Source organism: Psittacula echo (assembly GCF_963264785.1).
Source record: "Psittacula echo genome assembly, chromosome: 6".
In the NCBI taxonomy this organism is placed as follows: Eukaryota; Metazoa; Chordata; class Aves; order Psittaciformes; family Psittacidae; genus Psittacula; species Psittacula echo.
Window position 1 is genome coordinate 75,052,929 of NC_137743.1, and position 143,043 is coordinate 75,195,971.

At 41.6% G+C, this 143,043-nt stretch overlaps 5 protein-coding genes across 19 annotated transcripts; 3 read left to right on the plus strand and 2 right to left on the minus strand.

Annotated features, from left to right (window-relative positions):
- Positions 1 to 260: 260 nt before the first annotated feature.
- On the plus strand, positions 261 to 28,521 carry RFTN2 (raftlin family member 2; the record flags this gene model as incomplete). The annotated part of the gene is made up of 9 exons (XM_080621065.1): positions 261 to 399; positions 5,259 to 5,442; positions 7,408 to 7,519; positions 8,987 to 9,299; positions 12,063 to 12,263; positions 16,901 to 17,022; positions 18,216 to 18,319; positions 24,338 to 24,416; positions 28,164 to 28,521. 9 exons carry the CDS (start codon positions 261 to 263, stop codon positions 28,431 to 28,433), a joined length of 1,524 nt encoding a protein of 507 aa, XP_080477191.1. The 3' UTR covers positions 28,434 to 28,521.
- A 4,532-nt stretch (positions 28,522 to 33,053) lies between these two features.
- LOC308222681 (MOB-like protein phocein) lies at positions 33,054 to 52,664 on the minus strand. 5 transcript variants are annotated; one of them, XM_080621008.1, is made up of 8 exons: positions 50,633 to 52,013; positions 41,240 to 41,302; positions 40,635 to 40,735; positions 39,085 to 39,127; positions 38,746 to 38,832; positions 37,098 to 37,177; positions 36,241 to 36,352; positions 33,054 to 35,320 (listed from the first exon to the last, which is right to left on the minus strand). In XM_080621008.1, exons 1-8 carry the CDS (start codon positions 50,831 to 50,833, stop codon positions 35,189 to 35,191), a joined length of 819 nt encoding a protein of 272 aa, XP_080477134.1. In that variant the 5' UTR covers positions 50,834 to 52,013; the 3' UTR covers positions 33,054 to 35,188. The 5 variants fall into 5 exon arrangements, with proteins under 5 accessions (XP_080477134.1, XP_080477130.1, XP_080477131.1 ...); XM_080621004.1 differs by lacking the exon at positions 50,633 to 52,013 and adding an exon at positions 43,292 to 43,436; XM_080621005.1 differs by lacking the exon at positions 50,633 to 52,013 and adding an exon at positions 42,528 to 42,808.
- A 223-nt stretch (positions 52,665 to 52,887) lies between these two features.
- HSPD1 (heat shock protein family D (Hsp60) member 1) lies at positions 52,888 to 63,256 on the plus strand (the record flags this gene model as incomplete). 2 transcript variants are annotated; one of them, XM_080621002.1, is made up of 12 exons in its annotated part: positions 53,045 to 53,172; positions 53,828 to 54,003; positions 56,832 to 57,084; positions 57,640 to 57,722; positions 58,398 to 58,493; positions 58,915 to 59,008; positions 59,394 to 59,562; positions 59,910 to 60,009; positions 60,916 to 61,161; positions 61,495 to 61,669; positions 62,216 to 62,394; positions 62,486 to 63,256. In XM_080621002.1, 11 exons carry the CDS (start codon positions 53,830 to 53,832, stop codon positions 62,636 to 62,638), a joined length of 1,722 nt encoding a protein of 573 aa, XP_080477128.1. In that variant the 3' UTR covers positions 62,639 to 63,256. The 2 variants fall into 2 exon arrangements, with proteins under 2 accessions (XP_080477127.1, XP_080477128.1); XM_080621001.1 differs by lacking the exon at positions 53,828 to 54,003 and having other exon boundaries at positions 52,888 to 53,172.
- Positions 63,257 to 63,965: 709 nt separating this feature from the next.
- Positions 63,966 to 76,372, minus strand: COQ10B (coenzyme Q10B; the record flags this gene model as incomplete). Its single annotated transcript, XM_080621003.1, has 5 exons — positions 63,966 to 65,363; positions 68,273 to 68,374; positions 70,795 to 70,987; positions 72,472 to 72,618; positions 76,287 to 76,372. 5 exons carry the CDS (start codon positions 76,370 to 76,372, stop codon positions 65,196 to 65,198), a joined length of 696 nt encoding a protein of 231 aa, XP_080477129.1. The 3' UTR covers positions 63,966 to 65,195.
- Positions 76,373 to 81,664: 5,292 nt separating this feature from the next.
- SF3B1 (splicing factor 3b subunit 1) lies at positions 81,665 to 105,133 on the plus strand. Of its 10 annotated transcripts, XM_080621011.1 has the most exons (25): positions 81,665 to 81,756; positions 87,996 to 88,162; positions 89,503 to 89,604; positions 90,254 to 90,368; positions 92,198 to 92,277; positions 93,446 to 93,613; positions 93,750 to 93,984; positions 94,759 to 94,971; positions 95,377 to 95,498; positions 96,143 to 96,340; positions 96,431 to 96,532; positions 97,616 to 97,795; positions 98,221 to 98,307; positions 98,436 to 98,706; positions 98,966 to 99,111; positions 99,200 to 99,346; positions 99,485 to 99,610; positions 100,006 to 100,227; positions 100,477 to 100,659; positions 100,752 to 100,863; positions 100,979 to 101,099; positions 101,527 to 101,658; positions 102,432 to 102,704; positions 103,160 to 103,376; positions 104,648 to 105,133. In XM_080621011.1, the coding sequence occupies exons 1-25, from the start codon at positions 81,729 to 81,731 to the stop codon at positions 104,804 to 104,806; spliced, it is 3,906 nt and encodes a 1,301-aa protein (XP_080477137.1). In that variant the 5' UTR covers positions 81,665 to 81,728; the 3' UTR covers positions 104,807 to 105,133. The 10 variants fall into 10 exon arrangements, 8 of the variants coding, with proteins under 8 accessions (XP_080477137.1, XP_080477144.1, XP_080477138.1 ...); XM_080621013.1 differs by lacking the exons at positions 81,665 to 81,756; positions 87,996 to 88,162 and adding an exon at positions 88,988 to 89,034; XM_080621015.1 differs by lacking the exons at positions 81,665 to 81,756; positions 87,996 to 88,162; positions 89,503 to 89,604 and adding an exon at positions 91,825 to 91,880 and having other exon boundaries at positions 90,306 to 90,368.
- Positions 105,134 to 143,043: the final 37,910 nt, after the last annotated feature.

Below are 143,043 nucleotides of genomic sequence, written 5' to 3' on the forward strand. Positions count from 1 at the left end.
CGAAATCAAGCCTACTCTTGCCAAGTTTGTAGCTTGAAATCATCACGGGCTTGCTGTTTGCATATAAAAAAATGAATGGAAAGTACCTTGGCTTTTTGATTTGGGAACTGGACTTTTTCTCTGTCTGGATTTACAGCTAATAGAAAACAAAATCAAAGGGAATTACGTGGTTACTTTTTCTTTTCTCCTGTAGTGAGAGCGACAGATCGTGCTGCTCCCCCCAACCTTTTCCTGCAATTTAATCACTTGCAGATCTTGCCATGGGGTGCGGACTGAGAAAGCTGGAAGACCCAGATGATAGCAGCCCTGGAAAAATCTTTTCTACGTTGAAGAGACCACAAGTTGAAACAAAGACGGATTCTGCTTACGAATATGTATTGCTGGATTTTACTTTAGAAGGTATCTTTTTATGTTATATATTTACTATTCAGAGAAAACAAGGAATAAGATTTAACTGTCTAACTTACAGTAAATCTTAGATACATTTTGGCTAGCTTTGATAAAAGTAAGACTTTTATTTTGAAACACAAATCATGACGAAGGTCCTCACTTATATAAAATTACAATGGAAACTGCTGAAGTATTTTTAACAACCAAACCCTCCAAATTACAGAGCTGTCCTTGTCAAGTAAGCTGGCTAAAAAACTGTTAGAAATTTTCGTATTTTCCTGTGAGTCAGATGCTGCCATCCTCGCTCACTTTGAGTAATGGTTGTGTTGCATTCAGTGTGACTGTTCAGAAAACACACTGTGCTGAGCCTTAAGTAACAGTTTGTGAAAATGGACTCAACTTCCAAAAACAGGCTGTCGTTGTCCTCGCTACTTTATGCAGAAGTAAGTCTGTTTCTTATAAGTATACCAGGAGTAGCTTCCCCTCTTATGCCCACCCCAGTGTCTCAGCAGGTATTTTAGTGAGAGCCTTACAGTTTCATCTTACTATTTTTTTCTGACTGCTTTACTTGTAGCTGCTGAATAGTCTTTTGAGATTGTGACCGAAATAAACCAAAATTTGTATGCGTAGCTAGAGGCAGACAGTGCTCTGTGGGATACTTCCTTCCCGAGGGTGTCCTGTCTCTAACAGAGCAACTCCCTGTTCCACCAACTTGAAAATATAAACAAGCCCAGATGGCTGCCCTCTGAGAACAGGCAGCTCAGTTTTGCAGTCACTTTGTAGTAACTTGCCTTTTGTAACAACCCAGTCTATTGGAAATGCTTAATAATAAGGGTTTGAAGTAAATGCAATTGCTTAAAAGGTTGTATAAAGGGAGAAAAGTGTAAGTGCATGTTGTGTTACATTTTAGGAACTTGTTATAAACAAGAAATAGCCTTTGCTTAGTTTTAACTAAAGGTCTGTAGTAACAGGTTTATTTATATCAGGCTATTCATGTATCTATATCAAAAACCTGCAAGATACTTATAGAAGCCACATTCTATTATAAAGTTATAATACTTGACATCCAACTGTATTTGTGTTTCTGTTTCTCTCCACAAACAGTTTCTCACTGGTTGGTCTTTTTGAAGAACCAAACCGTTATGTTGACTGTAGTAGTGGTAATGTACTGGAAGTAAAGCTAGGCTGCCGAGTGCATACATAGATTACCTACTGATAACAGAAGGGATAACGAAGCAAGTTTTTTTGAAACTGAAGATCGTTCAGTGTTCTGGATAGTTTTGCTGTGCTTTAAAGTAACAAGTTTTTGAAAGTGTTCTGTAAAGCCTTTGTTGTAAAGGTGATTGTGACTTTAAAGAAAAAGCACATCAAACAAGTGCAGATAAAGGTGCATCTTTTTTAATAACCTCTCAGTGCAGCAGTAAAAGTTTGGTTTCTCCTGTACAGTCTGATATTCAAAAGTGCTTAGCTTCATTGACTTACTGTGGAGTTTTAAATGCTAAATAAGTGAGATCCATTTCAGATAGAAGCCTAAAAAGTTAGGTAACTAACTGTAAGCACGCTGATTTTAAACTGTTGTGTTGAATGGTTCTAGCTGTGTGTCTATTTGGCCTTAAAATATTTTTTGTTTGGGGTCTTTACTTTTTAGAGCTAGGATAATGAATACAGAAAAAAGTGTTTACTGTCTTGGAGGCATTTCTGAGTTTTGTTTGCTTATGAAATACAGGGATTGGCTAAAGCACTCTGGGGAATATGATGGGCTTCCTCCCCACCCCCATTCCCCTTCAATTCACTCACATACTTGCTGCTACTTGAATATCCTTTAGCTAAATGAAACCTAAGTGAGAGCCTTTTAGCACTTTAGCGCAAAGTTTTCACTTCTCTGTCAAGATGTGTATTGTCTTCATGGCTCTCTGCTGATGTCCAGAGCAATATCTTCCCCAGCATCTGAGATTGCCATTTGCCTGAGTGACTTGTTACCACCACTGTATCTTGCACCAAGTAAAACTGAAAATCTGTGCGAAGTATCCTTTATAAGATACTACAATAAGCTATGTCCTGCATTAAGATAAAAGTATAGCAAGCATAAATGCATTACTTCAATTTAATATTCCTTATTCTCTGCTTCATCATCTGAAATTGAAGTGAGCCTGCTGGGGAGACTTTCATGAGTCCCTGATCTCCCAGGCCATGATGGCAGACTAGGTCAGCCATGCTATAGTCTAAATCCACTGGCTGGAGTCACTGTGCATCTTAACTGGTTATCAACAGTGTACTATACTTTGGCTTCTTTCTTCCTGGTCCCCAGAATACTCCCATTCCTACTGTAAAAATCAGCTTTGAGTTCTGTGGAGATTGTTCTGCATCAGGAGGGTCCCTAACAAGAAAATTACAGCCAGTCTTTTATTTTGGTGGGATTTAATAATACAAAGGCAAAGGAGCAGTGAACTCTGAAGTGTAATTTTGAATGCCTGTAAAGGACTGTAAATTCTGCAGTCTCAATCATGAGGCATATCTTGGTTATGAAAACAGCTGTGATTTTTGAGGTCAGTTTAGCCATAAAGTAGAGATAGTTCCAGTGTATCTACTCAAGCAGATGTTTATGCTTTATTCACAGCCCTCCTCTTAGGGAAAAGAGGGAATATTGATGAAGCCGACTAAGATGACATGCTGTGAAGTTCTTGTCACTCTGAATAGCATTTTGAATATGTATGAAATAGCTGGTATGTCATCATCTTCAATGTCATGCATCTGAAGTTTACTATACAGCTAGCGATTTAGCTGCAGTTCTGTTATTAGTGAAAGTATTTTGGCTACCTGTTGACAGCACATTAGGAAGGAAATTTTCTTAATGAAAAATGGTTAAGACATTTGCAAAATGAGTGATGATCATACATTCCTGCTTTTCTGGCTTGTGGGCTGTAAAGCGGTTGTTTCTACATTACATACTTAATGCCTTGTACACTTACTGTGAGTAGAATCGTGGGATGGAGGCATTCCAAAGGGCAAAATATCATCCATCTATGAAAGGCAAGCTGTGATATACTGTCTGCTTAAAAAAATGAAAGGCAAGGTAGCACAAGAAAGTGGAACAGCCTGTTCCTTATGACTGAAAATGGCAGAGTTTACATTAAGAGGTTGACTTTGCTAGTTATCAGCAATAAATCATCGATATATGTACTAGTGATACTCTTTGGTAGTGCATTTCTTGTGATATACATGATTCTGGTTTCTCTTGATAGTTTTTCTAAGCTGTTAGGGCTCTTACAGTGACAAGCAAAGTAGGCCTCCCTTCCTTTTTCCCTTTAGTAAAAGTTGGTGTTTAAAACCACTTGAGTGTTGTAAAACATTAGTTTCTGATGGGGTTTCTTTGTTGTTGTTGCTGTTTTGTGTTTCTGGTTTTTTAGAGCCCTTCACAATGTATCTATACCACTATTATCCCCATTTTATAGTGGGAAAGCAGTGTAGAGATTGATGTTTTACAGAACACATCACTCATGAACCAACAGAATTCTTGTTCACTTTATTAGAATTAAAGATTAAAGCAAGCTAAATGTTCATACATCTGGTTTGTGGTACTTTAAACCAGTAGGATAGGCAGACTTTGTGACTTTGATAAAGTCCTTCAATTCCTTGCTGTTGCCCACCTACAGTATAGGGCAGGTAGATGGGAGGATATAAGAACATGAAATTAACTCTTGACAAATACATTTACATATTGGTGAATGAGATTTATGTCATTGCATTTATCTCTTTTATATAAATATTACAGAATCAAAGGTGAATTAGTTTATATAGTTGTTTTCAGCTTATTGTCTGGTTTGAAAGGGGATGTTCAGAGCAGCATGTTCAAACGTTTGTATCTTAGAACAAGTGTTGTGAGGTCACTTAATTCCAGTTAGGGCATCCTTTAATACAGTTGGATGCTGGTCTTAATGAACTGAAAGTATTGCAAAGAAAAGGAGGGACCCATTAGAACACAAAAAAGTACATTGCTTGCTGCAAGGGTCACTGATAAAGACCATCAAATTCCAACCCAAGCTGTCCTAAGAGTTTATATCTGCAAACGATTAAGATTTTGATGATGACAAATATATGCTGGCATAAGTACTCTTCAGTTACAGTCTGTGCATAAGTATTGATTTCCTGCTTTCTGAGAGCATCTGCAATTCCAGTTGGAGTTGAGGGGAACAGGAAATACTGACCAGCCACAGACTGACTGTGGCAGAATATATCATCTATTACCAGTGTGGAATGTTCCTTTTCTCTGTGTGAAAGCTGTGGATCAGACCATTCTCCAAAAAGTTTTCCCTTTCTTTATGTAGTCTCCCTCAGTAGCCATGTCGTGCCTAGCTCTTACCTGTTGGTTGGAAATGCTTGCACACACTCCAGGATACCCTCTTAGAAATTATTGACACTACATAGCTTACTTAAGTGACATGCACTTAGGTCAACTGGAAAAGGGAGTTGGGACCATGTACATGAATGTCTCACAACTAGGGTTGAAGGTTATTGCTTCAGAATGTTTGAGGCTTTGGCTAGGCAAAATAGTTGCTTTAAGTGCAGACCTATTGCGTGTTTAGATATTGATGTAGCTCTTAAATTAGCTTGGCAAAGCTAGATCCAACAGAAAGCATTGCCAAATAGATTAAAAATAGATCAGATTAAATAGTAAAAAATGTGTACTTCAACTAGTTGAATACTCTTGCATCAGTTGTGAGTCTGCTTTTCCTTGTATAAATAGGTATGTAGCTTCTTCGTAAAGCCTTGGGATAGATTTTGTGTGGTTTATGTAAAAGGAGCTCACCCCAAAAGTATATGGGCATACACAGAATCACGTGCTTCTCTTCTGCTTCCAATGCTTTTAGCTTCCTCAAATCCAGAAGTCATCAAGATCAGTTCTGTGTTGGATATAGCACCTAAGGTGGAAGAATATTACAGCAAAGGATATGTTGTAGGAGCTGTTCATCCTATTATGCTGCCAATTGGACGTAGAAGGAGTTTCCCTGCAAGTCACATGTATCGAGTGGTACTTTCACGATTAAAATTAAGGTAAAAGTGAAATAAGTTGAATACATTGATCCATTACTGAAGTCATCTATAAGTGGATTGCTCAACATATGCATAGTTTATTATCAACTTGAAATGAGCACCTCAGGGAATTAAATTAGTAATGTTTATTAATTAACATGAAGCACACAATAGGCTAATGTTTACTTTGCCTCCGAATATGTCCAGACAAAATCCAACGTTGCTTATCATCATTTGTGGGAAGATAAATTGTTAGTTTACTACAAAGTTGTGTTAAAAGGGTAAAGTATCATCTGTCTTAAAACCTGCAGCAAATACAAGATTACACAAAACACTAAGAGTAATAAGCTGCTTTAAATTCTCTCATGTCTATTTTTTGTTCTTAAATTTCAAAACTTTCATGTTTTCACTCTTCCCATAAGAGCATTACTTAGGGAAAATGACCTATAAAGTGTGAATTAGTTTGTCAGAGTTTATTTTTCCGTCTTAATAAGAAGGAAATATTCATTCTGTGATTGAAGCTCATAGAAAAGCTTGGTTTTAACGCTGAGGGAGAGTCAACAGTTTGTGTTTGTGTTTAAGCTCCATAGTCTTGTTTATTATTCCTCTGTTCACTGCCTTGTAATCACGATGTGATCATAGAAAAAATGTACAAAGAAACTTTGCCATTAGTTTCCTTTGAATATAAAGAAGATAACCTTTTTGTCTTATTTCAAATAACTGGAAAAGTGTTACTGCGTTGAAGGGCTGACATGTTTCCCCCTTTGATCCTGAGTCATAGTGCAAAGCACAAAGATTCTTTCATTTTTTCTTGGAAGACTGAAAGGGTGTGAGTTGGAAGGTGCCCCTTGCCAATCCAGTAATTCTTCTGTAAAACATGGCTCGTTTGAGGGCGCTTCTCAAACACTTTGCTTAAACAAACATAGTTTGTGGCATTTGCTGCTCATACAACTCTCCTTTATAAATCCATCTGCAGACGAGGTGAAGGTTGTCCATGTGGGCAAATGCTTGAGTAAGAAAAGCAGAATATTTACTGTCTGGAGCTGAGGCTTCTAAGAGCCAACACTGACAGTGAACAACTCCCACAACTTGGCCTGTCCCTATAGATGTGGCATTCTTATGAATTTATGGTTTGAACCATTAGGCCCTTGAATAGGTGGCGGACAAGACCCTGCAGCCTACATGTGAAACTGCTGGGTGTAGTTTCCCAATTTCTTATGCAGGTATGCCATATGTACAGTTAAGGGTTTCTCATTGATGTTTCATTTTAAAGCAAAAAACTGTGTGAAGGAAACATCAAATAAAATCCCATTATATTATTGATATACACCAAACACTGTTGTTTGAGTAGTAACCTAACTGGCTTTAGATACAACATGATGAATACTGTTCTTTAAGTGAAAGTTAAAGCTTGTCAGATTCTCATATCTGACTGATTTAAGCATTACCTAACCCAAAGTAATTGTTACTGCATTGTATTTCTAGTATTTGCCTACGCTGTCTTTCATACAGTAGCTGCAACTCTGCTTTACTTACAAAAAATAGAGTAGCATGTTAACAATGTAAAAGATCCATTTTTATTCATACTGTGTTTTCTACAAAACTGAACCTGTTTTGTGCTTGCTACATTTATAGCTTAAATTTGTGTTTTTTGCATTATCAGAGATTTTGGGGTTTATTTATTACAAAAGCAGGATTGTTTGTCAGTAAGGCTCAGTTTCCAAAGGATGTCTATTAACAGTCTTCAGCTGAAATTCTTGTTAAATATTACTATTCTTACCCTGACATTGTAATAGATAATACCTGCCACTTTGTGTAAGAAACAGAACAAAACACCAGACCCCACTGAGCTCTACATAAAAGTATGAAGCAGCATTGCCAGGGTTTCATTCATAACTATTCCAAAAGAAAAGAATTCTATATGCAAGCATTTGCCAAAGTTAGCAGCAAACTATTGACAAAGACTGCTTTCTTTCTGTGTCCTAGCCAGAAGCATGCAGCACCCAGAGGACAAAGGCACCCCAGGCTGGTGATTGAGGAATGTTCTTTAATGTATGAAACACTGACAAATGAGGTAGTGAAAGAACTGTTAGAAAAGGTAATGGAGGGTTTTCTTCAAACTTCTCTTCAGATTTTTATTTCTGCCATATATGTACATTCTATTGAGTGGTTGATGGGTTTTGAGTTTTAACCTTGGGTTACTTCGTAAAAGCCAAGAAGTCTTTTCTTGAAGTGCAGGGAGTTATTTTTTCTTCACTAGTTGTGTTTTTCTAATTTAGGACTTGGTACTAAGCCCTGTAAAGCTTTGGGAAACTGGCAGCTTACACCACTGAAAGCAGAATGAGGCCCAGACTCTCAATCAGTCTGTATAAAATGCTTGTATGATAGCTTTTTCTGGAATTAAGGAAAAAGATCTGAAGTTTTATGTTGCTCTGGGTTAAGTTGGGTATGAACGTGAATATATTCAATATTTAAGCAAGATTCTGTAACAAATATAAAATACACAGTAACTGTATTAATATTTACTTGGCATACCTTTTAAAAATACTGTGTAGTTAAAGAAAACTGAACTTCCAGAGGCTAGTTCTTTTTGTGTTTAACTTCCTCTGCAGAACTGAAGACTTGCTGAAACAGGAAACTGTTGTTATTACAAGAGCTACAGTGATATCTTTTACATTAGTTGCCAAGGAAAGTAGTGGAGGAAAAAGCATACTGGGGATCTTTAATGAGCTTTGAAATTATCACAGAGTTGTTTAAAATTTCTAAATCCAGTATTTCCCAAGTGATTTATTCTTTCTGGGCTGGGGATTCTGTATTTTCCTGGAAGGACTTTATTGCGCAGGGGAGTTTGTGACACAAGATGGCAGTGGGATCAGCCTCCTAAATGGCAGCACTTCTTATCCCAGGGAAAAAAAGCAAACCAAAACTGTACATCCAGGAGCAGACACATCTCATAGGTGATGCATATTCTACAGTTGTGTTTTGAGACTTCAGTGCAGAGAAAAAGACCCACCACTGGCTGAAAGCAGAGTAAAGAGGGTTTTATTTTGCTTGTAGCTCCCTTCTTCCTCTCTTTCTTTGCCATTCTCAGTGATAGTGAAGCTGAGTAGTCTCTGAGGGAACCCGAGGATAGTGAATCATGACACATGACAAACATGTTTCTATAGTATTAGTGGTCAGTAATTTTAGGATGACTTCTATCACACGTTTAGAGAAACAGTACTATCTTGTTGCACCCTTGTACTGCTTATCACTGTGACACAGCAAGTAAAATACTTTGGATTTGTTTAAAACGAAGTACTTAGTACACTGAAGTCAGTACCAGCTTTGACCACCTTTCTTGGCCTGAGTCCAAAGACATGCTGGAAGACTTCCATTTACTTTGAAACATGGGCAGTGTACAAAGACAAGCCACCCTACTATAGTATAGTGTAATGTCTTTATGTCCCTGAAAATTAGCAGTAGTTAAACAGAACACGTATATAGAAGTTTAGTAGTGGTTAGGTTTGTTGGTTTGGGTTTTTTTGAGTTACATGCAATTCTGAAATCACTGTTGTAAATACAGGTTAACGAAGCTGCTAAAAGAGGAAAGAAGTTCGTGGGATTTGTAACGCAACATTTTCCTCAGCCTAAAGCCTGTAATGGAACAAGCACAGATGGAAGTGCAGAACTGGAATCAACACTAGGCAGAAGAAATAGGGAACACAGAAGAAAAAATTCTGATGAAAGCTCTAAGAACTGGAATGAAGGGACATTGAGTGGTCACTCATCTGAGAGCGGAATAGAAGAGGAAATGCAAGGAGAAACCAGTCTGTTACAGGATGCAGATTTCCAGTTTGGACGAGAAGTCGGCCCTGTTAAACCACGGAAAGGAGATGGTAATAAATGCTGTTTGTTTACTGCAGAAATAAGGTGTTTTATTGAGCTGTTGTTTTAAAAAGGCATTGGGAAAAAACAACAGCATGTTCTACTGTATCAAGCACTTATTTTCAGAGACACATCTTGTTAAATCCATATGTATTTCTAAATAAGCTGCCAGCTGAAGAAACAGAAGTAGAATTTACCTTCTCTATGTGTGTGTGGACTGTGGTAATATATTAAAATATTTCACTTTTCATATAGAATATTATAAATTCTAGTTTGTAGTTTAAAGAAAAAGGAAAAACCCAAACCAACAAAAATTACCTGCAGTGTAATTCTGATTTTAAAAATGATGCAAACAGCTTTTTTTGCTTCGTACGTGTGTAACAAAATATGTGGCAGTAAAAAACTTTTAGGATAAAGTTTTAAAGCCTTTTCCTAAATGCTTATAGTTTTCACTTAAATAATAAACATGTAATAGATTGCCAAGAATATGGTATGATTATTCCAGTTCTGCCTGTTTGAAACTGACAACAAAGAGAGCCCCTTCCAGCTAGAGCTGTAATTTTATGTGCTTCTAGCCACCTCACAACAATCTACTTAAGCAAATCTGTTCATAATGGATTTTTTCTGGTTAACATGCCTTCAAGAAGCATCCTGAAAGAGATCACTTAAAATAATGCATTGACCATGAAATCAAAGAGAATAATTGTTACAAAATGAATTTTCACCGAAGAAAAGTAAGCATTGGAAAGGAAGTAGTATAGGAAGGAAAAGTATCATTGGAAAATACTGGCGCTGTGGTAGAAAACTTAGATACTTTAGAAAAGATACTTTGCCTATGTCTGCGTGAGAGAAGTGCCTGAAACAGTGACTTCTGATACTGAAGCATTGTAAGGCCTCCTGACTTTCTAGGAGGGAAAGGTAAAAAGGAAAGAAGTAAAGCATGAGAACTAATGGAAGATAGTATTGTGTAGAAAATGGGCAGCATGAAACTTTTGTGTCAGATTGCATTTTGACATAATAGGTTCTTCCCTGATGGGCCAGACATGTTTTAATTGCTCTCAAAAGCAACCTTTTCACTTTCCTATTAAGAGCTAAAGCACCTTCTTCAGTGTGTAGACTGTCAGGATGATGATGACTCCAAGCACTGAGAAAATCAATATTCTTCTTATTCCTTAACAATTTTATTAAAGGAGTTTTGGTACAACTCAGCCTTTGTAGAACAATCTGTTAAAGCTTAACTCTTTTCCTTACAGTTTGAAATAATTGGATTTGCTATATGTAGCAGAATAGAAAACCTCTTAGTAAAAAGCAGAAACTCTTTCTTCTGTTGAGGAGCTTTGTTAGCGTATTCTGGTGTGGCCAGGTAGATTACCAAGCAGTGCACTGATGTGAATTTTCAAAGGCAGTCTTAGATGCATGTAGGTATGTAGTGCCACTTCAGTATGCCATTCATATTTAGGTCTGCCCAAAAGATGCAAAACTCATTTCTAGAGTTCTAGGTTTTGAGGTCATAAGAATCTTGACCACTTGCAAATGGCCAATTTCTGGTATTCATGAGCAATTGAATAGTTGTATCAGGAGACTTGGTAGTATTTTTTTCTGAAGAAAAATGACAGTGATCTCACTTTAGTATATGGGAAAGGAAATTAAGGCTTGTCAGGATTAACACATTTTATGCTAGTACAACCACCTGTGGAGGAGGTAAAATAAAACTGTATAAAAAGGAGAGTCATCTCTTACTGATAGAGTTCCAAATTTTGGCCTTAGCGCACCTTATTCCAGGTACCTGATGTCACCTGCAGTACGTGTGATAATGCGTCTCAAAACAGAGGTTCTCCCAGAGTTTGAATCAGACTACTTACAGTCCAAATCCAACTTTGGAAATCTCCCCCTATTTCTAGAGCCTAGAGAGGCTAGCATCTTAACTGGTGTCAGCTAAACCAAGTTCCTTTGTTTTGGCAGTGTGAATACTACTGCTTTCTAGAGATTGGTTTGTTTTGATTTAGGCTGCTCAGGTACTGAAGTGTTAAGACAGTCTGAGAGCAGTTGCCAAAAAATGTGTGTTATTTCTCCGCAGCAGTGTCATACATGTGAGTGTATTTGTAGCATGTATTTGTATAGCTAGGACTTAACTTGTCACTGGTGATTTCCTAAAACGCTATGAATTTGTGAATATTAATTTTTGATGAGTGCTTGTTTGACTCTGTAACAGCTCTTTATTAATGCCTAGATATAAAAAGCATTTGAGGATATGCAGGTTTTGTGTGCTTAACTCATCATTTACTGTGTGGGAAACCCCAGTAGGCAACTAATTATACGGGTACTTACATCATCTTCAGAAAGTAATGGGTCAACGTCAATACTGTACAAAGCATTCCTGGTACTTAAAAAACCCAGAAAATTGTCTTCGGTCTTCTGTTAACGTAATTTCAAATATTTGTAGTCAGAAGTTCCATGAGTAGCAGAAATGGACCCTGTTTCCAGTGGGATGTTCTTAGCTTTAGTATATTTTTTCCATGCAAAACCCACCCACCTAAAAAGTCCAGTGACAACCCAAGTGTAATATGTTCAGATTTTTCTTGTATCCCACAGTGTGCCCCCCTCACACTTCATCCTGAGGGTGTTTAGGGCTCAAGCTGAGTACAGTCACATCAGGAAACAATTCTTAAAAGTGTTGCTTAGAATTAGAAACCCGTGTTGAAATAAGAGATTAATAGTGGTTTTATTTTGGAGCACTGTCTTCCAGAGGTTCATTCTTTTTTCCTTTTTCTTAGACAAGCTGTATACAGTCTTCAATGTTTTCGATGATGATTCTACCTGCTGGACCTATCACGAGGGCATCTTGTCTATGAAAGTAACAAGAAAGGGGCCAGTTATTAGTACACTGGAAGCAGACTGGCTAGAATTAACCACATTTTATTATAAACAAGGATTGTCATTAGTTGATTCATTTGTACACTGGGAAACTTCTAAAGGTGAGTACTGTCCCCAAATGTCATGGAGCTTTTGTCTGTTTATGTAGAAATACATCATTTGTAAAAAGTAAATCATGTTTTGCAGCTTGGTGTGAAGGGCAGTATGTAACCATGGTGAGATAATCATTGTAAATTTATAGAATCTGATACCTGAAAAGAGATTAACTTGAGATTTGGGGCAGTTGTAGCTCTGAATAACTGAAATTCCTGCTTCATTTTATCAAACTGAGGATTTCCAAAGCAGTAAAGTAGTGTAGTGTTATAATGAAGTTAATCCTTTATGCTAGTAGGGGTTTTTTTTGTTTGTTTTTTAAGGAAAATATAATGGGGAGAAGAAAAATAATTAGATGTTTCCCTCATGTTCATATTGTGCTGATCACTGCAGATACTGTGCTGCACTCTGTTGAATACTTCTATTGAGACAAAAGAGCACTTTGAGTTCTCATTGTGCTTGTCGTATTGTTGACCTAAGTCAGACTTCCGTGTTTCCTGCTCTCTCCAGCTATTTGCTGGGCTTAAAAATTCTTTCCAAAACACCAAGTTGCATTAAAATTCAACTGTTGATCCTGAAGATTCAGGATGTTTTCTGCAGGTTGTTCTAGTCAGATGTAGACATACACAGAATAGAGAAATCTGGGTTTCCCTTTGCTCTCAACTGTAGACGGGTCCTTCAAGACCATTTTACACAGCTGGGGGAGAGGTCTTCCCTGGTCCCTCCTTTACTCTCCTGCAGGAATCTACCAGCTCAGTTAACACTCAGATTGTTACAATGGTAGAGCTTCAGGCCACACGATTGTCACATTTTCTTCTTTATTCTGCCAGTTTCAGTTCTATCTCAGTTTTTATTCTGGCAGATCATACTAGTTCTTTCAGAGTTCCTAGCCTTCATCCTCTCAGTGAACAGACACAGGCCTGATGTCAGCAGTGCCCATTGCTACACACCCTGCTGAGCCCAAAATCCTGTGCTTTGGCAGAGCTGCGAGATTGTGCTGTATCACTGCTGATAACAGGAGCAGCTCTTCATTGACTGAAGTATTTTGAACTCTAGAACTCTGTTGTTGGTAAAATATGTAATTAAAAGATTCATTTCTGTTTGAACTGAATTTGTCTGAGAGCCAGAAATTAGAAGTGTTGAAAAAAAAATAGGATGTAGCTACTGTTGTGCAATTACTCGAAAAGAATAATACCCAAGTGTTAGTGGAATAGACCAAGAGAGTCTGACACAGTTAATTGTTTCAGAATTTATTAATTATTGTAATAAATGTTGTTTGATAGCAAACTTAGAATTTGTACTTCAGTTATGTGATACTTTGGTTGGATTTGTTCATGTCTTGTACTAAGTTCTAAGTTGTTGGTGCCCCTTTAGAATCACTTATGACAGTTCACTGTAGGCAAGCAAAACATAAGGCTACAGTGGAAAAGAGTCTTGCAAAAACGTGTCAGGGACCTTAAACAGTTTTTGCAGTACGCACACTGATAATCAAGTGTAGTACTTTACTTAATAATGTATTAAAGTGGCTTTCATAACTCATTTTACTCATCTGCTTCTTACAGGAATTATACAAGGAGGATAAAATCTCTGGGGTTTTGAATAGTTTTAATACTGTGTGTCTTTTTTAATGTTTTTTTCTGATACTCTGATTTAAAATCAAATGCATTCAGCATCCCCTTTGCTAGCTTTGGGTTAGCAAAGGGCTTTAAAAAAAGAAAGAAAATGGAAAATCTCTGGAAGTTAGATGATGTAGATTCTTCAAAAATCAAACCAGTAAAGAGAACTCCTCAGTTTTGTTCTCAGTAGTTCAGTTTTAGGTATGAATCACAGCATTTCTGGAGCTCTGCAATATAGTACATTTAGTGATTGTCAGAGGAACAAATCAACATCACAATATGTACCACAGATTGAATTTGGCAGCTAGTCTCTCTCAAACTGCCTATTCTGTGCACTTAAACTGTCTAATCATGCAGTCTATATTAGTCATCTTTTTTGCTCTTAAATTATAATTCCTATCTCTTGAAGTCAGTGGAAGAACAAAGTTTCCTTTGGGGGAGGAGAGGTGAGAAATCAAACTCCTAGCTTTCAGTACAGATTTTTTAGAGCTGGAAAAAAACTCTCTGGAGATATGTTACAATTCACTGAGGGCTGGTTTTGGCAGCTGTTGGTACTAATCTTCGCAGCTGTTGTCCAACAACAGTTTTACAGTCTTCTCATTCCCCTGTAGCTATCTGCCTTTCTCTATGTGAATAACTTTAATACCCAGGTTATGACTTATTTAGGGATGTCATGCTGCCTCTTTGCAGCAGCTGGTGCTTTTGCTTCAGCCCCACTTGACTGGTATGTATTTCAGTTAGACTCATGGGTGGGATGCTGCTGAATTAAACAGGCTATATTCAAAGGCACAGGTCACTATGTAAATGGATTTCTGCAGCTGATAAGTTTCTCTAACCACAGTAGTAAATTAATTTAGCTACTGAGTTCTTAAGTTAAAACATTTGTTATTGAGGTGAATATTGAAGAGTTTTATAACCAGATTTTAGTATTCAACTAAGGGAAATCTAGAATGCTTTTTTGGGAAGGAAAAGTTTTTAAGCACTTGGACTCGTACATGCAGACATGTAAGAAGTAATTGTAGTGACATCTAATTGTCATATTCACCTCACTTCTGTTTGATTGCTTTTAAACTGTGAGATATATTTAGCAGTAATTGTTCTTTTATATAGCTTTAATGAAATGAGGAAATTTTATCTATCACTTAAATAAAACCAAAAACACCAATCCAAGTCAGGCAGCTGCAGAAATCCTCCTTTGGTTTGGACTCTACAGATGTTCTGCAGAGTCAGCAGAATTCCATTGTTACCAGGATCAAAATGCAATACCCAGTGTAAGGTAGGAGGAAGTTTTAACATAAGAAGAATTAAGAAATCATTGTCAAATCCTAATAATCACTAATTTCTGTGTTCTGCTGCCAAAAGAGGATGCAGTCATAAAAGCAATCCAGGTAAGTCCTTTTAGCAGCCATTTGGATCACTGTTGTGTTTCTGCTGTTTGTAACTGCCTTGGAGGCTCTTACCACAGAAGTACCTAAGATTAGTAAAAAGCGCTGTGGTGATGGCAGTGCTCTTGCTTTTTCTGCTTTGTTATTTATCATGCAGCATTTTTTTGTTTTGATTAATCTTTAAGTACTGATATTAACAGAGATAAACCATTGTAATTGACAGAACAGGCAGGTGAACCCATTAGCCACATGTAGCTTTTACAGTAGATGTGAATTTGACATTCTACACTTTATGAATTATCATTTTGTCTCAAAATACCACTGAGTGGAGGTATCTTGTGTCAATACTGTTTAAAATGTAGTTATTCTATCATACTTGAAAAAAATGGGAATATTCAACCATGTTGTAGGTGGGCTGCCCATTTTAAGTATTTGCCTGAAGCCAAAGAAAGGTAAAAGTCCATGAGTTTCTAAGATTGAGTACTTATGAATTGCTAGGAGCTGTGCAGATATTCATATGTTTGTGCCTGAAGCCATATATTCGGTTCCATGTACAGTCATATTATAGTTGTGCATTCTAAAAATAACATGTCTGATATATCTACAAATACATTGAAGAGATATGTATGCATGCAAGTATCTAATCATAACTCAAACTACATAAATCTGCTACATACAATATAGTAAAAAATAGTATGAAGAAATAGTTGGTATTTTATGGGACATTAACAAGTGTGCTCAAAAAAATGGGAATTCCTGGTTTACATAGCACAACTTCTGTGCCAATCTCATCAGTTTTTAAAACCAGACCAGTTGTGTTACAGAAGTTTTCTTTGCTAGCTGTTTGGGATTTTTTTCTTTAAATTTGTCTGCCTTCCCTGAATCTGTGGCAAAAGCAACCATCTTCACAAATCTCTTTGTGCAACACTGGAGAGGATTTCAATCTGATATTCTGGGGGTCAGATAATTTTACTGCTCAAATTTAGTTCAAGATAGTCCGCAGTCAAGGTGCAAAAGGCTTCCAGTGGCTCTTAGGAGAAGCAAAACCATAAAATGAACCAATATCTGATGCTCAGCTTCAGTTTGGGCTAACCGGATACTGTCAGGCTTCAACAAGTGAGTCAGGGAGTTGTGCTCTGAAACTTCCTTCCCAGCAGGAATTACTTCTGTTTGAGGCTCTTCCTGTGGCCATTTATGTATTTATTTAAGTAACAGTAGCTAGGCTTTGCACTTCATGCTTCACTTATCTTTATGGTCTCTCCCACCACACTAAATGCCACACTTACTGTCAGCGTACAATGTCAAAATTGAGTAAAGAAGGTTTATGCCCATCTGGTGCAGGGGATACGCTGAATACAGGAAACTTGAATTCAAATCCAAGCATGGAAGTGGCTAATGCTTTTGAGAAAATAAAATGGTCCATAGCTCAATTTATGTAGTAAAAAGGGGTTTGAATAATAAGTGGGCTCACATACTTCACCAAGTTGTCACCAGACACAGAAATAACAAGAAATTTGTTCACTGTCTTGGCTTATTTAATTTAAAGGACTGTTCAATGAGAAAAACCAAGTCCATGTACATACCTCAGCAAGATACCAACCTAAAATTTTAGATTTCAGTTTATATTTGCCTTTATGTTCACAGGGGACTATTTGCCTAAATCTTTAGAAGGATTATTCATCTATGAAGAAGAAGGTGCTGGGGTTCCAGGTTCTAACAGGAAAGGAAATGATGCTATAGTTGTCGAACAATGGACAGTCATTGAGGTAAGCTGGTGATTATTTAGCAATACTATTTCCTACTTACATTTTTCTTTGGTGTTTTTTTTTCCTTAGAATGCTTGTACTAGTGATTGATGAACATTCACGGTGGTTTCTTGAAGCCACCTGCATAAGCCAAAATGTTGAATCATAAAAATCAAGTCAGGCCTGTGGCCATTGATCAGTGTGCATAAAAAATATGCTGCAGGTGTTGTGGCCTGATACTTGCAAGCATTCATAACCAGCAGATTCGGTCACCAGAGAAAATGTTTGGTTTGTTGGATTTTTTTATATATTTGTTTCAGACCAATGTAGACATAATTCAGCAAATGCAGTCCAGCTGACAATTTGCTCAAGTAATCTTAAATGAAAAGGGGAAGAAAATACCCAAACCTAGAAACAGCACAAGAAAAAATTGATTGCCAATTACTAGAGTATGCTTTTCACGTGTATATTCTCTAGTAAAATTTTACTGCTAAGTACAAAAGACTTCGTGTTTCCTAATAAATTTACGTGTACTACTGTAGTATGGTACAGCAATAAAATCATCTAATGTTTTTTATTACTCTAATATTATAAGATTTTTTGGCATTAATGAGATCTGAAAGTAATCATTGTTGAAGGATATGAAGGGCTTACTTTTCAAATATTCAATGGTAAATACACTTACCAATGTGACAAGAAATAACATAAACTTAAGACCTTTCAAATTAAAAAAGGAAAATAGGGGAAAAAAATACCCCCAAAAACCCCCAAACAAACCACTATCCACCAAAACTTATATAGCTAGTATATACTTCATACATATGAAGTATCTAACTATATGAGATGCTTATTATTCAGATGTGAAGTAAAAACCTAAATACATCGAGACATCTTTTATGGTGTTAAAAAAGCTTTAGGCATTAATTTAGCAACATGACAAGCTTTAACAAGTGGGATGTGCTTTGAGTGTCTTGCTGAATCAGGGCTCATACCCTAAAGTTAGTGTGTTCTGTCTGATTTCCTAGTCTTCCATAGTCTTAAACTTCTGAAATGGTTTTCGGTTTGAAATAGTGAATCTACAGCAAACAGCAGAGTTTAGTGCCCTCTCAAAGGGTTATGTCATTATAAATTAGGAGAGTCATTGTAATTTGTGTAGAAATGCAAATAAAACCTGTACAGAGTCACTTTACTGCTTTTTATAATTATTAATGTAGGGGTGTGAAATTAAAACAGATTATGGACCTTTACTGCACACGCTGGCTGAGTTTGGATGGCTCCTGACCTGTGTCCTGCCTACACCTATCGTACGACATGACAGGTACCCAAACAATCTATTACAGCATTTTGGTGTGTACATCCCAGAATTATCAAATGATTACTTGGGTATTTAAATGTAAAAAGAATTAAAAATGCTAATAATGCTAACTGCATATAAAACTTGAGATGTAAGGAGCATTATGGTGGAATCCTTTTTATGATACTGGTTTAGGACTGCTGGCTTAAGTGAGTTTCAAATGAAGCTGATAGTCCTGAGTTTAAATACATTGTTTATATCTAAACATGAAAAATTTTATTTAGGAAACTTTTCAGCACATAGCCAGTCCCCAGCAAGGGGGTTACTCATATGCTTCAAGTTTAAACAAGTGTTGAAATGTTTCACTAATTTAGGACCTTAGTGAATGACTGGTTTAGACTGTGTAAAAAGTCATGTTGTCACAGGACAGTCATGTTGTACTTATTGCAAATTAGGGAGGAGAATGTGCTAATCCAGCAAGTTACTGGGCTGTTACTCTTCTTTGATGTAGACAATCTGTTTTGATTCAAATATAGTACCAAACTACTGGCTTTCAGCTCTTTTACTGTAATATTTATTTAAATGACTGAGGGGCTTTATAAGCAGCAGAAGAGATCAATAGAAAACTTGGATTCTCTATAAGGTTCTGGGGCGGGGGTGTTGTGTTTGTTTTGGGGGGGGGTTTTAACAGCAACAAAAAATTACTGTGCTTTTCTTTATGGTATCAAGCTAAAAACTGTCAAATGAAATGCTGGATTAAGCATACACCTCTTCATTTTCTCTCCTTTTTCCTTTCTTTTTTTTTCCTTCTTTTTAATTCCCCTCCCATTAGATTAGGATTGCCAAGGTTTGAAAACAAGCAAATGTACTGAGGCGTGGCTTAGGGCTCATTAAGGACAACAGAAAGAGTGGGTAACTTGAGTAATCTTTGGATCCAGACCTCACTGTATTAAATCAAGACAGCATGAAAAAGGATATGAATGAAAGGTTCTAAGAGAGCTGCTCCAAAAAAGTGGAGTTTTGTTCAAGTGATTTGGCATAATTAAATCAGCTCACCCATGTGAGAAAGAGGTTTTTCTGGTCAGGCAGAAGGTGTTGGGGTTTCTTGGGGGCTGTGTTTTTAACAGTTTAACCAACTGATTAAATGCAAAGACAGAAGAAGCTGTGGTAAAACAATACGGCATGTTCTGCTAGTATGTTTTTAAGGGTCTTTGTTTTATTTTTTTCTGTAATGTATTAAATTCTGAACTTTTAAAGCTTCTGCTCCAGAAAGAAGCAGTTTCCAGAACATGAAAAAATGGTTATCCTTTAATTCAGTTCTTCATACAAAATTTCATCGCCTAAATGTTTCAGCTTTGAACATGGTGACTTAAGGGTATGTGAAACATTGAACCTGGTTTTCAGAAACAGTTGAAATTTTTGGCCAGACCTTAGAGCTTGAGAGCCTTTAGGATCTGGATCTACTTCTCGAAGGATGTGAGTGGAGAATGGGAGAGAAATATTTTTAGTAGTCATGGTGTGCTTGTAGGTCATAGGATGAGACAGAGGTTTCAACATCAAACCAGTTCTGTCCTGCAAACAGTTTAACTGTGCCCATCCCTCTAGGGTTTGGACAGCAGGGTCAAGATTGTCCTGGGCAGCTGCTGGTCGGTTACTCTGTGAGCATCAGTCTGTGCTTGCAGCAGGCAAAATTCTAGATGATCTTTAAAGTCCCATCCAACCCAAAGCATTCTGGGATTATACGACTGTACAGAACAGTGCTATTCAGCTTTCTTTAAAAAAAAACCCATGAACAAGAACTCCTAATTAGGGATTAAGAATTCTTTAGAATAAAGAATGTATCCATCCTGATAGGCTAAGTAGTGATTGATAAATACTATTTTGAGGCATTGATGTTGGTTATTTATAGAGGAGAAGAAATTCCTGGATGGTTACTGTGTGTCTGATATGAAAGATGCCATTACTGTGGTGGTGGATTATCCTAGGAATGCAAGTTGAATGTCTCAATAAAGAAGGATACTTTATACTACCGAACAGCTGGTCTTTTCTGAGACTTGGAACTCTGACCTCAAAACCCAGCCTGAATATTAGTGGGCTTCAGAAACACTGGAAAAAACCAAAATGAGCGTCATTTTGGGATGATCTGGGAAATTCATATTTTCATATTTATTTAAAAATAAAATTGTACGAAGTACATAAATAAAATTCTTATCCAAGAATAAAATGTTAGCAGGGCAGCCTGCTCCCCGGTTTTAGTCACCATATTATTTTGCTCTATTCTCTGTCTTCCTCTTCTAATTCATTGCAAAACTATTCCACATCTGCGATCTGTTTCTAGCTATTATGTCCACTGCTTATCTGGAAATAAAGAGTGTGACCGTCAGGCTAACACAAGTCCTGGGGTGAGACGGTGTTGTCATGCACTGTTGTGCTGCTGCTTTGGTTTTCACATGGTTAGGATGTGAAACAGTTTAGAAACCACCAGCTGTCACGTCTGTTCCTGTGTGGTTTTGTTGTTTGAAGTTTTTCTATTTTACAGATGTTCCTCTCCATAAAATAAAATGTCCCATTGTGTTGTGCATGTGACAGCTGAGTGTCATGGATCACTGGCCTGTTTCAGGCAGGAGCAGCAGTCTGTAGGCCTACTTAGTCCTTTAGCTCCTACCTCAGAGGCTAAGGCATGCTGGATGCAGGAAACTTATTCTCGAGAAATGTGATCTTTGCTGTTACAAACAGAGCAATGGTAAATGTCATATTTCTGAAACCTGCCGAGTTGCTGTTTAGTGCAATGCTGTGTGAAAGATAAGCGCCATGGGGCTTTGGGGGTTTGGTGGGTTTTTTTGGGTCAGCAAGCTGTGAAACTCACAGAAGTTCCCATCTTCTGTCAGTGTTTCTCTTTTTGCAGGAATATGAGAAAACAGAGCATGATTAAACAAAAAAGTACATATGATGGAGCATTTGTTGTATCTATCCATATCTTGGGAATTATATTGTGTCAGCAGTCAGTAAAGGATTTTTGACCTAAAAAAGCGGAAGAGAATCCAAGACAGATCCACAATAATATTAGTGACCTGAAGAGCTTCCTGCATTATATACAGCTCTTACTAGTTAACAGTCTTCAAATAATAGTTTGACAGTAATTATGCCAAGTTCAGAAGTTGTGTATCAAGCATAAAATTAATAGTCCTCTTAAGAGTTAAATCTAATGAGTGGGGAAGAATATGTTAGAAGATACCCCTCTGGTAACTTAGTACTGCTGCAGTTACTAATATGATATTATCATGAGTTTATAGAATTTCATACATGTTTGTGTTCTAAAATTAGAGTTATTTCTAAGGTGTTTTAAATTTTTCATTTAATGGATCCCTTAAGCCAGGAGACTGTCCCAAGCTGGTGTCTCTCTCGTAACTGAAAGTCTAGATGCTGTGCAGTTCCAAAGGGTATTATTTTGGGAAATTCAAAACACCTGAATGGGTTAAAAGAATTCATCATCTTCCTCCTTTTGTTCATTTTTCAGAAAACATAGTTTAACCTTAGAATGAAGTGCTTTGTATGTGAAATGTTTGTGCATTATAAAAATAACTAAAAAATCAGAGCCATTGGCAGGACTACTCGGCTTCCAGCTTGATGATTGTTTTGGAGGACTTATTTAATAAATACGTGTAAAAGGACAAATATATTGCCAGTGCAGTGTAAGCAGACAAGCAAATTGCTGGTGTTTTAACAAAGGAGTTTCTGTTGCTCTTCATCCCTCTTAAAAGAAGAGACAGGAAAAGGCTTCAGCCGGCTTACTCTGCAGTGACCTTTATTTCCCTTCACTGATTACTGTAGTCCCTGAAAAGAGGCAGTGAGACTGTCGTTGAGTGCTGGAAAGCAGGCAGGCAAACACAGTGCAAAACACTGACTCTGTGGTTATTAATTTATTACAACAAACTTGAATGCAAGTTCTCAAAATGCCCTGACTGATGAGGCAAAGAGGGAATGTGGAAATGCAAGGGAGGCTATGGAGTGGCTTGCTCTAAGGGCTTTTTCTCATTTAAATTCAGTTGAAATCCCACTGTCATTGAGTTCTTTGTGAATTAAGCTCATAGCTGCTTTGTCGTGTGTGGCATTTTAATAAGGTCAGACTTAGAAAATTGTTAATTTACTTATTGTCCACTCACCATCGTGTCTCTTTGTTCTAGTAGAATTTGTACAAGCTGTAGCTTAAAGTTTGGGGATTTTTTTCTTGTCTCTGAAGGAATGCAGACACTGTTACAGAATAAGCTGTAGGCTCTTCCCCATGCCAGGGACTGCCTTCAGCCTTCTTGTTTAGAAGAGAGATTTCCCTATTGATATTATCAAAACAGACATAACTGGGCAGGGAGAGATGCCTAGCCAACTGGAATGAGGTTGCAGGATTGCTGATCTCTTTGTCATGACATAAAATTGTAACACATTTCCTTCTAATGAATGCAAACAGCAGGGTAGGAGCTCTCAGAGCAGGAAACTGAGGAGTTCATTCTTTTGCCTCCTTGTTTTCCCGACAAGCTGGAGTTTAAGATAGTTCTCTATTCTTATCCAAGGAAGATGTGCAAACATACGCCATGACCTGATTTCACAATCTTCCTTTCAGTCCGGCTGAGAGACTAAACACAGTCACAAAACCATCGCCACTGAGTATCGATCAGATGCAGCTGAGTGTGCTGGGCATAGTGCTGGTTTGTGTACTTTGAGAGTGTACTTCCAGAAACTGTGCTGGGGCAGGCTGTTCACAAGCTCTTCCTGATGTCATAGGAACAGTTTTAATCCCTTATTTTTCTTGGAGTAAGTCCCTAATCGTAATTATAAATTAATTCGATCAGTCCTAGCCCGACATGAAACCTGAACCAGTTATCTCAACTTTGTGTGTGGTACTTAAGATTGTGACATACTCATACTAAAGTACAAGCTTACATTATTTTAGTAGTTCATTCCATCAGGGTATGCATAATTATACTGTTTCGGATTGATAGACTAGATAGAATCATAGATCCTTCAAATGAACTCACTACATGTCTCTTTTGTGTTTCTATTTTGCTGCTTTTCTTTATCATGCTCTTAAATCTGTAGTCACTCTTCTGCTGAAGTATTTCAGTGACTTTCCTTCATATGCCTTAAGATCTCATTGAATACTGCAGAAGTACAAGTTGGGGGGAGAAGAATCTGTCAAAATGTAGTATCTTGTATTTAGAAGAACAGAGGAATTCTTTAAACGCTCCCATCCTAGAGCTCTGGTCTTGAAATTATTGCACTCTTGCAGTGCCACAGAGTCAGCCTTCACAGCACGTAAGCAATCAATGTGCTGACCTGAATTTCTGAGGGAAAAATGATGAAAATGAATACATTAAAGCTTGGAAAGAATTTATCGTAAGTACTAAAAGAGTGCAACAGTCGTGAAACATCCTGTCAGTAACATCTGTTTGGTTTGAGGAACAAATTTGTCCTTTCACATTTATTTTATCTAAAAGCATTTATTTGGGGGTAGAAAATAAGATGTCCATGTTACAACTGGAAAACACCTTCTACTTAGCAGTAAAGAATGTTACTTCCGAAGTTTCGTACCATAAAGTATTGAGAGATTTGTTGAAGCTGTGGATCTATTGAGATGGGGCCTATTTGTTGTGGTGTCAGTAGGTAGCAATATGTTGCTGTATATGTGACAGTGAAGATTAGGTTTACTGCAGACGTAAAGGTGCCGGCTTTGATTTAAAAGTAGGAGCTCTGGTACTTAAACTTTCAAGATCAAACATGTTAAATAACTAATCATAGCAATACAGATTTTTAATTCTGTATCTGTTTCCATGTCTAACACCTTAACCCAGCTCTATCCTTCTTATGCTTTATTTTTTTAAGTGATTATTGAAGTGTTCAGGAATTAATAAAGCAGCTAATGCTGGGTAGTCTGTCCCCTTCTCACCATGGACTTAAGTCCAACTTAACAGCTGACTCTGAAAGATGTGAACATGTTACAGTGACTATTACTGCCTTTACAATACTGAAATTATTTTCTTTAAATTTTAGTGAAGGAAATCTGGCCACAAAGCAAGTCATTTTTCTTCAGAGACCTGTTATGTGGAATTCTGCTGTCCAGACACCAGAGGTGAGTAACATCTTTATGGTATTAATGTAAAAAAGTGAGTCATTCACTTAAAGGTTAGATGCAGAAACAAACTAGGCTTCAAAATTAAGGGAAAAAGGTGGCAGAAGAGTTTCCCTTGAAACGAGGTCAAGATTGCAGAGGCCTTTTGCAGCTTAACTTGTGTATTATTTTTTCCTTAGCCATATAGCTCTTAAATTAACCCACAGAGAAAAGCATGAGCATGCTAAAAACCTGTTTTGTGCAAAGAAGCTACTGTGTCTCAGGTGGATAAGGTTGGCTATGCTGTAATTATTTCTTTTAGAAGTCTTCAGGAACTCTTAAATGTTCTGATTGAAATCTGTTTCACATGAAAAGAAAACATTTTCTTTTGACCTCCAAAACATCTACTTTCACACTTGTAGAAGAAAACAAGTGGCAAGCTGTGCAAAGGATACTGTAATCTGGAGGGTAACAGGATAAAGGGGTGTTAGCTGCTGTTGCATGAAAATGTGTGACAGAAGTAGAGGATTGAAGATTCCTGCAGCTGGACCTCAGCAACTCCTTGCCTCTTTTGAGTGAGGCTCCTGTTACAGTGGTTTATAAAAGTGCTTTGAGGATTGAGTAACTGGCACTTACTGTGTTCTACTCAGAGTCAAGGTCACAACAGTTGTTGCGCTTATATAGTGCTGTAGTAGATCCTGCTGTGGCCACAGAAGGATGAGCTACTGGTGAGCTGCTGTTTTTCAAGTCTTCCAACATCCTGTGGTGGATTTTAATTCTTGTTACTTCTGTTTTTTCAGTGGCCATTCAACCCTTCTCTAATCAGCATGTCTTAAGCAGCTATGAAAGTTAAGGACGCTCTCACTCATGTCAAGCACCACAGTAGAACTTTACAAGCCATCATTCATAGTATTGTACATTATTATAAGGAAGTCTCTTTTTCCTCCATCTGTATCAATAGTTTCATGGGTCTCTAAATTTCTTGCATTCATATTTGATCTTTTTCTGTCCTTTCTGCCTTCTGTCCAGTCTATTACCATAACTTCTGTTTCCCTCTGCTTAGTGTTTCTAAAATACACTCTAACTTCTCTTGTTCTTCTCCAGGCTTTTGCTTATCTCCAGCCTAACTTCCTTCTCAAGGTGTGCCCTAATAATTGTTACTTCCATACCTGGAAGAACTGCATTTAGCATGCACAATTAAAGTCCTGTTTTTCTCTCTACTGCCATCTCAGTTCCCAGCTAGTTCTTGGGCACTATCTATAATTTATTTCTTAATTCAAAAAACTTGAGCTTCTGGGGTTTTTTTCCACTTTAGCGTTCTGTGTAGTCTCCCTTGCCAATGTCCTAATCTCTTTCATTCAGACCCTCTTTTCTCCCAATTCCTCATATGTTTGTTCTTTACTTCAATTTCACCCTGTGTTCAAGTATCTTCAGCTTTCAAAGCTTCTGACCCCTGCTCTCATGCTTGACTTAGTCGTCTTTACATGCTTTCCTAATACATTCCTGAAAATATTTTTTGGAGTATAATTTTTATATCAGCATTGTAACTATATAAAAATCTAAATGTGTCAGTCATTATGAAATAGTCATCCTTTTCCTGATACTTCCCTACTTTTTTTAATACACTGTATAATAAGGGCATGGACTCCTAATACGAACACTCTTGCCTTGGTAAGGCATATTATTTCTAACTATAAGCATCTCTTAAAAGGCAGCATAGCTGTATGACACAAGTTAGAATGGTTAAGACTGGATTCTGCCCAGAGATGCAATACAAACCAGCTCTGTGAAAGCATTCAGTCTGAGCAACTGATGAATCTTTGAGATGTGGTTTAAATTAAAAATAAGAAGCATTATGCTCACAGTTAAAATTCTGTCACCCAGTTGTGTAGCTTTGGTTTATACAAATAAAATGGTGTGGTTTGTAGTTACAGTTTTACTTTGTTGTAATGAAAAGCCTTTGACTTAAGCATTAACATACTGAAAGTAAACAAGAAATAGCTGATTTGTAGCCATTTACATCAGGATTACTGTGTTTAAAGACTGAACAAACTTAGTTTCTAAATGTGCTCTTTAAGTACCAGTGATTATTTTACTTTTCCACCAGGAAATTTCAGTGTGCCAAGGTTATTTTAGCATGGGATAAATAGGCTGAAGCTAAAATGTTCAGCAGAGTAACATTTTCCTTCTGTTTTTCCAGTTGTGTTGGTTTTCCCCTGAATTTTCATCTTTTTACATCATTGCTTTTTTACCAAAATGTCTGAATTTGCAAACAATTTAAATTCAAAGATTTGTATGGATTTTAATACCTGACTAGTGTAGGATGTTGTGCTAGCTCTGCAGTGAGTAGATGGATTTCAGGTGCAAAACAGCTACTGAAATCTGAAAGCATTAACTTTTGCTCTCGAAACTTCAATATCCTTATTGCAGATGTCCCTGGACATGGATGGACACAGCTGTATGACTTTATCAAACCCTTGCAAATGTTTCAGTAAAAACATTTAATTATTGTGATGTACTGGACATTGTTGGTTTTTCAATCGTTGGATCGAAGTTAGCTTCAGTAAGAATTGAGGGGAAAACCCCTATTACTTGGTCTCTTATTCCCACAGGGTCTCTTTTCTGAGGAGGGTATATTTTATGTCCTCACAGCTCATCTCTCTGCCTTGTATATTGATGGGATAGTGCCTTATGACCTGGCTTCTGATTTATGTCGTGGTTTAAAGGCTTCTTGGATTAGGAGCTGTACTGCCTCAGTGGGCTCTTTGTTTATCACAGACCATTTGCTTTTCTACAAGAATAGTTCAGAGGAGGAGATCCAAGACAGAAACGCACATTGCTTGAGGTTATTTTTTTTTTCTTTTCTCTTTTTTTTTTCCTTTATTTCCCTTCAGCAGAATTCTCCATCCTCTTACTGTGGCATCCAGGCAAAGCTTATTTCCTTCTGTTTCTCCTGAGGCAATGCTATTTCCCCTTAGTGTAATTTCCCAATGTCTCCTGTAACAGCTTCCCTAAATACATTTCCTTTAGCCACAAGGACCATTGTTTTTACTGTTTCAAAAGGGTTTCAGTAAAAAAAAGTAGCAATGTATAGAAGAGGGGCACAGAACTTGCCAGAGCACAGCAAAAACATTTGTGGGCTGGTTTTCTTTTTAAAGGGTTTGTATTTGTGCATATTCCCCTGTGAGAGCGCTTGTGTCCTGCATGCTGAGGCTGGATTCCTTCTCAGCTAGATGTAACTCCTCCTCTGGACAGGGCTGTGTGCCCTGGCAAAGCACCTCCTGGTTTAGTAGTGCTTGTGCTGACAGCAAGGCTCCAGGCAGATGGCCAGGGCACTTCTGCCTTGCTGACCATGCTCTTCTGCTGTGACTCAAGGCACTGACATTGCCTCTGGAGATGCTGCATCGTCACTGATCTGAGTGCCACGGGTAGCTCCTGGTGCTAAAATGAAATAAACCTTTTATTTGTATGTGATGCCTCAGAGGACCCTTAGCGCAGTCTGATAGATCTGTTGTTTGCATAATTCACAACCTGCTTACTTTGACTTTGGCAGCCATCACTTCCAAGAAGCATGTCAGGAGATCCCTGTACTAATGTCAAGCTGTATTTATACCAAGTTCTTCACAGAATCATATCATGGTTTGAGTTGGAAGGGACTTTAAAGATTTTTTTTTTCTCCAGAGTTCATAGTTGGAAACAGTGTTAAATGCTGCCTTATGTTAAAATGCCTCTAAGTGAGCTAACATTAAACATCCTCTTGTATTTCAGAAGAAATCCTTAAGACAAGTTACTGGGGAGGAAAGAGGCAAAGTCTCTAGCAGAAGTGTTGGATTAGATACAGCTACTTCTCACCCTGTAGAAACTGGACAACCACCCGATGAGTTTCACTTATCTCCTTCTAAGCAATGTTGGATCAAGGAGGGATCCTCCCAGTACGGAGGCTTTCCAGGGTTCGGTAGCAGTGATGGAGTGTTAAGGGAACTGGATGATGGACAATTTGACCAGGAAGATGGAGTCACTCAGGTCACGTGTATGTAATAACGTAAGTAACTGCATCAGATGGACATGTACATAATTCACACAAACATGTTTGATGTTTTCTTTGGTTTGTTTTTTTTAAGTCATACTACTTTAAATGCATTGGTATAACCTTTTCCCAGATTCATTTTGTATTTTGTCTGTTTCTTCATTGTGTTAATCCTACTGTAGTAATACTGCTACTGCAAAATAATTTGGTTTTCTGTCTCTCTTTAATAGAAGAATTACATGACTGGGTGCTCTGCTAACTTGTTAATGCTTTTGACAAGCAAGGAAGCAAATGCTGCAAAACAGTGACAGTTTGAACTGTGTGAGTGAGAAAGGAATGTGGATGTTTAGTGTTTTCCACAAGCTGGAAGAATGTTATGTTTTTAAAGGGTGTTGTAAATATTGGTGGGGAAAACGAACTGACTGTTATGTTTTAATGTAATTTTCACTTGACTTGTCTTGCATTAATGCAAAAGCCTAGAGAAATGTTGTCTTACACTAGAGTTTTAACAGTTTAAGCTATGTTTGTACAGAAAACCTCTGGAGGCTGTAGGCAAACACTTGCTCCTGTAGTATAATTTCACCTATGCAGGATTTTAATACATCTAAGCCAAAAGCTAACTGAGCATATAGCTTGTATAATGATGCGTCAGTAATCTACTCATGAGTGGAAATTCAGAACCACTCACCCCCTGAAAAATAACTTGCAGTCTATGAAAAAGCAGTTTGAGAAATGCACTAAGAAGCACTGACAACAAGGTGCATGATGATGCTGATAATACATAGGAGGAAGAAGTAGGCTGAACTTAGATTAGATCATAGACTATACACAAAGATGCTGCTGTATATATATAAAGTTTCTCAGCTAAATGTATCTCACGCTGTGTGAAGTGTGTTCAACTGCATCAAATAGCAGAAAGAATGTTCAAAGGATGAAGTCGCTGCGCTTCCATCCTCACTGTGGGGAGGAGCTGCATGCATGAAGGGAGGTCAACACTGGCAGGGCTCTGTGAGGAGGCATGAACAGGAAGTATTTTAATGCTGCTGTCTTGAAATTACATCCTACAGTGGAGAAGCTGAATAAAAATGCATCTCCAGGAGGTAAATGTGACTGTAACTAAAAATTGTACTTTTTTTCAGTCAGTTTTAGAAGCAAAAACTATAAATGCTTATCACAGTGAAGCCAATGCAAAATCATGTGGTGAAAATGAGAACTGGAAGAAGACTGAGCAGATGTATTCACAACACTACTCTCTGTGTGCAGCACAGCTCTCGCATTACTCAGGGATTCTGATACCTGTCCATGTGTGCTGTACTGCGAACACTGAGAGGAGTGTTGTGGATGCATTAACTGCAGCACCCTGCTCCAATGGGGTGACATCCACCAGCTGCTCTGGGAATCTCCCTGTCCCAGATGGTGGCATTAAACGCGGTGGGCAAATAGATGCAGTGACAGGATCACCACTGACTGACTCCAGACAAGCACCCCAGGAGATGGCCAGGATGGAGAGGAAGTCAGATCGGAATATTCCAAGTTAAAGCTTTGACAGTACGTCAAAGAAATTACCTTTTATAAAGCAGTATCCCTGCTCAAGGTGGCTGGGTAATGAATCCTAAAACTGAATTGCAACTATTTAAATGATACAATGTATAAAGTAATAAATTGAATGCAGTTAATCTTCCTACAGTATGTTCATTGGATAAAAGATTAATTGAATCTTTAACTGAGATCTTTTCATACCAGCTGTTGAGAATGCAAAAATTCAGATAAATTAGCATTTTTTAATTAATGGGATGCCCACAAGGGAGATTCTGGTTTGGAACAAGAGTAGAAATTGAGTATGCGCTGGATGTCCACAGGTATGCACTAGAAATCCCCGCTTTTATCCAAGAAGGCTTTTGTTCTTGAAATGACATAAAGCCATGTTCCTTTTCAGTAGCCCCCAGTTTTAACTGCGCTTTAGTCCTCACTCTTAAGTCTCACAGGTGTTGCCAGTGCTGCAAACCTCTGAATTTCTTTATGGTCTTTTTAATTCCATGCAAATGCACTGAATTCTCTCCTCTGAACCCACTCAGCAATTCCTATCGTTAAGGACAGCTGGGGTTTTTTAATGCCATTTGTCTCTCAGTATCTAAAGTTGCTGCTGCTGTAGAAACACAAATCTGGATTGTTTTCCTAGCTCTGTTGTCTTTCACTTCACAGGGCTACGTTTAGGCTCTGTATTGGAATAAAATAAAGGACAGTTCTTCATATAGAAGAAAATTCAACAAGAGCCAAAGTAGATAACTGTAGAGTGGCATGGAGAGGGTAGCACAGGAATAAATTCCTCAGCAGTCTTTTTTTTGATACAAGAACTCAAGGGAATCATGGGCATGGTAAGTAGCAGGTTTGAAACAAATCACAGTATCTCTTCAGCTGAGTGTAGAACTCCTGGCTGCAGCACACTGTGCATGAAACTGCATGGGTTTAAAAGGGGACTGAAAAATTCCTGACAGGGAAAACATTGCCCTGTTCTCTCTGAGCCACTGACTCAGGAACTGCTGGGACACTGGGAAAGCTGCTGTAGCTGAGTACATGCTCATCCTGCCCTCCGGATTACTGTAAGCACCAGTGCTTCATCCCTGGTGGGCATGTAGCTGAGAGCAGGGTCCTGCTGGCAAGGCTTGCTTTCACAATCAGGGAGTTTGTGCTGGGTGCGCTAAGCCTGCGTGAAGGTTATGCAAGGATTAGCTGACTTCATGCACCAGTTGAAGCGCACAGGATAAACCACCCATGTTCCTTGAGCATGGATGCTGAAACAGAAATAATTGAAAATGCTTCTAAAACAGATCACAGATTTTCCATTTAGTTCTTTGTAGTTCAAATTCTGAAGGCCAACTGTGTCTTAGCTGGAAGAGTGAAGAGGGCAGGGTGCATTTTGGGTGTAGGGTGTTATAACTAAAGCTGCTTGTTTTGTCACCTGGTCTTACAGCAACCAGAGCATTAAGGTGTGCCTTTATTAGTGTTGTGACCAGCACCAGCCATTAATTAAACAAAGGTTGTCAATCAGAAGAGCTGTCACAATAAGTCTGGCAAGGTGAGGTTTTTGTATGTTCCTATTTATAGAGAGATATGTTATGCACACACTGTTCAGTTTTCATTTTACCAGAATTTGTTTTACATGCTCATCTGTTTACTGAAAGAACTGCAAATCAAACTTAAAGCATGGTCGCATTCTCTGACAAAAAAACCAAGCAAGTACGCTTATTTATTCAGTAACAGGGCTTCAGTTAGGAGCCTGCGTGCCTGAAACGTAATGGAAAAGTCCCTTACCTGTTATGTGACAACAGCTATTAGAAGAACAGAGATAGAGGCAACTGTTCATGAACCCCTGCAAAAGTCTGTTTATGCTTTCTGATGCTTAAACTATTTGGAGAGGAAATACTTTTCTAGTGTTTACAAGCAGGAAGAAACCGTCCACTAATACTGTGCCCTGCTCCTGATTGTCAGAACAGTTTATTTATGTTCCTGGCCAGCTGCAATAAACTGCTGCTTAACTTCACTGTTTCTAGTCTGTAAAATAATGTTTTCTGTTTGTACTGTGAAGATCTGGTCTATAGTTCTGATGGGAAGCTTTCGCCATTAAAAGCACTTACTAAATCAGCTGCCAGTTTTTTCATTACGTTTGCCTCATGCTGACAAGATGCTGTGTTAGATCAATGTATGCCTTTTCTCAAGCTAGAGCTCCTTTTCTGCAGTTTTTACTATAGCTGCATGCAGCTCACAAAGCACAGCCATCTATTAAAAGCCGATCTGCCTTGTTCTTAATGTTAATCTTCTGAAGGTAGAATGTCCAGGTTGCTGCCTTGACAATTCCCTATGGCTGGATTCTGAGAACAGCATTAGCTAGGATTTAGACTTTCCAAAGCCAAATTCCTGCATCAGAATTTAGACAACTGGAATGAATATAAGTGAACGCTCTGGACTTCAGGTTAGTGCGATCTGAAAGAGACAAAGTGGTTTAGAGGAACTGTCTGGTGACATGTTCTGATGTGTTTAAGCAGCTAAACTTTTAACAACCTCCAATATAATTGAAATCTTAAAAGGAAAGTAGCAAAATCACCATAACTGCCTTGTTGCAAGCTGTGTTAAACCAAACATCAGGAAAATCCTCAGTGACTAAGGAAAAAGCTACTTGAAAGTTATGCTTTGCTTGCAATGCCCCCTTGCATCTGTGACATGCTGTCATACTGTGCTTACTGGGGCATCTGGAAGGTCCTCTTTGAGATCTTCCCTGTTAATTGCAGAACCATCATTTTGTGATTTGAGAGGTATAAATTTGAGCTCTGACTTCAGGATGCTGATAAGCATTACCTTTCTCTACTTTTGGAAGAAGAGAGAAGACTTCACTCCAGCTTATCCTGTAGCAGAGATGGGAAAGCACCAGCCTTTCTGCTGGAAGCACTCTGGCACCTGTGTTCTTGGACGACATGAAGAACGAGAAAAACTTGCCAAAATATAGCAGTATGGATAAAGAAACAGTTTAATTTTATCCTTTTTTTTACAATATAGTTTAAAGACAGTCTCAGTTCCCCTATTATGTAGAGTCTAAATTAAGTCTGTTAATATTTATTAGACAAATCAATGGTTTGCTTAGGCTAACTGAAGTTCTATGGTACCGTCAGGCACATGTGTGTGTACACAGTACTCATGTAAACAACAGCAAGGGAAAATACAAGCAGTGTTTCACTTAGGCCTTATATAAAATCAGATTAGTAGAGCAAGTTAACTTTACAGTGCAAATCCCAATGAGAATAAACAGGACAAAAACTTCCGAGTTTTGTTTTGAAGTGAAACTCTTTAAAGCATAAGAGGACAAAAAAGAGGTTTTAAACTTTTAATGCAGTCCTGAGCACCACATCATTCTCTTCAGTTTTGCAGAGGAAATGTCATTAGCAACACCAGTGACATGGGTTTGCCCATCTCAGTCACTATGGCCAACAGCAGCATGCAGAGTGTCTGAACTGCAGACCCACCCTGGATGGTCCTGCAGCAGACTGTAACCAAGCTAAATCCATTGCACTCCGTCTGGAACACAGTTTTCCTACCTGCAGCACCAACTTCACGGTAGCTATCACAATCGAGTAACCTGGTCCATACACGGCAAGTTACAGCTAAGTGTATAGACAGTAACTAAAGCTACTTTTACTCAGACAACATCTCATGCAATTACCCTGCTGACAATTAAATACAGTGATAACCATGAGACAAAAAGAGCTGTTGAAGTACTTAAGTTTAGTCTCTCCGTTTTCTCATTGTTTAAATTCCCTTTACATCCAGGTGGTACAGTTGCTTGAGGTGTGCTTGATTCATAGAAAGAAAAACAGAATTTAAGGCATGTTTAGTAGTAGTATGAAAAATGACTTATTAAAAATAGGTGGATTCCCTTCTTTCCAAGTAAGTATAATGTAGAAAACAAAGTGTAGATTACCAAAACCAGCTGTGTTAGCCCATTCTGACCTGCTTATAGAAATAAAACTATGGCCCTTGGCAACCTCAGAGAGAAACAACCAGCTAACTTCTTAAACAGCTAAGTAAAATTCATGTAACATAAAAACATTGCTAGTGCTTTTAGACCCTGCATTCATGTAGGCTTAGCAGTATGTCTGCTGTATGCATCTCAAACATTTAATTCTATCATTCTAGACATAACACAATTAAGCAGCACTCATGGAAATTGTCAGTTATTGCAAATCTGCAAACACAACTTGAAAGAAACACCTGATAGGGAACAGAAGCATGAATCCAAATCTTTCTGTCAAAGAAGATAATTGTGGTGAATGAAGAAAAACAACTGTATGTTGGAAAAAAAATAATTAACTCTTGCAAAGAATAAGGGTCAGTATTTCAGATACTTAGAAGGTTTATACTAGGAATACAAGCAAAGACTGGTCTAGTGTGGTCTGTAGTGTAACACGAGTATTGATGAGGTATAATTTGTAAGCAGTTGCCATAAATACAGACAGGTATAAGCCATTGACTTCTCTGCCACGGTTACTCTGTAGAGAAGTTGTGGACTGGAGATCAGCAGAAGTCAGCCTTAGCAGGATGGAACCTGTCCCCTGCTGTACACAAACCTCTGCTGGTAACAGAACAAGTCCAGAGAGTATGTTAGACATATATCAAGAATATATATGTTCAATAGCATAGTGAAATTGTCCTTTTGGTATTACTAGTACTATAGATCCCATTAGTATTTGGATATACATATACAGGAATATGCACATCCAAAAAGTAAATCTTCAAAGCCACCTTAAAAAAATAGAAGCTAAATTAGGAATAAGCTACATTGCAAGAAGCTTCCTGCAGAATTATATATTTCAGGTAATAATCTTTGAACTAAGACATAATATAGCTACTGCATTAAAAAATGGCTTGCTGTGAAATCTTAATCTCACTTTATTCCCACCCAATCAGACACATCTTCAGGATTGTGATTCAATGATTGTTTAGCAGCAGTTTTAGAGAACTGTAAATTCTTTTATTAACAGGCATTATAAACAGATACTACTAGTTTTATTTAAAAACCATGAGTGCCACATTGATGAATATACAGCTCATGAATAACTTAAAGTATTTCCCATATTAAAAGGCAATGCACACAGCATACAAAAAGTATACTAAACAAAGCTATGAGGATACGTGATTGAAGTGTCTAAAATGATATATACAGTACATAATTAATGTTTGCTTTATATTCAGTACAGGCTCTATACTGCCATTCCCATCATGCCTCACTCTCCCCTGACACTGAGTTTTGCACTTCTTCTTCCAAAATGGGTACAATCAGGTTATCCTTGGACATCAGATTATACTTCATCACAAACTTAGTGAACCGGTGACACAAGAACGTTTCATTCTGGAGGTGAAAAAAGGGGAAAAACAATATATACAGAAGGAATATTTTAAACAATTGAGCAGAACATACTGGAAAAAATCTGCTTATAAGTAAGTATTAGATTTACAAGTCTTAGACATAGTAATGCTGAAATGGTAAATTTATAATACTTCTTTTAAATCTTTACTGCTTGCTTATAGTTACTGCAATTAACAAAAAACCCCACTGAAGTTCAGGCTGAAGTCACAGCTCCATTCAACAGCACTTGGACAAGAACATATTCAAATATCAGTGTAGGCCTGATTCACTCCCCAAAAGAGAGTTTTAAGGTATTGTGAAACCCCTCTTACATATGCTATCCCCAACAGAGCAGGGCACAGCCCTCCCATAGCTATTCCAGCAGCCTTAAGTGAGATTGGCAAAGGTTTCTTCTTTCTCCAGCTATACCCCTCACCTCCTTTCTATCTGGAAGTTTCTACTTTTCCATAAGAAAACAAGTTGGCAGTTACTGGAGGTGCACAAGCTGACACCACTTACCTCTGTTTCTTTGGAGTTTTACAATTCCTTAACTGTTGTGTGACATACACAAACAGGAACCATACCCTCTATAAGCAGTACTAACTACACCAAGTGCTGCAATACATTCAGGAATCTTCAAACCAAGATGAATTTGAGTTGTTTCTAGAAAAACTCTCAAATTCTGACCTTTCATCCAAATGAAACCATAACTGGGTAAACTAATTCTACAAATTAATCTTCATTGTTACATATAGGTGTAAGATAGCAATTCAGTTCTTGCAAAACTGTCATGTACTGTAATCAATACTTCATTTGAACACAGATCTTCTGCTAGGACTATTCGAAAGCATGTAATACAGTTACATCACAGCTATTACTTCAGTAAATGCCCTTCTTCCAGTATGTAATTGAAAACTACTTACTTCATATTCATCAAATATCTGCCGGTGATGAAAGTAAGCATGTGAAAATATTCTGTAAATCCTTCGGCACACCGATCCTAATTTGGCTACAGAGGATTCCTTTATGCTAACCCTGTAAGCACCAGGACAGAGGTTACAGAACAGCTCTACCAAAAAGACGACAGATAGATACATGTTGACATGAATTCCTATTGTTAAACTATACTAGAAAATTGCATTTCTAATTTAGACTTCAGTGTTACAGATACCTGTGTCTGCAGTTGCTTCTTTTTGGAAGGAAATGTCAGTATGTACTGCACATTTAAAAGGCATACTCTGTAAGGTTTTGCCTCTAGTTAAACACCACTTGTTATTCTGCTAAGGGCTGCACTTCTGGTTTCTAGCACTGATGGGCAAAGGGAAGAAGACTTCCAATTTTATCTCCTTTGCAATACTGGATTGCTAGATAAGCACAATTTTGACTTCGCCAGTTAGGTTCCTATGAGACAACATGTGGGCTGCCCACCAAGTACACTCAGTCTGAGTGTGCTGTCCATGCCATAGCATTCTTTAAGTCACTGTCTCTCTCTCTAAAGGCCATCCTGTTCTTTAGGTTGGCACTACACCACTGGAAGCCCCATAACACTGGTATTAGTGAAGCAGTTCCCACCTAAAAAGGACCCATCAGCTCCAGTAAATGGCAAGGAAATCTTCCTTGGCTTAAACGTGACAACAGGCCTACCAACAAGTGACATATGGAGGACCTGACATGCTTTCAGTAGCAGTCCATGAAAAATGCCTTTCAGTATGCTTTCTAAGTGGTTAGGTACCACCTACTCCCTCCCTCTCTCCCTCCTCCCAAGAGAAAGCATTTTTACCTGCTGGGGAAATATTTATTGCTATTCAGGAGACATGCAGCTCCATCAAGTGTGTGTCTGGTGTAGTCTATAGCAGGACACTACAAAAAGAGACAGTGAGTGAGCACATGTATGAGTGTGTGCATGATGCTGTCATATAACTTGTTTAAAGAGAAGCATTTTAATTATGTTTCCTGATGCTTTTATTCCCAGAAGTTTCACATGGCTTCTCTGAAGGTCTAACTCCACTTCTTCCTTAGGTGAGCCATTTCTTTTCTCTCTTTCACAACCCATGTGAATCTATCAAGAAAAAAGTCACTATGGAAATGTGACTGTGCATGAGCAGTGAATTTCATGTATCTCCTGAAGTAAAGCTGTGTAATAATACATACACCCCCTGAAAGGAAGGACGATCATTACCTTGCAGTACATTTGTTTCCCACACAGAGTAAGTCTTTTACAGGCTAAATTAACACCTTATAAAAAAAAAAAAAAAAGCCAACTTAACCAAAACCCCCCAAAACAAAGCCAACCAACCAACCAGACCTGAACCTAAGTCTATCAATGCTCTTTGCCTCAGCAAAGAAAACCAAAATCAATAGATAACCAAAAACAGTAAGAAGTCAAGTCCTGGCTCTGCAATAAAGTACATGTAGAGAAGGAAGAAAGTAACGATCTGAGACAGGCTGAGAGCACAGGAATGTCTGTACGTTTTGTCATTCCCCAATTTCAGCAAGAAGACTTCTCAGTTGTACGTTTTTGTCAGCAGTTTGCATCACCCACTACCTGACCATTAGTTGATAGCTATTACTGATACGGAAAACAGTAGATGACTGGTGCATGTTGAGAGATAAAAAGCAGCCTGAAATTCTCCAGTCTAGCTGAATAAAACAGACTGCATGACAATACACTCAGTAGCAATGAGAGTTAGAGGAAGGAGTGGAAAAGAAGTTGGCCTTAAGAGCTAGATAAGTCATCTCAGGAAACTAAAAAACAAAAACAAAGCAAAAGGCTAAGGATAAAAAGAACCAATACCTTATTCTGGAAGGGGAAATACAAAGATAAATATGTCAGACTGCACTATCACCATAGCCAATAGCGACAGAGAAAGACCTTCTGAAGGAGAAGTAAAAATAAAGCTGTATCAAGTGGTTCAATAGGAGAACAAAGTTAAAGTAACTGGACAAGCTACTGCCACGCTGATACACCACTTGACATACAGGATTTTTATGACTCCACTACCTTTTAGGAGTAACTCCCCAAACAATGTGCACATGCAGCCGCTCTCAGTGTCAGGCTCACATGCCTAGTGCTATGGATCAAGGCCAAGGTCTGAAGAGGACACCCTATTCTCAGCATGTACTCTTCTTTCAGTGAAACAAAGACCTTTTCCCACTCAGTTCCAGGCTATCTCAACACAAATTAAAAGAGAAAAGAGGGGAATATGCGAAGTCTCTAATACTGTGTTAAAAAGCAGTTCTTTCCTACCTCATCCCATTCTTTCATAACCACAACAGAATGAGAAAGAAGAAAACCTTAAGTGATATTCTTAGCCCACATAAACTGTCAGTTTGAGTAAGGAGCTACTATAATTGTCTCTGCATGAACATACGAACTGTGAAACACAATCCTACATCAATAGGGTCAGTTTTCCAGAATACATCCATACCTCTTTGGGAGTTTTATGAGCTGCACAAAGAAAAATCCATTGTTCAGTTGCTGTCATCTGAGTACATGTGTCTGGGTGACATTCACTCTGTTAAAACAATTGTTCAGTTATGAAAACCACCCAACAGCAGAAACGGGCTGACCTTTTCAAATCACTTTCTTGTCCTGTCCCCCACCAAAAAGGGGGTTTTGCCCCTTTAAAACCCTAAAACGCTCTTACCTCAAACCACTGCTTGTCAGTGTGTATAAATTTAGACAAAAGCTCTGCAAACTCTGCATCTTACAATACAAAACCAGTCTCCTCCCTCATACAACATAGAAACATCAAGAAAAGAATTACCTGCAGCTTGACAGCTAGTCCATTGAGCTCAAGGCAGAATTGCCTAAAAAATACGAACATAACAGCATCAAAATCAATTTGGTTTTCTACTGGAAACATCTAATAAAAACCAAGGTGATACATTCCGATTGTCACAGATCCCTTAACAGTTTGGGAAATGATTCTTGTGAAGTGGAAGAAATACAACAGCACATGAAAAATACCATACTTAATCGATACTATCAAATAATATCAGCTGTCACACCTGAACAGGCAATGGGCTAGGAATTGACACGCTATAAAAGGACTAGAGGTTGAGAGAAACAGAATTCACACCAGCAATTTGTAATCAGCAAAACAATTACATTTTAGTTCCTACCTGAGAGTAGAGGCTGAGCTTAACAAATAAGTTAGTGGAAGTGTTTCAGATCCCAACGTTGTTAGGGAGAAAAGCACTATTTCACAAATACGGGCTAAAATAAGGAACACTTCAAGAAAATCAGTTTCTTAAGAGTGTTTTAAATTCAGACAGCTAGAGCATTTCATCTTTGTAGGATATTCTTCCTCCAGGTCAATTAAGTGGCTAAAGCCCCACCACAGATCATTTATATAGTGGGCTTTTAGAAACACTGCCTTCACTAGAATGTACCTGAAAGTGCATTCTTTAACTTTGGAGAATCCACCCTTCCATCCTGCAGGAAAATTTGAATGAGTTTTCCAAAAGCAAGTATTTAGTGACCAGTCACTTCTGTGAATCTACAGTGATTTTAGGTGGTGTATGTGAAGGACACAGGAAACCTTTTACACTTTTGAGGATTCCCTGCGTCTACTGGAACTATTCCAGAGCAGAGGAGAGAAAAAGAAAACAGGAGGCAAGAAGTCAAGATATTTAAATCTAGGGGTAGCTTAGAACTATTCCTGTTCCTGAAAGTGTATTTGGTAATTTGTATTTATTAAAAAAGAATCAGGACACAAGGATACTAAAGTAATGCCAGGAAAAAAGGATTACTACACACGTACTAACAAGGTGTAAACCTACACTACAACTGAAAAAGACTTTCAGGCACAGACTATCAAGGCTGAAAGTATTTGTTACACTGCATAAAACAACTGGAGAAAGACAAAAAGTTTTGGGTTTCCTTACAACTAGATAAAGAACCGTGAGACACGAGTACTCCTGCTTTCCCACCTAACGCAAGTTTCAGAAGAAGCACTGGGAGCATCTGGAAATCACATTCCCAGTTAGTGAAGATGAAGAACTGATGATACTAGGAAAAAGTGCCATGGAAATTCATTACTATATTTTCACATTCAAAACACGCTAATACAACTTCTGAAGTGAGGTACAAACGTTTTCTTCAAAACCATTAAAACCACTAGATCAGAGCACATCATAAACCTTAAGAACAAGGAATTCAGAAAATAATCAATACCAAAGTATAACAATGTTTAATAGTAGAAACAGCAAGGTTCATTTAAGTTTCTTTTGATTAGTCATATTCAGAAAGACTCAGTATTGATGAACTAAACTTAGCATCAGGAAACTATGCTGACAAAAGATAGATTCTCACCTTAAATGTTCATACTTCCATACACCTTCATCCTGGCCTTCAGGAGGTTCAAGGATCTTATCAATGTTGGAACAGTCTGCCCTTATGTTTTGCTGAATATACTAGGAAAGGGGAGGAGAATAAGTGGCGATCTTGTGGTAATTATAGTAAGACAGTATATTTAGGACATTACATCTTTCAGGATCTTACTGTTTCTCTTTACTTAAGGAGTGACTGACAGGTTCAAAATTAAGGAGTAGATGGGCAGGGTAAAAAAAATGGTATAACAAAAATGCCAGATCTGCAATATGCCTTTGCTCAATTAGAAAAGGTAAAAGAATGGGTGAATTTTACAGCTTTTTACAACATCCGTCCCAAAACAAAGGAACCCCCACCATTTTCTTTAACCTGTTTTGTTTAAATCAGGCATGGGAATTAAGAGTTATTTCTGCACACACAATTGATTACTACTTCTTTTAAAATGTATGTAGGGTGCTCATGAAATTCTCTCCTGTTCAACACAATTCTGAGCAGACACAGAGCAAGCCCTGTTCCATGGGTCTTCACCAAGATACGAAACTTGGGAAACTGAACTTAGTAACAACATTCCACAAAAGGAAGAATACCTGCTGAACAGCTAATGTGCTATCCATTTCTTCAAAGGATTCATCAGGCCAATTGTAGAAATCCTGTTAAAAGGAGAAGTTTAACCTAATTTAACAAATATAGAGGCAGCCGAAGAAAAGCACACAGCCTACAGTAAGCTTGGACATGCAGGAAAATAGATGTGGTTTATACAATTCCAGGAAGCTACATCTTAATAGAAGCAGCACAGTCTTGGCAAGAACAGGGACTTAAGTTCCTAATGTTACAATACTAGAACATCTTGAAGTTAAAGTCATACCGTATTATCTTCGTTATCTCTCCCATACATCTTCCTGTAGCACCTATATGGCCTGTATTTTTTAATGCATGCAGTGCCCATTTCACATGTTAGACCATGTAAGACTGAGGAAGAAAAGAGGTCTGCAGAGAGCAGCATTGTACAACGGTTATGAAACTAAAAATCCCAGTATGTTCTAGTAGTAACACACCACTAAAAACACCTCTGAACTCAGCTGATGTAACGCAGCATTGGTCTAACTTGGTACTACACCCTCTCGGTACAGTCAGCAGCTGCATAACTGGATGGCTATCAGCTATGCTAACCCACGGTGTTTAATCCTGTTAATCATAAAACCCTCCTGAAGTTTCACCTCAGATCCATCAGTGTTCTGCAGCAATCCACATCTCCTGCAGCTACCATCATCCCAGATGTGTGTATTTGTTACTTGGCCACAGCCGTCCCAGCAGACACAGTGACTGGATGGAAATGCTCCAGCTGTGAAGCTTAGCAATCTATTCTTGAGACAATACAGTCCCATGTCGAGAGAACATATCTAGAGTGAATACCCTCTGCTCTGTATTTGCATACAGAATAGCTATACCACAGTGCCATCCAAAATTAACAATTTATATACAGCCACATAGGTTTTTTACCTGCATGATTGCATCACTATACACAAAATTCTTCAACCTACATGAACTCTAACAGAACACAGACCAAACCCAGGTCTATGTCCAGCCTACCAGCTTATTTTTCAGAATACCCCAGATTTATCAAAGGCACACAATGTTGTTTCCTTCACAGATCAAACATGTACAGAATGAACCCATGTACAAGGCTGTGTATTAATTTTACCTCCGTACCTTATGACAAAGCATAGACGCGATGCATTTTTTCAACACTGTGTCATACACTGCTGTTTCTGAGCATGACCTCTCCTCACCAAAGCAGTGTGAGCATAAAGGCCTCACAGAAGATTACACCTCTGACACTATCTAAAACCCGCAGATTACGTGTTTGAGATGCACCTTTTCACGATGACCTTGAAAGCACAGAAATAATTTCTATGAACAGAAGCGCTCTGTCGCCGGCCGGGAGGGCAGGTTACGCAAGGCAAGGATGACTTGTCTCTCCTGATGCGCAGGCCAGGTATCGCCTGTGTGACGGTGCAGAACCTCCAACCCACACTCCCAGATCGCACAGGGGCCTCGCTCAGCTCGATACGGACCCAGCATTTTAACAGCAACAGCAGTAACACACGGTCGCTGTCAGAACAACACCCTGCCTCCAGAAAGCCCCAGGCCCTGGGAGCAGCGCTTCGCCTCAGCCAACACCCGGTCATTCCACAAGAGCTCTCACGCTACCGCGGCTACCGGTGTCCCGCGGCCAACGCCAGCCACCGCGGTCCAGAACGCCGCACGGCTCTGCCTGCCCAACCGGAGCCTGGAAACCCGAGGGAAGCACGGCGACCGAAACCTGCGGGCTGGGGGCAGGGGAGGCGGTGGTGCCGCAGCGACCGCTCTTCCCGCGCCCGGCAGAGAAAGCAGAGCCACGACCCCCGGCCCGCTCCCCCATGGCCGGAGCTCGCCCAGGCCGCGGCCCAGCTCCGCGGAACAAAGCGATCCCGCGGAGCGGGGCCCTCCGCCGCAGCCCTCCCGCCCCACCGGGCAGCGCTGGGCCGCGGTAGGCCCGGCGAGACCCGCGGCGACACCCCGAAGGCCAGTGGGGCCCGGCGCCTCGGCGGCGCAGCTGCCCGTCCCCGCGCACCGGCCTGGCGGCGGCGGCGCCTCACCTGGGCCTTGGTGCCCGGCCTGTTCCGCCTCAGCACTGCCGTCCCCTCCGCCATGACCATAGTGACAGCGGCGCCAGGACCCGGATGTGGCAGCGCCGGGCGGGGCGGCGGGACAGGGGGAGGAAGCGGAACAGCCACGGGCGGGCAACGCGGGGAGCGGGAACCGCCGCGGGGCGGGGCCTCTCGCGAGAGGAGCCGGCCCTCAGCGGTGGCGGGCGGGCAGGCAACGACGGTCCGGCCGCTTCCCTCCCCCGGCCTCCGGAGCGGGTCGTGCTGGTGCTGTTCCCGCTCCTGCCGCGGGGCTGCGCGGGAGAGCCGTCCCCTGAGAGGGGCTGGGGAGCCGCGGACGCTTCGACGGCGCTCTGGGCTCTGTGTGAGGCAGAGCCGTGTGGGCAGCCCGCCGGTTGCCCAGGGCGGCTTCTTGGAAAGCAGATCTGTGAGTCCTGTACTCGTGAGGAACAAACCCACCTCTTTTCCCCTGCCCCGGGAGAGGGGGACAGCTTTAATGGTGGTTCCTGTGGGTTTCTGTCCTGCGGTGCCTTGCCCGGGGGAGGGTGAGGCCGGCTCCACGCTGGGCTGTAGGGCCGCGGGCGGAGCTGTTGGGTTGGTGAGATGAAGTCCCTGAGGTGAATGAGCTGAGTGGCTGGTGAGGAAATGCGTTCTGCAGGTTTCAGCCCTGTGTCATCAGTACCACACTGTCAGCAGCTGACTGCCTGCGCTCCCACAAGGTCAGTCCTCCATCTGCACAACACAACTGAGGCTATGACAGTTCATACAGTATAAACCATAAGGCTGGGATTTTACAAAATATCTTAAGCCCTACATTAAAGATACGTGTTTGCTAATGCTAAGAATAACGAATTTAAAAAACTCACCCAACAACAGTGATTTGGGGCAAAATACTTCAAATGAAGTAGGCCTGAAGTCTTCCAAGGTCTTCAAAGGCGGGATTGACAGCCTTGTGACGGGTGTGCAGAGGTCACATGCTGCTGTGATAATGGAAAACAGCTTAAGTTTCAAGGTTTCCTATGCCGGGTGTTGACTGTATTTGGGAAGAAAACATAAAAACGCACTGTTAGCTGAGAGCTGGCTGATACAAGGGTCACTGGTAGAAGCAAGCAGAGACTTTGGAAGACTCGAGTCATTTGTTATTTCTGTGGGATAAGTAAGAAGAAAATGTTTTGGAAGCTGTTCTGTTTCCAAGGGATAAACAATAGGAAAGAGCACAGAATAAGTAAGTAAGGGTGAATTAATTCTGTGAGCAAGAATGATGCAGCAGCAAGGTAGAGATGTGAGATACAATCAGCAAGTAAATAGTTGCAGTTGAGTGTTGATTCCTGAACAGTGGAGAGTGCTGGTACCTGATGCTGCTCCTACTTCCACTGCATTACCGTGTGAACTCTGGGTGGTTTTACCCCCTCACTTGGTTCATTTGCTCTAAACAACGTCTGCTTCCCCACGTTAAAACCTCTCCCTTTTGCTCCATGAGAGCTAGAGTGTGTGAAACCTATCTGTATTGGAAACATTGGAAAATCCCTAATTAGGTTTTCTCATCAGAAAGCAAAGTGCACCGTGAATACGTATTTCACTGAGGCAGAGCCATGAGCAGGCTGTCTCCTTGTTCAGGAGGCAGGGTTAGAGCTGAAAGCTGGGCAATGTGCGAGTGACCAGAATAGGTAACCGGGTCACCTCCTGCATGGGTGCCTGCACCCAGCTAAGAGGCTCCATTCACGTTACACTGTAACACAGAGGGGGCAGTCCAGCTGCAGGCACCCAGTTGGGTTTGCATTAGTTACTCTTTTACTGCCGGTCAGCATTCCTGCCCCAGGATGTTAGCTGTTTGACCCTGTGGTGAAACTCCGCTCAGCAGCTTGTGTAAGAAACCATGGAAAGGTGAATAACCTTGGGAGAAATTGGTCCAAAGAAAATGGAGGGTACAAATGGCCTGTCACCTCCCTGCCCATGGCAGGGGTTGGCACTAGAAGATCTGAAGGTCCTTTCCAACCCAAACCATTCTATGATTCATTTTTATGAGGTTGCTATTAGCCAGCCCTAAAATAAAAGCAATTCTAGCAGTCTTTAAAATTTAAGTCCTTTAAAATTCAGCAGCTTGTTCGGATTTGCTTTTCTGTTGTTTTGGCTCTACTTTTTCTGTCACCAAACTCAAGGTTTAACTGTAATCTAAACCACAGAGGAGTTGAGGATTTGACATTTCCATTTGTCCCTGACTTTCTTTTCATGGACATCTCACTTCTAAAATAGAAATAAATCTGGCTGTGAAGAAATACCTCTCAGAGATAAGTATCTGTTAGTTCAGTCTGCAACTGCATTGCAGAAAAGGGAAAGAAATGTGCAGTGCTTGTTAATGAAGATGTTAAAATCTGTTGATCTGTTGAGTTGCTCCTTGATATTTAACCCGGTATTCCTGGAAGCTGCTCGTTATTTCTGTTTGATTGGATGTCAAGTTGGCTCTAAACAAAATGTGATCAACTTTGGTTTTCACCTGGTCCTCATTGCCTCAAGACCTTCAAGGGTGAAAAATGGAATATTTAGCCAAAATCTTACTGCCTATTCCTGTGCTGTTAGGGATCTGGCCTGCCTTTCTCCTCCACCCCCAGAAACAGGTAGGGCAATATGTAACATTTTTACCAAAACTGAAGCTTTGAAGTAGACTAGAAAACAGAGAATAAAGAAGTCTAAATTCCTCCAGGAATGACACAGCAAAGAGCATTTGTAATTGATTCTGTCCTCCGATAACAGAACCAGAGGGATATAGAGTTTGGTATTCCCTCTTGGAGTAAGAAACAGTAGGAGCAGATGGATCACCTTGGCTGTGTAACAGTTATCTTGTCCTTGCTTGTAGTGATAGCCTTGGGGTGCAAGAATGAAATGTTCTGTTTATCAATCCAGCAGATGTTCATGTATGTCCTTCATTGGGTTAGGCCGAGGAATACTTTGGGTTTGCTTTTTATCCACATCCATAAATTACTTATTCCCATGAAAGCTTTCAGGAAGATGTGACTTTTGTGCTTAATCAGTTATGTGAACACTAGTGGATAGAGCCACACGAAATACTTTATTGAATAAACATGATACCAAGCTGCTGCAAGCATGGTGGGGGTAGAGCTGGGGGGAAACAGGCTTGTGTGGCTTGCACTTGGCAGCACTGCTGCATGGGTTTGGAGCTTGCTGTGATCCTACTGGGGAGAGGGCTGGTACAGGGGTCCTGCCTCGGCTGAGGAACAGCAAGTGGAGGTAAGGGAGGAAGTGCTGCTTCAGATGGCACCCTGGCAGCTTGTCAAGAGCCACAAACGTCATGAGACCATTTGCTGAGTGGGGATCCCATGTAATTTGTATCTCCGGAAGACATCATTGAAAGAAATGCTGAAAGGACTAAATGTTTCTCCGTTGGGAGTTGATTCTCATTGGGATGGGGTCTAGTTTCCATTTGTAAGTATGTTAAATACCTTCCCCCTCTTTGGTATGTGACTACAGCCGCATACCTCCCTTATCATGCAAAGATAATGCTTCCCAATCAGTTTGTGTTTCATTACACCATCAGTTGTCTTTCAGGATGCTGCTAGTGTGGTAAGGTTCAGCTGCGCATTGCTGCAGCTAAAGTAAAGCTGCAGTAGGGCAGGTTTCAAGAGGTGGGCCTTTTATACTAAAACATGTATTTTTTTTAATATAACAACTTCCCTGGCAGTTACATCAAATTATTTGAGGTGGAAAGGACCTTAATTCATCCAGTTCCAACCCCCTGCCATGGGCAGGGACACCTCACACTAGACCGTGACATCACCCAAGGCTCTGTCCAACCTGGCATAGTTCAGTAGTTTTTAACAACCTGAACTGTGTGACATTTGCCTACAGCTCTGCAGTAGGTAGGTGGTAACCAGCAGCACACCCCAGTTTTGGGGAGCAAAAGACATGATAGCCAAGACTGTGTAACACTGTAGCGCCTAAGGGACTGTCTGGGTGGTAACTGGCATCTAAGTACAAAAGTGGCTCCAGCTCACCTCTGTGCTAAGTTTATTACCGCTGGATGGGAAGAGCCCAAAACTGCCCTGGCAGAAAATACCTTGTTTCAGAATATATCAAAGCTGCAGCCCTCCACTGCGGCTACTCAAGCTCTGACAAACATATTTCATTACAGTCCTTTCCTGCTACCTCCCAAGTAAGGCTTCTACTGTATCTAGCAATGTTCACTTTGTAGCACCTTCAATGGAATGGAGAAAGAACTATGGCTTAACTCCTGCTATTGAAATTTCAGGAGCACTAAGTCATACGCTGATTTATTTTACCTAAGATGGGATCAGAAGATCTCAGTGCAGTGTACATTCTTAAGACTGCACTAGATCAATGTATACATGCCGACTCTGAAAGCCTCACTAAAAACACAGGGTATAAAGTCTAGATTTGTGTATTCCTACATGAGCAACCTTGAATCCTTTTCCAAGGCAAGATAAGGGGGTTGCAAGTAAGTGTGATTGCTTCAGCATTACTTAAATAAATGTCTTGATATTTAGGAATGCAATTTGTTGCATCAAGGATAAAGGAAATTCAATTTGTCAAATCAGCTGAAGTTATGGGAAAGTTGGAGACCTGGCCTGAGATAGTCATCAGTGAAGAAACATGCTTTAAAACCAGCATCAGCAGCCCAGTGTTTGAGGGAAGTTACCTGCTTTCTAGTGGCAAAGTTCAGTGAGAGCCATGTAAAAAAAAACCATGGGTATGAGTAGTACCAAGCTGCTTTCAGATGGCTGTGGGGACAGGCTGTTCATGGCAGGGCTCTTTGTGGGTATACCAGCCTCTCAGCTGTTGCTAAAACGGAAGTTAAACATGTTATCTTAAGCTAAAGCTCAACGTGCAAGGGAGGACAGCTGAAGGTCCCTTCACCACTGCATCTTTGTGATAACCATTTTAATCTGATCTCTCAACTCCATCAAGTTTAGGGAAAACAATGCATTACTCGAAGTGTTTCAGAGAGATGAGTGCACTGAACAACTGAGACTCAGTTTCACTGAGCAACAGCAGAAACTGAGACAGAAGCAGAATAGTTTTAGAAGTTTATTGTAAAGACCTTTACACTCTCAGTACAGAGATAAGGATATAAAATGATGTTGTTTGGAATAATTAAGGCTGGTTGGTGGTCATCTGACTTTCACTGCCCAGTGGAACTCAAGCAAGAGCAACTGATTTCTGACTGTACATGTTTTTATTTGTGTTCCATCATTACAGTGAGATCACAAGTTATTTCAGAGACTCAATGCCTGTTTACTATAAAATAAAGGACATTATTTACATGATGAAAGAAAAATTTCAGCATTTTAGTGGAATGGATGACTGATACTGCAGCAGGTTTAGTCCACATATTTCCCAAGAATATCACCGTCTCTGAACAAGTAGTAGTCCTGCAAGGAAAAGGAACATTAGTGCCTGTTGTATGGGTTGGTTTGCTTGTCTTGTTCTGAAGTTAGGGCTACCACAGTCATGAAGTGCAAAATCAAAAGTGAGCTAACCAAGATTAGCTCCACACACTGACTTCTTGAACAGGTGTTTGTAATATACCCTTTGGGAAAGCTACCATGTTACTGATTTTAGTAGTAGGAAGTACAAGAACTGTTAGAAAACAATTCCATAAACTTTCTCTGACAAAAGCTAGGATACCCTCAGTAATTTCAAATCCTTTTTGGGCTCCTTCTAATACATGCTTCTCATGAGGAGCCACTTCATCTACCCAAAGGTCAGGCCAGAGGTTTCCTTGGTTACTTCCTTTCAAGCCAGGGTGGAAGTAGTCAGTACTACAAGTACCAGAGGCTGGCTGAATCAAGCTGCTCCCATTCAAATACCAACCACTGCACTTCTTGAATACTGCTGACACTATGAAGTAACTACAGGATTTATCACCAGCAGTGTGACATTTTGGAAACCAGCTTACACTGCATTCACAAAGCTGGGATACTCACCTTATCTTCTAGTACAATCTTAGTACCGCCAAATTCCGGTAGCAAAACCTTTTCACCGACTTTTACACTCACTGGCTGAATCTCACCATTCTGAAAGAAAAAAAGAAAGCCTTAGTTTTACCCTATATAGACAGATGTAACAGAATTCCTCCAAACAACAGTGAACCATCCACATATAAAGCATTCAGGAGATCACAACTCTATTTTCATTGTGCAATGAAACTAGCATACCCAAGTGTACTAGGAAACCAAGCCACCAGTCAGTTGTCAAGCATGGGAATCCTGCAATATTTAGGCAGCAGAACCACAGTGATTTTCTGTATGTAATTGGTTTTCATTTATTTTCGAGTACAAATACAACCGTGAGGTCTTCGCTTGACAAACTAAATAGGATTTCACTTAAACACCCAAGAAACCTAAGAAATTAAGTGACAGACCAAGAAACCTCCTTCTCAAATGAAGGGAGAGTCCATGTCCATATTATGTAGCCAAGGCTAATTTCTCCCAAATGCCAGTCAGAAGCACCTTCCCATCTCTTACTGTGACCAACTTGTCACTGCTGCTAATGAATCAATTGTTTAGAAACACCTGGTTAAGTTTAATTATATTTTTGGAGTATAAAGGAACATTAGCATGTTAGTTAAATATTAGCGCCATTTCACAATACAAAGGTTCAGAATCAGATATGACACAAACCAGGACGACATGCATGGAGGAACCCAGAGTAAAGAAAAAGGCCGAGTCAATATGGCCAAGTTGAAATTTAACCTGTTTTACACTATCACTTCTAACTGAACACTGCTTTGCTGGGGAAAAAACCTTCTGATGCTGAGGTCCACAGCCACTGGTGGCTTTGTGAAGTGAGAACAGTGTCTTTTTATGATCCCAGATGCATATTCAACATGCAAACCTAACAAAAAATAGTATTTGACACATTTATTTTGATTCCTCATTTTCTTTTGTCCAGTAAACCTGATCCTTACAGACACTGGTATTCTGCACAGCACCAGACAGTGAATGCTGCACTGTGGGATTCCACCCTGCTCACAAGTCACAGGAATTCAGCCATGTAATCATTTTAACACAGAAGGCTGCTGGTGCTTCAAGGTTCTGGCTAAGAAGTAGTGCAGTTTAAAAGGCAGGTATTTTCCATTTTACAAATGATCAAAGGAATGCTGGAATTCAAGGCCAGAGAATTTGTGGTTTCTACCTCCTCCTGGAGTCTTGTACTTCCAACTTCAGTCATCAGTCACCCATTTCAGTGAGCCATCGCTACACTTACACTGCAGCCATTCCTTCCTTATGATGATATTCCAGTTACCGCCACACCATTACTAAATCCAACCCAAATGTAATGCCTCAGGATATTTACCTTTCCTCTGGCTCCTGATCCAACTGCTACTACTGTTGCTTGTAGCACCTTCCCTTGAGCTTTTTCTGGAATCATGATGCCTCCTTTGGTTACTGTCTCAGCTGCACATCGTTCAACCAGAACACGATCAAAGAGGGGAAGGAATTTCCTAAAGGCTTTTCCTGCCTGTGGGAGTAATGTACAGTGAAACAAGAGGAACATTACACAGAACAAATTGAAATTATCTCTCTTTTTCAGTTTAAGAAAACTTTTCTAATAGTAGCTTGCAAAGGCCACCTTTGATTGCATCAGAAATTGCTGCAGACACAAGCAGATGCTGGGCAATCCTGACAGTTGAGCCCCAGGAAGATGTACTGCAGCTGGGAAATGAACCAGCACCACATGGAGCAGCTGCCGCCTCCGCTGGCTGAAAAGCTCCACATATTTTAATCTCAAGACCTCAGTCACTATAGGTTGGTGAGCGTAATTATCAATTATACGAGCTATATTTATTCAATGCACAGCCGGATTTAGGACCCTTTGGGACAGTTATGTTTTTAAAGTCTAGCCAGGTACCTCATGTCAGTCTTCTCTGGGTAGTTTCAAGCCTCAGCATTTCACATAACCTCATGAGTCTGAAGTGAGAGTGGTGTCACTCATACTGACTGCTACAAATAGACTGCAGCTTTACATGGAACTTTAGCTTTGGCCCCTAAAAAGAGGAATGTAGGCATATTTCTGTCTTCACTGCTTCAGTGTCTCCCTCTGCGAGATCTGTGAGATGGGGGGGGGGGATTTGCCAGGTTGTTGGTTTTGGTGGTTGAGTTTTTTTGGTTGGTTTTGAGGGTTTTTTTGCAACTACTTATTGCCACTTGGCTGCATTTCAGGAAGAGCAGCCTAACTCCCATGTACCAGATAAATGCAAGCATTGAATCCCAACAAGCAGGGGTTAGGAAGAAGGAACTTGCTTTGATTTAGGCAACTTGCCAAGTCACATGGAGACAGCGTTCTGCTGGACAGGTACCCAGAGCCCACACGCACAGAAACAGCTAGAAAGAAGGGCCTAGCATCCACGTGCCCTTTACTGACGGCTCATCAGCGCATACAGACATGCTTTAAAACTGGGACAAGACAAACTGACAGAGCATGAAGATGCTACATGAAAGAGGTGTGCTCTGCCAACTAACGTTATACCACAGCAATAACATTACACAGGATTACTGCTTTCATCCTGTGCAGATGACATCTCTGATCCTGGGGGCTCTTTTTAGGTGTTCTGTATTTAACAGAAACGAGCAGCCAGGCTCATGACCGTCAGCATTCTACACTAAGAAATGCTATTTTCTCATGCTAGCAAGACTACAAGAATTAAGTATTACTGCAATAGCGAACGTAACTCTGCCCTTACCCCATTCCCCTGCAAGCTCTCTATAAACGATTACGAAAACCACATTGAGCGCCCAAGCCCGCAGCACTGACGAGTTCCTTTCTGTCCCCAGGCCCCGCGGCCCGCAGCGGGTTGCACAGCTCTGCACCCCGCGCCCTTCCCGCCAGCTGCAGCCCCGCCCGCAGCCCCGCGCTTGCAGGGTAACCGCTCACCCCCCGCGGGCTGCACGACCTTGCGGCGCCTCAGACCCCGCGGGGCGCAGCCCCTGCTGACGCGTGGCCACCGCGCCGAGCCGTGCCACCATCTCCTTCTCTCTTTCCCTCCCTCCCACGGCTCAGCGCAGCGCGACAAGGCCGCCGCCGACCTCCGTCAGCCTGAAGAAACTCCCGTGCGTGGCGGCATGGCCGCGGCCCGCTCACAGACCCCGGGCGGCGGCTTGCCCACAGCCACAAGCGGTGCTGCCGGCAAGGCCCCACCTCCGCCTCAGCGGAACCGGACCAGGGAGCGGGCTCGGTACCAGCGGCGGGCACTTACCATGGCAGCTCCTCCGCTCCCCACGCCAAGTGACCGCGCCGCCGCAGGCACACGTGAGGAAGGTCACGGCCTGCGCATGCGCGCCCGGCGCCCCGCCCCAGAGCGGAACCGCCCCCCCCACGGCCTGGCCGCGGCCGGCTCTGGTTCCGCTGTTAGCTTTGGGCCGGAGGGGCCGCGCCCCGCTCCCGCAGGCCGCCGGTACCGCGGCGGTGCCGTGACCCACACTGAACAGCTCCCGCCGGCGCCAGGGACCGGGCACCAGCCCGGAAGTGAGCGCGGCTCAACTTTGACCTTCGGCGAGCATGACCGTTCCAGAAGGTTCTGGAAGTAGCGGGCCCCGGAACATGGATAGTTCATGCGGGAGCGCTCCGCGCATGCGCACAGCGGTGCTGGCGCCGCGGCCCTGCAGTGGGCCCTGGCGCTGTCGCGGCCGCGCTCCTCCCGGCGGGGCGGGGCTTGCATGGCTATGCTGGTTCCCGGGCCGGGCAGTGCGGAGCCCCACATGGGCCGGCGCCTGGCGCGGGGCGGGGCAGAGGTAGTGAGTGCCTGGCGCGTTCCCGTTCGTGCGCGCAGATCTGCCCGCTCAGCTCTCAGTCCGGACGGTGGAGGCGCACGCTGCTTCTCCCCGCGCTGCCCCCAGGTGAGTGAGGCGGCTGGCGTGGCCCTGCCCTGCCTTGCCCGGAGGGGTTGTTGCCCTGGAGCTAGTGCCCCCTGCGGTACCGGTTACCGTTCGGGGACGGGTCGCCCGCGCCGTGAGTGACTGGGCCTGCTCCGGGTGCGCGGCGGCGTGGCTGCGGGCCTGGGGGCTGGCGCGGGGTCGCGCAGTGGGCCCAGCGCGGCGCGGTGCGGCGGGGCCCGGCGCTGCAGCGTGGCCGCGTTGGCGGCAGGGGGCGGGCGGCTCTTGACCTTGCTGCGCGTGTCCTGACGGAGCGGACCATGTGGCCGGGGGCCTGTGGGGCCCGGTCCCGCTCCCACCGCCCTTTGCATTTACTTGGAGCCTGCGCGGCGCGGGGTCCTCTCCGCGGGGCCCTCCCGCTGTCTTGTGCAGCTGGCGGGTAAGGCCTGGTGGGGGCAGCTCGGGGCTGCTGCAGGCTGCTCGGTGGGTGCATTGGGGCTCCCCAGCCCTGTTAACCTGCGGTTGCCTGTATATCGCTCCACTTGAACCAGCAGGAAGACTAAAAGCGCAGGATCACTTGTTTCACCTCATGAATGCTTTTCCCTCGCTTTTATGCCAGAAGTAGCTGTGCAGAAGTATAACGGTAATATTTTGTTCTGTGTTTGTTTTAATCTTCTAGACATGCTCCGTTTACCGACAGTACTCCGTCAGATAAGACCAGTGTCCAGAGCACTTGCCCCCCATCTAACACGAGCATATGCAAAAGATGTTAAGTTTGGAGCAGATGCTAGAGCTCTTATGCTTCAGGGGGTAGATCTTTTAGCAGATGCTGTAGCAGTCACCATGGGGCCAAAGGTAAGGGAGGAATTTATGTTAACGCTGTGACTTGATTGAAAGCACCACAGTAGAAAGCAGTTGTTTTAGCTTGGTAGAGCCGCATTATTACCATCTGCAGGTCCATACCACGAGGTGTAGGGTATGAGCACGCTGCTGCAAGCAGCCATGTTCTCCTTTCTGTCACCTGAGCAATGACAATGGCGCGTGTGCTTTTCAAGGCCACCAAGCAAAACGAACTGGATCGCTGAGAGAGGAGCAGTTTATTTGTTTAAGCAGCTTGAAGGTTGTGGGGATGTGCACTGTAGGTTGCCTTGGCTCAGCTGATAGCCTGTGGCAATGCAATGGGTAACTGTGTCTTGAGGGGGGGGAAATAGCGTGTGGTTTTATTAATATTTATTATGGCTTTATATCACTTTCAGTACTACTTTCACCTTGTTAATGCTGAAAGGTAATGCTGAGTTCTCAGTTGGCTGGTAAATGTTACCAGCTTAAGTGAAGTTTCATGGCAGCGGCGTTAGTTCCTGTTCCTTCCAGGACAGGACGCAGTGTCTGATCCCTGTAAGATCTAGGTCTTTTGGAAGCCTGGCTGCTGTATTCTGCACAGTCATGCAATGTGCAGTAAGGCTTGAAATGAGATTCCTTTTGAAAGGAAAGACACTAGTTTTCTTTGGGTTCATAGGGATATCTGTACATGTAACAGTGTATGTATGATAGGTCTTTGCAGGGCTGCTTGGTGTCTATAAAACTCATTCATGTAGTTCTTGCACATTTTTTGGTGCTCTATTATCTTTATTCAAAGGAAAGACGCCAGAAGCTGAGCAGATGAAGGTTAAGGAACTGTGATGTCAGCAGGATGTGGTTGATTTCCATGCAGGACCAAAGTTTAACCATAGTCAGTTAATAAAACTCTTGTTTTTGTGGATCAGGCTGCTTGGAATGCCTCAGCATCATTCCAATGCACTGGTTACAGGGTAGTTCTGATGCAACTTACTGCAACCTTGTGGGGGTTTTGTTCCAGTGTTCTCACTTGGCTGTTCTCATGCATGTGTGAGATGTGGGGATTGCGCTGAGGTGGCTGATTCTGCTTCCAGCGTTTCTAGGAAATATCACTGTGGTGAGGAAAATTCCCTGTGGCACTGTTCTGTAGTGAAAGAAATGTGGTTTGCAGTCTCACACAGCCTTTGGTATTGCGGCCGACACATGGAGTTCCTTGTCAGAACTAGTTTACGTAAATGCTTGGATTCTTGAGCTGCAAGACCACGCAAAACGTGTGTGTGTTTACTGGTGGGGCTTCTTGCTTCAGAAGCACAGATAAAAGGTGTTTGTTGAGTGTAAGTCACTTAATACGATAGGATATAAGATCTGTTGTACTGTTCTCCACATCAAACATGTGGAATGAGACCGTGTCAAAATACAGAGTAAAATTAAGCAAAATAAATTCAGAGCTTACCCATAGCAGGATCCTCAGGATCAAGATCAGGAGAAAGTTTTCTTCCTCTTGAACCGCTCTGACCTGCGTCCGTTTTGAATCTCAGATAAAACGGCAGCAAGGAGTCGGATGATGCATTACTTTGGCATAACCGTGTTGTAGCAGAGTTAGAATTAGGTAAAGCTTTCGCAGGTTCAAGGCCTGAAGCTCATCGTTTCTTTAGCCGCTTCTGGAGGGAGCTGTACTTCAGAAGCAGCACAGCCTTGTGCGTGCGTGGCAGGAGTCCAGAGCTGGTTCAGTCCCTGAGGCAGCTGTGGGTGGGCTGTGTGCTAGGGAGGAGCCCAGGGCAGGCAGCACGCTGCACGGGAGGCTTTAGCTGGCTGGCTCAGCACGTGATGCGCGCTCTGCTTGGGGCTGGAGGCGCGCTGGTGTGCGATGGGCTGTGGCGGTTCCTGGGCATGAGCCAGCACAGTCAGCTCCGAGCCGGGCCTGGTGAGAGGGGACTTGTGCTGCAGGGCCAGCGGGGAGCCATGCTGCTGAGCAAGGGCAGTTGCTCTTCCTTCCCCTCTGCTAACAGCTCCGGCTGTCAGGGTTGCTGGAGAGTCTCAGGGCAGTGCTGGACAAGGCATGACTCCTGCGTTGCTGCTTCTCCAGCTCGAACTGGAATGTGGTTGATCGGGGCAGCTGTTGAAGCTATTGAATTCATCTGGGAACAAGCAACCCACTTGTGCAGATGCATCTGCCGCTGTCCTGTGTTCACTGAATGGGCCATAGTTTCCTGTATTAACTGTGCCTGTAGATGTTGCATAGGATAGTCCAGCCTTTCAGCTGAGTGCAAGTGTGGGCTGGGAGAAGAAAGGCTCCTTAGCTTGCAGTGCTTGAGAAATTATTGCAACACACTAACACAGATTTGGTAAGTGTTCTCAGTTCCCTTTGCTAATCGCCAGTGAGGTTTGCAGGTGTCTGCTTCTTCTCCGACCCTGTGAATGTGCAATGAATTGAGTCTGTATTAGTGTTTCTCAATCACGTAGACTTTTTATTGTGATGCAATAGAAATCTTGCAAATCAGTTCACTATGTTGATATATTTCGATTTTAGGTGAAAACATCATTGTTAAAGGGAATGTCTCCAACCATTTTTCTTTGTAAGGCCAGGATTAGTTTAACTGCAGACTTCTGGGCCTGTGGTATGAAGCATTATGGCTGGGGAATGCAGTATAAAACTTGGAGCTGTTTCCCAGTTCTGCAGCACCTTGGTAGTATGTGTTCTTGGAAAAAAAGCCACAGCTGAAAGCTCTGTGCTTTGAGGTGATGTTTCTGTTCTGCTGTGGGTGTTCAAAAGGATCTTGAGGTGAACTCTTAGTCATATGCTGTGGATTATGTGGCTTTAGTTTAATACTTGTTTTTTGTGCCCCCAGGGAAGAACAGTTATTATTGAACAGAGCTGGGGAAGTCCCAAAGTGACAAAAGACGGTGTGACAGTAGCAAAAGCAATTGACTTAAAAGACAAATACAAAAATATTGGAGCCAGGTTAGTTCAAGATGTTGCCAACAACACAAATGAAGAAGCGGGAGATGGTACCACTACTGCAACGGTCCTTGCACGTGCTATTGCCAAGGAAGGCTTTGAGAAGATCAGCAAAGGTGCTAATCCAGTAGAAATCAGGAGGGGTGAGTTTCTTTCCCTTCTTTTCAATGTTTAAGCCCTGTTTTGTTGGCTTTTCATATCCCATATTTGACTGGCTTCCTGAATAGGTCACTTTCCTTTTGGTGACCCACTCAAAGCTTTATATGAAGAACAATGTGTAGAGAACCCCCTTGTGTCCGTTACTTACTCTGAAGTATTCTTTATTTTCCTAATCTTTTTACTATTTTATATGCAGTTGTTTAACTTGTTACAGGTAAACTCCAGCTAAAGCCCTTTCTGCATTTAATTAATTTGACAAGTCTATAAATTTACTGGTGCTGTGTAAATAAATTTGCCATGAATTTCAATCATAACGGAAAGTGTGTCCCACCAATTCCAAACCATCATCACTATGTGTACAAATGACAATATATACAGAACTAGAACTGCCAGCCACTTACTTTTGAATGTGCAAACTTGATTTATTTTGCAATGTGGACTTTGGCTTAAAAGTTAAACCGCTTGGGGGGGAGGTTATGTTGGCTTGTTTCTGTGCTGTATACCCTGCTTTGTCCACTCACAAATGTTCTGTTCTTTAGGGGTGATGCTTGCAGTTGATGCTGTCATAGCTGAACTGAAGAAACTGTCCAAACCTGTTACAACTCCAGAAGAAATTGCACAGGTTAAAATCAATCAATAAAATACTTAAACCACTTTAACATAGCTGTTCTTCAAAACATGTTTTGTGAACTCAGGTTTAATGGAGTTACGGTGTGCAGACATGACGGTGTTTTTCTTCATATAGCAAGGTTCAGGGTACATTTGATTGAATGGTCTTCATGGTAATGCGTTTATTTTCTTGAGTTACTGAAAATTCCCAGTGTTCTGCCTTCAGTTACATTGCTAGAAGTTGGATAGTTTTCTTCAAGTTTCATTCCAGAATATGTCTTTAATTGTCTTACTTGGGAAGAAGCGATGAGACCACGGATGTGGTTATGGATGGGAGATGGATGCAGACTTACAGGGGGTGGCAGATCTGCTGTGAGCAGCTCAGGTTTAGGTGGGTGCCCAGTGGCCAGCTGGGTTTCAGGCACCAGATGTGTTGGCCCTTGTGGCTTATTTTCTTTTCCCCATGGCTGTGGGTTGGGATAGCCTGTGTGAGCCCAGTGCAGGAATCTGGCCAAGAGCCACAAGTGCTTGTAGCAGTGGTGTGTCCTGTGGGGCTGTGCCTGCAGCAGCTGCCTGTCCCATGATGTCAGGAAATGGGAGAGTTGAAGCGGGTTGTTCTGATTTTCTTTGTAGCAGGGAAACAAACCGCTTGCTTTGTGGAATGAGATGAAATGGCTTTCTGTTTCAGGTTGCCACAATATCAGCAAATGGAGATCAGGAAGTTGGAAATATAATCTCTGATGCAATGAAAAAAGTTGGTCGAAAGGGTGTGATCACTGTCAAGGTAAGAACCAGCCAACATACGGACCAAGTGCAAAGCAACTGTCTCCTCTCCACTTAGGAGACATTGTGCCATGGGATGTAGTTGCTGCTGCTCAGATATGGTATCCTGCTGTAGTTTCTTCCTTTCCAGATTATTTAGATCAGGGTTTGATCACTGTTCGTTCTTACCATCCCTGGCAGTGTTCAGGGCCAAGTTGGACAGAGCCTTGGGCGACACGGTTTAGTGTGAGGTGTCCCTGCCCATGGCAGGGGGGTTGGAACTAGATGATCTTAAGGTCTTTTCCAACCCAAACCATTCTATGATCCTAAAACTGATGTGGTGCAGAGCCCTTCATTCTGTGGTGCATAGTATCCTAAAACTACACCTGTGCCTTTGTTTTAAATAAAGGATCTTTAACATAGACTTTCTTGCATCTAAACAGGATGGAAAGACTCTAAATGATGAATTGGAAATCATTGAGGGTATGAAATTTGACAGAGGCTACATCTCACCATATTTTATTAATACAACCAAAGGTAAGTTAATAGTAAGGTGTCAGGCACCTTATCTTTATTTCAAACTTGCAAGAGTAACTGTTGCAAAGGCTCTGTAGTCTGTTACACTGTGTACAACAGCAAGTGTAACGGGGTCCTTCCTCATCAGAAACTGTTAACTCTTGGTAAGAGGTTGGAATCTTGAGGTTGCTGAGTGTGGACAGTGCCAGTGCTGACATTGAGCTGGCTCCATGACACACCAGAGCAATGTACAACTGAAAGTGGATCCTGGTTAAAACAGTTTGTGTCTCTGTTCAGTGCTGTTGTTGAGTGCAACAATTGCTCCAGAGTGACTCCTTCAGCTTAAGGGAATGCTTGAAACATTTTTACAACCGTATTTTTCAGTTGCTGCATGTTGTTTCTGCAGGCCAGAAATGTGAATTCCAGGATGCTTATGTTTTAATCAGTGAAAAGAAAATCTCTAGCGTACAGTCCATAGTCCCTGCTCTTGAAATTGCCAATGCTAACCGCAAACCTTTGGTCATCATTGCTGAAGATGTTGATGGAGAAGCCCTCAGCACTCTAGTCTTAAACAGGTGAGGCTTAAAATCCATTCCTTTGGACAAATAAGGGGTTTTTTGCATATCCATCCTTCTAAGGGAACGTGTACAAAAGCATGTTGTTTGAATTTGCTGTGGTGCAGTGCTGTGCCCTGGTCTCTTACCAGTACCAAAGGAGCAGCAGCTTTTGCCCACAGCCATACTTTGCATCAGTCTGGACAGAGCTTTGCTTGTTTCCAGACTACCTTTCTGAGCAAAACCAGCTCAGTTCATGAAGGCCTCTTTGTGTGCTTGCTAGAGCTGTGCTGAAATCATTTGATTTAGTAATTAGACTTGTTCTCTGAACACACATGAAGTGTTGCTCTCTGAATTCTTCTCTTCAGACTGAAGGTTGGTCTTCAGGTTGTTGCTGTAAAGGCACCGGGTTTTGGTGACAACAGGAAAAACCAGCTTAAGGATATGGCAATTGCTACTGGTGGTGCTGTAAGTAATGATGTTTTAACTGGCTTTGTGCTCAAAGAAATGCTAATGGTATTCAAAGAGGAAAGGAATGTCTATTTTTAGGTCCATGGCTTGTATTAGAGGACACTGTCCTTTCAAGAATGTAACAGTAGTTCTAATGCTTCAATCTTTATTTTCTTAATGCAGTTATTGATAACTGCTGTGCAGTGCAGCCCTGGCCAGCCATGACCAATATGTCCTTTTAACTGCCTGAAGTTACACACAACTTCCTTGCAACGTTTAGGTTGTTAAGGGGGTGGAGGAGCTTCATGGAAATTGCCTAGAAATAGCAAAGGTTTCTTGCTATAAAACTGATGGTCTCACAATTGCCCAGACTCAAGTATGGCAAATACAATTCTTTCACAAGTGTGGAATATCTGTCTAACTTTGTGAATAGTTGATGGGCTGATCAGTGTCCCTTGACACTGCAGTTTTTTATATACATTTCATAGCATGCTACTGGGATCCAGAGGTGGTTGTTGAATTAAAACTTAATGTTTAAGCTTACTGGTTAATGTCAAGAAGAGGGGCACAAAGTAACAAGCCAACCAGTTGTAGTCTAGACTCAGTTTAGTGCCAATATCCATAACTTCTGAAAAGACAGGGAGGACTCTTAACATAGCTCCACTCTCCAAGCACTTGGAATTGGTGTGTTACGTGAGTCAGTCACGAATAGGAAGGGGGCAGTTCCCTGTTCTGAGGGCCAGTTTGTGAGGTACCCACATGCTTGAACTCTGTTAGCAGAAGGGAAGAGTTCTGTTGAGCTTGGCTGCAGTGGTGTGATTGTTTTGCCCTGTTAACCTGCTGTATGTGTTTGTGTGTCTGAGTGACAAATGCTGCACGTATGGAGGAGCTGTGAATTCCAACCTTTCACATGATTTGTCTCAGGTATTTGGAGAAGAGGGTTTGACCCTAAATGTGGAAGATGTTCAGCCTCATGACTTCGGTAAAGTTGGAGAGGTCATTGTGACAAAGGATGATACCATGCTCCTAAAGGGGAAGGGTGAAAAGGCTCAAATTGAAAAACGCATTCAGGAAATCATTGAACAGCTGGAAGTTACCACAAGCGAATATGAAAAAGAGAAACTGAATGAGCGGTTGGCCAAACTCTCTGATGGAGTAGCAGTATTGAAGGTGAGAAGTTAAACTTCCTGGGAAAGGGCATCAGTCCTCCGTTGCCAGTGCAAGTTACAACTCTGTGGGGGTCATGCAGTCTTGGCAGCTGGTTGGGATAAGCACTTTGGCTACATTTACAGTGCTATGATTCTGTGTTAAGAACTTGATGGAACACACAGTTGCAGTTGATTGCTTTGGCTTTTAGGGTGCTGAGGTACAGGAGAGAAGCAGGGGTTTGCTGTCTGGTGCTTTTCAGTGCCACTTAGTTCTGTGCAGCAGTGGTGTAGCCAGCAGTGCTCCCCCAGCCAGGCCAAGAGTGTGGACTTTGACATGTGGTTTGCTGCATGGCAGGTTGGTGGCACCAGTGATGTTGAAGTGAATGAGAAGAAGGACAGAGTTACTGATGCCCTGAATGCGACCCGTGCTGCTGTGGAGGAAGGCATTGTTCCGGGCGGTGGCTGTGCGTTGCTTCGCTGCATTCCAGCTTTAGATGCTTTATCTCCAGCTAATGAAGACCAGAAAATTGGTAAGTGAATTACTTGCATGTGTGTGTGGAGGTGTTAAGAACAGACATTCTCCTGTCCTGAGGCATTGCAAAACTTAAGGACTGGTTGCTTTCACTGAATTTGGAGTTAGATCTTTTAGAAGTAAATAGGAAGCAGGAAGGAGCTTTGCTGCATCCCTGCCTTGGGTGTGGAGGAACCAGTAAAAACAAAGCAGCCATTATCCCTGCAGAGAACTGCAAACCATTAATGGAAGAATTGACTTGACTGTCACCACTGCAAGCAGATACAAAATCTAAGAATACTTAAGAGATTGTGTGGCAAAGCAGATGGAAAAGGGCTGTATGCTGTGTTACAGGACCAAAAATGTGTGTGAATATCCTGCAAAGATGTCATGTATTGATAAGTGTCAAGTGGCAAAGAATTTTTTTTCTCTGGAAGTGATAAAACCAGCTCATGCTCTTGGCTCAAAGGGTTCTCCTCGTGTTAATCTCCAGCACGTGAGGGCATGCCTTGGCAGTAGGAGCAGTGTATGTAGCATGTAATTGTAAACATCCTTTTTCTTACAGGCATTGAAATAATAAAGAGAACACTGAGAATCCCAGCAATGACGATCGCAAAGAACGCAGGTGTTGAAGGCTCACTAATAGTTGAAAAAATCCTGCAGAGTCCCTCAGAAGTTGGCTACGATGCAATGCTCGGGGACTTTGTAAATATGGTAGAAAAAGGAATCATAGACCCCACAAAGGTAACCTAAACCAGTCTTGATTCTCAGCTTTCCTTCCTCCCATGTCATGTGCTGGCAGCAGGGATGAAGTTACTTTCTTCCCTATTTTCAGGTCGTGAGAACTGCTCTGGTGGACGCCGCTGGTGTTGCGTCTCTCTTATCGACTGCAGAAGCAGTGGTCACTGAGATGCCGAAAGAAGAAAAGGAGCCAGCAATGGGAGGAATGGGTGGGATGGGTGGAGGAATGGGAGGGGGCATGTTCTAATTCCTGGGATGGGGATGCATCATGAGCTGGGCTGTCAAAGACTTGACAGTTCTGATTTCAAAAACCTGAGCTGTCAGTGCGGGAGGGTGGATAGTGACTGCAGTGAGGCTGGTGTTGAAAAGAATCACTGTAACCACCAGTTACTGGATTTCATTTAACACACGTGTAATTGTTTACAGTCATTGTCCATGCCTACAGATAATTTATTTTGTATTTTTTGAATAAAGACATTTGTACATTCCTGATAACTGGGTGCAAGATCCATCTGCCAAGGTCCTGATTGAAACTTAATTAAGGCACTTGATGTCCTGTTTTGGAATTTATCAGTGCTTGCCAGTACTAGGAAGAACTTGGAAGCCACTGTGCGTGAGACTAGAGAATTGTGTACGAAGTAGGCAAATACACAGTTATGTGACCTTTCTGTAATAAAACAAGCTGCTCAAAAGTTACAAACTGTATTACCTTATTCATCTGCACCCAAAGCCATAGTCACAGGAGAACCTTAAACCGCTGCTGCTGCTTCTCAGATTGACTAGAAATCTGACAGGGTCTGTCCCTCCAGGAAACTTTCCCTCCAGGAAACATTCCTTTGTCTAGAATGTTTCTCAGAACCACGAGCGACTTCAGTTTTGGTAAGAAATATCTTACTGCAGTTCTTTGAAATATTAAACAATGCTTTGAAAATGAGGCCTGTGCACTGACTTTATTTTGCCCAGTCTGTACTGCTTGTCTGGGGTGCTGGAATGGACAGTCCAGGGCATAGCTGGGGAGGAAAAGTGCCTTGAGGATATGAAACAGGTAAGTCCTCTTTGCTGAGAAGGCTGTGGGTTTTTAAATACTTCTCTTGCTGAGGTGTAACACGTGGTTATCTGCTGCCTTGAGCCTTTCAGCCTTGTCTTCCAGCTTTCTGATAATGGGCTCAAGGATTTAGTTTGAACTACTTTGCACTAGATGCTGCTTTCCCTTATGTGATGGCTTTGTTTGCCACATGCTGACCTGCCACAGCTTTTAACATGGATGTGTAAAATCATCCGTGCTTTCCCAACTTCAGCAGGATTCCCAAATTTGTCCATGTTCATCTCTGTCTCAATAACCAGCATCACTTTACAACTTCTCAGCGCTGTAAAACTGACCTCTCACTCCAGCTTCCTTCAGTAAGAGCTATCCTTCACAGATGGGGTGTGTGAAATTTCAATTGCTCTTTCTGGAAAAGTGGTCTGAAACTGCTCTGGGGATGACCGCCCTGAAGGATACCTTCCGTGTCATCTAATACACCAGCTTATAGCAGCCACGTGGATTCCAGACACTGGAGGAAGGACCAGAAGCTTCACCTAATCTTGGTAAGGAAACTGGGTAATGCAAGGCAGCAGATAGGTTTTAATATCTGTTCAGACCTTACTCCCTTATGTTTCCTCAGAGATAAAAAAGAACATCAGGAATAGAACTACTAAAGATACATCTTTTTTAATCAAGACAGCTTTTACTGTTGTAATGGACTGATAATTAAATGGTAGTATGGTACTGAAAAAACCCACAGAACTAAGATTCAGCCCTGTTGTATGGCTTGAAGTGACAACTGGCCTTGGGCATGCTTACCTGCAGTAAGTGGAAGACATCTTGTTCCCTCCATCCAGGGAGAAGAGCTCTGTGGTACAGAATACTGTGTGTCTGTGCCTTAGTTCTCACAGCTGCATTGCTCACCTACTTGGTTTAAAGTTGGGTTGGAACTGGGAAGTGATTACATTAGAGGAGATGTATCTATCCCAAGCCCAGTGCAGTGTGTGACAGTGAAAGCTGCAGGTCAGCAAGTTCCACCTGCCAAATGTGCTACACGTTCACTGGTGGCTGGAGCCTAGACAGCTACAAACCACTGGCTGGAATCATTGCACTTGATTTATGGCACTCCTCACGTTACATGTACCCCTTAATGTTTAATTACTGGAAAAATCAAGAGTGTTCAGGTTGTGGTGGTCTTTCTATAGCAGTTATTGGTCAGAGTTAAGCAGCAGCTGGAGGCTCCTGACTTAACCCTTGTCTCTCCCTTGGCTGACAAGCACCTGCTACTCCATGGTTGAGACTGTTTAATGCTCTACAGACCCAGAATGCCCACTTTCCTGTGCTGGGGCAGAGTTGACCAAGTTGATGCTGTTAAGTTACACTTATGCTACCAATAACTTAAATTTGAGTTCATATATTACAAAGCTGAAAAAACAAATCCCCAAACAAGTATTTTACAAAGCTGAAAAAAAACCTCCCATAAACTTAAGGCAGAACTTAGGCTGTGATTACACAAACTGTTTGACAAGTTAATAAATGGCAGCCTCTGACCCTTGTGTTACAGAAGCTGCCAAGTGTCTGTTGTTGATAAGGCTTTAAGTTTGCCCTGACTGTGGCTTGAGCATTCTATATGCATCTGGCTGAACCGGTGTGTTTTGTACAGTATAAAATCACACACAAAGCTCAGGTATGAAATAGATGCCCCAAAGGAGGAGCACGGCGCCTCTTGAACAAATGAAGTGTACAGACAAGTTTGTAATGGAGGTTCTTGCAGTTCCCTTTACGTCTGATGAACTTCATGGAGCATTAGCTCCCGAGGTATGCTTGTTTCTGGACCATGGAGCTTGGATGCTCTTCTTTCAAAGGCAGCTACCATCTGCTTTATCACTTCATCAAAAAATAGTGTAGCAAGTTTTGAGTGTAGAAGTGAACGAAATTCAAAAGAAACCTGTTTAAGAAAATAGAGCAGAATTGTTTTTCTATGTCTACCATTGTGGTAAAATGCTGTTAGAAGACAACTTCATTAAAGCATCTCCAGTTAGTCTGCAAGCTGCAGGAGAAAGAACAGTTAAAACAGAGCTACAGGTGAGTGTGTCTGCAAAGAAAACCCTTACTCCTTTGTCAGAGGACTGTCTCCCCAAGCTCTTCAATTAGAATCCCTTCTTTCAGTTTTTTGAGGTAATCATTTCCATTTATTGAAACTCTATTTTACTTAATAAATGATGCATCACAATCAGGATAATGAAAACTTATTGACAAAGAATAACTCAGTTACTTTGCACACGGGATTCACCTGAGGGCCATAAATTGTCTGAAGAAAGTCCTGCATGGCATGGCAGCAGACTTACAGGTAAGCTGGTGCAAACCTAAGAGGCATTTAAACCTAGCTCGAAATAGTTACCTGTGAAACATCAGCATTTTAAATCAGTCTTTCCATCTTGGTAGCTGTAGTTATGGTATGTTCAAACGAGATAGAAATTTGATTTTGTGTGCCAAACCACACTGTCCTGACACAGGCAGGCAATGTCAGCCTATAGCTAATATATAGTTAATATATAGTTAAGCTCTCTGTGCTGCACCCTTGGGCCTCTTACCGCAGCACTAGAGCTTCTGCATTTTCTTTTAGCTGCTGAATCTTGCATTTTAACTGAAGCTACTGCAGCAGTTAACTGTTAAGGCAGGCATGCAGGGAGTTGCCTTTTCTCTCCACCCTCAGAAGAAAAGGTCATTTTTATGTCTAATAGTCTTCAATTACATTTTTCTGCTGTGCTGGCCTTCAGCCTAGTTAAACAGTATTCCCCTAAGACCATGGAATGGTATTTTTTAGGAACACAACGCTTCCCAAAATGATCACAGACTTTTCAGGAAAAGCAGGTTGCTCTTCTGCAATGTGACCACTCCTGCTATAGCATGTCTTTTGGATTGAGATTGAAGTATTTTTGTCACTCCTGAAAAATCAGCAGATTAAATGTTAAATTGAGCAAATGCAGCTGCTCTCAAATAGCTTATGAGTAATGCACATTAACTGCAACACAGGAGCACACAAGTAATTAAACCACTTGGCCTGTAAGCCAAGGGTAGCTTCACTTACAATTTGCTTGACCTCAAGCATCAGTAAAATTAACGTGCCTTTTGAAAGTATGAAAGCTGTAGTTCAGAGCATGTAGAGTTGTGCAGGCCAGGGATAAGGAGTTTGGCATCATGTTCAGTTACTACGTAAAAACTTCAGGTACAGCACACGCAAAGTTTGCACGTGGTAAAAATGGTGGTGGGCTTCAATCTATATACCAAGTCATTTAGGAGCTGAAACCAGAGTTCTCTGCTGCTTGTATATGTCTTCTGGCATCAAGCTAGCAAAGCAGGATACAGTAACTTGTGGGAACCAGCATAACCCAAAACTCAAATTACATTTTCTAAAGCAAATGAACATTCCTGAAATCAGAGTTTTCTCTCCAGTATCTGTAACTGCACAGTAGATTTTGAGAAGGTTGTTGTGAAATGCTTATCATCCCTACCTGCACAGGCCCAGAGGCAAGTAACACAGCAGGTCAGTAACTAGCAAGGGTTAGAGTCCATCAGGACTTGCCTTTGTTGAGGCAACCCACTTCTCAGCTGGCTACATTTGCTTCTGCTACCTCAAAATGGGGTAAGCAGTCACAAGTATAGGTAGTTTTTCCCCAAGAAAGTGAAAATGTCCATATTAAGCCCAGTTTTGACTCCCTTTAGCTGAAATTCTTGACCTGAAATGTCAAAAGGTGGTGTGCGGAGTTTTCCTCACAGATTCAGTATTTAGATTATAGGGTTTAAACATTTACATGTACTGGTTAGTAGCAGGATCTGACACTTATTTGCCTGGAGAAATGAAAATATCACAAGCAAATAACACGCAAACGTCATTGGCAAATCCCATGAGAAATGTATTTGTTGGAGTGCATATAGGTTAATTTTTACTGTTGAACTGTATGAATTGCAATAAGCTGAAAGTTGCTACCTCAGGCGATTAATGTGCTACTTTACAAATACTCCAAAAGCTGTTCTTTTTATTCACAGAAGATAATTCTTAAAGCAGAGAATCCCAGTAGAGGGCAGCAGGATCAACCCATTTCTGTGCGATTTTGCATCCCGTTCTGAACTCCAATTTAGTTACATGCTCAATGCAACACCTACCCGTAACACTATAAAATGTGAGAAAACAATGTGATGACAGACTACATAGACAAAATGGAAAAGCAATAACTTGAGTGAAAGACAACTTGTCTAGGAGTAACAGCCTAAATCATGTACTGGATTTAAAGAAGGATAGTTTTGAGCTGCAGTGGTATCCCTTCATAGAGGTGCAAGCAAAAATCTGTTATACCTTCATTATAGAAGGAAGGTGTAAGATTAAAAATACATCAAAAAGTAAAACTAGAAGCCAGGAAATTAAACTGATCAAACTGCAGGCCAAACAGGACAGATAGGAAAATACCTACTTTCTAGTACCAAGAACACTTAGGTTATAGAGCAATTAAAGGGGAAATAGCAAATTATGTTTAGTATTTCTCCCTTTGTATTTGACTAAAAACTTCAGCATGTTTAGAATTGTAGGGTGAGAGAAGCCAGTCCCTAGGCTGTTTCATGAAATGTGGACTCCTCACTGAAGACTGCTATCTGTACAGGACACTGTAGTGGTTTCCATATGGTAAATTTTCCAGGATTTGTTGGCTAGGAGTGACTAAAACTAACTTGGTTTGTGTTAAAAAATAAAAAAAAACCCAAACGAATGAGTACCACACATTTAATAAAAAAACCCACAGTTGAAGATACTGTTTCCATGCCCTGTTCCCAGCATGTGATAGTCTGAATGCCACTACTTACTGAAAAATCCAATGTACATGTCCTTGGATAACCAGGGATACCTGGGCTGAAACGCCATACTGTTTCCAAGTGATTAAATAGTTTCCCATCGGTGCAGGATGCCTAAAATAGAGTTGAAAAAGTGAAGCTACAATTAGGCTTGTGCAGATGTGACAAATTGCTATTACTGTAGTTTGCATTTTGTTAGACAGTGAAGGTGAAGAGATAGTTAAAATTATTCTTACAGTGCAGCCAGCATGAGATCCCATTTGCCCAGTGTCATTTATGGCAAAATAACTAAATTGCTTTTAAGGGAGAGGAAAAACTCTTGTTGAGAGTCATAAAACAGATCGCTAGTATGATGCATGGAACATCAGAATAATGCTCATGCTATATACCAGAATTTTGAACAACATTGCTTTAAGCAAAGGATACAGATATTAACTGGGTTTGTACTTTTTTTCTTTATATACTGATATAAGGACTGGTAGTCTCGGGCTGCAGGAATACTTAGCATCAAAATAAACCTCACTGAAGACAAACTCCAAGCATCACCTGTCACAAGATACTATTGTGATCAAAAAGCTACCATGAAGCCAGTAAGACTATACACTCAAGTTCATAATCAGCTTATATGTTGACTTTTAGTTACCAGCTAAGCCATACCTAACCTTCCAGGAGTGCCTGCATACAATCTTCCTTCAAAACAACAAAGTATTCGCTGTAGTCAGCTTCATAGTTTTTGTGACAATAGGATCCTTACTGTCACTGGTTTTGCTTTTGACACATACAGCTAATTTTGAGGCTGTAATCTCAACTGGCTTGGAATTTTCAGAGAGAATTTCTGTAACTTTACTTTTTTAACTTGTTTTTACAAGTTCTTTCTGTTACCACAAGCAGCTCTGCTCCAACAAGACTACACATAATGAATAGGTATTGCTCATGCTTTGAAAGCTGTGGTAAGGTAAGCCATCTCCAAGATCAATCAGCAGCACAAAAATGCCTACATTTTTCTGCCCAGGAATGAGATGCAGTACCTTGCAACTTCTTCAGCAGAAAGGGGAGGAGTGGAGGGAAGATTAGCCTCAAAGAGCTGGGTTTGCTTTTCCTGCAGCTGCCAGAAGGGCAGAAAGAACAGGAAAATTGCCACTGTGTCCCCCTTCCTCCCAACCTTGTAAGTAGCAAACACATTCCGTGCTTCCCTGGTAGCTGCTGCTACCAGTGTGATTTTTCCACTGCTCATTTTGTTGGCACCAGTAGCCTGCTATGCTAGACCAGCCTGCAAGGTGCCTTTGCCCAGAGTTATTTCTGAGGCCAGTGAAGTAGTCCAAACAGTTGCTTCTCTAGAAATGTTCCTACAGTTACATGAATATAATGTAAACTTCTAAGTGAAACAATCCCAGCGGAGAAAGGGCTAGTAAGTCAAGGAGGAATTCTAAAGAAATGGCTTTCCTCACCACTTCTGTGGTCTTTTTTGAGACAAGAGTTCCCCATTCAAGTGAATTAGAGGGGAAAAGGGTCCAGTCTTGTCAAGAAAGAGTAGAAAGGGAGAGCAGTCAGCATGTAAAATGCAAATTTTCCCATTGTAAGCTGCTCAACTTCCTTAGTAGAGACTTTTTTCTTTCCAGAATCAGTAAGTACCTTGAGTAAAGGGACTTAGCATATTCCTTTCCAAGCTTATGTCTCCCCTGTACTCAAACCTACACCTATTTTCTGTTGTAAGCAATGTCTTTTAACAGGAAGCCTGATAAAGAATAGTGAAATAGGATATCTAAACAATTATCTTGAGCAGCAATAACTGTAGTAGTTTCACTAGTTAATCTAAGAAATAATCAAGATCTGCCACATGAAGGGAGAGGCAGTTTTGCTGTAAGGAATCTGTTCTGAGCTGTTCCTTGCCAAAACTGATTTGAACACGTAAGGCAAACAAGTAGTTAAAAGATCCAGACATCATTTAAAATCTCTCCCTTTATATTTTTATTTTAATTATTGCTCTTGAAGAGCTGAAAGGAGGAGAAATACAACTGCTTCTCTTCTGAACAAAGTAATTCTAAAACATGGTCTTTAAATCTACTCTGTCTTCTCTTCAGTACACTGAATAACAAGCTCTTCAGCTCAGTTTTAGACTTCTCATATTAACTAGTTAAAATTGTCAGAAGAGAAGTAATAACAGATACCAATTTTGCTAAGGCATCAGAAGCTACAGTCAAAGATAACTTTTAAGTCAGTATTAATTTTGCATTTAGAGAGGAAAAAACTATAACAAAACCAAACAGAAATGGTATCTCTTATTAATGGTTGCCAGTTTCTCCAGCAAAGGCAAATTAAAATGCAACTCACCACCACCATTTGCCAGGTTGTATTATAAAAGCACATTAAAATTCTCCCCAGTTAATCTAAAATCTTAAAAGCAATAGATTTTGAGCCACATGAAGCACTTCCATTACAAATTTTGTTTTGAAGCAAGACATTCCTGGAATATTTGATTTTCAAAGGTTACAGAAAGTTACAGCTAAGAAAAAAAAACACAACAAAACAGTTACCTTAACTAAATGAGGTCTCACTAGGGTAACAACCGACGTATACGTCTCTACTACAGGAGGGAATCCGATTTCTAACTGTGCTTTGCAGTATCCAGAGCGCTTTGTTAATACATCTGACTTTTTACACCAAGGAACAAATAGTTTGTAATTCTCCACAACAGCCACAACTTCATACATTTCCTGCATTGAATACCTGGAAACAGAAACATTAACATAACAGTTACAAGGCATATTAACCTCAAATTCAGTATTAAAAAGTCTCAAAGATGGTATAAATGGCATACACAGTTTGAAAGGTGAACATAAAAGTCACCTGCAAACATACCACTGTTTCTGGAAATTAAAAATGCACCTTTGGTAATTAAGAGGTAAAAAAAAGTAATAAACTGGTACAACTCTTTGCTTTAAGAAGCAAAACGCCACACAACATCCAGCAGTAAAGTTAGTGAACAGTGAACCTGGTGTCTGCTACTTTCTGTATTATCAGGTAAATATGCATATGTTTCAAATGGGAAAAATACTTTTCCCAGCACAGCTGGTCTTCGTTTAGGTCCATCTTAGACATTCCACATACAGAATCCACACTTCATGGCTACACAGAAAAGGTGTATCAGGACTGACGTACTATATTTCATAAGGTTTAAATAGAGGAACACTACTTTCCTTATTTTAGCCCAAATAAAAAAGCTTAATTAAAAATACATGCAATGGAAAAACCTCACAGAATGGCTGAGGTTGGAAGGAACCTCTGGATATCATCTTGTCCAGCTCCCCTGGCTCAAGTAGGATATTGAAATCACATGAAAGAATATGGTGGTGGCAACATTTTATTTGATTCTACTGTAATGTGGCAAAGTATTATATAGCTATGGTTTTTGGTTTTTAGTTCTGACTTGGAAAAGAATCGAAGCACATGCTTAATTCCACGTGCGTTTAAAATGAAGCACATGTTCAACAGTACTCAACAGTAAGTACTGGACAAAGGCTCTTTTTAAGTGAATATGGGAAATCTGTTGCAGTTCAACAACTATCACATAAATGAGTGTTAAGCATAGTAAAAACATTATGCTTTTTAAGCAAATAGTTCATACTATTGTGGATTAAAGACTGGGGGCAGATCCCAGTCTCATGAAATGAGCTGGAATTTTCCCACTAGCTTTAAGGTAAACGGGATTTCAAAGTCTTTTTCTATGTGCCTAAGTTTCTTCATCACACAACTAACTAATTTCCTGCTTTCAAAGAAAAGAAAATTTTGAGGAGTGAGAAGTACAACATAATGTAAGTGCAAACACTGGCATGTATTTGGGACAGAAGGGAAAAGAGTTTTCACACTTGCTGATTTGTTCCCATTTCACCAGATTAAATCAATAGTGTATTCTTTCCCTTTCAAGGTTGTTTTTGTTTTGTCATGGAATAGAAGGATTATTTCTGCAGTTTCTTTCTGTGAGGCAAGGGGTTTGAGTTCATGGTTTTTTTATACTCAGTTTCAGACTGGAAAAGCCTGATTTCTATAAATTCCAGAAGTCAAAATTCCTTTCTAGTCTCCAGTTGGGCAGAGTCACTGGGGCATGTGTCTTCAGGGATGCTCAGCCTTTAACTTCTAGCATTTTGGCTTAACCACAGCAAACACAAAAATCAATAACCACATAAAGTCTCTTTCCACACTTCTATACAAACCCAATAATTCTTCTTTCAGAATATTCTTTTCTTTTGTTTACTAGTGGTGCAGCAATGTTGAAGAAGGTTCTTGAAAAGGCATGGCTCCTCACAGGCAGTCGTGAAGGAGAAATTCTGGTCATCAGAATACCACAAGAAGCCAAGTGCCTGAAACATTAAAATTGTTCTTAGATGCATTTAATGTCAGCAAAATAAATAACAATACATTCAGGTGAGACAATCTGTTGTTTAATGTTCTAGAAAATGTCAGATTCAGATGGAAAAACAAAAACAAATGCTTGTAACAGTACACAGACCATTAAAAACACAACGGGGACTTTTTTTTCCTTAGGAGAAACTAAAAATAGCCCCCAGTCACGAGGAAAGTAAGTGGCAGAGTAAAATACAAAGGCTCTCATTAAACACTGGCAGCCTGAGTTCATGTACAAGCCTCATAGGCACTTAGCTTGCAGGACTGGCTTTCTTAATAGCAAAATCAACGCACAGCCTGCAACACTTTACCCTTTTGGAATATGCAAAGAGAAGGTTCCACCTGGAGACACGAAGCTGAACACTGCTACAATCCCTCTTCTGCCATCCATCTCTTAAAAGGACAATGTCATTCTGAAAGTCCTTTCAGAAAGTGCATTGTTTACCCAGCTTTCTACATTTCCTTGAGAATATATCATGCAAAACCTCAGACACAGTATATTTGTAAGTAAAATGTAACAATTTACCTTTAAAAAATGCTATTAATTCTGAGATTGTACCTCTGTGTTCCTTGTGAACATCTGCACAAAAATCTAAGAAATATCCACTGTGATTAATAGGTCTATTTTGCTAAATTACTGATTTTGCCTAGATAAAGTCAGTTAAGACACAAAATGCTACCTCAAAGGCTCTGATTTTTTGGCACAAGGAAGCTAAAAATGCCACTATTTGTTGTCAGTGATTCTACAAACATAAGCTAAAGAGCAACCTAGGTCTTTTTCTCTCCTTTCTCTAATTAAACAATCAGGACCATACTTCTGGATTCACATAGTCAAAAATGGAACCAACTTTCCCCACTTAGCATTACACTTGTTCGGTTGTTTTGGTGGGTTTTTTTAAACACAGTGAACAGATAGATGTATTTTTTTACTAACCATCAAAGTAGTCTAGCGAGTTACAGTTGCCAATTTTAAACAATTAAAATTATTATTCTGCTCATTAAAAATCAATGTAACTATGAATTCTAAAGAAACACAGTAATAATCTGGGCCTGACCACATTGGTTTATATGGTCACTGTATTTGGAGACAGGCAAATAATAAATTGGTATTGAGTTCAGTGGAAAATAATCATCAGCGGATTAGAAACAATCTGTGCAGACCTTTTACAAATAAATAAGCAGCTGTGATACAGAGAGATGAGAAGGAATTACTTAAAATGGGACAGAAGTATGGTATCAAAATGATTAAATAATAGGTTGACTTTAAAAGTCTGGACAACAAACTCTGCAAATGTTTGCAGCTGTATCTCAAGGGACATAGAAAACATGGTTTGGTTTTTTTCCACACAAATTGGACAAGACTGTTAAGGAAGAGCATTGCTTTCATAGAAATGCTGGAGAGTGCCAGTAACATTGTAGCTGCCCCAACCAGGTTCATAGAAAGTGTTCAGATGCTTGGACCAGACCTCATTCTGGAGAGCTAATTAAAATTATTTTCTCTATCCAGGACTACCTACAGTACACAGTCCAAATTAGCTGCCAGGTTTCTATTCTTGGTTTGGTTTTACTGTAATGCTATGCCAGTATATTTTTCATGCAGTTTAATCTAGAGCTGTATCAGGCTGAAAAACAATATCTACACATAATCTTTTAGCTGCTGTAAGACAATGTCCCTTTCACAATGACATTGTCGTTCAAGGAAGGCAAGGTTAAGAGAGGCTATAATGCTAACAAACACGGGGAGGCTTCACCTCTCCCACGATTTTATCTGAAGAAAAGCAGATGCTGTCACAGTGTACTGGGCTTCGTTCCAGTTCAGGAAAGCACACCGCTTTTTCAAGGAATCACAAACGCATGGATTCCAATGGACTGTCACACATGTTTTTGTGAACCTGATCAAGGCCACAGAAGAAAAGCCAAGCCCTTACTAGCATTCAGACGCAAGGGCCACCTCTGTATTATGCTCCAGCAGTTAAACAACCGTATCTGCTCACACTGCTCTTACTGGCATTGTTCAATTCCTGCCACTCACTGCTTTCTCAGTAAACATTTGGGCACTGACCACAGTCTCACCTGACTTCTATGGCCTGAAAGGAAACATTTACTGGTCTATGGTATATGTACGTAAGTGATCTGTATTCAGTGATCATTTTTAATAACTACAAAATTTTCTAAACCTGAAGATTAACTTATTTTTGTAAAAAGAGATCTTGAACTCCTGACTATAAAGACTGAAATTAGCTGTAAGAGCACACCAGGGCAATTGTGTTTACTGTTATCACAACTGTTAGTTCCATAAGGTTAGTGGGCTCTGATGGCCACTTTATGGTCTGCGAGACATGAGTTGATTCAAATTCTCTGTTGACAGCTGTTCCCATTGCCAAAAAATGAGTGTTGCCAACAAGTGTCATCTCAGTCTGAATGAGCCTAATTTACCGCCTGAGTTCTTGAAGTCTGCTGCTCAGGACTTTAAGGGGTCTGCTGAGTTGATAACAGGTACAGAACGTGAAAGTATCCATCCCCAGCTTCAAAGCTACAAGTAATATAGTGCTGTTTTGGATTTAGCTTGTACTTGTTTAAAACCAGCTGCAAGATGGTCCTACCTTACTCGAGAAACAGGTTCAAACTTAGTTTGCAACCAGTTACTTAATGAATTTCCCTGTACTGAACATCTTCTCAGTAACCGATTTTGCCCTCAAGACTCTAACAAATTACTTTTAAAAACAGCAATTACGTTTATCAGGATAGAACCATTTTAATACTGCAAACACATCCTAAATGATGAAAACACCCAGACTAATCGGCCAGAAATGGTGGTCCAAGTTGACATTCTACCACTGTAATGATTATGCCAGATGCTTGAAATTTGACATCATGAACCAAACTCTATTCCACTTTTTCACTGGTTTATGAGGATGACAGTAGGACTTTGAATTTAACAAAGAAACACAGTGGCACTGCCATAACATTAGAACCTTTTCTTCTCCTAAGGTTTTAAAATAGCACTCTCTCTTATCTGCTTGTTCTTTTTCTTTCAGTTACAAGATCAACCCTTCCCCCAAAGCATATTTGTTTCTCAGGTAGCTCCAGCCAGCCTTCATGTGATCAGGGGATAAGGAACTTGTTGCGTTATTTGAAGTGGAAAACATCCGGGCGCTTTACTCAGTTTTTCATCTCTGTTACGGATTGCTCAAAGTTACGCAAGCGGCTCGAGCAAAGAAGAGGCAACTTCATCATCTGGTAATAGCCTGTTCTTCCATCGGCACTGGCCGCGTTGAAAAGAGCCAACAGGTACCGCAGCTGAGGGCAGCGCCTCAGCCTCCCCCCGCGGAACGCGGACCTGGGGGCTCCTTTCCCCTTTCCCAAAGTCACCAGCGTCCCTCCTGCCCCGCTCCCAGGGCGGGACGAGCCGGGCAGGGTCTCGCCCGGGAGCTGCCGCTGTGGAGCGGGCTGAGGCAGTGCGCGCCTCAGGCAGCCCCGCCCCGGGCTCGGCCCTGCCCGCGGCTCCCCCGAGCTACCGCGGGGCCACCCGGCGGGCGGAGGGGAGCGGCGCAGCGGCTGTGGGAGGAGCCGCGGTGGGACCCTAACTGTCACCCCCGCGGTCACTCCGCCTCGACCCCCGTACCTGACAGCGGCCGGGCGCGGTGGCGGCGGGGCGGCAGTGAGCCCTCCTGCCAGCGCCCTGCCGAGCGACCGGCCGCTCCGCGCCATCTCGGGCCCCGCTCCTCGCCGGCTGCCCCGCCCGCCGGGCCGCGCGCTGCCTAACGGCTGCCAGCGCGGAGCCGCGCCCCCGCCGCGCAGGCCCAACCGCCTATCGCCGCTGAGGGGCCGGCCGGACGTGGCGGGAGCGGCGCGCGCTCGGTCACGAGACTGCTCCCTCGGGCCGGCGCGGATGGGGGGGGGGGGGGGGGTAGCGGGGAGAAGCCCTGCTCCTGATTGGCCCGGCGGAGCGCGAGCCCCGCGCACGGCTATAATTGGGCTTGTGCGAGCAGCCCCCGGCCCTCCCCGCCTGGCCCCGCCGCGCGCGTGACTGGGGAGGGGCGGGGGCAGCCCCGGCTGAGGGACGGACCCGACCGGATTGGGCCGTGCTGAGTCCCCCCCGCGCCTCGAAGAGCTGCGGGCAGCGGGAGCAGGTCGCGGAGCAGCCAGGGAGAGCCCTCGGCTGTCGAAGTGGCTTAGAAAGGCCCCTTGGCACCCACCCACCCACCTAGCCGCGTGGGGGGAGTGACAGGGCCCTTGAGAGAGTCACACCGGCTTCCCTCAGCAAAGGGCTGCGCCCGCAGGTGTGCGGCGCTGTGGTGCTTAGCCCGCTCCTGCTCGATGAGTGTGCGATTATCAACGTCATTAAGAGCTACCGCTGCCTCTACAGACCCGGTTACAGTCGCAGAGCATCGTTTAGCTACAAACAGACATGGAAAAGTCGTGGTGTTACTTATGCTTTCTCATAGTTTGCTTTTCAAATACAAGCTCCCTTAACAAAAGTATGTTTTACAGCTGCTCTGCATTTGAAAAGCCACTGTTTAGATACCGTCTAATCACGCGTTTTGTATTATATGCAATCATGTGTTACACATAAGTTGTTTAAAAGTGAGTCTACAAAACCAATTTCCATTAAACAGTATTTTTATTTTTTTTTAATTCAACACTTGGTGGACTATTCAGCTCTTGACTGGGGACCTTGAACTGAGGCGTAATACTTTAACTCAACCTTGAGCGGAGGCCTAATACTTGCACTTCATAGTGTTTACCCGTCCTTGATTTGCACATGGATGATGATAAGGTTTCTAGTTACAAGATCTGCAAATTATGTAGCTAGGAATTAAGGGCAGATGAACTATTTTGCATTTAAGGGGATTAATCAGGGGCTACAATGTAAAATCTAGAGGATATTCATGTATTTCACATAGCACCACTGCACTGTGTGTTTCTGGCATTACCAATAATGAAAATATTTGTCTGTAAGCCTGTTGTGAAAAGGATTAGACTTGTTACACTTTCATAAGATTTTGGTGAGCCTGAAAATCCAAAAAACATTGAAACTTCAGTGTGTACTGACAGCCAGTTTTGAAATCCAGCTGCCCTGTTCATACCCTGTCCCACTCCCAATGCAGTACAGGCTGTATTTATGTTAACTGCTCAGGAAGAAAGCGATCAGCTCCAGACACTGGCCTCAGCTTCTCGCTGCTGGAGGAAAGCTCTGATGTTTTCTGCTTCTCCAAGGGGCTGGTGCAGTCCTTACCCATCGCCCTCTTGCTGCCAGCTCGGGGGTGCCGTGCCTGTTGTGGCATAGGCCTCCTGCAGGCCTGGAGCCCGGCTCCTCCTTAGCTAAAGTATAGGAAAGGATCCTCAGGCTCCCCCAGGGAGCACATTACCTTAGGAGCACTGATGACTGCCCCACTCCATCTTGCATTTGTTTGTCAGGCTGTCCTTACCAGCAGTGACAGGCAAAGTGGGGATGGTTTGTGCTCAGGTTACAGACTACAAACCACAAAGCGGCTCTCATTCAAACACCTTGAAAAAGTTCATAATCAGAAGTGTGTTTTTTTTAACTCTTTGGCTTTTCTGTGAGGAAGAGGATCCTTTCTACCTTACTACTTGTTGACATCAGAAACAAAAAAGGGACTGGAAGAGATTTTATTTTGTGCTATTTTTTTCTTGCTCACATTTTATGAGAAGCTTTACATTTCTATGGAGCTGAAACATAGATGCTGTTGTGAAATATTTCCTCTCTTTAAGAATTTATTCCCCTTAGTAGACATATAAATGTCAATAAACTGACCCCAGCACATGAAGCCAAGCACAGACCTGGGGTAAATCAAAGGATTGGGACTTTAGACCAGGTTTGTGGCTTTTTGCTTAATGTCAGCTTGTACTGCTGGATGTGGGGAAAAAAATGAGTACCAATAAGAAGTTCTTTTTGGGAGAATCAGCAGGAGGGTGTAGTCAGAAGCATGGCTTCTTTGAGTGAACCAGTGCCAGAAATTTCTAGGTGAATCAAGGACAGGCAGAGTAATTGGATACTTCTTGCTGCAGCAGTGCCAGCTAGGGATAGCTTAATCTGTCATGAAATTGGACCTGAACCTGTTACGTAAAGCAGGACCTTACAAGTCTAACTTGGGTATGCTTCCAGATCTATAAAGCTCATGAGCTCTTAAATCCAAGCTGTTTCCAGCCCATACAGGAATGTCTATGAAATGTATGTACATGTCTATCAGGGGAAAAGGGATGGGAACTTGGGCAGGCAAAATAGGACTGGTACGTTACTACCCTGTCAGTATTCTGTGACAGAAAGATTGTTCAGGAGGCAAAAGTACATATTCAGGGCTTTGACAGGCAGACACAAAGAAACTAGGGCAGCATACAGAATTTGGCAGTGGGGGGCAGTGGGAGAGACACAAGCAGAAAGCAGTTTTCTCATTGCTCATCACAGCACAATTCCTGTTTGCTCTCATAGCACAGAACTCACTTTTATGTTGGAAATGGAATATTCTAAAACTACTATTCTGAAGTGTTCTCTGGGGCCGCAATCCCTGAGCTCAGTTCAATTTAATAACTGAAGAAATGTAATATTGCAACTAATATTCTGCCTACCGTAAGTTGGAAGTCAGGCTGAAGAAACAAGAGAAAGTTACTGCAAATTGATCTTCATCATGAACCTGAGCATGTGACATTTACTTAAAATAGTTACATGCATTAAATTCTTGCAGTAGGGAATTACTGTCTGCCTCAACCTCACCCTTACATGTCAGATGGACAGGCAGATGGGTAGATCAGTTGAGTGATCAAACAGACATGTTCACACAAATGCACAACCTTGGCTTTATTTTCTTTAAGACAATCCTCAAAAAGCCATAATGTGAACTACGAACTTCTATAAAGGGAATGATGAGTGAGTAGTGAATATGTGTTTTGCCATCATGCATTTGTCACCCTTTTTGCAAATAATTTACACATTTTACCTTATCAGAAGTTTTTAAGTTGGCTGGCTTAGCTTGTTGCAAAGGCTTCTGGGGAGAACAGAGACTTAACAGTTTCTGATCATGAATAAAACAGTAAAACTGCATGATAGTAAATAAACTATATAAGATTACATATTACACTGTGTTATGAAATATCATTAATGTGCTGTATGATCAAGCAGTCATGGACTTTGAACTTAAGTTGTGCATCCAGCCTTGGTGTTTTACTGAGGTATGTGCTTACTACTACTAAAGGTTGAAGAAGTAAAAAAATCAGCTTATTCACAACACTTGACTATAAGGGAGCTTTTCCAGCGTTTTGCATGTGGACAGAATCAATTCCATTCAGTTATGATGTATACTGTAGTCAGTGATGTTGAAATATGTATATATTGCATCAACAGAAGTGGGGAAAAAAGTTCGTAATTTCCAGGTGAAATGCAGAAGCTGCATAAGGACAGTTACTGCAGAACAGCTAAACAATTTCTGTTTACAATCTCACGTAGCTCATATTCCATAAACCTCTCATCATTCCTCCTACTCTCTTCTAGGCTATGTTGAATTTGTCCTTGCCTTTGTTGAACTGCAGAGTCCCAAAATGAACTCCATCATCCTGTACTCCATCAGTGCTTCTGACTGTGCTAAGTAAAGTGAAATGATTGCTTTCCAGGTTTTATAGGCAATGCCACTTTCAATGGCCTAGAGTTAGATTTACTTACTCTGTGGCAGCATGTTGCTACTAATAGACATTCAGCTTTGATCTGCTGTCCACATGTGATCACTTTCTGGTATTTTTTTGGCTACTTTCAACTCATATACTTGATTTCAAATTCCAATACATAGTACTTTGTGTTTGTCTGTCATTAAAGTTCACCTTGATCTTAGATCATTTCTTGTATGGATCAATATAAGATGATTCTGAATTCCTTCTTTCACCTGCCACAGGTTTTAGCCATTTTGCTGTCATCTGCCAATTTTAGAAACCTAGCTGCCATTCTCTTTCAAGCCCTTACTAAAATACTGACTAGACTTGATTGCCTGAAGTGTTGTCATTAGATCTGCCCACATCTTGTGGCAAGTATACATATATATGCTTTATTCTGTTATCCAGCAATTCACCAGTTGGTGCGGGCCAGTTAGCCTGGTAAAATGAAACTAAGGGCAAGCAATTTGGCAAACATAGCAAAGCATCCAAATTCCAGTGGGATTGAGTATTGGGAAGAGACTGGTATCTGGAGAAGCAAGTTTTCAGGAAACAGTTAACATGTTTGGTGACTGCACTGTGACCGTCCATCCTGGAAGTGTCACCATTTTTTGGTGTCTCAAGTGTGAAGATGACTGCTTGTAGCCACATACTGAGAGAATGCCACTGATCGTCTTTTCTAGCCTGAAGATAACAGGGGAGCACTGAAGTGCTTCGTACTTTCATACACACAATAGCTTCTTGCGTGAAGGCGGCTAGAAAACATTGTCCCTCATCAACTGGCCTGAAAAGCACGGAGGGAACCTCGACAGTTACGCAGATAAATCCTGGTAGTGTGGAAAGATGCGCATCTGCACAGCGACAATGCTGCCTGCATCCCACCCAGATCACCTCCCCGGCACCGCAAACGGCTCAGCCCCATTCCGAGCCTTGTCGCGCTCTGCGACATCCGGCGGCCGCTCTTCCCGAGGCCAGCGCCGTGAGCAGCGCCAGCCGCCCCTTTCCCGCCGGCAGCCGGGGATGCGAAATCACCCTCCCCGCTGTCAGGACGGCGCTCACCGTACCGTGCCCACTGCCCCATCACCCTGCCCGTGACAACCCGGTACCAGCCGCCCCAGCGCCTGCCTCCGCGCCGCTCAGCCGCGCCGCTCAGCCGCGCCGTCACTCGCTGCCCGCTCTGTCCATTACGCGACGGGCGGAGCTTGGAGCCCTGCCCGAGCGGCCACCCTATTGACAGAGTGGCGTTGGCTTGTCGTGCCACTGCGCTTGCGCATGGCTGTGGCGCCCAGCTGCCAGCGGCGCGGCTCTGATCTGCGTTTGCGCACTAGATGTTCGGCCTTCCCCTTCGTAGCGGAAGTAGCGGGGCCGCGCCAGTTCCGCCTCGGCGTTGTTCGCTGTGGACAAAATGGCGAAGATCGCCAAGACCCATGAAGGTAAAGAGCCTGGAAATCACCCGCAGCGGCGCGCCTCGCGGTTGTGCCTTTGGCTGTGGCTTTTTGATCGTGTTTCTCCTTAATTCTGTGTGTCGCCAGGCCCGGCTCCTCGGGCAGGGCCGGGTGTGCTCGCCCCGCGGCGGGCGGGCAGGCCCTGTTTGTAATGGCGTCTGCGCCTGTGTCAGCGCCATGCCCAAGCTGCTGCCTGGCGCTAGGGGCTGAGGGGGTGGGGCTGCGGGGCCCGGCGGGGGGGGGAGTGCCGTGGTGGTGCTGCCGAGCTCCCAGGGGAGAGCTGTGAATGGCGACGGTGTCGGCTAGCTCTGCGGCGTGGACGGGTCCTACCGGCACGGAGCGAGCCAGAGCAGCGCTTCCAGTCGAGGCCGCCCGCGGGACGCTCTTCGCGTCCACTCTGGTCGCTGCCCGGTGCGCGGTTCCCCGCGGCCCCAACCCCGGCCCGTTCCAGGAGCTCGCGTCGCGCCTTCGGCAGGCGCTCGGAAAAATCTCGCATCGTAAATGTCAGTAACACACGTTTGTTCTCTTGGCCGAGCCCTTTGGCCTGCCTTTGCAGTAAATAGGAGGCAGAGAAGGGAGGGTGAGCTGGTGTGACCCGCTGAGCGCCGGCATGACCCGAGCTATGACGGAATGCTTGAGAAAATGGCCCGAAGGAGGGAAAAACCAGCGTGATGTCTCAAGCATTTCAGCTGCCAGTTTAGCACTCAGACTTTTGCCGGCTGGGTGTTTACGCAGGAGAACTGTGTCTGAGCAGTTTAGTGAGCGAGGGCTTTCATAGGCAGTGTGTTATTCTCGGAGGTGCTATGTGGCTGCGTTCGCTATTGCTTCCAGCTCCTCATAGAGTGAATCAAAGCTTTCTTTTTGGGCAATGTCTGTGGCTTGTTCTGCTCTTAAATATCTTCAGGCAAGGGAGCATAATTTTCAGAATCCTACTGCTTCTGTGTTTTTGCTTTTGGGTTTTTAGTCGTGTTTCTGTGTACAATAGGTGATCCACTGTACTTTTTGTTAATTTGCATCCATAATTCACTAATCAAAACCTACCCTGGACTGTGGTTCTATACTGTGAGGTAGGCAGGGCACCCAGGTATTCATTGCTTTTGGGGGAGGGTGGTAAGTTTTGCAATGCAAAAACTTTTCAAATGGAGAAGTATCATCTCCCATTGACGTGAGGTTAAAGTAGACTTCAGCACTGTAGGCATAATTTGGGTTTATGGATGAGGAAAAGCTTAAACGGTTGTCCTCACTTTTGTAATTTAAATTTAATTTTAGTTTTTAGTATTCTAGAACTTTTTTTAGAATTACGGGAATTGTCTTTTGTTTATATGCTGTGACGTGAGGCTTGTGTGAGCTATTACTAGCCATCACAGTGCCTCTCATTACCTCAAGAGCTTTTAATAACAGAACAGAATTGTTGGGAGTTTGTTGTTGTTTTAACTGAAATTCGCTATTTATTGAAGCAAATGGTGGTGCAGTAACTTTAATGAAAACATTGGCACACTTCCAGTTGCATATGTTTTTATCAATGTTGTATCAGGGAAGGGTTTAAGGGGGGGTGTAGGTAGTTGAATAAATAATTTTGTATAACTAGATACGATCATATAATGCTCTTGTCTTTCCCAACATGGAGGTATTATCTGGACAGCCTGATTATTTTTCTTCTGAGTTCTGTCTTTATTTTTAGTGGCTGGCTGGTTCTTCAAAATGAGTTGTTTGTTACTAAATTGTCTTAGATTTTTCACATCTTTGCACTGTTTGCTACATACCTATTGATGTCTCATAGACACAACTTGAAAGGTCTCAAAATAGTGTTTTAATTACATAGTTTAAGGGAGAAGTCTTTGTTTTAAGCTGCAAAGTAAAGTTTAGAATGGCAGCTTATAAGGCCTCAATAAATGCTTGAGTTTTGAATGCTATCAAAGGTAGGTTTCAATTGCATCCTTTTTTTTCTTGCTCAAAAAAGACCGAAGAGGTCTCCATTTATGAAGGAGACGTAACGTTTATGAGAATGCTGAAGTAGCTAGAAGTAAAGCTGCACAGGGCAAGCTAAATGTGCGACAGTATGATAAGGCATGAAAGCATTGAACTATTTACAACGTAAAATACTGCTGCAGTACAGGGTCTGCTGAATAATGTCTTAACACTCCAGAGGTTGCAAGTAGAGCTACATGTATGGTAATGGGGTATATATGTTGAAAGCCTGTCGTAATCTGGCTGTGAGCTAGATTTTCAGTTACTTCAAATTCAAATGTTAACTGTAATAATGTTCAACGTTTATGGTATATTTCAAATCAACTGTGCATGTTAAAGTTACCTTTCTTAAAATACCAAAATGTATTACATTAAAACACAGAAAAGGGAATGAGCAGAAGGATATTATCCCCCCTTGTCTTAAAAAAATCTCACTCCCCTTAATGTTTCTTTGTCTTTAAACTTTCTGCTTATGTCCTTGTTGACTAAATCAGTCAAAGGAGTACTTTGCTTTATGCAATGTATTTTTAAGCTTTGTGATTACTCTTCCTTAATTTGGTTTGTATTTAACTGCTTTGTTAAATAGGGTGTGAACTTTCTCAAGAAAGTGCCAGTTATATCAAGGAAGGTACACATCTTTAATTCCCTTATGGTCTTTTACAGCTAAATATCTGTTCTTTTCTAAACTGCCAATCAGTTAACCTTCTGGTTAAAGGGCTTTGTGGTACACCAGATGGGTGTTCTCTTCAGAGTGCTTCATTTAAACCATCACTTAGTGACTGTGTGATGTTAGTTGAAATTTTTGGTGGCTGTAAGTGGGGGCTTATTAGCCCTATAGACCCTCTGCAGACTTTCTTTTATGGCATAGATAACCTAGCAGGTCTTGGTGTCAGAAAATGAGAATGCTCCTTAGTCTGCAAACGGCTCTGTAGTCATTGAAATTTAAAGGAGAAGACCAATAATAAATGATATCTGTACCCTCTACAGTAAATATAGCTATTTTAAAAATAAAATCACAAGGCCTTAGTATGTAAAGTGTTGGTAAGAACTATTAATAGGAGAAGATTTTTGTATTAACACTCCTGCTGCAGAAATTCCATGGTTGTTTTGATAGACCGTTGATGGTGGTAGTGGTGAGAGCCCATGCACAAGCAATTTCCATGGCCCATCCTGCATGGTGTTTCACCTGCAGGGTGCTTCATGGTGCTTGATTTAGCAGAGCTACATGATTAGATTTGTTCAGCAGACAGATGATGGATGATCTTGCATTGTAGTCAAGATCTGTAGGCTTTTTTGGGGGTTGAAGTTGGTGACAGCTGTGGATGTGCAATCAGGATGTGATATGCCGCTAAAGAGGCAGTGTGTTGTTCTGGTAGCTGCTTTTTAGAAAGAAGAAACAATGTCATTGTACTCTAAAATCACTACTGTGATAGTAGGATTGTCCTTGATAGCAACTGAAGCTTCAGGTATTCCCTTTCACCCCAGTGCTGCATTGCACCAGCCTGCAGAAGGAATCAGGAGCTTGATCTGCTCTTTGGAAGAAACAGGAATAACTAAAATACTTTAAGGTATTTAATTTTTATGAGATCATCCTGTGGTGTGCTTCTGGAACTGATACAACTCAAATACTTTTCTCACAGATCTTTTTTTGTGAGATCTGGTAAACAGGATACAAACTAGAATGCCTCTGAAGATCATCAGAGACTTATGTGGGTAGGACAGGGATCTCTAATTCAGCAGTGGTTTCCTTCTGCTGCTTGTCCAGAAAGTAACTAACATACTGGGAATTAGTGTGTCTCAAGTTCTGGACTCACTGGAATCTCCTGGGCTGTGCAGGATTTTAAGGGAAGCTGAATGTCCCTGGGGGCAGGATTTAGCAGGTGATAATGGCCGTCAGTATAAGGCTTTTGTTACATTTCAGCTTCTCATGAGTTCAAGGGCAGATACCATGAGTTTCTGTAATGCGGAGGTGACTGTCCAAGTTACCCTGTTGTAGATACTTGCAAAAGCTTGATGGGAGTCATTTACTGGCTGGAGCAAATTCTCCTTTTCATCTACTATGATGAATCTTCTGTGCGTGGGACTGTTGCCGAGTTTAGAAACACAGAATCATGGAATGGTTTGGGTTGGAAGGGACCTTGGAGACCACCTAGTTCCAACCCTCCTGCCATGGGCAGGAACACCTTCCACTACACCGTGTTGTGCAAAGCCTCATCCGGCCTGGCCTTGTACACTGCCAGGGATGGGGCAGACACAACTTCTGTGAGCAGTCTGTGCCAGTGTCTCACCACCCTCACAAGGAAGAATTTTTTCCTTGTATTTAATCTCAGTCTACCTTCTTTCAGTTTAAAGCTGTTCCCGCTTGTCTATCACACATGCCCTTGTAAAAGATTCCTTTGCCGTTTCTTTCTTTCTTTCCCTATTAGACATCTGCAGGAATTGCAGATTTGGTGTCAGGATTTCTGTGCTTAGAGTGGAGTTGGTGTTTCTAATTGCCAGTCCTGCAGGCTGGACATGAACACTTAATCTGTTATTCTTACTCATAGCTATATAGCAAACATTTGTCAGGCAAAACTACATGCTCAGTTACCTTAATAGAAAACAGGCCTTTCTGCAGGAGGTGTAATACAGCTTACAGTGGTGGTGGTATTGTTGTTATTATTTAATTATTGTATTTATTTAAGAGAACCCCAGCCTTGACTTTTAAGTCTTGAGGTTTACAGGGCTGACAGTTTAAATGTTTAATCTAAGCAATTCTGATCTGCATTCCTGCAAACATCTAAAACGAAAACACAACCCAAAAAACAACCTCTCCCTCTTTCCCCCAGATCCCCTCCCCCCCGTGTCTTTTTTTAAGTATCCTGAGCTTTCTGGCAGATTTGTTAGTAGATGTTGTGGTACAGTGTGTTTTACAAGATACCTGGCTGGGAAGCCTCTGTGAAATGTAATCATTTTACAAAATGAGAAGTAAGCAGCAATAGTAAAAATACAGTGAATAATCAAGAGTTAAGATTATTTGCAACTAGAGTTTGCTGTAGCTTTTGTATATTGGCAAATATCTCTCAGGTTAATGTAGCAGCAATACCCTTTCAGATGGGAAGAGTGAATTACAGAATCAATGAGGTTGGAATAGAATTTTGAGCTTCCATATAATCCCACCCTCTTCACGCATGACCCTTGGTATTCCTTCAGCCATGAAACGCAGTTCTTTGGTATTTTTTTTCCCATGAAAATAATTACTTGATCTCCTGAAACTCATATTGTGTGGATAATTGTCTTTACCTGTCTATTGAATCAAATAGAATTCAGATGGAAACTGTAGTAATATTTATAAAGTTAGCTGTGCCTTAATGTACCTACATCACAATTACATTTGTTGAAGACAGTTGGATTACTGCAGTTGATTTTTGTGTTACATTGCAGCAGGGAAGAAAAGCATAGTTTAAAGTGTGGTTCCTTGTTTCCTGCGTTAACAAGTTAATACTGTTTCTCGAAGTACCGAATTTCTAAGGCCAAAGATGGCCACCAGAGTTGATTAGAGTCACATCTTGACATGTTAAAAAGATGTCGAATCTCCCATTTGTCCTGTTGGAGTTTGCAAAACGTTAGATAACGTAATATAGTGTTGTTTTATTAAATGTTCTTAGATTGACAACTCATGCAATAGGTCTTTTGAACAGCTTTGTTTAAATCAGCAAAACAGGTTTGTGAATTGGTGATAACATTCTGAAAGGATTTTAGAAGGACAGAGTTGCATTCGTTGAGGAAGTGTTGTGTTAGTGTAGTTTTGAGAAATATTAAATGCCCAATTCCTGTCAGTGTTCAAGGCCAGGTTGGACAGAGACTTGGGCAACATGGTCTAGTGTGAGGTGTCCCTCACCGGGGTTGGAACTAGAAGATCTTAAGGGCCTTTCCAACCCTAACTATTCTATGATCCTGTGATTACTATGGTGTAAATTACCTTCTCTGCTATCTCTGTTGGAAGATGAGATACATTAACAATGGGTTTGAATGGTTTGCCTTAGGCTATACAATTGAAGTAGTCTGTGCTAAATAGTATTACAACTTAAGGAAAAACTGTTTATAAACATAAAGATTCCACAGTTTTATATGTCAAACTTGTTTATTTATTCAGAGATAATATTTAAAATTGGATGAAAAACTCAGTTTGCTGTGCGTAGTAACATAAATATTGAATTTTGTATATATGTAAGTATAAAAAGACCTCTTAATTCTTTTTTTTTCTGCTTTTATGCTAGATATTGAAGCACAAATTCGAGAGATTCAAGGAAAAAAGCCTGCTCTTGATGAAGCACAAGGAGTAGGCCTTGATTCCACAGGATATTACGATCAAGAAATTTATGGTGGCAGTGACAGCAGGTTTGCTGGATATGTCACTTCTATCGCAGCAACTGAATTGGAAGATGTAAGTGATCTTATGTATTATTTTGGTTAGGACATTTTTTAAACGTATTTTGGAGTTAATTCTGAATAATTTTTAATGGCAGTTGCTGAAGTCAAAGTCATACTGGACCTAATATTTCTTACAAGTTAAGTATGGCTTGCACTTTGTGAATTGTGCTTTGAAAGTCATGTAGGCCCAAAGAGAAGGGAAAAAGTAGTGGCTTGGTGCTTAATCAGAGTAAGCCTTGGCTGGAATAATTAACTTTGTTCTGTTGTTGCTGCCAAGATGAAAAATGATGGGGGGTGGGATGGGGAATATCTAATACTGCTTTGGCCAGCAATCTTAAGTGACTGTGTTAAGGTTTGTATTTCTACTTCATTTCAAATTTCAGAGCAGTTTTTTAGAATTGGCTTTTTCACTGTAATATGTTCTCCTTGTGCATCCTGCTTGTAAGATTACTTCATGTTAATTTCTAATGTTAAATGTTTGGCAACATTTTCGGTTGCAGGAGCAGATACAACAGTTGTAACCATAAATACATAAGCAACTACATATTTCACTGAGTGAATTAAACTTCTCAAAGGAAGATTGTTATGTTCAGTTTAGTACTAGCTGATATATTTATTTAGTGATGTACTTATTTAGTTTCTTACTTCGTGTCAGTAGAAAAATTAACTCTATCCCAGCTGAAACCAGGATGGTCATCTGCAGGCTTCTAAGAATTTAATTTAAACTTTCAGTTACAGGCTCTCACTGAAATAATTTCGTGGGTTAAAGAGCAGTTTTTCTTGCTGCGAATTATCACACAGAAGCTGGCTACTGAAAAGAAAAAATAGATAGCAAAAGCATCTTGCGCAGTATGAGTTCTTGTTATTGCCATTGTGATTGAGAAGGTATAACTAAACTAACATGAATGCAATAGTGAATTTTTCACTGTTTCTGAATATTTTTTAATGGGGTTAATCACTCAGAGTTTGTTCTATATCTAGCTGGGTTTCAAGAAAAATGGATTTGAATTTCTCTGCACCAGTTTTTGCATGCAAACTAGGGAAGTATATAAAAAGTTTGAATATGAAATGCAGACTTCTTGTATAACTAATGTAGACAGCATACTTGATTAAATGTAGCATATTGCGGTATTACTTGAGCTTTGCAGAGAAAATGTTCTCTTTTTAGTGATGTGGCTAGGTTTCTCTGATTCAGAAGTTCGGGATTAATAAAACAAGCTGTATGAAAAAGCTTTGGAATTAACTGTTCTAGTTGTCCGTTTTCGTATTTTCTTTGATGACAATATGTTAATTTGATATTTTATCTAAACATAATATCAACATGACCAATTTGCCATGTCTTTGTACTGACAGGATGATGACGACTACCCTTCTACAAGTTTGCTTGGCCAGAAGAAGCCAGGGTACCATGCTCCAGTGGCGTTGCTTAACGACATACCACAGTCTACTGAACAGGTACATCTTGATTGAAGGCACAATAAAATACTGTTGTAGGTATTAGGAGAAAGAAGTGTTTAAGGTTTTTGAGACCAGGTCTTGTCTCCTGGAAAAACAAGATGCGTGTAAAGGGCTTTGGTATTGTAATTTTGCTCTAAGCTTGTCACTGCTTTAGTTGAAAATTCCACAGGGTGATAAAAATTAGCACTTCTGCATGGAAAGGCAGTGTGGGCACTTACACTAAACTATTTTTGATAGGTCAGATATTTCAAAAATGAAAACAACTTAATGTCCTATATACTTCTATTTTTGTAAAGAAAATGTAGTCATTTAGATTTTCTATTCCTGGGGAATTTTTCTGTGAAATTTAAAAGCATTTGAAGTAGCCTTAAGTTCCCTTGCAAAAAGCACAGGAAAAGTTGACAGTATGCGGTGCTTTTGTAACAAGTGAATAAATGTGTTAAAATAGCAAACAGAAATTACTTCATAAAATAATCTGTATTGGAAAAGTTCCAGTTACAGAAGTTAACATTTTTATTAGCGCACTCTTCGTGCATAGTTGAGATTAAAAATAAAGTTGGCCTGTTTAGTGATACTGAACATGAATACAGGATTATGGTCATATTCTTTCTAAATATGTGACTAACAAGCTTTGTTTTGTTTTCAGTATGATCCTTTTGCAGAGCACCGTCCTCAAAAGATTGCAGATCGGGAAGATGAGTACAAAAAGCACAGGCGGATGATGATAATTTCTCCTGAGCGTCTTGATCCTTTTGCAGATGGTAATTTATTTTAACTTTTCTATACCCTTTATGGAATTTGTTGTCTTTAGCCCTTTGATTTCTGTTGGCATGCCTGTAAACTTAGTTATGTTTTAAACATCCCCTTTTCATAGAGATTTGGTTGAAAACCTAGATGCCATATTCTTCATCTTTATAATACGAGTTTTCTTTCCAGGTAGAAGGACAAGAAAATAATGAGCCATTGCCATAGAAACACAAAGGGTTAAAGGTTTCTCTTTTCATTTTGTTTTGGGTTGTGCATTATACTTTGAACAACTTGTGTATTGAGTGCTCAAATTCTTTCAATACCTTGAAAGTTTTCATTCCGAGTCAGATTTACAGGGTTACTGCTTTTGAAATGCTAGTTCTCAAAGTAGAGCACCTAATTCTTACCATCCTATGTAATCTTAGGTGGTATAACTAAAAGAAACAAAAGCATATATAAGACTTTGATACTATTAATAGTTCAAGTCTATTCTGATAATTTTAGAATGGAAGTCAGGAAAAGGGGTATTAGTGGGTCTTCAGGTGATTTTCACATGTGGCAATGAGGTGCCTGTTGGCTTAAAATCAGTAGCTGTTTTGCAGGTTTTACAAATGAGAATTTCAGCCTGCATGAATTAATAGGGATATTAATTATTTTACTTGCTTAATTGTAATTGATATAAACATGTGTTGTCAGAATTCACAGGCCCATACTAACTGTCCTTAATTTCTTTCCTACAGCAGTACTGCTATATGCCAGTCCTGTCTGCATTCTTAAGGGTGCAGTTCAACACATCCTGTGTAGATTATGGTGAAAAAGTATTCCAAAGGAAAGTTCTATCAAAGCTAGTGTCAGAGTGACACAGCCAATTGGGCAATGATCTTCAGCATAGAAATGTTTAAGAGTATATTATTTTCCCTAAATCATAATGCTATACCACTTGTATGGCAAATTTGCACATTTTTCTTAAAGAAAAGTGTTTTTCTTGACAAGTCTTAATTTTTGTAAAGTTGGGCTTCTTGTAAAGTATGTAAAAGTTTACTTAATGCAAGATACACAGCATAAAACAACATATGGTGTACAAAACCCATTACCTGTGAGTATCATTGTGGTGATATGTGTACTGTATTGCAGTCAGCTCCCAATCACAATTGTCCCTTGAGAAGAGAAGAGGGGGAAAGTATCATCAAGTATTTTTTATGGGTTTTTTGTTTTGGGTTTTGTTTGGGTGTTTGGTTTTTTTTCAATGAAGCCCTTTTACCATATGACACTAAAAGATCTGGGAGATGTGTCCAGATTTGTCAAACTTAGAAATGGGTCTTTATGCTAAAACATTTTAAACGTTACTTAGGTATGCAATAGTTATTTGTAGTCAGATAACAACTAGGATTTAACAGCTTACACAAGGTAATGTTTTGAATATAAATATCTTTCCAAAGTGTTACTAATGGTAAAGAGATAATTTTCTAGGCTTCTATTCTGCTGCTTGAAGTCAGAACTGCTGATGGAGACAAAGGCACGAAAGTGTACGTATTCCGGATTAGCAACCCAGGAACCCATCACTTCTGAAGACTCTTTAACTGTGTTGTCATTTTACCATTTATATCGGCTTTAAAATATTTGTTTGAAACTGCAGTAGTTATGTTTGTGTTCAAACAGGTTAAATTGATCAGCAAACTGAATAAACGTAAGATACATGTAATTTAAAAAATTTTCAATCAAAAAGTAAAATTAAATAGTCATGGAATAATATAATATTAGAGCAGGACAATAGAAAAAGCCAACACTTTCTGCTTATCCTTTACTCATTGTTCTCCATTCCTGTTGCTGTTCTCTTCCGCAGGAGGGAAGACACCAGATCCTAAAATGAATGCCAGAACATACATGGATGTTATGCGTGAACAGCATTTAACAAAAGAAGAGGTGTGTGGAGAGGGGAGGGTTTTCCACTTGAACTTTGTCTCATTTTACAGCCTTTGAATGCATGTTAAGAAAGTGGGAGCACAAATTCTGTGAACTTTTTGTCTTGATACGAAAGTCCTTTTCTTTGTAGAATCTTGTTCTTCACATGTTGGAAGTCAGTGGAATTTGACAATGGAACATCTGTTCTATATAATACTTAAGTGACAGAGGAAGAAATTGTCTCAATATATTTTAATTTGGATTTTTTTATAGTGCTTGGACTTTTTGTTGTTTATTTCTTTTCTACGAAAAACAGTGATATGGGGGTATTCTTTGTCAGATATGTTTGGGGTTTTGAGGCCTTTCTAAAGGGAAACCAGGAAGGTCTTGAAAGGCTTTTGTTGAAACACTTAAAACAGGTGTTGCAGTACTAAGAACTGGTGTAAGGTTGACATTTGGTCTTAATTACTAAAAAAGTGGTAGTAAAAGTACCTGCTTTATTTATGGCAATTAAAATTAATATGTAAGAAGATTATGGTAATCTAATCAAATTTCTTGTGTAATACCTACAGTGCCATATTAATTGGAGCAAGATCTTGTAGTTCAGTGACCTCTGTAGAATTCCAGTGATTTACCTTGACTTACCTTAATGGAGGAATTAGTTTATAATTATGACAGTTTTAACCGCTTATGGATCCACTGATAAGTGAAAACCAGTCTGGGCTAGTGCTGTTTTAATGATGTCATCTTAGAATTTTAAATAAGAAATTTAGGACTTCTTAATGCTGTAGGATATAAGTCACATGAACACATTTTCTGACTCATCTACCTTTATTTCACTGAAGTGGAACTTGCTGGAAACAGATGTGTAATGATTTTAAGGCATACATGTAGGTAGATGACAGAAACTGATAGCACTCAGAATTCTCCATGCAGTTGCATTTGCTGTGATAATGGCTTTTATAAGAAACCAATTTTAAAACAGCCCTTCCCAACACATAGCTGCTCTGTCAGCGTAGAGGAATTTGAAACGGGGGTGACCTTGAAATAAAACAGCAGGTAATTGCATGTTAGTTGAGCAAAACCTCAAAAGTAGGATAAAATATATGATAAGCTGAAAAATCTCTTTTAAAGATATAATTCTCAAGAAGTCTGTTTCTTATGTTTGTCTTTTTGTGCCCTTGAGTAGAGGGAAATTAGGCAACAACTAGCTGAGAAAGCTAAAGCTGGAGAGCTTAAAGTCGTCAATGGAGCTGCATCTCAGCCACCTTCAAAACGCAAACGGCGTTGGGATCAGACAGCTGATCAGACTCCTGGTGCCACACCCAAAAAGTTATCCAGCTGGGATCAAGCAGAGGTAATAATCTGAGTGTTCTTATCTATGGAAGACATTAATGCCTCTTGAGTTTCAGAAGTTTGTTACTCTACTGAAAAAGAGATCTTTTACTGTATAGTATGAGAGAGATTAATACTTCTGGGTTTGTCTTGTGTAGACTCCTGGACATACACCATCTCTGCGATGGGATGAAACTCCAGGCCGTGCAAAGGGTAGCGAAACTCCCGGTGCCACCCCAGGCTCAAAAATATGGGATCCGACTCCCAGTCATACACCAGCAGGAGCTGCAACACCCGGTCGGGACACACCTGGTCATGCAACACCAGGCCATGGAGGGGCCACTTCCAGCGCACGTAAAAACCGATGGGATGAAACACCTAAAACAGAAAGAGGTATTTGTGGCAAACTGGAAAGCACATAATAAAACTTGAATGGTTAACTGAATAGGAGTTTTTTGTTTTACCTTAAGTAAGCACTAGATTCGGAACTCGGGCAAGAAGTGTAATTGCATTCTGACATCTAGTGGTTGGTGTGAAATGATGTTTTTGTCTGAGTCTGCAGCATTGAATTGTGCCTGTTAGCTTAATTCACATCTGTGAAAGAACCTCAGTTCCAAAATGGAATCAAAGTTTTGTGGTATACCTAATGCATGTTGCAGGTTGGGATTTTAATGTGTAAAGGAGCTCACATTGAGTAGGGTTTTGTGAGTTTCTGAACTGTTCGGTGTTTTTTGAAGAGGTTAGCATTAAAACAAGTTTAGAAGCATTTTCTCATCTGCCTGATTTGAATTAGGCTCGTGTGTTAGAGAACATTGAAACACCATTGTCCGTTATTACTTTTAACAAGGGAGTATGTGGAGTATTTTGTTGAATTTCTAGAATATCTGAGTTCTTTTGTATTTTTTAGAATTTTATCTGTTTATGCTAAGATTTAGTAAGAAGATTGTATGCTCTTTTCATAAAATTAAGTTCTCTGTTAGATATTTTTAGTGTAACGCCTTTGACTTTTCCATATTCACCAAGGCAGGCTTTACTTTTTGTCTAGTGTATTGGTTTACTTGATTCTTGTTGATTTGTGTAGACAAGATACTGAAAACGGATTTTGGATATTGATACTATGCCGTATGTTGTTAAGCTTTCTGCTAAACTTGTTTTGGTTTTCCTTAGATACTCCGGGACATGGCAGTGGATGGGCTGAGACACCTCGTACAGATAGAGGTGGTGATTCCATTGGTGAGACACCAACCCCAGGAGCAAGTAAAAGGAAGTCACGATGGGATGAAACACCTGCTAGCCAGATGGGTGGCAGCACTCCTGTTCTGACACCTGGCAAAACACCCATTGGTACCCCAGCTATGAACATGGCAACTCCTACACCAGGTAAGCCTGGTCCATTCCTTAAGGCTTCACTTTCTTTTGTGGAAATGAAGTCTTTAACTTTATATTGTGTTTTGAAATAGATTTCTGCCTTGCATGTTCTCCTGCCTGTATGAAAACAATCATTATATGCCCAGTTTACCATTTTAATACCCACAGCAACTCACTTCTGGAGGGGAATTAGGACTAAGGCTATATGTAACCTGCTGTTCAGGTTAGTTGGTAGAAGACTGATAAAAGGCTGCCTAATAGTTTGATATCTTACTGGCTACAAACTTCAAGTGCTTTAGAAACTTTGGCTCAAGAGAGCACTGAAAAGTTAAGTAAACAAGTCATCTCCTTCTGCATACAAAAGAGTGGGGTTTTTCTTAATACTTTAAAGTATTTTTTTCTTCTGTTTGAATATAGGTCATATCATGAGCATGACTCCTGAGCAGCTGCAGGCTTGGCGTTGGGAAAGGGAAATTGATGAGAGAAACAGACCACTTTCTGATGAAGAATTGGATGCAATGTTTCCAGAAGGATATAAGGTAATTAATCTGAATTAAAATACAGCTGAACATGGTGGGGTTTTTTTGCTGAGGGATACTGGTTTATTTTTATTTAACCCAAGTTGTCCCAGAAGTAAAATGTTTCACATGAAATGTTAATTATTGATTGTAGACGTTTATTGAATTTGATTACTGATTTATTGTAAATCTATTAGAAAGGAAGAACTAAAGGTGATCTCTAAGGCCAGTCATTATTCTGCTTCTCAGTGTTGGGAATGCCTTGTCATGGCCAGAACTGAGCTCTGAACAGACAAAAATATGAAGTCTAGATGCAGAAAAACATAGAAGGGAGTTACAAATTCTGAATCAGCAAGTACACTGTGTTGATACAGATATTGAAGTGCTTCTTTAATACTTTGTGAAGGGCCTTCAAAGTTTATTGTCCAAGCTTTCAGCAGTGGGAGTGAGCTTTCTTCTGAAATAGTGTCAGTACAGAATAAACATTGAATATAAACTGTCATGGTGAATTTGTTTGCATTGCTGTGAACATGGGATCTAGTGTATGCACTCACACAAATCCCCAAACAAATAAAATGGATAATAGAAGTTTAGTAATTTTTTTGTATTTTCTGCCTTCTTTTTACATCTGTTGTGATAAGACAAATCTGTCCATTCTTCTGTAGGTTCTTCCCCCACCAGCTGGTTATGTACCTATTCGCACCCCAGCTCGGAAGCTTACAGCAACTCCAACACCTTTGGGTGGTATGACTGGATTCCACATGCAGACAGAAGACCGGACTATGAAGAGTGTTAATGACCAGCCATCTGGCAACCTTCCATTCCTGAAACCAGATGATATCCAATACTTTGATAAACTGCTGGTAAATGAGATGTCACTCATGCTTATTAAAGTTTCCTAATTTCTTTTGGATATGTAGCAAATCTTCATATTTCTTTGGAATTATTTGTAGGTTGATGTTGACGAATCAACTCTGAGTCCTGAAGAACAGAAGGAGAGAAAAATAATGAAATTGCTTCTGAAAATAAAGAATGGCACACCTCCCATGAGAAAGGTAAGATCTGTTGTCAGATGCATTTATCTAACTTCATTTTTCCAAAATCTACATTTGTTTTCAGGTTTAGTTTCAGTTGTCCATGGGATTCTCTGTAAAATAATCTCCTAAACTGTGGTATTTGTTGTTGTGGCAACTGATCTGGCTAACCCAGATGGCAACTGATCTGGCTAACCCAGATGGCAACTAAGCACTTCACAGCTGCTCACTCACTCCCGCACGGTGTGAGGTAGAAGAGAACCAGAAGGGTAGAAGTGAGAAAACTCACAGGTTGAGATAAAAACAGTTTAATAATGGAAATAAAAAAATATAATTACAGAAAAACTGTAATGAAAATACACCGCCCTCCCTCCAAAAAAAAGGAAAAATCAAAACCAAACCTCTCTCAGCATAAATGAAACCTAAATAACAAACAGCCAACATAAATAAAACCCAAGAAAGACAAGTGATGCAATTGAAAAACAGTTGCTCACCAGCACACTTGTTTAGTGCTTTCTTCCTTTTCTATATCTGCATGGCTTTTTGTTTGTCATTCAGTGTAATTCAGTGTGGCTGCTCTTTGTACACTGTCAGTCACTAAACTGTATGGCTTATATTACTATTTTTCTTTTTTTTACAACTATGAGAAACTAGATTTATAGTGCTCATGCTTACAGGGCTTTGTAACTTTCTGTATTTTACTTCTTACACTTAAAGTAGGAATGTAGCTCTTAGTTAGATTTCAGCTTTAAACATCATGCAATACGTTAGCAGTCTCTTTTGCACGGTTCTTTTTACAGCAGGCTGCGTAGATGCCAGTGCTGTGTAAGCTGCTTTTCAGATAGAGCCATTCTTAAATATTAGACCAGGAGCATGCTTTTCCTGAGAATTGAACCATCTGGGAACTAACATCAGGGTAGATCTCTCCACACATTCATTTTTTAACAGATGAGCATGAAGTTGTTTGAAGTCAAGTTTTGCAGTGGTAGGAGCAAATATGTTGAAGCCTTTGGTTACAGTTTAACTTGGTTAATATCTAGCAGTTTTGTAATTGTTCAATGTTGTTTCCTTAGTTTAACCAATGGGCTGTTTGGTTTTGTTTAGGCTGCGTTGCGACAAATTACAGATAAAGCTCGGGAGTTTGGAGCAGGGCCACTGTTTAATCAGATTCTGCCTCTGCTGATGTCCCCAACACTTGAAGATCAGGAGCGTCACTTGCTTGTCAAAGTCATTGACAGAATTCTTTACAAACTGGATGATTTGGTCCGACCATATGTACACAAGGTATTTTGCAGATTACTGTTTCAACTTCGATTTGCTTTTTCTGACCAGAGCTGGGAGAAGTGTGTTTTATTTGCATATCAGAAGAGGATGACAGCATGTTTTTGTAACATAATTTCCTCTTTCTTTTTAAGAGAAATAGGAGTTCTTGTAGTGTGATGGAAGTGTGGGCTTAATAGTATTAAGACATGATGTAAAAATGATACATGCACACTTGGGGTGGAAAGGGAATTTTACCTGATCTGGATAGAATCTCCAGGCCAGGTCCTTTACGGACAAAGAGCTCTAAAAAAAACATAGTAGATTTAAATTTTTTGGGGTCATCTTAAAGTTTTAAGTTTGGATCCTGTTTCATGGAATCCAGTAGGACTAGAAATACTACTGGAAGTATTAATGATAGGAAATACTAATTTGTTCATCTTTTTCAGATCCTTGTCGTCATTGAACCACTGCTGATTGATGAAGACTACTATGCCAGAGTTGAAGGCAGAGAAATCATTTCAAACTTGGCTAAGGTACGGTTCCATCCTTCATTAAAGCACCAAGTTAGCTTACATATAGCTGCATGTTTATAGGTATGTCAGAAGAATTAACTATGCTGTTCATAAATCCAATTAGTATGTTGTGTTTGTTTTTCCTTCAGGCTGCTGGTTTGGCAACAATGATCTCCACAATGCGACCTGATATTGATAATATGGATGAATATGTCAGAAATACAACAGCCCGAGCCTTTGCTGTTGTTGCCTCTGCTTTGGGCATTCCTTCTCTGTTACCATTCTTGAAAGCTGTCTGTAAAAGCAAGAAATCCTGGCAGGCTAGGCATACTGGCATCAAGATTGTGCAGCAGATTGCTATTCTTATGGGTTGTGCTATCTTGCCTCATCTCAGGAGCTTGGTTGAAATTATTGAACATGGTAAGTTCTACTGTCCCAGGCAGAATTTGTAATTCACTTTGTATTTGGAAAATTTTTCATACCCCAGTGAGGCAGATTGATAGTAAGGTCCTTTCTTACGTGTTCTTTTGACACTGAAAAACAGTTGGTCTGACTCCAAAAGAGAAATAGAGGTTTGTTTTTTCCTTAAAATAAGTTAATCCCTTTTCTACTTCCTCTCTATTTTTGCTGTTTTGAACTTAAGTCACAAGAAGTGGTGCTAACCACTGCTGTTTTGCAGGTTTGGTGGATGAGCAGCAGAAAGTCCGCACCATCAGTGCTTTGGCTATTGCTGCTTTGGCTGAGGCAGCTACTCCCTATGGTATTGAGTCATTTGATTCTGTTCTGAAGCCTTTATGGAAGGGTATACGTCAACACAGAGGAAAGGTATATCTAAAGTACTTTCTTTAGTTTGAACTGAAATGGATTTATATCTTCTATAACTCATTAGAGACATATTTCTGCATTTAAATAGGGTTTGGCTGCCTTTCTGAAGGCTATTGGTTACCTGATTCCACTCATGGATGCTGAGTATGCAAACTATTACACCAGAGAAGTCATGCTAATCCTTATCAGAGAGTTCCAGTCTCCTGATGAAGAGATGAAAAAAATTGTGTTAAAGGTATGTGCAAATGACTGTTTAGCATTAATATTAAATATGTGTGTTTTTCTTAACTGGCAAAACCCAAACCAAGACAAAAAACACCCCATCCCAAAACCTACACAGAACTAAAATGGCTGTGTTTTTGTTTCCTGGCAGGTGGTAAAGCAGTGTTGTGGTACAGATGGTGTTGAAGCAAACTACATTAAAACAGAAATCTTGCCACCTTTTTTCAAGCACTTCTGGCAGCACAGAATGGCATTGGACAGAAGAAATTACAGACAGGTAGGTTGTTTCTCTTTAGTTGGGAAATGATTTTCTAACAGAAACAACATTCACCCTAGAATGTTCCTTCAGTCTAGATGCTTAATTTAGTCTTGAGTGTCCTGAAACTGAATTTCTTTGACTAATGATTTAGAAATTGCATAACTAGAAGATTCACAGGTTCTTAGGAGGCTATCAAGAGATTTTACATCTGTGAACATGAGTTGATGTCAATTGTAAGGTGGGGTAGTTCACCCCGTTTGTGTTTTAGACATTGGTTGATTTAAAAACAGTTGTTTCTAGTGGGTCTAATATGCATGATGCTGTTTCTCCTCTTCAGATTAGGGAAATTTATTTGCAAGGTGTAGAGAGTAGATTTTAACAGTGTTTGCTCACTTAATCTCTGTGTATTTTAGTTGGTTGATACAACTGTGGAGCTGGCAAATAAAGTTGGAGCAGCAGAAATTATCTCCAGAATTGTGGATGATCTGAAAGATGAGGCTGAGCAGTACAGAAAAATGGTCATGGAAACAATTGAGAAGATCATGGGAAATCTGGGGGCAGCAGACATTGATCATAAGCTAGAAGAACAGCTTATTGATGGTATTTTGTACGCCTTTCAGGAACAGACCACAGAGGTATGACCAAGGGTATTTAGTATTTGGTTCACTTTAATTGTAAGCTAGCTCACTGTTAGTTATACATGAATGTGTGCTTCTAAATTAGACTTTTAGACTCCTTTTTTAGGTGTCAGTGTTCAAATCAATGAAATCCAGAAACAAGCTCTGGAATGTTAGAATTTTAATGGCAATTTTAGATTATATTGTTTAATTAAAATGTAATGTTTCTGTTAGTCTGATTTTTCCTTTGTTTTTTTTTACACTCAGGATTCTGTGATGCTGAATGGCTTCGGCACAGTGGTTAATGCTCTAGGCAAAAGAGTTAAACCCTATTTGCCACAAATCTGTGGTACAGTTTTGTGGCGTTTGAACAACAAGTCAGCTAAAGTTCGGCAGCAGGCTGCTGACCTCATCTCTCGTACTGCAGTTGTTATGAAGACTTGTCAGGAGGTATTGTATTGACTTCTCCTAGCGAATTTGCTATATGTCATAGTAATGAGAGAGAAAAACTCTAACTTCTAAATCTTTTTAATTGGTTGTAGGAAAAACTGATGGGACACTTGGGTGTTGTGTTGTATGAGTACCTGGGTGAGGAGTATCCTGAAGTACTGGGCAGCATACTCGGAGCACTTAAAGCTATTGTGAATGTTATAGGTGCGTTTGTGTAGTGATAACATGCCTGTTAACACTACAAAGAGTTATAATAATGTTTTCAAGAGCAAAATCAAAAGGCATTATAAAACTAAATATGCCTCTTCAAATTCAATAGGTATGCACAAGATGACACCACCAATCAAAGATCTGTTGCCACGGCTTACACCTATTTTGAAGAACAGACATGAGAAAGTACAGGAAAATTGTATTGATCTTGTTGGGCGTATTGCAGACAGGTAAGCTGCCTGATGATAAAATATTTGACCGTCTGTGTGGGCAATTACTGTAGCAAAAGCTGAAGTTGAGCATCAGGTTTGGCATTTGGATAGTTATTGTCATATCTCTTGGTCTTTCTTAAGTTAGACATAAAACTTAAGATGAAATACTTAGCAGACAGTCTGTAGAACATATTGTAATTGTATTTGCAAACACTTTGTAAGAAGTATGTTATCCCTTTATACAAACTTAGAATGCATACAATGCAATAAATCTTGAGTACACCATCAACCAGTGGAGGTCTAATGTTAACAGATACCTAAATATGGAAATTGTTTATGCAGTGTCCCTCTGTTGATAGCAAATAAATAGATGCTGCAGCTTATGTGGTTTTATTTAAAATCTTCTGCCATCACTGAAAAGGTAACTCACCTTATTCTCTTTCAGAGGTGCAGAGTATGTTTCTGCAAGAGAATGGATGAGGATCTGCTTTGAACTGCTTGAGTTACTAAAAGCTCACAAGAAAGCTATCCGAAGAGCCACAGTGAACACTTTCGGTTATATTGCAAAAGCCATTGGGTAAGTTGGTCTAATGCTCATCCACTTGTATACACAGTTACTTAACATATTGATGATTGTGAATTTTCTGGTGAGAAAATATTTGAACTTCTCTATATTTAGTGTGTTAAATGCATAGACTTGATTTTACTTTTTTTTCAGAAGGAGGAATACAGTCACCTGTCCATTGTTAATATAGGGTGCTGCACTTTTGATCTGAATTTGTGGGCTAGCAGGATTAGAGACTAATTTGGTAGGAAGAGCTGTTTGTCTCATGAATTTCTGATACTGTGATAAGCATTGAGATGCTGTCTGTATTCTTCCATAAACTCTGCTTTAAATACTCAGTCTCTCTTATTTTCCCCAAATCAACGCTTTTATTATTTTATTCTTAATTAAGTGACCAATTAGTGACAATGTAGATGCAGCAAGCAACCAAGGAATGCTGCATTTATCTATACGGGATGTGTCTTTTTCTGTGTGTATGGTCTTACAGAAGTGTGCAATTACCTCTGAGAATAATGTAGTAGATGGGAGGCTACTGCTATCCTCTGGAGTTTAAAAGAGGCAGAACAGAAAGCAGGGAAAAAAAGCTAAGTTTAGAGAAAGTAAAAAATATGGGTTATAATAATAACATCATGGAGTTGCAAAAGCTGTTCTAGTTTTCTGGTCTATGTTGTTTACCAGTTATATTAATGTTTTTAAGGGCTAAGCCATGCTTTTCTGCCATTGCTATTTGAAGCTCAACTAACTTTATCCAAATCTTCACTGAATGTGCATATTATCTCTTCCAGACCTCACGATGTATTGGCTACACTGCTAAATAACTTGAAAGTACAGGAAAGGCAGAACAGAGTATGTACTACAGTAGCAATTGCTATTGTAGCTGAAACATGCTCACCTTTCACAGTGCTGCCTGCACTCATGAATGAGTACAGAGTTCCAGAACTGAACGTCCAGAATGGTGTATTAAAATCTCTTTCCTTCCTGTTTGAATACATTGGAGAGATGGGAAAAGATTACATTTACGCTGTTACACCACTGCTTGAAGATGCTTTAATGGACAGGTGAGTGCACTTATTTTTATCTATGGTACAGTTAGCTGTAGTTATGTGTTAACTATGTAGCTGTGTCTTAATGATAGCCAATAGGCATGTTGTCTTTGTTTGCCAAAGATCTTAAGTGACCAGCATAATTTGTATATACTCCTGTTTTTGTAAGACTTATGAAGATTAAAATGATACAAGCATCTTAAGTGAGTCAAGGCTTCTTAGATTCAAACTGCTTTTGATAATTGCTATTGTTAGTGCTTCTGCTGCAGAATTAGAGCACTGTAATTTATCAGGAAACTCCATCTTTTTTATTTTACTGATTTTTTTTTTTTTTTTTTATTACTCTGCCTCTTGCTGTCAGTAAATATGGATTAAAAGTGTATATTAGTGCTTTCAAGAAAAGTGTTATTGAAAAGAAACATCATGCTTGTCCAGTCATGTTGCTTAACAAACCATTGTTCTCTTCACAGGGATCTTGTGCACAGACAGACTGCCAGTGCCGTGGTGCAACATATGTCTCTTGGCGTTTATGGGTTCGGCTGTGAAGATTCTCTTAATCATTTGTTGAACTATGTATGGCCAAATGTGTTTGAAACCTCTCCTCACGTTATTCAGGCAGTTATGGGGGCTCTGGAGGGCCTCAGAGTTGCTATTGGTCCCTGCAGAATGTTACAGTATTGTTTACAGGTATGTCCTCATGTATGCTCGGATAGTAGATACAGCAGTTACCAGGCAGGACTTCTTTACTTCTTTCCAGGGGCCAAAAAAGTCAGATGAAGGTGATTTCCAGCCAGGGATGACAGTGTGGCTTTTCATCTTTTGAAAGTATTATTTAAACATTGGCATTCTGTACCAAAGACTTCAGTAATTTTAAGTAGGCAATCCACAGAGATTTTGATATAGCAAGATAGTCAGTTACATTGAGGAACTTGCAGAGAAGTAGCAGATAACTTGTAATAGAAATTGGCTAAAATATCCTCTGTCTGACTTGTAAGATGGAAGTGTCTCACTAATTTTGAGGACTGGGGAATAAATAAATAGTGCAAGGGGTTATGAGAACAAGTAACAAGTAAGGTAAATAAATGAGAGGATAGGCTTAATATTAAATCAGTGTTATTTGTCGTTAGCCAAGAAAAACAGCAAGGCATCTAAAACTGTGTGACAGTGAAGCACAAGAGAACAGTGCATTGGTCAGAATTTGTACCATTACATCAACACTAGTCAGCTTCTGTAAATACGTATGTGGCAGTAAAATCTGAAGGCTCCTTTTTTCTGTTACTGTACATAAGAGTTCTTGCTGCATTGGCTGATTCTACACTTGCATAACAGTTGGGAAGCAAGGATGATTGTCATGCACATCAGTGTAGAGAACATGTGACAGCATTTTATTAATTATTTGCAGATAAGGAATTTCACTGTGTGGGGTCTGGGGGGAGGCCTCGTGTAAAGATACATCAATAGGAAGGTGAAAGAAGTCTCTTGCACAGTGTATTGTTTTTGCAAATACTACTTGTATATTCTTACACAGAACTGTGTTTTCTAGAACTTTAACTTTCTGCTTATTTTTTTAGGTTTAATAATGTTTGTTCCATGTATTCTTCTGTAGCTGTCTACACAAACTACAATTAGCAAAACTGAAGATAAGACTCAGTTAGAACCAAATATACTGCAGTAGGTTTTAATTTTAAAAGAATACAAAACTAGACCTGCATTCAGTGGAATTTCTCCCTGCAGAAAAAAGAAGAAAATCTGTCTCTAAATAATTCTTTGTTGCTACTTGCTAGTTTAGATAAGCACAGAAATTGTGAATGATACATTTAGGGTACCTTCTTTGTTATAAGTGGTGCTAGTTACTGTAATGGCTTTTTAAAATGCTTCTTGTGTAAAACGTGATAAAACTCAATAGCAGAATTTACACCTTAAGATTCCAATTAATTTTGTTGTGTTCTGTTTTCTAGGGTTTGTTTCACCCTGCCAGGAAAGTCAGAGACGTTTATTGGAAGATCTATAACTCAATCTACATAGGATCACAGGATGCTCTGATAGCACATTATCCACGAATCTATAATGATGAAAAGAACACCTATATTCGTTATGAACTTGATTACATCTTATAATCTTCTTGTTCAGTTGTTTGTGTTTAATGCACAGCTGTTCTTCAATTAAACGCTTCAGATTTGATGATGTAATATTTTAAAGTATTGGAGATCAGTCTAGAGCTGGTCAGAGGCAGAGCTAGGGTTCCAGTAGCATGATTTTTTAAATATGTCCTTGTTTTTTGATGTTAAACAGTTAAAGCCAGTAGTGACCAAGAAAAAACCAAGTGATTATAATGTACTGGAGGGATTTCATTTTGGATTCATCTTTATGAAGATTTAGATTTCATTCCTTGTGTTTAAAGGGGAAGTTTATTTGAGAAATAAACATTTGTGTATAAAAAATAATTTGTGTGTGGTTTTTGAACAGAGGGGCTTGTAAACCAAGTCCTTTTAGAATTAAGTATTTGTTCATGTAATAAATAGGTGGCATCAAACATTTTAACCCTTTTTGTCATCCTCTAGCTTTTGAATAAATAAGAAAAACATACAAACTGTAGTTAATGTGTGTATCTTTGTCATGCAATAATGTAGCTGTAGTCTGGCTGATGGCTGTAGTAGTGGCAGTTTATTGCACGGATAAAGTAATGTTTAGTTGCTGCTTGTTGTTACTGCTTCATCTGCAGTACCCTGGTTGTGAGGCTGGATTAGCTTGTTAAGTTTTCAGGAGTTAAGCAGCTTATTGTAAATCACATGTGTAAAATCAACTGCATATTGATTATATTTAGCATGTCTTTTAGCATCTATGGCTGTATAAAAAGCAGAGTAATATTTATAGGTTGTGCTATAATTCCTTTAAAAAGCTAGGAGATTAATGTCTCCAGCACCTGAGATGAGGCCATTTCTAAGTATGTGCTTGACATAGGAAATGCTTCAGCTTGAGATAAGAAAAGCGTTTTATTTTGTCATTTGCTTTTTATCTTCTGTGCATGTACTTGAAAAGGTCTTGCTACCTGACAGTAAACAGCATGAAACACCAGGTTAAATAATTTGGTAGTACTGCACATTATCATAAGATAACAAGAGGTAGTAGTTGGCTGTCAGGCATGTTCTGAGAGTCCTTGGTTCAAGTTGAGTGATTAAGTTGCATCTTGCCAAGTTCAACGCAGTGTTGTTAGCGGACTTCTTTCTGCTGTTTTACATGAACGTGAGATTCTTCAGCTGTTCAGCATGTAAGAAAATTCCACCCTAACTTTCAAGGCCTAAGTTATTGTTAGGAATTTGGGGTGGCACAACAACAACTTGGGACCTTTTTGTTTATGAAGGTGCTAATTTGTAGGGGAATATAAAAAGTGAGTTTTTCCAGCAGTGTCCTCACCTAACAGATTTTAGAATGAAGCACATCTGGAAATTCTTGAAGTCTTTATTGCTGAGCTGTTCCCTTGGAGAGTAACATGCACATTCTGGTCTATTTGTAGTGCTGACTCATTTAATAATATTGTTTGTGTTACAGATAGCCTGTCATCTTTGTTTCTTCAGTAGTCCTGCAAGATAGGAGCAAGCAAGTGCCGATAGAGAGGGCAGAGGGCTGAGAAAAATCCAGTTTTGAAAGACTAGCCAAAAGAGGGCTCTGAAACAGGTAGGAATAGATGATGGCTCATGAATTTGCATCTTAGCAAAATCGTTTTATAAACAAGTCAAAATGTAAAACTTTACTAGTAAGGTAGAGGAGAGCAATTTCAGCTTGTGCTCAGTTTTGTATCTTTCAAGCTCATCACTTTAATTCTCAAAAGTGTTTTCGTAAGTCCTTTTGAGGAAGATACAAACCATTTTTCTTCTTTCATGACAAAGGGAAAAGGAAGGAGGCAAGTTTGAAATGGAATTGTACATAAAACTGTCTTGTTCATCTTTGGGGTTTTTTTGCTATCCCAAGTATCTGGTATGCAATCAGGTCTGAAACAGCAGTACTGAAGCACAATTCCTCTATGCAGTCTTATCAGCAGGCCGCCTTTTCCCAAGGCTTCTGTGGATCTGCGAACTCTTGCCTAAAAAGGCTATGTCTGGGTCATTGACTGATGTGACTTTCTAGGAGCCTACAGCAGCTCTTACGCTATTTACCAACCATATCAAGTTTTATTTGGCACGGGCAGATTGAGGGGACAGTATTTAAGAATATTGACTTCCATTTTTGTTCTGCCCAGGGGCAAAAAGTTCTAGGCAAGGGAGTGAAGTAACTCTAGATAGACTAGTATGACATTCTTCCATCTGTAGACAACGTGTCTTTTCCAGTCCATTATAAAATCATTAATGAACAGGGAAGTTTTACACTGCAGGTGAGTACCAGCAGTTTTCTGATTCTGGACAACAAAGGTTTTAAGTGTGTAAATGAATGGAAAGATTGGGTCACTGCTATTTAAATTCCATTAATGAGTAATTAATTGTGCCATTAATATAGAAAAATAGGCTAGGCGAAGTGAACAAAAGATTTACTGTTTTGCTGCTTGTTTATGAAATGGGAGACATGCAATTGAAAACTTTACCTTGCAAAAGAATTAATGTGTGGTGGTTAGTAAATACAGGTACAAGCATAAGGTCTGAGTGTCCAGAGAGTCTTTGAACTTCCTCATTTAGGTTTCTTTGTAAAGGGAACCAAGTGTTCCTTCCCATCTTCACGAACACACACACACACACTGTCCTGGATTTACATACAGCTCCTACCTTTATCAGTGAATTGCAAAAGAAACTATGGACAAAACCATTACTGACAGCATAACTCTTCTGAACAGGCTCATCCAGTATGCAGAATGAGGTGGAGGGTTCTACAGGCAAAAAGGTATGTGATTTTTGTATCTGTGTTTTAAATCGATTATTATGATGCATTTGGAAAAAATGTGAATTAAGAGTGTGTTAAGCCATACTGCAGTAAGCAATACTATCTTGTGGCTTTTTCATAGTTCAGAATATTTCATTTTCCAACTTAAGTGATTCTTGATTTTCATTGAGTTTTTTAGTTTGTCCTTTTTAATGGAAAAACAATGCAGGTATATACAACACAACAGTTGTATATACTTACGTTTCCTTACAGTCTTGAACTTCTCCATCAAAGTATGCCAATTTACAGCTTGAGCTGATGGAGCTCACATTAGCCAAGGCTAGCAGTTATCCCTAAGGTATGCTGCTCTTAAAAGTTTGGGAGAATTTTTTTGTGTGTTTTGTCTGAGCTGCTTTGAGAGCAGCAAAATACGATCTAGTGTTTCCTCAATTTTATGTTCACTCGTAGTTGGATTCATTTGCTTCTATACCTCTGACTCTTCTGATACAATTTCACAGACATACACCTCCTTCACTCCTACTCTTCTGATTTAGTTGTACCTACTTTGCTAACCTCATTTTTCCATGGCATCTATCTAATTTAATCTTCCCCCTCATTCCCTGCATTGAAACCTGTACATGTCTCCCTCTGTATCAGACTTCACCTCTGCATGTCTTGCCATAGGAGCTATGGTGGGAGTGTTTGTTGCACTTGAAACTGCATCTGTTCCTGGATGCATGACAATCAGTCACTGCTGGAAAACTCTCACTGGTTCTGCTGCTCAGGCTGGAGCATGCCAGGTACAGGGGGTCTTGAATACATCTGCCCAACTCATACTAATTAATTGTTTTGGAATATACTAAGGAGTGTAGTGTGCATGTGTATCTGTGCTGTCAAAGCTGATACTGGTCTTCCTTACTCACCTTGAACTACACGGGCTGTTCCTCTACCAAGTAAAGTAGAGATGGAGCCTGTTCAGTGGCTTTTTATGTTCCATTTCTTGATCCTATGGTAGAGTTATTGTAGGAGTCAGATGGAGCTTGTCAAGGTGTTCCTGTCAAGACAAGGAAATGGGATGTCAGAAGGTTACTGAAATGCTGGTTTTCCTGTGATGCTGTTTTGTGTGAACTTCCAGAGGGAACACTGGAGAGCTTATTATGGAGCACAGCAGAACCTCAAGCCTGAGCTCCTGCGTGAGTTGAGGAATTCAAGTTAGTAAATAAGGGCTTGCAAATAACCCTGACATGCATTGACAATTGTCATTACAGACATAAGACCCCGAGATTACTTAATGAGTGGCAGTTTTTTCACAAGAAGTTTGATGCCCAGCATAAGGTTTTGATTCTTCAAGAGAATCTTGAAGAATTCCTCAGCAAAGTATGGATGTGATGATTTTGAAGTAAGATTGCATGAAAGGAGTCCCTAAAAACTAGCAAAACAGACTTCCAGCCTTTTGTTCTGCTCACTGAAGGAATCCTGCTCTCTGAAAAAGGGTTCATTATGAAGTAGCTTCTAACATGTTAAGAAAGGTTGGAGCTTGGTATTGCCATAAACAGAATGGTCTAGGGCTAGGAAACCTTAAGGATGTTTGCTGTCACTGTGGCGTACGTTCTGTTCACTGACTTGCTTGACAGACAAACCAAACCAAAGTGTTTTCCTTACCAATTTTGCATCCATATGACTCCCAGAGATTACATGATACAGGGTTTTTTTTCAGTTACTTTCCACAAATTTGACTCTTAAGGCCACTTTCTTAAACCTTTTGGTGCAATAACTGTTGTGAATTCAAGTTTCAGACAGCCGTTGCATTGCATCGCATCACACTGGTTATTCTCCTATATGTTTTTCTCCGATCTAAGCACCATTTTCCCTCTATTTAAGCTGCTGTAATGAATACCCTCTTTACTAATAGACTGGGGTGGGATAGGAAACAGCTTTCAAATATGTGGTTCTTCACTAGATGTGGGAAGTGTTGATGTATGAATGAAGTGATTGCCTGTACTTAATGTACATCTGTGAACCAACTGTAGAATCTTGCTGTTTGCCAGTTGATTAGAAAGGGAGAGGTAAGTGTGACTCTCTGATCCAGAGTATAAATCAGTGTGATGCTGCATGCTGGAGGGACTTGAGTCTCACCAGTAGTAGCTGGAGTAGACTTCTGCTGGCCCTGGCCTGCAGCGTTGGCTTTCCTTCTGGCCTGTGCAGTTTAAACTGCAGCCTTCCCTGTGCTTCACCTCCCAGCTGTGCTCCTTGAAACTGTGGTGGGGCTTTCCAAGGCCTCCCAGAAGCCTGGTTAAGACATCCAGCACACCACTGGGTGAGGAGTGCCTCTTCTTTATCCAGTTACGTGCACTCATTCCTAATGCAAGCCCCGGGCCAAATGCTCTGGAAGTTACAAGTTGCTTTATGTTCAGGCAAAACAGCAACAAATGTTTGATGAATTGTGAGTAAGTGGGGGAGTGAATGAATGGACTTGATCTGTTTATCTCAAGACTACCTGTTGAGTCTCAAGTCAATTACTGTGTCCCCTCTTGATAGCAGTCATTATTAGAGGAGACAGTTTGGCCACCATAATATCTAAGTGTTCCTTTCCACTGATTGCTAATAAAGCAAAGAAAACTTCGTCTATCATCTGCACTGAGCTAGCTAATAAACTGATTCAATGAGCTGTGTAAGTCTCCCCTCCTGCCCCAATTACTCTGATGGCTTGTGTTTCTCACTGAAGAATGCCAGCTTTGACTGGTCCTAATGTACCAGTTTTTAATGTTAAAACCATACATGACACAAGTCTTTGAATAGGCTAACTGGAGTGGGCTGGGCTGGGCTGAGCCACGGTAGGGTGACAAGGGTCTGAGGTGACTTATTTCCAGCCTTTTCCTAGGTAACACTGGAAATAGTGACCTTCAATCCCTGCCTGGCATCCTGAACATTAGAACAGAACTGTGTTCAGATACAGTGGTTTTGTTTTGAAAGCCATATGTTTTTGTCTCTGTTGAAGTCTAAGTCTCCAAGGATCTGCAAATCTTAAGCCCAGCTGATAAAAGGAATGGAACTGGCCATTTATTATTTTAGCTAATAAAAGAGGATATTGTATATTAGCTTTTTCATATTCTGACGTACGAGCAGCAGAATGAAGGTTAAAGGCGTCTGATATTCACAATTAAAGAATGGAGCCTTTGTTTTTCACACAGTATGCAGCTGAGACAGAAGGAATATGCCAGGAAATGAAAACCAGGTGGCTTGGGTTTGAATTTTAAGACCAAAGAAATGACCTTCAAACAAAGACTATTTCCTTATTTAATAAAAATAAGTTAAATGTATACAAAACCATTTAATTCTTCTCTACATGGCTTTGCAGATGTTTCTGTACATGTATTTTATATTTTCACAGAAAAAACATGATGATGAATAGATTTGGCTTAAACCCCCTGCTGGGGTACAGGTAGAGGTGTCTGTAACACTGGGTTCGAAGCTAATCGTGACAAGATTGGAAGGTACATCATATTCAGTGAGAGCAGGCAGAAGTTTTTGTCTCACTGACATGTATATTAGACATTCAGCTGCATGCAAACATTACTGTTAATACTGCAGTAATCATGCTACCAGTTATGTGATGTTACCACTCTTGTGTCAGTACCTAAAAAAAACCCCAACTTCACCTTGACATCGAAAAAAGAAAGAAGTAAAATCAAGAGCATGATTGTTTCTTATCCTTCCCTGTTTATGATGATATTTATCATAAAAGATGTAACCATGGTAACTTAAACTTAGTGTAAGGCATCTCTAAAATAAAATAAGTTACCATTTAACACAACTACCATTTTGTTTCAGGTACAGCTTCCATTTAAAGCTTAGAAAACTAGAGACAGCACACCCTGCCCGTCAGCCTGGTTTTGTTCTCTTGAAAAGGGTGAGTGTGACTTTGTAGTGACAAGCTGTGTGGGTAACAAAATGACCCTACAGCAGTACAACTGTACCTGTCATTAGAGCTCCACACAACTGTTGCCTCCTGCAGCAGCAGGTTGTATCATAGGCTGTGCTGTTTGCCCAGATGATGCTGGAGAAGCATATCGGACCACAAGTGTGGAACTGCTTCTCCAGCTGACTGGGGTCTGCGGCACAGGCCCCATTGCCATACGCTTTTCTGTGGCAAGCGATTCATTTGCATGTTGTGACTCAAGAAGCATTCTCAAGTGGTAAGAGAGAAGCCTCTCTTGCAGCATCCTCCTCTTAGAAACTGAACTTCCTGCTTAGCAGCTAAATTAAGGCTAGAGGTGCTTGTTGTATGGGTGTGTTTGCCTGTGTGATCTAGCACATTGTTAAACACGTTTGGCAGCTTGGTGTTAAGGCAAAGTGTACCTTTTTCAAGTAGCTGATTCAAAGCCTGGTTTATCTTAATGTGATAGCATGTTTCCAAGAACAATTTTTCTCATCTGTGCTTACACTGTGCTTCAGGATGTTGTCTGAAACTTTCTGACATCTGCACACAGAGTATGATAAGCCTTAGTACAGAAGCTGACTAAGGTTCATGCAAGAAACTCAACTTTCCCGAAGCTTTTTGCTGACTCTAATCTGGTATTGTACTGTCGATTTGAATGAGTTTCTCGACTTGCTAAGTTTAAGGAACAAGTCCATCTGTGTCCAAAATGCTTCCCTGCTAATCACCACCACTCTTTGTTTTTGTTGTTTTGGGTGTAACTGTGTAGTTGAATGTTCCTGCAGAGTTTACAGGAACAATGATGTTTAATTACCAAATGCTGTCATATCATTTGCTCACTGTTTTTAGGAAGTTACAATTAGAAATTGCATAAGCCTTTGCATGGCTTATATATTAAGATCTTTCTCTGAATTACTGTCTGAAGATGGGAGAAAGACTTACCAGTATTAATATGCATCCTTTCTAGTATTAACATTTATTTACTTGCCCATGTGCAAGTGAAAATGCGTATCTGCTCCTGGATGCAGTTTGGTTTTTCTCTTATGGCCAGGTAGTTTCTTTCTATGCTACTTTGTGCTGAGGTAACTCTTGGTGTTTCAGTCATTGGAGACAGGCCTGCAGTACAAGCTTTCTGGAGTTATTACATTTTCCTATGTTGGCTATTCGCTTGGTGTTAGAAATGCAAGTCCGCTGTTCATGACAGCTTGTCAGCTGCCAGCTCTACATCCTCCATGCTGATGTAATGCCATGTACCACAGTCGTACACCCTTCAAAGGTCTATTTTTTCAGGCAGTGTGGGATATGCACTGATTTAAGAACAAACAAAACACGCAGAAAGTCCCCACACCAAAACAAAACACAAAATCCAGGCACCACCACATTTGCATTTTAGCTTGTTTGACTTGTGGTTGGGTTGCGTCCATTTTGACTGGACTATTTTTAATCACTTTCCAAGCAAGGCTTAAAAAGCTTTTTCCAGTGTTAGAGATGAGGCCTCGGGTAAGAGTCTTCGCTAGCGCTGCTCTGAGGGATGTCTATGTGATACAGATACTGCCATGTGGGAGATGTTTTGAGACTTCCTGTCCAGTTCAGCTATCAAAGAACTTCCTGACACATCTGTTAAAGGTTTTACCTCTGTTCTTGCTTCCTTTGGATTTATTAGGGCCTGCTTGTTACCTGCCTCTGGAGTATTGCTGCTATGGATAGTGATTTCTTTCTTTTTCCCCCAAATGAATTAATATGCATTGATTGCAATACTTCTGTTACCATTGCTTTTATTTTTAACTTTTTATTTCAACTGTGTTTAACGTGTTCATTATCTGTTATTGTTCTACTCATATTTTTTTTTCCTCTTTAACTGGATCAATTTCTTGTTATACCACATCCATATTTAAAGCCAACTCAGAACTTCAGGTATCCTGATCAAGGCAGTAGTCAGGGACTTTGCTTTAAGCACCCACTACCACTGTGTTTAGCTCAAGTGTTTTCTTATTTAACCCCGAATGTATTTCCTGAGAATGGAGAGTTAAGGTCTGGATCTTGGTCCAGAGTTATGTAGAATAAGGGTCTTAACAAGCAAACAGCTTTGCTTTGCTGTTTTGATTTAGGGTTAAAATGTGGAATTGTCTAGTACATCTTGTGTGTTGCCTTGTCAAAAGTTTGATTTATGTGCTTGAAATCAGGCAAGCATGGGTGTGAAGATGGATCAAGTGTGTAGTGATTAAAGCAGGGTATTGAGACTTCCTGCTCTGGCAAAAGATTCGCTCCATGACTCCATGGTTAAACTTTTCTGGAAAACAGGAATTGTGACACCTAGTATCAACTCTTGGAAACCAGGCAGAGGGTACTCAAAGGGATCTTACAATAAATTAAAGGACAGTTGTTAGCTTCTTCCAAGAAGTGCTGTCAGAATAGAAGAGGCAATAGCTAAAGCATTGCTCCCAGAAAGAGGAGGAAAAAGTATTTGGCAAGCAAGTAATTAATTTTATCCGCTCTTCTCTTTCACTTAATCTGTGTACATCTTGTATGTAGTTATTACATGAAGTTCTCTGTTTCATTTTAACTGCCATGTATCCCTGAAAGCTGACACTTAACCCCAGTTTCAGCAAGGATGTGTCTGTGGGAAGAAGGCATTTATACTAGGGAAACAATGGGCTTTTAGTGCTACTTTTAGGGCCTGCAGGAAGGAGTGCCAGGGTCTGACCTCTGAGGAGACCAGGAAATGTAGGTCTGCAAGTCACAGCTGAGTCGGTAAATTCACTCTAAATCCTGTGAGAGTCACTTGAGGCCACCCAGCTCCCTGGGCTTGAGCTCCTGGGCTGTGCGCTGTGCCAGCGATGCTCGCAACCCCCTCCTCTTCCTTCTTCCAATGATAAAGTGGATTGATCTGTTTTATTGCCCTCATATTCAAGTCTTAAGAAATATCACGATTTAGTAGCTGTTGAAAATTTGAACATTTACTTGCAGCTGGGGTAAATTATTGCAAAGCATGTTTGGAGTGTGGATTGTCTCCAGCAGTCTACCCACAGGAAGACATCCGAGGGCCCAGCTGGTGCTATTTACTATGGCAGAACAATGCTTTCCATCCTTCAGGAGGCAAGTTCCCTTTCCTTTCCAGGGCTTGGCTTGTGTCTCATCGCTGTGGTAAGAATGCTTCTTGGTGTTTCTTTTTTCGTATCAGCTAAACTCGGTTGCTGGAGTGAACTCGGGCCATCTGTCCTGATGCTGGAAAGGAAGAGTACAGCCTGCTGTCAGCTATCTTAAGCCGCTAGCAAATCAGCAGTGTGACATAAAGGACTTAGTAAGGAGTCTCACGCTGAATTGCAGACTGTTGTGATTAAAACTGGTCTGCCCTACTTGGCATACTGGTTCAAGATGTTGCTGTTTAGTGGGAGCACTCTAGTAATACAGGCGTAGCTTTTCCTGCCTCTCTGACTGCATCCTCCTCCCCACTTCCACCTAAGTGGGTTTGAATCCATAACATACTGTTTAGAAAACTGGTTTCCTGCGCAGTCAACACAAAGTCATGGAATCATTTAAATACTGTACTGAAATGTGTTGTTTCCTGCACTAAAGGAACTGCAAAACCCACCAGGAAGCGATGCATATGATAGGAGTGTGATTTGCAATGTTATTTATTGTAAGTATGAGTTACTAATGATGTGGCTGGTCAGCAGAGTTAAGATGTTAATGCATTGTTAAATCATTAGTACTGGTATACAAGAATAAATGTTTTTAATGCAAAGTAAGCAGTCAAAGAAGTCATCCTGATACATTCACACAGTTTTGTTTTGAGAGAGAGTGGAATGAGCTCTCACCTTGCCATTCCACGAAGGTGTAGGCTTAACATTTCTGAACTCCAGCATTCATCTCCTGTACCCAAATAAAGTCTGCTTATGGCACTGTTTTTCTACCAGCAAGGTATTTTTGTGTTCTCACTGTGCTCTGGGGTTTAGGAAATTAGAGGGGAGTAAGGCAGCTGTACCATAAGCTTAGAAGCTCATTTTTGACCCGCTTTATTCTTGTAGCTGTATCTGTGATTATGTCTGGAGATGTTAATAGTGACATTATTTGGAGCACAGCCATTGACCCAATCTGATCTTGCAAGAGGATTGGGGAAGACATCTGCGCTCATGCAGAAGCTCACAAATGTCCTTGAGGCATCATGCAAATGCAGGGTCTATCTGTATGGGCTGAATCCATAGATTTTCCTCTTGCCACTGGGCACGTGTGCTGAGCATTATTTATTCCATCCATTGCTAAGTCAAAATATTGTGCAGGACGCATGTGTTTTTGGCATTGTATATTCTTAGCTATTGTATTCTGCATACATATAGGATACCTCATTATTTTTTAAAGACATAGAACAGATATTCACATTGTATAAGCTTTGAAAGACAAATCCATTTAAAAGGGATTTGGACAGTCTGCAGCAGTTACTCAATCTTGAAGTCATGACTTTCCTCTCAGATACCTTGTTCCAACTCACATAAACAGAGGGCAATTTCCTCATTTCTTTGAGGGAAAGAAGGGTTGAGTTGGAAATGCTTCATATTTTAGTCAGTTGGATCCTTTTTTGTTTATTGAAGACTCTCAGCAGTTCTTAGCCACAGAGGTTTTGGTAAAGAACATGCAAGATGAACTGATGTTGATGTTTCAGTCAGAGCAACATTGTCTGCACTCCAAAAATCCAGTCCAAATAAAACCAGCCAACCACAGGATCTTTCTGTTTGTGACACTTTCTGCATGGCCTTCACCAGTGTCAGGATGTGCTGTGGACTTTCCTAGGATGCATTGTGCCGGCAGTGTGGGCATCAGCAGGTCACTATAACTTCACCAGGATCATTGCAGTTAAGGATGGATTCCTGCCTCTCTACCCTGTTTCTCTCCAGTTACTATAGGGCTATAAGAGACACTCCTGATCTAAAGAAATAGGCATCTTGTTTCCCTCCCAGGAACACAATGAGCCCATGTCAAAACAATCAGTTGTTCATTCTGATGAATGTATGTACTTATTAAAAAACAAATTAACCTCCTGGAGAAATGGAACGTCCATCAAAATCTCACAAAATTCTCCTTCCATTACCTTGTTTGGAAATGAAAAGGGGTTAGAGTAGGGAATGCTTTGTTTTCTTTTTCTTTAGAAATATCCTTATTTGGCATCTGTAAAGCATTTACATTCCCTAGTTCTGGATCAAAGTCCTTTCATGGCTCATGTTACTTATTTCCTTCTTTAACCAAAGCACAGAAAGAAAAATGGATTTTTCCTCATGAGGCTTACAGTATAAACCATGGTGAAAAGTCAAAGCCCACTTTTTAGCAAGAAAGTAGCAAGAATGAGGAATAAAATGTCTCAAAATGTATAAACTGAAGAACCACCACCACCCACTTCAGGATGAATGCTGTCAGTAAAGGCAAGTTTCTGTAGCAGTTATGAAGTGTGTAAGGTAAAATTTAGTAAAACCAAACTAAGATAACTGTGCTGGTGGATTTCCTTTGTTCCTCATAAGCCAAAGGTTTGTGCTTTTCATGGGAGGAACTTTGTCCTCTTCAGCCTGTGCAGTGGCTAGTACAGTTGGCCAAGTACTGGGATACAAACTGCAGTTGGATCAGGTACCAGAAACATAACAAAACACTTGTATTGCACAAGTGTCAGGATGAAATCTGGGTTTGGCAGAATTCTTTTCTGATAGAAGAAAAGGACTCCTGTGAATCAGCCACGGCATCTGATCTTGTTTTAAATTTGCAGGACTGTGTAGATAGTTTTGTTTCTGAATGCAGAACAAGCTCTTTTCAAGTCTGCCACTCCCATTGATTCTGTGCCCCAAAGAGCTCCGTGTTTCTGCTTATTTTCAGAGCTCTGCTGGCTATTCCTCTGGCGTTCTGCCTTTTGTAGACACATGGAGCTGGGCCCCAGCACCCCATTCAGTTTGCAGACAAGCTTGTAAGCTGTGGCCTGTAACCATGAGTGTTGGCGCTCTGTTTCTCAGTATTGTTACAGCAAAAGAGTATATAATGGCTCTTTCTGATTTGTCTTCTAGGAAGAATTTGGACATCCATCAGTTTTTAGCATGGCTTCTGATGATCCAAGTAGTTTGAGGTAAGCTGATACCATAATATACATATCTTTGTTCCTCTAGCTTTGTTCTCCTGAAAACAAATTGTAAATTTTCATGTTTTAGTGTGTTCCTATATTTTAATTGGTTTCCTTCACAGACCTTCATTCTGCAAAGTTCTACTCTAGTGCTTCCTTTTTGTAAGGGAACATACAGTATTGCATAGCGGGTTTTACATTTACCCATAAAGCACCATGGACCACAGACTGTTTAGGCTGATTTGTTTCCATTAGCTTTCATCTAGCAGATCTGAACTTAATGCAGACTTAGAGCATTTCTCCAGAAATACTGTTACTGACACCCTCTGTCACATGGTTCTCCCTGCAGAGCTCTTTGCCACATAACTTCTGTGATGGAAGAGAAAAACCTGCCTTCGGATTATGAGCTAAACCCTAACATCAGTGAGAAGGCTACCACGATGCTGCTCCCTCCTTGGTGACAACTGCATGTTAGTCACTGCGTGCTTCCACAGCCCTTCTAATTAAATATAACTTCAGGGATGGGATTTGGTTCTTCATGTGACTTGAAAAGTGAAATCTCTTGCTGGATTTTGGGCATTGGGGAAAATATAGTTGAATCTGGAGAAGGAATCTGCTAGCAGAACAGTCCCAAATCTTACCTGGGTCTTACAGTTGGCACTGGACTCATTATTAGGTCCTGGCAGAGGCTCAGGCACAGGCCCTTTCTTCCTCTCTGCATGCAGAGAATGGATTGATAAGGATTCCTGCCTAATTTATCCTATGCAATGCTCCTCACTTCCAAGAAAGCAACCTTGGACAATTGACCCTGTTGTTTCTTTCCAAACTGATTTTATTTTGCCTGATAGATTTCAACACTGCTGGCATGCATCTATTGGTGTCCCATCAGCTGTATCTAGCACCAGGCAGAGGTGAAGATTATGCAGGTACTGAGAAGTGAAAAGATCTAGGACATGAAATCTTCTTGTATTAAAGTAGTGATGATGCTGTAATGCAACTGAGATTAAACTTTGGTATTTTATTAGTGGAGCAATTCAATGAATATTATCTTGAGCATGAAAGTAAAAAAGAGACTTCAAAGCTGGGGATCGCAAATAACTAATTGCTAAGAGGTTATTTAGGTGAAGTGAATGTATAAGAGGGGTTAGTGTAGTGTCCATTTGAACTATCAATGATATCTTTCTAATGAGTATGACTTACTAGATAAATACAACTTGTACAATTACCTGATGTTGCCCTCGGAGGGGTACACAGGATGTTTCAATGTAACAGGAATCCTACCCCCTGGAGACCATTTGCTGAATTCTTTAAAGGTCAGGCATACTTGTAAGTCAGTGGAAAAATGAGGATTTAGATTAAAAAAGAATACCTCAAAGCTGGTGAATCACTTCAGACCGCAAGTACTGGAAGATACTGCTTTTAAAGTCCAAAATCACTGTTGTCCTGAGTCGGGAGGGTGAGGGGGTAGAACTGGAATACTTTAAACTCATATATACTTATACCATGCACAAGGAAGCCCTAAGCATACTTTTCTTATGGCTTCTATTTTCTCCCCATGTCTCCCCTAGAAGATTAATGGCAGGAGATTTAAGATTAATGATACAGGAGACTTAAGATATTTTATATACTCATAAATGGCATAGGGCTGAGAACAGAAAGTTTAAATACTGAACTTCCCTCTTGCTGACTTGGTTTTTCTTCCCCTTTATTTCTTTCTCTTGTTTTTGCAGTACCTTAGCACCAGTTGGTATAGAGTATTTGTTTGATATGGAGTCCAGACTCCACAGCCAGCAGTTCTGTAATGGGGTGAAGTGTCCAATGGGGTGGTGGAGTTGTTGTATGTTGGAGTTTTTAGGTTGTGGGGTTTTTTTATCTGTTGGAAATCTTAAAGCAGACTTGCATAGCTTGGTATTTTCCAGGAAAGAAGCATAGGAGATAAAAGTAAAAACACCAAAGAAGCAGCAAAATGACACAGGTCTCTCTGGCCCTCTTTAGGTGATACAAGGCAGAAAAAAAGCATAGGCTTCTTCTTCCCCTTTGTCCTGTCCTCACTGCATCATGTGAAACCTTGTCCAAAGCCCATGGAAATCAACATGTCTTCCTACTGACTTAGATTGAGCGCTGGGCTATGTGACAAATTGCTGAAGATTTTGCTGCAGGCTCTTGTCAGGGATGGCAAAGAGACGTGTTTGTGCAGGCCACTGACGCACTGCTTTAAGAACTGAAGTGAGCCTGATTCTTACCACTGCCAGCGAAATCTTCCTCTTTTGCAGAGATGCATTTCTAGGCTGTTGTAACCAGAAAGGAATTAACTCAGCTTAGCCTGTCCAGTTGTCATCTGCCTTAACACCTCCCCTTTCTTCAAAACCTAGTATTAATTACATGGACATCTGCAAGAGAGGTGCTAGCTAAGACCACCTGTAAGAACACCTTAACATATGGGGGAGTGTTTATTCCTTTTCTGTTAGCACAGCAGAAGGCTGCAGTAGTTATGATTTCAGCTTCAAATTCACAGTTTCCAATGGTATAATATGTCTGAGCCTCTGCAACCCTACAGGGTTGCAGATGTATAACCAAAAAGTATTTGAAAGGAGAGGAGGCCTGTGTCTGGATAAGATGAAGTGCTGTTAAGGTGTCCTCCCCTCTTTGTCCTTATCAGTGGATGGATTCATGTTGTTTGATTCCTCCCTTACCTCCCAACTATTAAACAAGTAGATCTAGGAGGAAAAAGAACTTAATCAAATAAAAAGAATCTCCCTTGGGGAAAAAAAATAACACAATAAATTCCTCCTCCTGAAAGTAAATCATTCTAAAACAGAAGGGAGGACTTGGAGACAGCAATGACAGGCAGCTTGAAGTGCTTTCTGCAGTGACCGCCTGCATCCCACCTCCCAGTCACCCTGCACGCTGTAGTGGTGCAGGAGGGAAAAGATGTTGACAGCAATAATTAGTCACTGTCTCTGGTGTTTTGCTTGCCCAGTCTCCTGCTGTGGCTTGTGTTTGCCCTTCTATTTCAAATTCACACAGCTCCATACGGTTTTGCTTGTTTCCACCACTGCCATCTCATAATGATGCTTACACATCACTCTAATCTGACTCCCACTGGGTCTGTAAGGGGGAAAGAAAGCACAGCAGGGTGGTTTTGTGCTGCTGTTAGAGGGTAGGCAACAGGTAGAGACCAGTGGCATGCTAGACATCGGAAGTCATCAGAAATGGTTAGAGATAATAAACGTAACTTCTGGTATCAGCCCTGTCTTCCACCCGTGCTCAACAGTGGCAAGTAAACACTATTCAGGAATACACTGACTGTATTTACTTTAGCTTTCTTCACAAGGCGGGAGCCAAACACATGTCTAGGAACAACTGCACCCTCCATCTGTGGGTGATCATCCTGCTTAAATACAGCAGCAGACCTGACTTTGGAGAGCAAAACAGAGCCTTTCCCCCTGCCTCTGCTGCTCAGCTGTGCAGGCAGAGCAGGAGCAGGGAGGTGGCGCAGACGTTTGGCTGCCTTCTAGTGACCACATCCTGTTAGGCTGCGGAAACATCAGCCTAATGCTGAGATCTGTCTGAGATGTAGGAGTGCTTGTGGGGATCCAGCAGATAATTTGCAGACATGTTTGTATTGCTGCAGGAGGAACAGTGGTGCAGGGAGAACTCCTGACCCTGCTCCTGCTCTGGGTCTGTTCACCCGCTTCCCCCCCATCCTGGTTCTCTGTAGCGTTTAAATACAGTGCAAATGGATTTATTTCAGTGAGGTTGCTTTCTTTTCCTCTGCTGCAGCTCCCAGATGTTTTCCTGATACTGCATGAGAAGACTTAACACTGAGTCTGTGTTGGCTGAGTAATGCCCAGAACAGCAGCCTTTACCTGAGATCTTTCCCCAGTTGCGTCAGGGTGCTGCGCCTCACAGGACAGGAGATTTTCCTTGTACAAGTAGGAAACCAGGCACCATGAGACCAGGAGTGCTGTGACACGAGAGAGAACTGATAGTGAGTTTCTCAAGCCCTAAGTCAGTGCCTAAACCAGGACTTGCAATATTACACCATATGAAAATGGCACGTGAGAGCTTAACAAAGGGCAGATCGCTTATGATGATGCTTAAGTTCTGTTGAAATCACGTGCTTAAATCTAAGTGTGCCTGGGAGTTTTGCTGAGCCCAAGTGGGTATGAGAATGCTAAGTGCTGACACAAAGTCTGGATGGGGAAGTGGCTCATGCACCTAAAACTGCTAATAGTAAACGGCGTTCATCCAGTTTCAGGTGGAACTGGAGGAACTTTGGTTTTGGCAGAGGCCTGTTACAGTGGGATCGTGTCCTACAGAGCCCCATTGTGTTGTGGCCAAAAGATCAAGAAATCTCAGTATGGGCAACTGCAAATTATTTGGTGCAATTCTGGTCCTCCTTGCTGTTTGTCAGAAATTGCTTAAGTGCTAAAGTTCAAGGCTTCGTATTTCCAGTTTTCTTTTTAAACTATGTAAAGGGGGAGTGGTGTTTGTGTTTCATAGAAGAGTTCTGCCTGGATGCACAGAATCCTCTTAGGATCAGGCATGGGTCAGTAAGGAACAAATGCACCAGCCATCCTTAAGAGTTTCTTTCCACTTCACTGTCAGAGGCCCAGTGTAGCTCTGGGGGGGTTTCCTTTCCAAAACCAGCTTTAATTCAAGATGATGATATCTGGCAAGCTCAAGTGTATTTTTTGAAGTTTTTTGTATGTTTTAAAGTTATTTGTTATTGTCTCAGTTGAGGAAGTCAACATAATGCTGCAGGTCTGAGAGTTGCAGGTGTGACCATTACTTGAAATACTAGCTTTCGATCCTAATGTCTTTGTGCCTCTTCTTCCCTGGAAAGGCAGTTGAGCATACTGCATCATTTCACATGAAAATGTGCTATGAAATTACTGTCAATGTACCAGCCAGGGCTAAGGGGTTGTGGAGTAAAACAGCTCAGAAGAGAGAGTTAATTCTGCATGGTAATTCAGAAGCCTGTAATAGTGTTTTTGTGCTGTGTTGTGAACAGGAGAGGAGGACATTGTACTTTGAGAGAAGTGTTGGACTCCTTTACTGCGATGGTAATGATTGTAGCACTGTGTCTAATCTTGGCAGTTCATGCAAAGGGCACTTTAATGAATAGCGTAAATATAGCTGTAAGGACCTCTCTAAACTGAGTCCTGCCCTGTTAATATGGGATGTGAACACTTTCTGTTGTCCTGCGTGCCCTAGGGGGACCTTCCCAAGCAGCAGCGTTGTAGGGGGTTGGTCCTCCCAGGCACCATCCTGTGCACAAGACTGCTTGTGGGGCACAGGACTTCAGAAAGGTATTTCAGTACTAGCTCCCATCTAGCCCAGTTTTACTCCCAAGGAACTGGGCTCCTACTGCACCAGCAGATTTCCATGCAGATGGCATACCATCAGTTTAGCTTCCCAACAGGAGGTTGCTGGGGGTCCCAAAGAAGGTACAAGATTTTCACCAGATTCTCAGATTGGAGCACAGAGCAAATCTAAAAAATCATTTTCCTGATGTATCCACCAAGTTTAACTGCAGGTGAAACACTATGGCACATGCTAAGTCCTCAGAAATAAGCATTTACAATGGAAAATCACAAACCGGACCTTTCTTTATAATGCTGAAATTTGCTTGCATTTTCTTCCCTTTCTTCCTCTTGCTCTCAGCTGGATGCTAACTGCTGCTTACTGCTGACCTCTGTGTGCTGAGCCTGTGTTTCGACAGAGCTTGGGAGCGTGCTGTCAAAGCGGAATTTCTGGACTGAACCAGTGGGACACAGAAAGGCTCCGGTCCACAGCGCACGGCAGCAGTGCATGGTTCCACACGCAGCAAACCTGCTGATGCCAGCATAGTGCTGCTAGGTGTTTTGGCATGAGGAAGACCTGGTGGAATTGATGCATTCTGAACAGGTACTGCGTTCTCTCTTTGCTGCTTTTTATTTTGTTTTCTTTAAAAGACTGATTTGTATTAACACTGTTTTTTCCATTAAGATGCCTTTAAAATAGATGGACTCAAAATGTGTTGTGACTTGACTGTTATTTTTAATCCCTATTTACAGTGATGCCTCAAAGGCCTGAAACCAACATCTGTTTCCCTCTTGGATTAATTTTCTTCCATAGAAGACACTTCCTCTTTTATTTTTTAACTACTTAAAGTCATTCCGTTCTGTAGTCAAGGATTGAAAAGTCTTAAATCACATCAGTCATATCTGATGTACTGGGCACAGAATTTAACTCGTAGGGAGATATGTGGCCTCTTAGTACAACACAGAAAAGGGAAAGAGGGAATCTTCACTCGTTGCTCTCCGGTTACATGTCCTTGGAAAAATGTAATTACCCTCATTACCTTCAGCGTGTTTCTAACTCCTGTTGCTGTGCGTTGTGCCAATTATTTGAATCAAATGACGTCCTTCAGGGATTCAGCTTGTCAGTACTGAGGGGTAAGAAAGAATTTACCCCTTCATGCTTCCTCCCCTCCCTTATGTGCCCGGCTGTGCAGTCTTGCTCTGGTGTTCAGGTCATGCTGTCAGCCAGATCTGAGGGTGGAACTCCAGTTTGTCCTAGATCAGCTCAACAGCAACGCGGGGTGATGCTCGCTTTCCTCTGCAGCACGGGGCAGGGACGGTACTGCTTGTTTGTTTGCTTGTTTAAAAAGAAGTACAGCTTATCTGATGTGCTGGTCCTTGAGAAGTGAAATAATACATTGAGTATGAAAACACTTGGACCAGATTAGTGCAAGGCAGCTGTTAACACTGTGTAATCCCGAAAGAGATTAAAAAACCCCAAAACAAAACCAAAACGACTCTTGACAGTTTTGCCTGGTGGATGTGATTTGACAAACACTTACAGGAAAAAGGGGAAGAAAGGAAAAGGCCTTGATTTCCCCTTTTATGCGGGCTTGGGGTAGCATGTTCCCCGCATTCCCTCAGCCTGGTGGGACCCACAGTGGGCCTGAAGACTTCGGTGCGCATGGGCTCGTAGCCAAGTGTACTGTGCCCCAAGCCTGGACCCCCTTGCAGCGGGCCGGGGGTAGCACGGCCTCCACCGCCGCTCTGAGAGGGGCATCGCCGCCTGTCTCCTGAGGGGGCTGCGGGCGCTCGCGTTTCGGCTCCTCCCGCGTCCTGCCCGCGGCGTGTGGCAGGTGCCCGCGGGGACCCCCGGCTACAGCCCCAGCCAGGCCGCGCCGCTCCGGGCTCAACCCCCTCAGGCTCCGTGTGGCGGGGCGGGCCCGGGCGGCGGGGCAGGCCCGGTCCGGCGGCACCGCCCCTCGCGCTGCCCGGCGGGGCGGGGGCGCGGAGAGCCCCCGGGGTGGCCCCGCGCTCCGCTGCGCGCAGGCAGCAGCCGCCGGCGCGAACAAAGGCGGCGGCAGGCGGCGGTGGCGGCGCGGCCCGTGCGAGGCAGCCCGCCCGCCCCTGCTTCCTGGGCCGGGCCGGGCCGGGCTGGGCTGGGCTGGGCTGGGCTGGGTGAGGCGAGGCGGCCTCCACCCCGCCGGCGCGGAGCGGAGCCGCTGCCGCCGCCACAGCAGTAGCAGCAGCGCCGGTCGCGGGGCGCGCTCGCCGCAGAAGCTGCATGTGCGCGGGAGCAGCGGTGGAGGATGGCAGTGCTCAAGCTCGCCGACCAGGTGGGCGCCGCGCCGCGGGGCGGGCGGGAAAGGGGCGGCAGGCTCTGCCTCAGCCTCAGCGCTGTGCGGGGCGGCCGAGCCGCCAGGGGAGGCCCTTATCCTCAGCGGGGGGCTCGGCAGGGCCCGCAGCGGCCGTGGCCGTGTGGTGCCGGCTCCTCGCTGCCCGCTACAAAGCGCTGCTCGTCTCCTCCCGGCGGACATTGTCTTGTTATCCCGGGGCCGGGGCGGTCGCAGCCCGCCGGGAGTCGCGGCAGCCGGGTACCCGCTCTCCCGTGCCCCGGCGCGCAGCCGGGTGCCGCCGTCGGCCCGCTGTCTTCGGTGAAATCCTGACATCTCCCGTCGGCGGGGGGCAATTGAAGTGGACGTTGGTTCGTTTCGAAAGGCCTTTCGGCTCTGTTTGTCCTTCCTTGGGGTTTCTCCCTCGTTTTGTTGCTATGCCATACGTATACATTATTTTTCCTGTTGCCTTTTTACTTAGGAAGTGCCTGTTCTGTTCAGCTGTAGCCGTTGTTCACGGGCTACTAGGAAAATCCATAGTATTAAACCCTTTGATCGTGTTAAATTTAGCAGTGGGCAGACAGCTGTAATCAGTATTTGCATTGCTGGTAGTTAAAAGCATTTAGAAATATTTAGTAAATTGATATTATGGTTCCCACATCCTGATTTATCCACATACCCTACCAACTGTTACACACTTTACGTGCCTTAATGTGCTATTTTTAATCGGAGGAGATCTGCCTGTGGTAGGCAGTGTGGGTGTCCTGCGAGCCTCAGACCTTCCTGCTGGGTTCAGAAGCCCCTCTCCAAATACCCCTTCCTTAGAGATCACAAACCTCCCGCACAGCCTGTGCATGCTTTTCTGTGGAAACCTGCGAAAGCTCCTACATAGAACGTTTAGAAGAGTTTTGAAAGGAAAAAAGGATAAAGCCGCTTCTAAAGTAAAAGCATCACTGTATGACCGGGCGCAGTCAGTAATGCGTTTTCATGTGTAACAGACGGCAGTGTTTATGACCTGCCTCCTGACATATCTCTTGAGCATCCTCATCTTTAGATGTGGTGCTTAGAACTGGCAAATAAAGTGTTTCACACCACAAGGTTTCACTACTCCGTGGTGCACAGACTGAGTCTCAAATAGGGGAGATTCAGGTAGAATCTGCATATTAAAAATCTAAGTTGCAAGCATTAATATTAAAAATACATACATCACAGAGCACCAAAACTGTACCATTTCAGTGCTTTTCATGTGTTTAATGAATCCCTTGAATTTGCTGCCTTTAGCGTTATTAAATCTTTGCTGGCATCTTGCTGCTTCAGCAGCAGAAGTTGAAACAGATTTAAGTCAAGTGGACGACATCTTTATGAAGTCTGTAGTGCTATAAAAAAATGACAGGCTGTTGTTCTGGTGTTCTCCTCCTGAGAACCCTCAAGGCTGAGGGATGAGGCTCCTTCAGGCTGCCATTACATCCCTGTAGCGTGCCTGCTTTGGGGATGCTCAGAATATTGGTGGACAAATCTACTTCAGGTTGCAAGAGCACTATACCCAGGCTGGCCCACCTCTTGACTAAAAGTGACACAGTAACAGCAGCCCCATGCGTTTATAGGCAGACCCAGGCAAAACAGAGGTGAAGCTGAGATGAAGAATGATGCGACTGGTAAGATTTGGATTCCTGTAACATCTCAGCTTCGCTGAGGCTGGGAGAGCAGCCTTCTGCATTTCTTCCTGCTCTTGAGGATCAAGGCAATCGTGGCAGTGATAACTTGCAGTGATTCAGGAAACAGTTTCCTGTTGCTTAAACACCAGAGGCCACAGCAGCCTGTGTGCTTGCAGTCTCTTGCAATGGGAATTGCAGTACGTAGGACACTGCGTACCATAGTGGTTGGGACCTGGGCTTCTGTGAGTACGGGCTGCTTTTTATGCACTGTGTAGTCTGGTTCAGGTCTTAGTTGGACGCTCAAGGGGAGGTTGACTCCAAAACTAAGAGCTCTGCCTGTCATTGTTGTTTCTATAGCACATGCTTTCCTCTGGATCCATGACCAGTGAGGAGAGCTTCATGTAGAAGACAAGAGAACCTCCATGCTGAGAGTTCAAACAAACATTTCTCTAAGTAACCTGTTTCCTCCTCACCTGCGTTTTTGGCTTCTCTTACCAACTGCATCTGACAGCACGTGGAGCGTTCAGACAGATGAGGAATTAATTACACAGTTTCTTACACATGCTCTGAAGACAGACTTTCATTATTACATCTTTTTTGATATAGCTGAAAGGTGTTAAGGAATTGGTATGCTTAATCCTTCAAAGATCCTATCGGCACTTTTGGCTGCATTCACTTCTTAGGCAGGAGAGCTTAGTTTAAGGGTTTAGCATTAGTGTAGGTTTCTTAAATTTGCTTCCACTAATGGTAATTGCTAGCTCATCAGTTGGGCCACAAGAAACCCTTAAATCATGTAACTGCAGTAAGTGTATTCTACCATTGTTTGTTGCTGCATGAGTTTCTTTCAGGCATTCTTTTTTCCAGTAACCCCCCGCTAGCCATGTTTGAATGACTAAGTGCTAAGCTGAAAACAACCCGAGTTAGTTCATAAAACTTAAATTAAATGCCTAGGATTGTAACCTTTGTCTGTAGTGACATGTCTGTGCAGTTGTAAACATTCGGATATACTTAATATTTCAGTTGTCTTATGCAAATACTGCAAAACTTACTCTACATCTTAAAACTTTTATCCATTCCTTTTTTTTGCCATGTCTGCAGTGGATGCTGATCACAGCAAGCGTGCAGATTACTGTAAGAACTGAAAAAGAAAAGGTTGTTTTCAGTTGTGTTTATTCAGTTTATTGGTTCTACCTGTTCCATTTTCATAAGTGTTAGTATTTTATATTATGTGGGGGTGCAGCTGCATGTGATAAAGGCCTTTGCATTCAAGCTAGCGTGCAGAAGGAACCGAAGACGAGCACTTCAACAAGCGGGCGGCCAGAGGTTTGCAGGTTATGTGTCTCCAGAGTTGCACTGACATGGCTTGAGCCTGGCTCTGAACATACCACAGGGCATGAAAACCCCTGCTGTGCCCTCAGGTGCTGTTTGAGGGATCCTGCTCACTGCAACTCTTTATTCCTTCCTGTATTTTGAGTTGCCATTCTCTCCTCCTCGTGAACCTTTCTCCTTCACCAAAGCTCTATAAGTGTGAAAGTATTGATTGTTTTTTGACTTTTGGGGCTGCTTTTTGAGCAGTAGTCATTGCCTGGACCCACCTTTCTCCTGTCCTCTGAGTAACCATCAGATTCAGGGTGCTTCCTGCCACCGCTCTCCTTGCCCACTGCCTGCAGTTCTTTGCATGGCATATTCTTCGTGCTTGCACTGAGTAACTTGGTTTCCTGAGAACTGTTTGTCACTTGCAAACTTTTCAGGAGAAAGCCTGTTAGTCATAGTCCTGCTGAGTGTGCTTTTAATCTTCAGGGTTTCCGTTGATGGTTCTCGGCAGCAGACACAGACAATTGCTGCTGTCAGCACTCTGTTCAGAGGGTAAAATAGCTTAAAATATTGCTCTATGTAAACTTCTGTGAGTTACCTTTTGGAAAATTACTGTGGAAGTTTCTGTAGTGTCTCCGTCTCATTTCCAGGCTTGCCTTGCCAGCTGAAGTTCTCCATGCAGGACTGCCAGTAGCGCCCACAGGCCTGCAGGTCATCTCTGTAGCTAACTCCATCTTCTTCTCCCCATTTAAAGCCAATGAAGTCGTGCTGTGTGTGGCTGTGTCTGATTTGGGATGACACCTCTCTGCCTCTGTAGACGACTTTGCCTTCGCATGCCTCAGCACAAATGTGCCCTTCGTGCTGTGTTGAAGGCAGTGAGGGTCAGAGTGGCTTGTGCGTGGGGACATCCTGCTTCGCAGTGTGTGTTTGTCAGAGGCTGATGCAAGCTCTCCCCTGCCTAGCTGTTGATTATAGTTATTCATGTTTACAGGGGAAATGCATCATTCTGTCTTTGAAAGACACTGAGAATGTTTTCTATGAACAAAAATAAAATGGGAAGTTACGTAGAGGTGAAGCCTGCGTAGCTACTTTTGAGATGCGCTGCTTAGTGGGTTTATGCCTGCGCTGCCAGAGTTGGTCTGAAGCTTGCCATAGATCTGAGACAAACACAGGCTCTGTCCAGCCATGAGCCAGTGCACCCAAGGGGTCAAATGTGCTGTGACTGCAGTGTCACCAGCTCAGGCCCTGTATGTACAAAACAAGAGAATTATTTTTAGGCTACCCCTACAAGCATGTATATGCATGTATTATGGGTAATGAAGCCCAGATAAATGGTTAGTGTGTGCACTTAGGCTTCTATTAACTGCAAAACCTCATCCTGTCTCCTGGTATTTTGCCTGTTGGCCTTGATTGCTGAAAGTAATGCAGTGTGACTGGAACTGAAAGGAACATTTCCCTCCCTCCCTTTCCCAAATGTTTTCCTGTGTTTGACAGTTCTGTGCTGACCGTCAGGATCCTTTTTATTATGATCACAGAGAAGCAGCACTAAACAGATGTTTAAATAATTTTAAACAGATGTCAAAGATCATAAAAATCAACTGGGCAAAGGCTGGACTTGCATCTGAAGACACTTAGAACCGAAATGAGTACAACAGTACCAGATAATCTCCTAACAAAACCAATCACATTTCCAAATGATGGTGTGTCTTTACCTTAATTCAGAATCATTCCATTGACAAGACTGTCTTTCTGTGTACCCTTTCTCTCTGACAAGTAGAGGCATCTGAGAGATGCTCCTAAATCTGCTGTGTAAAATAGGGGTTGTGAACCTGAGCCCCATGGCCACAGGTTAATTTTGCGTGGCACAAGGTCCCATGATTCCTCCCCTACCTCATATTATTACTAGATAATAGTAAGGTGTGTGTTAATTTGCAGGCTGCCAGGTGCTTTTGAAAGGGCTCACAGCAAGGAAGAGATAATCCGATTTAGTACAAAATACTCAGGTAGCCACAAAACAAAGGTAACTGTGGGGAAGGAAGGAGGAGGAAGGGATTTACCCACAGGGGTAAATCCACCGGGATGGTTCTGTCTTTACTTCTTGTGAAATGAAAATGTGGTTGGACAAAAATAACTTCATCGCTGCAGCCACTGGCTTTCTAGAGCTGTGCTGTTCTGGGCATACCATATATACTGCGAGACATGGCTCTGCTTTTTAGTATAAAAGCTTTGGGGAAAATGGGATCTACCAGCATTCCTGCCCTTGTCCAGACTTTAGGAATGATGGTTGCTGCCATCTGGCATCGATGGCACCAGAGCTCTGACGCACAGAATCATTTAAGCTGGAAAAGACCTTTAAGACCGTTGAGTCCAACTGCGAATCTAACACTGCTAAGTCCACCACTAATCCATGTCCCTACGCATCTTTTAAATGCCTCCAGGGATGGTCCTGGTTAGAGGAGGTAGGGGAGGGAAGCTTTGATTTGCCAATGAGAACGAGATACAGGCTTGAAAAGGAAGCTGCTTGCTCTTTTTAATCATGGCTTCTGCAATAAGCATCACTTCCTGATAGTTCTGTAGCTAGTTTCAAGGTAAACAAGAAGCACTTGAATTAGGAGGATTTCTGGAGTGGTTTAGTGTGCTCAAGTCTATCATAGATATTTCTTTAGCAGAGAAATCCTCCAGCAGTTTGCTGTTTGATATTACTGTAAAGGTTTTGCAGTGGTTTTGCCTAAATGCCTGGGCTGATTTGATGGGGTGTGTGCCTGTCATGTTAGGACGTTAGTTTCCTTCATTTGCAGATGACATCCATCAAAACTCACCCTCCTGTATGCACTTGAGGTGTGGTATTTTATCCCTGCATGACAAGTGCCTCATGACCTCTTCCTGCTAGTCTCTTAACTGAAGATGTGGTTGTCATGACTACATTTAGCAGAGAAATAAATGTTCCTCCCAGCTTGGGTGCTTGTGTAATGGCTTGTTTCGGGCAAGGTAGTGTTTTCATCTGGATCCTTGCTTGAGGGGGGCCAGATGATTTCTGTGACCTGGGCATACAAGTGCCCAAACTGGAGCTAGCTGGCTGCTGAACAGGGCAGCTGCTTGCACTGCAGCTCCTCAGGGCAAGGTTTTGAGCTGGTGCTGCTCCATTGTGGCAGTGCTGTTGGTCTCAGGGGCAAATCCCTGAAAGCCAGCAAAGAAGACTCCTGCAGATTGTTTCTAGAGGTCTGATCCTGCTTGTTCATTACCAGAGAGGCAGGCTCTGGGATGTTCTTCCTGAGGGAAGCCCTGGGAAGGGTTTCCTCGTACTGGCCCATCGTGGGGTGGAGTGTTCACCCAGAGGAGCTGGGCCAAGCTCTTCCTCCTCTTCCTAAAGCTGTCCCCACATCAGCAGATCTCTGACGGTTTGCTTGAGAAATGAGCAGCTTACTCTTTGGGAGCTATTGTTTGAAGATGGGGCTCTGAGCATCCTGGTGTAGTGGAAGGTGTCCTTGCCCATGGCAGGGGCATTGGAACTTGATGATCTTTAATGTGCCTTCCAACCCAAACCCTTCTATGATTCTACGATTTGTAAAAGATAATCAATTCTTCAGCATATTATGTTTTTAGGCCTCTTTTTAATCTCTGTTTTCTAGAAGTTTTTTCTTTCTGTAGTACCAATATAGGTTCTAGTGTCATCAGATGCCTCCAGGAGCCAGAAATTGTAGGTATGAGCCTATTAGGCAAATGTTTCAAAGTATATTCTGCTAACATTGACCATTCCTTGTTTTTCATTCCCGCTTTTCTTCTCAAATGCCCTGCTTCGCACACTGCTGCCTGTTTGTGTTGCAGAACATACAGGTGAGCTAAACTTGCTGGCAGAAAACCTCGGGAGTTTAACCATTTAGTTGGAATGTTTATTAGCTGAAAAAGTGCATTTTCAGCTGTTTCCCTTTTCAAATTGAAAGTTTCTTTTCCAGAAGTACACCTCTGACAATTGCCACTGTTTTTGTTCGCTGGAAGGCTTGGGCTGGAAAGTTCCCACAGCTGCTGTGTGTGGCTGCAGCTTTGTTTCAATTGCCGCACGAGAAACGAGTAGCAGCATGCTGCTGGAGCCCTTCAGCCTGGTGATGGGTGGGAATCAAAGCATTACCAAATTACATTTAAAGGGGGGAAATTATTCTGCAGTTTTATCCAACGGTTGAGGTCATTATTGAAGTTTGCGAGGAGCTGGTCAACAAATTACAGCATTTAGTTGTGGCTAGGTAATTGTGACATTCTGAAAAACTACTTGCCTTTTGATGACAGGCATTTGCATGTGTTTTGCTTTTAGGGGAAGAAAAAGTTGCCTGGCTGTAGACGTACAACCAAAAATGGAGGCTGTTTAATACATGGCTGTTTCTGTCATGCAGGGCTGAACCTCCTAGCCTGACGTAGGCTTGTCTGCTTGGTGTTTGTACTCTGTGTTACGAGCTGGTTTTATGCAGGGACGTGCATATTTGTGCTGGAATTATTTGTAATGTCTTTTTTGCCTTACTTTAGAAAGAGTACTTGGGGAGAATGCCCTCGCAAAGCCTCTGCTTCCTCCTCGCAGCTGCATGTTGCTGCATCTTTATGAGGAAGTAGGCAAAACCATAATGGTTGACTTCTGCACACAGCCCGAACAGATATACCTGATGGTGTGTTTACTGACCTAAGGCTTTAGGGTTTTTGTGTAAAGGAGCTGGGTTTCAGTGAAAAATCTGTGTACTATTGAAATACGTATATATAGGATATGCATAGATATGGATTCCTCCAAGGGCTGCCTGTCGATACCTTTCAGCCTGGAGAAGAGAAGGCTCAAGGGAGACTTTACAGCAGCCTTCCAGTACCTATAGGAAGTCTACAAGAAATCTGGAGAGGGACTTTTGACAAAGGCATGTATAGGGATAGGACAAGGGGGAATGGTTTAAATTGAAAAAGGGTAGATTTAGATTAGATTTCAGGAAGCAATCTCTACTCTGAGGGTGCTGAGGCGCTGGCACAGGTTGCCCAGAGAAGCTGTGGCTGCCCCATCCCTGCAAGGCCAGGTTGGACGGGACTTGGAGCATCTTGGTCTAGTGGAAGGTGTCCCTGCCTGTGGCAGGGGGGTTGAAACTACATGATTTTTAGGGTCCCTTCCAACCCAAACCATTCTATGACTCTATTGCTCTCTGCCATGTAGAAACTGAAGACAGCAGTCAGCTGCACTGTTAGATGCACAAGCTTTCACATTCTAAATATGATCAAATAATTTCTGGGAAAGGGAACTAGTGTGAGCATTAAAAAGCTTTTGTATGCATTTCATCATTAATAATGTAGGCAGTACTGTTCAGATGGAGAACATAATGCATTCTATCATAGCACCATTTTAACATGATAGGCTCCTTGCCTTTCCAAGGTGAAAGGGCTCCAAATTGCCTTCTGAAATCTCATCCTTGGATGAAGTTTTGCTTTCGCCTGCACTGAATCTAGACCAGCTCTGCAGGAATATGGGGAAGCTGCTTTGTATTTATAGTAACATGCTGGTAGCAGCACCTGCCTCTCTCTTTCTGTGTATAAAGTTCATTTTTCCCATACTTTTAATAGACAAAGGTGGGCAACATGTCCTCTTTTCACTGGTGTTTTCATTCTTGCTGTCATAGGTGTGTTTGTTTCAATAAAGGTTATTACTTCTGTCTTCTGTGCAGTAAGCCAGCACAGCTAATCCATGCCTGTGCTATTGAGCCTTGCAGGCAGTAGGAGGCTGGGTCCACAAGCCACCAAGTTGGGCTGGTGTTTCTGCCTGAGCTGGGAGCCTGCGATTTCGAAGCTCTAAGCCTGCAGCATTATCTGGTAACACAGTGATTTGCTCAATGTGGTCTTTAGTTGTTTAACATGCCAAGGGTAAAAAATGAGAGAACAAAGGCCTGAAATAGCCGATATTGTCTTTGTGCTTCCAGCTGCTCTAATGTGCTTGCCAATGTGACATGCAGCATTTATCTCCAATTTAAAATCAAGAGAGGGACTTATTTAGTCATTGACTCCAGGAACATTTCCAAAGTGCTCTACCAGTCAAGTAAACATGGTGTGCCAGATCCTGCAACCATTGCTTCTGTTTGAAAGGGCCATGCTTAGGTGAGTGATCCTGCTGCATCCCGCTCAATGTGAATCAAGTCTAGTAGGAGGAAGTCTCTTTCTTTTAATGTAAGCAAGCCCTGATTTTAATGTAAGCATCTGACTGTGCTCCTCTGTTAGATGTGGCCCTGATTCTAGTGAGGTTTTTTGCAGATGGAGCATGTAGGGTATGTGTAGCTGGAGGTGCAGTGCTGCTGCCTGATGGCACTGGTTGCAGCAGCAGAACTGGCATGCAGAGAAGCTCTATGACCAAGGTCAGACTGAGAAGGGAGAGGATGACAGAGCAAGACCTGAATCCTGATTTACCTCTTTCAGGAGCTGATTCACGCTAGTGCCCTTCCTCCCTGCAGGTTGTTTTAACACTGTTTACTGTGTGGGCTGATGCCAATCTTAGGATGTCGCAAGATGAGAAATGAATGGTGGCATGTGGTTTCACAGCGCCGTGTTAAATTCAAGGAACATACAGTTTCTTTAGATATTTGTTCTGAAGTGTAAAAATCAGCATTGGTTCTCTTAAGAGAAAGTGCTGTCTTAGGAAAAGCTTTCTGGGTCACCTGGTAGGTAAAGGTTTATGCTGTCTGGTTGCAGTGGGTGGCTGTCTTTGGTCACTAATCCTGTGTCATAGGCTTAGTGCTGTATTGTGGCAGTGCAAACAGTAGTAGTGATATCAGCCTCTTGTGTGTCAGTGCCACTTATTAAGGCAATAATCCAGGACTGTGTGACTGCTGGCCATAGAGCACACACACTAAGCTGGGTCCTTCAGACGAATGGAGTAGCCTCTCAAATATGAGAACTTAACTGTCAGTGGATCAGATGGTGCCCTTTGGGTATGTTCAGACAAAGTCCATTTCATGTCAGGCTGGAACTGAGCAGTCTTCTCACAAAGTTTTGTTTATTTCATGTACATATTTATAGACATATAATTTAGTTTCTAATTGGAAGAGGGTACTGCTTTTAGAAACATTTTCATGAGGACTGGTGAATTTGTGCATCACCCTTGCTACCCAGAGGAGTGTTATTTCTTCTCTGCAAGCAGGAGCAAATGGAACTGAACAGATTTGTCCTCCTCCACAGAGAAGGGTAAAGAGTAGCTCGCGCAGCCATGTGGCTCAGAGGGTGAACTATCCAGACATGAGTCTGAGGATGTGCCCACTGTTGGTGGGGAGATTGTGCAGCCCAGGAGCACTCACATAACCTGGCTGTTACCTGGGGTAGCTGGTTACAGCAAGCTTTGCTGTTAGCCTCTTCCTACAAGTGTAGACACGGCTTTCATGTTAATCAGGGATTATATTTAGGATCTCCCATTTCCTGTTCCTGGGTAGATTTGCATATCTTTAATGGGGTTTTATGGCTGCTTCGTGTCCTCCGAGGCAGGTATGTGCTTTACCAGAGAGCTGCCTGGAAAAGGAGACGCAAATGATGGCAAACCACAGAGCAGGCATGTGATCTTCAGCACTTCTTGTTCCTGCAGGGCTGGCTGAAGACAACTCCAGACAACTGTCTGAAAGCCCTTGTGTGACTCCTTAGGGATGGCCCTGTGCAGACACATGGTCTCCAGCCCTTTAAAAGAGGTCTGAACGCTTTCAGACAGTTGTCTGGAGAATTCTTCGGTTGACTCTGTTGTAGAGACAAAAATGAAAAGGAGATGGACAAGCAGGTGTAATTCATGCCTTAAGCTTTTCCCCTTTATATTTTGCGTCCAAAAAGCTCCAGCATGGAGGAAACTTTCACCTGTAGTGCCTGTTTACAGCGGCCTGTGCAGTGCCCAGCAAAAAGGGAAGGCTCTGAGCCACGGAGGTAGCAAAATCTCTGTGTATAATCTGGCCCTGTGAGATTATTGAACTGTTCAGAGTCTGCTGGATTGAATTGCACTGCTGCTTCCTGGGATACTGGAGCATCAAAAATGAGTGCGGAATAAATAGCTGTGCTTCAGCTACGTGGATGCAATCCCAGGAATAACGTTGCATTTGAGAAAGTGTTTCATTCCTGACACTGCTTCTGTTGGTGCCTGTTGTTTGCTTTCAAGCAGTAGGCTCAGAGAGAAAACAGTCCAGGTTTTTGCCTATTTTTAACTAAGTGTTCAGCTAATCTGTTAATTGAACCTTGAACACACGCAGTAATGATTTTAAGTCATGGTGGATGTTTCACCTGTAAGGTAATTCTCTTTACAGAGGGATAAACCAGCAGAGAGCTTGGTTACTTGTGCCTTACCACACAAGTTTGCGTGCGTTGTACTACCTGTAGTGTGCTGATGCCTGGTGCTTGTAGAATGGTTAAGTGGAAGCAGCGTGAAAGCCATCTCTCTGCCCAGGTATGCCTTAAATGAGTTTAAAAAGGAGTCAGACCTAGTTTATGCTGCCTGTGCCCCTTTTTTTTGAAACCATTCTGGTTGAAGAAGAGGTTTGCATTACTGACAAGCCCTTAGAGGGTAGTTAAAACTGGCTGCAGAAATACAAATAGAAGGGGTTTTGCTTGGCTGGGGGTGCAAGGGAGGCTGCAGGAGCAATGGTCTGTTCCCTTGTGGACTCCTGGTACTCGATGCTCCCCCTACCTTTGTGACAGGTCCAGCCTAGGGATGCTGTCTGCTTTCTGGCTCTACTGCTGTGTGCTGACTTGCCTTGAGATGGGGGGACCACCACAGGTTGATTAAAGCTGGTGTAGCTTTACTGGCAGCGACTGCCCAGGTCCTTGCTTCTGGGAAGGGGCCATGTCTGTGCAAAGCATTTCCTTCCCTGTCCTTAGGATTAGGGATCCAACATGTGGGCTTCTTTCTTTCACAGTGGGGATCTGCTTTGTTATGCTGCCAGCCCTTTCCCTAAACAGAGGCTAACCCTGGATTTAAAGATCCCGTAAGGGACAAAGGAGTTCAGATGTCTTTTTGATCTTTGTTGCTACCCTGAGGCGAAGTTAGATCATTCCCTGGGAGCTGATCTCGGTGGTGCTTGGAAATTTACTGAGGCAGCTACTCCAAAATAATTATTCTGAGTAGACATTTTGGTGTGGGCGCTCCTCTTCTCGCACAAAGAACGTCTTTTGCTGGTCTGTCTTTATGTGCCATGGAAGTAGAATAACTGCTGACTAATTATTTGAGAACAGCTCTTTTGGTAAATGCCTGAGCACAGAAAAGTCCCACTGCAAAGAACAAAGAACTCCCCCCATCCCACCCTGATTCAAAAGAGGAGGTTCTTCCCAAGGTATTAGAATAGTTGTGTTCATTCACGGCTGTTTAGAAAAGAGCATACCAGCGGTAAGTTTTATGGTACATGACTTAAAATAGTTCATATTAATTAGCAAACAAGTACCAATTAATTTTACGTTATGACGCTTAAGGAGCAGACTGCAAGGGATGGTATTTAGCTGTGGCTGTTTGGCAATTATGACCTTGTATATAATAACAGACTCAATAAATTCTTGATGTGAGAGAGCACCATTAATCAACACAGAGTTAATTAGCTGTGCTGCTTACACAGGAAGCTCGGCACAGAACTGTCTGGAGCTCTGTAGTGCTGCAGGCTGGAAATGCTTGATTCATCTGATACCTGGCTTGTTCCCACAGATGCTGAAGAGGGAGCAACATGAGTGCCCAGGTGAGTGGGCTCTGACCACAGGTCCTATAGTCCATTGCCTTCTGTGGCCCTGATGCTTAGGCAGACTGAGCTGTGTCACTGTGTCACTTGGGCTTCCTGTCGTCTTCATGGAGAAGGTGGAAGCAAGCCATTCGAGGAGTGCTGGAGCACTGAAATATAGAGGGCTCTTGCAACAATGATTTTTGTCAGGTTGATCCCATAGAACTGCTCAGGAAAATAGGAATCAGTGTGGTAGTTCAGAGTTATACTCATCAGCTCTCGTTTAGACTTTATATAGGATTTTGGTTTTTTGTTTTGTTTTTAATAGTTTGAAAGGTACCCTAAGCTGGGGAGAACGGACAAGATTCAGCACACTTTCAGAGAGAAAAGCATTCCATCTCTGTGCAGCTTATTCATCCATTCTTCAAATAGATCTTGTCTGATTTTCCTGAGTATGTGGTGCTTAGAAGCATGAAACTGGCTCAGCCTTTTGGAGTGACACCATCATTTTGCTGGTTTGTTTTGCTGTTGGCTCTGTGTATATTAATGTGGACAGATTTCTGACCTGGCATTGTTTGTTTTTAATCATCTGGTTTACTTGCTTTTTGATGTCCTTTGAACCACTGTTCCATCTGCGGTGACTGTAGAGTGTGTCATGGAAGATTTCAAAGGTCTGCGCCATGGGAGTGCTTTTAGCTTTGCAACAGCAATGCCTCGTAACAGCCAGTCTGGAGAATTTGAGTGGCTCCAGTGTGACTGAAATGAGAGAAAGAAACCGGGTCGTGTTTTCTTAGAGTTTTCCTGAGTTAGAACACTGCATGTGCCCTGGTTTTGTTCTTCAGGTTGATTTTTATTTATTTTCTTTAAATAAGTGCCGTTAAGTGTAATCCTTCCTCTCCTTCCCTCTCTCTGTTACCTGGGCTATTAGTCTTCATTACAGAGTTCCAGTGAGTAAATCACTAATACAGGAGTAGCTTTGTACACTGCCACAAGATATGGTGATCAAATAGGGCCGGAAAAAGATGAGCAAAAAAAGCATAATCTGAATCTTACTTTTCCTTCTGCCTCGCTGTGGCTGAAAATGCACTGCCTATTAATGCCTCTTTTCATTTGTATAACATTTTTAGAGCTAGGATACTTCAAAGATTTTAACTACTCTTTACATTTTTAGATAGTGGTCTCTTGCTTTGAGTATCAAGGAGGTGTTTTACTCACCTCCTATCTACCAAGGCAAATGGTTTGCTGATATTCACCCTCATTTTTAAAGTGGAATGGAATGCTCTTAACAGTTTATAACAATGAACTAGTCATAGGGGCCTGGGAGTGGGGAAGAGGGGGAGAGGAAGGGGTTTTCACTATAGATGTCAAGGCAGAGCAAAGTGATGATTCAGCTGATCTCTCTTCTGCAAATGTGATTTTTCTGCAGCAGCCCCACAGCTTCTATATTTGATACAAAGGGAGGCAGGAATGTTGGAAAAACAATGTTTATTTTTCTTTTCTCCCCAGTCTCTGGGAATCAGAAGTCAATGGACACCTTTTCTTATTAATCCCAAAGTGTACCTAGTGGTTGTAGCCCAGCATTCCTACTTTCCTGCTTTCCCATCCAGCCACCTCTTTAGCTGGCTGGCATGACTCTTACTGACTCTGGTGGCTCATCCTGTGCTCCAGCTGCTGTCCAGACAGCCCATTCAGAAGTGCTCCTTCAGTTAGGTACATAACACTTTCTCAAATTCAGACTTGGGTCTAGTTTTTCACGAGCCCTAGGGGATTAAATCCAACGAGTGGGCAGCACTGAATGTATTAACGACAACTATTGTGTTTTAGTACTATGGCCGATGGTCCCACATACATATGTTTAAACATATGCACTACATAGTGCATGTGTAGACCCTTAACATATGTTTTTTGGATTTCTGAGTTGCCTCAACCATTGTTTTCTTTAGAGCCATGTTTATTATTCCTGGTTTTGAGGAGCCCTTTCTCTCTTGCCCATGTGCCAGAACAAATTGTCCTTCCTCACACCTCTTATGTTTTCAGAGCCTGATGGTCTGTGCTTTCCTTGGTCCCCAGCTTGTGTCACAGAGGGCTTTTAAATTTAGACTTCTCCATTTCCCCCCCTTTCATGTTTTCAGCAAAGTCTCTTTTTTCTTCCTGACACTGCCAGGGAATCTGCAGTGCTGTGGAGTCGATGAAAGGCAGTGGTTAAAGCTCCCTTCGCAGCAGTCCTTCCCTTGGGTGTGCTGTCCCTTGGATCTCTGCTGAAGTTTCGCCATCCCCTTCATTCTTAGCTTCAGAAGACCTAGGATCATTTTCTTCTAACACCACAAAGAAGACTGGAGCTGGTGGGAGCACAGGCAAGAGTCATGAGTTCTCATATAGTTTTAGGTATCATATGTCATTGCTGGCTCATCACTTCATACTCTTCTGAAGAGAGTTTCCTTCATTTGTTCTGGCCTTATAACCAGCCTGTATTTTTCCTCTTTAGACAAAATGGAAATTATTTTGTAAATACGCTAGATATAAGTTGAAGACAGTGACAAATGACATTAAAGATCAGTTATACGATGTGGAAGGTGTGCAAATAATGGATGAAATCAGAAGAGACTGAAAAATTAACATGTACAATAGCCATAGCAATGTGAAATCTTGCATAGATTATTTTTGAGTATGTGGAGGATGGGAAAATGCAAGTCTGGAGACAGGCAAATGTGATGCCTTTTTTAAAAGGAGGGAAGTGAGAAGCCAGAGAATTAGTGAATGTAATGCCAACATCGTGCAGTATACAAAGCAAATTGTTGGACAGAAGATCTATAGGCATCAGAGGATGCTAAGGCAATTTAAAAAAGAAAACCACAAAAAAAAGCATGGAAGCAAATGTTCGTCCTAATGAAAGGCCCATATCTTCCTTTTTCCTTGCAAAGATTCAGGGACGTGGGAAGGTTGGTATCATTTCAGACTTTGAAGATACAGTACCACTTGGTATAGTTGGTTCACTTCCTAAAAGCACTAACCGTTGTGGGGCTCCATCCTGGTCATCCAAATTTCAGCAGCATTTGAACCTCTCTGCATTTAGTGGCATCCAGCCTTTTTAACAGTGTAAGAGAAGGAGGATCGTGATGTTGAGAAGTCATTAAATGCATCAGAAGTCTCTGGGATGACAGAGGTCAGGGTTTCTGAGAAGTGAAGTCTCTGCTGTTGATGTTTCTACTCTGTTCAGGGAAATGTGACTTTCTGCACTCTTTTTGATGCTTGGATTCACAACGCCAGCAGAAACAACCCTGTAAAGACCCTGGGCTTTTGCTAATCACTCCAGCCACAACGGGGACAATAAGGAACAGTAAGTGCTGGGCTTGTTCCTCGTACAAATGTGGTGAGATGGGCTGGCACCTGGGCAATTTTCAGCTGTCTCTGAGTCAGGAGGCTGATAAAAGACCCCACCACTTGCTTTCCGTGGCTGTTTTCTTTGCAGACTCTCAGAAGGGTGCTCTTCGTTCTCTGCTGGTGATGCAGCTTTCTGATGGAGCTTTTGCCATAGCTGCAGCAAACTTGGTCAGTGATACGGTAAGAAAGGCACTGACTAGAAATTACAGGACTTTGCTGCCAAGGCAAGCAATTCTAGTTTCAGCATGCGAAGAGGGGAAAAAACCATGGCATTGTCTAGTTTAATGAAAGCTGTGAAACTGAGGGAAAATAAATATACTCTAAAATAACTTTTTAAATATGTAAGGAATCTAACAGTGTCTGAATCTACCCAGCATTATAAGGTAGCAATGGCTTGTAGATTCTGACTCTTCTATTCAGAAGCATTTTTAATCCTTAAATGGTGCACTATGGTTGCTTTCTTGCATGCCAGTACAAATATTTCCTGCATGTTACAAGACAGATGAATGAATGGAAGGGAAGAGAGATAAAGTGATGTTTTCTCTTCAGAAGCTTTCTTTTTATTAGGCCTAGAAGAACTGTCTGTTCAGGGCATTTTGGCTGCATTTGTATAGCTGAAGGATGGCTGAGTAGAAACTTGAATGTAAGGAGGGTGACATGGGTCTGTTGGTATCAGAACTTTTGCTTGAGAAAGGCTTTTTTGCTTCTTGGCTTGCCAGATACAGAAGCTAACATCTTACAATAGTTGTTGAATATTCAGAATTTGGAATACTTTGTTCTTCCGGCTGCAACTGGACAAACCAGAATTTCTGCTGCTTGTGTGGATTTTAAAGGTCTGCTGTATTTGGCTTCTTTTTTACCTTTATAATAAATTCCAGCTGAAAGGAACAGTGACTTAAGAAAGTTAAGGGCAGGTATCTCCACAGAGCAGATCTGAAAGTACACTTAACTGTTCTCACGATTGCAGAACATATGCTGTAATTGCTTGAGAGCCCTTCAAGGTGGAACAGATAAAATCAAATCTGGAAAACAAAGGGACAAGTTAGGTGAGGAGAGTAACAGTAGGAAACTTGATTTCCGCATGCCTGAAATACCTGGGACAGGTTGTTTTGTGATTTGCAAAGCCTTTATGATAAGACGGAAGCGCTCTGTGGCCTATGCCAGTCCTTTCTTTCAAGTCCATGCTCTCAAACCGCATTGTAAACATTACTTTTACCGTAGCAGGTTGGCTGGGTCTCACAGCTATATTGAATGCATTCTTGAGAGCATTTGAGCTTGTTGATCTCTTTCCCATTCCAGTCAGTTCCCAATGAAACCACTGCAGGTGTTTGTTTCAAACAGAGGGAGCCCTTGGGGGGACTGGAGTGGAGAATAGGAGTGATGCACTGCTGTGTTTTGACTGGGAAGGAGCAAGAGAGCATCATGCTTGTAGCATCTCCTTTTGCAAATGTTAAGAATTGTCTTTTCAGTGGCTGTGTTGCCCCAGCATGAAGGCTTGGGCATTTCTCTTTCTCTTCCCCATGAATGCAGAAGGAATTGGCCCATCTGGTTTTGTAAAGCTGTAGTAGGTCTGCACCATAACCAGCCACACTTCCCTAATGTTCAGAGAGGGGCTGGCCCCAGGGCAAGGTTATGTTACAGCTGATGGTACTGGGTAGCTTAGGGGAACCCGGTGTTCAAAAAAGAATGATGCTGGTTTCTCTTTTTCACTGTACTCCTCCAGAGCTTGTGAAAGTCAGCATACACCACTTGGAGCTATTGTCTCTCTGTTGCCAAAGCTCGCATCTTTCACTAATCTTAACGCCTACTTTCCCACCTCATCCTGGCTCC

What these genes read in the sequence shown, in the direction of transcription:
- LOC308222681 (XM_080621008.1), bottom strand. Translation starts at nt 50,833, where the DNA reads ATGTTCCTCTTGTTTCACTGTACATTACTCCCACAGGCAGGAAAAGCC. An exon ending in TGGAAGTATGAACATTTAAG is followed by an intron (nt 39,128 to 40,634) that starts GTGAGAATCTAT and finishes CGTATTTTTTAG; the next exon opens with GCAATTCTGCCTTGAGCTCA. An exon ending in AATAAATATTTCCCCAGCAG is followed by an intron (nt 36,353 to 37,097) that starts GTAAAAATGCTT and finishes TGGTGCTTACAG; the next exon opens with GGTTAGCATAAAGGAATCCT.
- SF3B1 (XM_080621011.1), top strand. Translation starts at nt 81,729, where the DNA reads ATGGCGAAGATCGCCAAGACCCATGAAG. An exon ending in TCTTGATCCTTTTGCAGATG is followed by an intron (nt 90,369 to 92,197) that starts GTAATTTATTTT and finishes TCTCTTCCGCAG; the next exon opens with GAGGGAAGACACCAGATCCT. An exon ending in CATGGCAACTCCTACACCAG is followed by an intron (nt 94,972 to 95,376) that starts GTAAGCCTGGTC and finishes GTTTGAATATAG; the next exon opens with GTCATATCATGAGCATGACT.